The sequence below is a fragment of the Emydura macquarii genome, unplaced genomic scaffold, assembly GCF_026122565.2.
Source record: "Emydura macquarii macquarii isolate MOO-44397 ecotype Brisbane River unplaced genomic scaffold, CSIRO-AGI_Emac_v2 contig_1253, whole genome shotgun sequence".
Lineage (NCBI taxonomy): Eukaryota > Metazoa > Chordata > Testudines > Chelidae > Emydura > Emydura macquarii.
In genome coordinates, this window is record NW_027131390.1 from 39,988,876 (window position 1) to 40,108,117 (window position 119,242).

Genomic DNA, 119,242 nt, shown 5'->3' on the forward strand with positions numbered 1-119,242 from the left:
AGAATATAGTTTCAGTAGAAGACGTAGTGTAGGACAGTGCATTTTTTTTCTGTGATTTCCCCACATACTGTAATATCTGGCTAGTTCATGTCCCCAAAAGATTCAACTCCCAGATCGTTTCCCCAAGGGCATCAATAGAAACAGAGCCTAATAATGCAAATTTGGATCTGACCTGAGCATCACTTCTGCTTTTATGAATAATGCCCTAGGATCTTTTATCCATCCAAAAAGATTGTAACTGCACAGCCCTCCCTAGTATACATTGGGCTCAGCACTGACACAGAAGGCCATCTACTGCCTCCCCAGCACCACTTCCTGCAGCCCCTACAAGATGTGTTCCTGTTGGATCTTCTATGATCCAACCACGTATCTTTCTGTGATGTAGTTATCACTTTTCTCTGATGGATGATGTGATTGGACAAGAAGCAGTGCGCATTGGTCTGGCTATTAATCCAGATAAAATTAAATCCATGGCAATTATGATTAAGCAGCCTCCAGCTCCAGATTACAACCAGTTTAGGATTAACCTATTCTGACAGGGCATCAAGCAGGTGGTAACTGTCAAATATTTGGAATAGTGACGGATGCTCAAAAGATGTGAACACTTGTATATTAGCAGCTGCTGCCATATTTTGGTTCTTCAGCAGCCTCTACGGGGATGTCATGACATCAAACTTGCTAGGAAGCTGCGGATCAATGGAATCTCAATTATACCAACTCCACTGTATGGAAATGAAATGTGGGTGCTGAGAAACATCAAATTGACATTTTAGATTCTCGTCACCTTCATCAGCTACTCTATATCAAGTAGCAGGACAAGATCAGAATTGAGGATATTCAAAGCCGAATGCAGTGACTACCTCTCTCAGCACTGGTTCTCTTTTGACAGCTTTCTTAGTATGGACAAACTATTAGAATGGAAAACTAACGAATTCCAAAGCATCCATACTGAGGAATGCCACTATCTGGCCAGCGATCATATGGGCATCAAAAGTTCTGGTGAAGTGACAAGATTCTGAGTGATGGACATCCAGGCCATCTTGCCTGAGATCAATCCAAATGGAGCTTGATTAGCAAGGAGGTCCACATCCTTTGATGTTTGCCATGATGATGATGAAAGCAGCAGGTGTGTTTATAATTTCCCAGACCTGAAAAAGAGCTCTTTGTAAGCTCAAATGCTTGTCTATCACACCAACAGCAGTCGATTCAAGAAAAGATATTACCTCACCCTCCTTGTCTCTCTGTCGTACTTCTTGGTAATAATGTACTTTAGAAGGGATTTCAAGTTCACACACATGAAGCAGCAATACAAATAAATATAGATAAGTATGAGTGGGAAAAGTGGCATGACATCTGAGCTAACACTTTGCACTGATATAGCACCTTTCATCTAAGGAACTCCCAGTGCTGTGCAGAAATGGACTTTATTATTATGTCCATTTCACACAGGAAAAATAACCCATGGTTGGGGGCACAAGGGGAAGAAACTTCCACAAGGATTCCCTCAAATTGTTCCATCAGAGAGTAGGGTTTGCTCCCCTATTACTATCTTTCCTAAAACTCTGTGGTGGCAGAGGAGGAGGATTTATATCTATCCTCCTACCCCAGTCCTCCCAGTCTGCACCCCTTTCCTGAACAGATCCTTAGACAAGCAATGGGGTTTCTTTGGGGTCTGGAGAAAGTTGTTTGACTTAGGTTCTGCTTGGGAGAGGAGAAATATGTATACAGGCAGAGAGTCCCTTCTGCATGCAGATCTGGTGGCATGACCCCCATCCCAATCAGGAATAGAAGCCAGGTCTTCTAACTCCAATTTCTCCTGCTCCAACCAGAAAGCCTCTGGATCTATTAGCTTTGTTCCCCACTCATTCCCTATGTGACATGCTTCTTTGTAATTTATCCCTGAAAATTTGAACACTTCACTGAAAACATTTTAGAAACAAAGTTAAAGAGCTCTGGATAAAGATTAACTTTCTTTACCCAATATTTATTTATTTATTTATTTATTGCTTTGAAACAGGGATTCTGTGTGCTTTGCTAATGGAATTCCAGGACATCCAGATGCAACATAGCTTTGGAACATAGTGCCTCTGTGTTTTCTGGCAAAATGCTATTTGGTGACAATTTACTGCAATTCTCAGTGAGTTAATATGCCACATGCAACAGGTATTCAGAAACCAGTCCCAGGAAGAGCACCACCCCGCTAACTAGAATGTCCCCCAAAATGCAGAAGACACATCTAAGAAAACATTTGTGGGAACACACACATAAATAGAGTTAACTGAAAAACATTTCAAACCCCAAACAACAACATTTTAGTTTTTTGGACATTTTATTTTTTATTTCTTTAAATGTTGATGCATTTTTAGAAAGAAAAAATATTCCCACCAGTTACAGAGCTAGCCAAAAAATTGAAAATGTTTTAGTAAAAATTTTATCAGAAACATTTGGGGGTAAGGAATTTGAATTTTTTATGAAAAATGTCTTTGAAAAAATATTAAAATTTGGAAAGTTGTGAGCAGCTCTACGCATAAGCCTCATCTCAGGGAAACCTCCAAGGACCACTGAAGTATGCTTGGTCCTGCCTCAGTACAGAGGGCTGGACTGGATGGCTTTTCAAAGTTCGTTCTAGCCCTACATATCTATGATTCTATAATTGTCCTAGGGAACTCTGCAGAGAGCAAATAAGCAGTGTCTGAGGGAGCCCTGCAGAGAACATCACATGAGACAGACACGTACTCATTTCTAAATGCTGAAGAATTTTTCAAATGGAGAATCTCTCACACTCTTGGGATGATTGGAGCAGAAGCTTCTAATTTAGACTTCCCCCTCATGCCCAGCAGAGGTTGGTTTGGTGGGCAGCAGCTCAACCAAGCTTGAGCTATGTGCAGAATATCAGTTCACCTGTGCTGAGTCTTTTTACAGCATTTAAGTCCCACCATCTCCTTTGAATACTTTACCCCTAATTCTCAGAAATCCACCTTTTTCCCAAAGGCCTGATCCTTCAGAAAGTATGTGATGGCTTTATCGATGTTAATAGCCTTAGGCCATCAGGAGAAAAATGACAGAGTCCATCAAACCAAATGACTCCAATTGGCAATAAGAACGTGTTTACATTCTGACACAGTAAGTAAATTACATATAATACCTCAGTGTTTATTAGAACTATACATGGAAATTAAACAGATGCTACAGAGAAATACAGTAACCAACAAAGATGAAGCAAAAAACCCTATAATGAACTGAATCCTCTTCCGCAGTGTTTTGCAAGATCATATCAAACATCAATCAGGAAACTCTGGAATTAATTAACAAAGTGTTTGATTAAGCTGTGTGATATCTTCTGCAGAAGGTGCACATATAATAGAGTGTCAGGTGTTGTGGGATTTAAAATCATCTCCTTGGACTGTGGCAGAGCAAGCCTTGCAACAGGCATCTTGCAACAAAACTAGTGCCCCAAATACATCTACCTTGTCCCAGTTGCTCTTCCAGTGATTCCCAAGGTACTTCAGGCCAGGATTTTCAAAAGTGAGCAGCAATTTTGCATGCCTCAATTTTGAGGTGTCTAACATGAGACACCTGGAGAGGGCCTGGTTTGGAGAGGGCAGATGCCCCTGTAGGATAATTTGGACACCCAAGAACTGAGGCATGCCAAATTAACAGTCACATTTGAAAATCGTGCCTTTGTGACTGGGACCTTGGGCTCTGCCTTAATAACCACTCTCAAAATACACCATCATTTGTCTCTTGTTCAGCTGTGCATGCTCAAATCCTCATTGGAGCCTGGGCTGCCCAAACCACTGCTACAGCCTTGGTTTTAGGGTCTGAACTTGCACACATTCTAGGGGCAGAAATTCATACTGACTTAAATGGGAGATCCACTTAGGGATTGCTTCTAAAATCTTGCCCTCATCTGGTTAATAACCAGTACTGTTGCCTGAAAATGTTAGGAAGCGCTGTGCTGTAGAACAGGCTAAGTTGCTAAGCTTTCCCATGCATGTCAGTCTCCATCACTAGGCACATAAAGAATTACAGAGCTAATAATGGTCTCTCTCTTTTAGCACTTTTGCCTTCATCTATTTCTATGCACAAGCTATTATTGAGCATACTGTAGCACATCTTCTTTGCAGATATTACTAATTCTTTCTAGGATAAAACAATATCTCTTCCTCCATACTTGGAGCTATAGTTTAAGGCAAGGTGGCTAAGTATGCGGGGTTTGGTGACTTAGAAATTCAGTGGCATAACTCTAAGCTTAACAAAGTCTGAATGTGGGAGCTAAAAATTACATGAGAGCCATGTTTTTAGTTACATACAACATTTATTATAACCTCAGTTTTGTGATTCAGCATTTGTGCTGTAAATAATTTACAGTAATTATAGAAGTGGGATAACAACCAGCCTTTATTGGGAAGTAAATTTAGATCTCAGATGAGAGATGTTCCTTGTAATGAGGGACAGTTGAATGGCATGCTCACTGGGCATATTTTATAAGGCAATTAGATCATCCCACCCTAAGTTCAATTAGAATTCCAGGTGAAAAAATGTGCAAGCTCTCCAAAACATGCAGTAGACAAGTGTGCTGCTAAAAGAATCCACTGAGAGTAGGAAGGGAAGGGAAATTGAAGCTGACACACAATTCAGGCAAAGTCAGTCTGCAAGTGCTTTGGAAAATCCATTGCAGGCAAGGGGAAAGCAATTGTCATTTATAGTCAGAATATGGGGATGAAGCTTCTCCTACAGCTAGATTCAGCCTGCATTGGATACACTTACAAGTCCCCAAGCTTGCCTTTTCACACCTTTAGCACCTAGGCAGACCAAAATGCGCTCTGATTGTAAAAATCAAAGAGAAAGAAAGATAAAAAAGAACATAACATATCAGCCTCAGAGACAAGCTTTGACACTTGCTGGATTAGAGGGACCATTTATGATATTATTTAACAACAATATTTGATAATTACAATAATTAATATGAGATATGCCATGTCAGGTACCGTTAGAAAGGCTACACTTTGCTAAATAAGATGATAGTGTTTATGTTCATGTGTTATATGTGTATTGAAAGTTATGGATATGTTTGTATCTGTATTTCAACTTGTGCTGTGTTTCTGGGTGACACCCCAGACAGAATGGCTGCAGCACTAGCCTGCTTAATGGCCCATTAAGGAAACTCACAGGTGCAATGGGCACAGGGGGAGAAGCCAGGGATATACCTGATGAGTCACCAGGACCTAGTCATGTGACCCTGGACTCCATCTTATTCCTGTAAATTTCCACAAGCAGCATGGCAAAGGCCAAAGGACATAAAAGGCAACTGCACCCACCATATCCATTTTGTCTTCAGTCAACAGTCTTCAGTCTTCACCTACCTCTGGATCAACTCATCTACAACTGAAGCTGTGAAACAAAGGACTGAGACCCATACAGATACTGGATATACACCAGAGGGACTATACAAGCCTGCAAATTCCACAATTCTACTAGAAACCTGATATATATGGACTTTCAAATCAATTGTATTTGTCTGATTGCTTTAATCATTTAACATTTCTCTTAAAGTTTGTTTCTTTCCTTTTATAATAAACCGTTAGTTTTAATTACTAAAGGATTGGCTGGCAGTGTGACATTTTGGGTAAGATCCAAACTTATATTGATCTGGAAATGTGGCTGACCCTTTGGGGTCAGGAGAACATTTTTGGTAAATAGCATAGAGTTTTAAATAACTGATTTCTTTACTGGACCTAATGGCTGATTGGGAGCCAGAGACTGAAATTCAGTAAAGGGGACTGTGTATATGTTTATTTTAGCTTCTTCATAACTAGTGTGGGGAATCAGAAGCACTGATTATGGCTGGTTGGGAAGTCAGTGTCACCCACCAGTGCTGAAAGAATATGCTCTCCTTTTGCAGCCTGCCCTGACCTTGGCATTTTCTGGTGGCTACCCTAGGCATGGACGGGTCACAGAAGCTTTTGCCTGATTTCCACAGTGCTGAAATCCCACTGAAGTTAATGGTAGCTGGAGGTGCTCAGCACCTTTGAAAAAATCAGGCTGCTTCTCTTTTGTAGATGACACTGTCATTTCTCATTAATGTTGGCACTTGTCTTGTGTGTAGCTGACAAAATAAAGTAGTGGACATTACACTCATTCATTGTGATGAGATGGCGAGAGGGAAATAACTCCAGGAAAGCGGGAGCAGGAGATTTGTTATCTTAGCCAGTCAGGCACTACTGGATACATTTCCACAGACACTGCTGAAGTCTTCCAACTGGCTGGCTCCTCCTGTTCTTCAGACCTAAGAGCAAAGAGGAGAAGCTGAGTGCAACATCTGGGTGCTATATAGAAAATGGCATTGCAGAGGCCACTGCAGCAGATATAAACATAGGAGGAGTGGGATGCAAAAGCTTAGTCTTATCTAAGCAAATGTGACAATAAAGCAGTCGTGTATGTAGTGAAGCATGTGTATATATCATCAGAGAGAACCATTTCTGATCTCATTGCAATGGCAGAGGCTACTCATTTTATCTGATGTTGGTGTCTTTTATTTCAAGCTAGCTACCAAACAAAAGAAAATTTTAAAAAATCGAGTTCCTTTTGGACTGGCAAAAATATAGTACAGTATCTTAGATTTAGACTTTTCATACTGCTTTTGACCCCCAAAATCTTCACAAGCAGGAATCACTTCACTCGCCACTGCAATGCAGCCACATCTAGCCTGGAATGTGGCAGCTGTTTGACAGTGCACAGCAACACTACACCACAGATTAGTACAAGAAATGAGGAGGAATATTGTATCTAGCTGACACTAAAGAATGTACTATCCATGTATAACTGCCACTTCATTCACTAATCTAGCCAGCTTTCTGCTTGATTTGACCATCTGAGATCAAGATTTCTTAGTTACTAGAGAATGCGTCCAGAAGAGGAGGGCTCTGTAATGCAGATCCTCTGGACTAGCAAAATGTTTCTGTAGCTCAGGTGCTTGGTGTAACAATGTAATGGTCAGGGATCAGTGCCTTCCATTGTGGGCATGCAGAAAATTCTTGTGCAGATGTGATGCTCAGAATTGTTGGCCACCCTATAAGCCAGTGTTAGTGGGCCCCATCCTTTGTCTCTCCGTGAGCTAGCGTCCATCCCATCATGCTAACCCTGGAAAAAGCGGCACTCACCTAGAAGAGCTTCTCATAGCACTGGTCACAGTGGACAATGTCACGATGAATGAATATTTTATCCAGGAGGTCTCCCATTGCCTTATGGCAAATTCCACACTATGGAAACAAAAACAGGGGATTGGATGGTTATCAGAGCCCTATTTAGATGTACACATAGGAAGAGGAATAAGAAATGAGTGGCAATCTAGTGAATTTAAAACTGGTGAAAGGTGTTGGATTGATGGCCCTGAAGTCTAAAAACCTCTGCTTCTGTAAAGAATAGGTATAGCACAAGCCATGTCAGTGCAAGTTCCACACACACACCTTGCCACCTCAATGTGCATCAACGTAGAGGAATGTACAACAATTTCAGGAAAAGAAGGAATGTCAGTCTCCATGACACATCCAAAACTCGGCCTCTGTGCTTGGGATGCGAATTGTTTTGGTAGATGTTTTAATACAGATACTAGTCGCCTGTGAACTAAGGCCATCAACTAAATTCACATTGCCCACCAGATAGCAACAAGTTTTGGTCACTACTGGATACGAAGCAGTGACCTACTGTTATCAGCAACTATTATTCTTATCAGAAAGTTAAAGAAGTATGGGTTGGATTAATGGACTATAAGATGGATAGAAAGCTGCCTAGATCATTGGGCTCAACAGGTAGTGATCAACAGCTCGATGTCTATTTGACAGCCTGTAACAAGTGGCGTGCCCCAGAGGTCAGTGCAGGGGCCAGTTTTGTTCAACATCTTCGTTAATGATCTAGAGGATGGGGTGGATTGCACCCTCAGCAAGTTTGCGGATGACACTAAACTGGGGGGAATGGTAGATACACTGGAGAGCAGGGATAGGATACAGAGTGACCTAGACAAATTGGAGGACTGGGACAAAAGAAATCTGATGAGGTTCAATAAGGACAAGGGCAGAGTACTGCACTTAGGATGGAAGAATCCCATGCAAAGCTACAGACTGGGGACCGATGGGCTAGGCAGCAGTTCTGAAGAAAAGGACCTGGGGGGGGGTCAAGTGGACAAGAAGCTGGATACGAGTCAACAATGTGCCCTTATTGCTAAGAAGGCTGATGGCATATTGGGCTGCATTAGTAGGAGCATTGCCAGTAGATCAAGGGAAGTGATTATTCCCCTCTATTCGGCATTGGTGAGGCCTTATTTGTATTGTGTCCAGTTTTGGGCCCCCCACTACAGAAAGCATGTGAACAAATTGGAAAGAGTCCAGCAGAGGGAAACAAAAATGATTGGGGCTTGAGCACAAGACTTAAGATGAGAGGAATGGACTTGTTTAGTCTGCAGAAGAGAAGAGTGTGGAGGGATTTGATAGCAGCCTTCAACTACCTGAAGTAGGGTTCTAGAGAGGATGGAGCTAAGCTATTCTCAGTGGTGGCAGATGATAGAAAGAGGAGCAATGGTCTCAAGTTGCAGTAAGGGAGGTCTAGGTTGGATATTAGGAAAATCTTTTTCCCTAGGAGGGTGGTGAAGCACTGGAATGGGTTACCTAGGGTGGTGGTGGAATCTCCATCCTTACAGGTTTTTAGGGCCCAGCTTGACAAAGACCTGGATGGGATGATTTAGTTGGGATTGGTCCTTCTTTGAGCAGGGGGTTGGACTACATGACCTCCTGAGGTCCCTTCCAACCCTCATCTTCTATGATTCTATGATTCTATTAAAAAACCCTCTGAGCCATCCAATTCCTGACAATCCCTGTTTGCATAGTCAGTTTGCAGTTTCAATTCACTGGATTATAAAATGAGTTCAATCAATATGATAAGCAAAGGGATCTTCTAGTTCAATAATTCATTTATATAATGGCCAAGATAATTTTTGGGGGCACTTTCAAAATCTGTGGGCACATGACTTCCTGCTCCAAGACGGATCTATGTCTCTAAACTTGGATACAGATACAACATGCTTTTAATCTGAAAGTCTGAACAAATATTGCCCTACGATCACTTTCCCAGACCCCAGTTCTGTCCAATTCCATTACATATTAGCAAGTAGAGAATGACCTTTAGTAATAATGTCCCTTACCCTAAAGCAGTATTCATGGCAGTAAACATTGAGATGGTCTATCATTATCTTGGGGCAGTCTCGTATCTCACGGCCACAGTAAGTGCAGACACCTTCACGTGACCTGTGGAGTTGGAGAGGAAAGGAATCATGGATCACAACATCACCACGCATCAGTAACACAAATAGTTCCTGTCCTTGACCAGAAGCAAAGGCAATCTTAGATCTAACAACAGCACTACCATGCAGTGCAAAAGTGGACATCTATCTACATGGCTTATGGCTGACTGTGCCAAGAGACAATACAGAGGCAGGATTGCCAGAGTTCAGGAGCGAAGAGTCCTATGTAGTTACACCAAAGCGGCATGGCAGTAGGAAGCAATGTTTCAATACCACCCCTGAGTTACTCTGTCGCTGATGCTCTTTATTCTCCTTGGACAGTTCTGACCTTCCTTACATGGAAGGCAAAGAAAACAGCATTATTTTACTGAACACCTACGTATGCTATAAAATATCATGTACAGTAAAGCCTTAAAGAATGTTTCTGTATAACATTCCCTTGAAATCACCCTGCATGAATTGTCTTACCTCTGGGAGGCGCTGCTGTGCAGGTAGCTGGTGTTACTGTAGCTTGCTCTGTCTACATCTGACAAATCAACTAGGCTGCTACTGGAGAAGAGAGGGAAGGAGCGATCGTTACTTGATAGTCACATGTAGGAGGAATGGCTCAAATGGAAACATTTATCACCAGTGCACAGCATCCAAAAGTTCTAATTGGGTCATAGTGCTTCTGAGCAATTTCCCAGCTGCCTCTTCACTGACAAGAGGCTGGTCCCTTGCCAATTAAATATCAACAGGTATTTTCTTCAAAGTGAGTGTTGTGCTGGTGAAAGGCAGCAAAGTGTCATCACTGCAGACTGACCTTTCCTCTTATTCACAGAACAGGTACTGCATCAGGGGCAACAGAGCAAGCTCCCCCCACTCTGGCACCAGCATGCCTCACTCTCAGCCCAGAGGGACCACTCTGATGGTGAAAGAGTAATTTAGGCTTTACGACCCACTCAGTGCTTGGCCTCCCTGCTAAGGATGCTAACGAAAGTGCTAACCAAGGTATGTGGTTTTGTGACATGGCCATTTTGGGAACTTGGCAGAGGGTATGTATACAGCAAAAGCTGTGCACAGGCTGACTTAGCCAAACTAGCTTGAATCCAACTAGTCTGGGTAACAACAGCAGTGAAGAGAGCATCATGTGGGCTTCAGAATGACTAGCAAGCTGAGGACGTGCCCAAGGTCTGTGCCAGGCTTACACTACCCACTCTGAGGCCCATGTTGTGCTGTCTTCACTGCTATTGTTACCTGCACTAACTGGATTCAAGTTGGCTCAGACAGGTTAGTTCGTGCACAGCATTTGTTGTGTAGACATAGCCTGAGACCACCAACTACTTTTACATTGTCCACTGAACAGACTGGGGTGAAATTCTAGCACCACTGAAGTTAGTGGCAAAACTCCCATTGATTTCAGTGGGGCCAGGATTTCACACAAGGCATCCTATTAACATTTTAGAATATCGTTAATATTATCAGTATAACTCCCAATACCTACCCCATGTGGTAGGCACTCCACAGACAAATAAAAGACACAATTCCTGCCCCAATGAGCTTCATGTTTTCTTTCTTAAAGACATTTGTGTTAGAAATGCTGTGAGCACCCAAGTGAATACTGATATTACTTCCAAATATAAAAGCACATCTCTAAGTCAGTGAGGCTTGCTTTTGAGACCAGAATAGCTAGAAGTTGACAATTGTTGTGGCCAGGGGTTTATAAATGCCAGGGCAGTACTGAGTGAGGATAAAATCACAGCGAGCATGCATTTTAACAAGGTGTTAATGTCTGCCAGCTGAGCATAAATAGAAAGCAAAGAGGGCCAAATTCCACTCTCAAGTACACTGTTGAGAATCTGAAATAACTTTAGTTCAACTGAACAAAATTTAAAACACGTGAGTTTTGGCTTGAAAATAGACCATTTTCAATCAAAAATGGTCCTATTTTTGACAGAAACCGACACAAAAACATCTGTAGTTTTCTCACCAAATCCAACCACTTTTGAAAATATGCAGTGAAACCCAACAGCACTGGACATTGAGGTTTTGGAATTTCAGTGAGACTGTTTCACTGCCCTGACCCCAACAGACTCAGTTCTGCATCTCCACTGTGGAGTGAGCTATGGATCACTCATACCTGCTGTAGCGTGGAGTGGGAGATAGCTCACGGCTGTTCACATACTCCTTCACAAAGAGGATCCCTTTGCTAGAGAAGGATGGAGACATTAACAGAAACATTCGCATCAGAGGAGTCAAGAACTAATGGAAGTGTGTGTGTCTGTGTGTGTGTGCGCGCACACGCATGCATGCATGGCCAAGGGGAAGGTGGGATGCTGGTGCTCTTGGCTTATTACTGAATTTGAAACATTGTTACTAAATACCAAGTACAATGCCTACAACCCAACAGTCTCATACATCAAAAAGTCAACTAATTAAAATGACTGGGATAACAAGAATACACCTTTTTCGATTTACGTTCACTTTTGCAGTTTCCAACAACCTCAGGATTTAATAGCCATTCTCTCTCCCCTCCCCTCCCCTGTTAACATTAAAAGCATACTCCCTTAGTGATATTTAGAATGAATGTTTTGTCATTGCTAAGTGATAGTTATCCTTTGTGCTGTTTTTCTTGCAGATCCGGAAATGGAATCTCCTTGCACTTGTCCCACCCCCCCACTTTGTAATGCTCTCTTCAAAGTGACCTGCATCCCCTCTGTCACAGATCGTATCTCTGTCACAGATCGTATGCAAGACACCATGCCTGCCAGCACAATACTAGAGCCAGTGAAAATGAGCTAATCAGAGACCGAGTTCAAGCAACCCTGCTTTCTTCAGGGTTCATTTTCATGACTGTCTTTGGGTTACGACGAATCCTTTCTTCTTATGTGATCAAATTAAGCTGTGTTCCAGCTAAGGGAAGAAAAACAGAGAGTTTTCCTTTTGCATAGATTCTTCCAGGACTAGCAGCTCAGATGAGTGATTGTTGTCAAACAGTGTGGTATTATGCCAGGAGCACTCCTGCACTACTCAACAGAGGCCCACCTTGGCATCTTACCAGTGTAAAATGGACTTCATCTTTAAGGTGCAATCTGTGGAGACCGCAAGTCCCAGCATGCAATACCCTGGCTTGGCCATGTTTATTGGACTAGGACACTGTGGTCCCTGCAAGCCAAACTTCTATAATAAAGGTAAGGGTGTCTATATGGTCCACTGTCCCTCTCAGGGTGTATTTTGGCGTTCCCTACATTATGCTAGGCTTTCCAGAACCACCCCTCCTCATCCTAGAAACAGTGCAACCACGAGCCCAGCTTGAGGGATGGGCCTGTGACCTAAATGGTATTAGAGAGTTCCTCTATGAACCCCATGTCACATTGGCTGGATTGAGGAGGGAGCATTTATTATATTGTTTGACATCAGTATGTGAAAATCATAATAATTCATGTGAGATATGCAATGTCAGGTACTGTTAGAAAGGCTATAATGTGCTAAGTAAGATAATAATGTTTATGTTCATGTGTTATATGTGTAATGGAAGTTATAGATATGTTTGGTATATAAGTATTTCAAATTGTGCTGTCTGGGTGGCATCTCAGACAGGGTGCCAGACCTGTGTGCCACAGGAGAATGGATAAGCAAGCATCCAATGACACTGTCTCAAGGATGTGGGACAATACTAAGGCCCTCAGTTGCATGCAATAACATCCTGATTCACTTTCTGTCACAGGTAACATAGGCTCCTTTCCCTTCCCACACCTGACCCACACAACATCGTATTCATAGAGAAGAGTAACTTCTCAGAGGATTAATCCTGGGGCAGCACCATGAAGAGAAGGTCAAATAAGACCTTCAAATGACCCAAGGTCACAAGAATCATGTAGCCATCTCTGAGATGGGAGAGCCATGGCCAGATGGACAACCAGCACACAACACTGCACAACAGGAGAGGGAGGGGAAATTCCCGGCCAGGAGCCTTGGCACAAACTTGTAGCCGTAGGAAAAGAATGCAGTGGGACCATAGGTGCCCACAGAGAGTAGAGTGGACCATGGCGGTGTTAAGACATCACCAGAAATAGCCAGGCCTAGCAACCTGCATGGAACTTCACTAATCTCCTGTAGAAGAATGAAGGGTTGAGTTGATCTGCCTAGGGTCAAACCTATGGCTCCAGGATATCTAGGAACGCCATTCCTGATGTTCAGACCCATATGCAGTCCCCTCTGGGTGTAAACTACAGCCCTGATGCTTACAGCCTATGGGGCGTGCACCCTACAAAGTGTCATGCTGTGCTTGTGTGGATTTAAATGCTGTGAAATACTGTAGAAAAATCTTGTGTAATATTATTCCACACAGTGTATCAACTGCCACCTTCAACAGGCGAGTGGCATTTCTGGACCAGTCTGACTGATGGCTGGCTTTCAGGATATAGTATACTGTGAGTTTTGCACTGGGAAGTCCACAAGTGGAATGGCAAAGGATCTCCATCAAACATCATGCAGATGGGGACATATCACAGCCCTGTGCTGTGTGGCATCTACCGGGAACAATTAATCAGATTAAAGACAGCCCTGTGCATCCCAGCAGGTACAAGTGGCTCTTGTAACTGCAATCATTGTTTTCCAGAGAGTGAACAATCACATCACCTTCATGACATCCCTCTGCTCTGAATGGGAGGTTAAAAATCTCAACTCTGCTTCTAGGCTCCCATCCTAAACCAGCTGACTGCAGGCTTCCCCCATGACCATCGCCAGCCCCACTCCTTTTACCTTCTGGTGTCAGACTCTGAGTCGTCCATGTAGCATGGCCTACTGTGACTTCCCTGTGACATAGCTACAGTGCTGCTGTCTTTAGAATGGGTGTAGTGCCTGTTAAAAAAGAATCAATGCCGCCTCAGAGAATGATCGTTAATGCATGATGACGATTTCACAAACATTCTGAAGACTCATTATACTTCCTCATCCCCTGACCCCCAACACTGGAATTGAAATTCCCCAAACACACTGATTTAAATTACATACCAGCCAATGGCAATGCCCTGACCATGGCTGCTGCTGGGGTTCAACAAGAACAGCTCACCAGGCTCAGGGTATTGAACGAACCAAGTGGCAGCACGCTATTTGACCTCATAAAGAAGAGTTTCATCCTGGGTTCTTACCTTCCGATACTGCGGTCGAATTCATTGTGCCCGCTGGCTCCAGGACTCTCATATCTGGTGTCTCTGGGGCTGCTTCTCTCTTCATAGCCTGGGACAGGCCTGGCAAGGAAGCAAATAGCCCAATAGCAGCTCCAGGACTGACATTTGAATTGTTACATGTCATGTCAATTTCCTAATATTTTGGGTCAGGGAGATATTTTCATGTAGCTCCCTTTCTGCCCTCCCTGCCTCACACCCCTGAGCTCTGCAATTGTACAAATCGTTGGAGGTCTGAAGGCCCTGTAACCAGTCCTGGTAAGAGCTATACTAATGCCTGTAGCTAAGTGGAGGCATCTCTTGTGTAGCAGCCTGGAAATTGATCTGTCTCGGATCTCCTGCGGCTCACAACAAACATCACTGCAGCATCTGCAGTTCCCAACTGCTGACTTGGGGGCTGACCCGCTGATTCTGGACTTGGCAACCTGTGCTCATGGAGCAATCCAGGTACTGATAGACTATGTACTTCTCTAGCATAGATCTAATCATGGGAACAGCTTTAAACTGCACAAAGCACAGAACATTCCAGGCTTCTATTTCTTACTCTGTAAGCACTTTGCGGCACAGACTGTGTCTATTTGTACAGCACCTATATTAAAAACACAACACCTACTTCTCACATACCGCTTTTCTCCAGTGGATCTAAAAGCACTTGACATAGGAGATCAGTATCATCTCCATTTTACAGATAGGGAAACTGAAACACAGAGTTGTAAGCTGACTTGTCCAAGCTCACCCAGCAGCTGAGCCAGGACTAGAACCCAGCTCTCTGAAGTGCTTGTCTGCTGCTCTAGCCAATAGGCCACACTGCCTCCTAAGCAGCATGACTCTGATTGGGTCCTCTAGGTATAACTGTATTCTAACTATTAAATGATGATTAAAAATGAATGGTGAATTAAAGAGCAAAGGAAAGCAAGGCAAAGGGCTCAGAGATGCTAATAGCTTTCTGGCCTGTCTGTGTGATGCAGTTGTTCTGTGCACTATGACACATAGTGTGGGTGCAGAGAGCCAAACTGTAAACCCTGACACATGAATCCCAGTGGTATAAAGCCGATCAGCAATGCAGCACAGTTGTAAAACACAGAAAAATTGAGACCTTCTGGCATCACACTCTGCCAGCATGGTGATGGGATGCCATGACTCATGATCTGGGGACATCTCATGCATTTTGTTATTATTATTTATTTATATTATAAAAATGCCTAGGGGCTACATCTAAGACCAGGGCCCCATTGTACTAGGCCTGGTCTACGCTGCCAGCGAAATTCTGCGGCAGTCGATCAGAGCAGAGTAGCTTGCGTAACTCCTGTCAACTTCATAACTTCCGTTTAATGCGCCGTCTCCACTGTGTTGTGCTGACGGGAAATGCGTACCCATCGACGCATTGCTACGGTTTTTGGGGAGGTGGTTTTATTAGATTGACTTCTGGATCGATTGAGCATGTCTTCACTGCCGCTCAATCGAACCGGATAAATCGATCTGATGGTGGCAAATTTGCTTTCAGACGCCTATCTACACAGCAGCTTACTTTCAGTATCTCCGATGTCTTTCCATAACCGTTCCCAACCCCCTTACCTTCTGGTGTCGTATGCTTGGTTGTCCAGATATGACGACATCTCATGACTGGGCTCTGACATGCTGGTGTTGAATTGTTGGCAGTTCAAATACGAAGGTATCACATGGCAGGTCTCTGTCATGCTGAAAGTACTCTCTCTTGAGTGGGAGGTAGACCTGTTAAATATTAGAGTCATTGCATCCTGTAAAGTTTTCCAGAGAATGACTTTAATTGCTATGCTTAACTTTGCAACAGTTGACCCCTAAAGAGTCATAGGCTAAATTTACTCCCACGATCCTAGAGCTGAAATTCCCAACACAGTACATGGATGCAAAATTCAATCGTGCTTTTAGTGATACTCTGATTAACTTGGTGCCAAGGAATTAAAGATGATCAAGCACATTCAGGGAGTGAAATCCTAGTTCTCCTGTCATTATTTATAGATGTACACAATCATACTCAGAGTATTGCCATTCACGTCAGTGGGGTCAGGATTTCGCTGAGGGTATGTATCAATTCATGGAAGTAACAGGGCATGAGGAGCCAAGAACCATCCGTGCTAACAAGCAAGGAATTAGTCCCACCGACTCCTTACTTCGCTGTGGTCAGATCAGGCTCATTGTGCCTCCTGCTTTGAGGACTCTCATGATTCGTCTCTCTGGTGATCGAAATTCTCGCTTCGTAACCTGGGGCAATCTTGGCAAAGGAGGAAAATGCATATTAATGCCTTCAGCACCTGTGTCTGAACTAGTCAGGGGCCAGCTCAGTGCACTGAGAAAGAGAAGTCGAAGCAGGCTATTTAAAGGGTGGTAAGTAGCTGCATGTCAGTATCCCAGTATCTTGACTCCTGATACCACTGGCTTTGGCACACCTTAATGTAACTCCCTCTCTTCCCATTGGTCAAGAAGCAGGCATTTGCAATGGCTTCATTAAAGAACAAGCCAAGACTAGAACTGGAGGGCACTAGAAGTATGAAGCATAGCAGGAAATATTCCCCCCGGACTCCTTACCGTGTCATGTTCAAATCAGGCTCATTGCGCTCTGCATAGCGAGTCTCTGTAGTAGCAATGCTACTGTCTCTAGACGGGGAGCCAGACCTGCCAAGGAAGGAAGGTTATTTCAGACTGCAACATGCCCTGGGATTAGCCAGAGGAGTTAGAGTGTGAAGAAACAAATTCCCTTATGAAGCTTCTGCATTAGAAAACTGTTGGGTCTTAGTGCAGCAAGAAGCTGGTGTCTTCCAAAGTCATGTGGAAAAGAGAGCAAAATGTGCATAGCTCAAAAATATATGAATTTAGGGATTGTGTGAAAAAGCTGTTTGTAGGCTGAACATCTGGAGATTGGAAGCTGGAAGGAGAAAGAAATGATATGTCCGAATTAATGCGAATTACCTGTTCATTCTCCTCATCCCAAATATCAGGGGGAACTAATTTATCTGTGACTGTTGTTCCTCAGCCAGTACATCTACCGCCAGTGTCAGACTGGTCGCATTTGCCTCTACATTCACTGGGAGCCGCTGCATTTACTAATGGTGCATAAATTTACTGATGGCTGCATTTACTGAAGGCACATTACTGATGGCCTCATGTGGGTAATGATCTCAGGAGAATACGCATTGCATTTCTGTGCCTGCTGCAAAGGGATTCCAAGTTTGTCTCTGCTGGGATTACTCTAGGGGCCATTTCACACATGTATGCAGACATGCATTTGTACACACCATTTGGGGATTCTTGTAGTTATGTGGGTCCCATTTTAATAGTATACTTTAGTGAGTTTGGAAGTAGCTTTCCCTGTGGACAGGTTATTCCATAAATGTCCACTTCAGGATTTCATGAGCCTTCCCGTCTGATGCATTTGATGGTAGTGTTTGCTGTCAAAGACAGAATACTGGAGTAGATGGGTCACTGGTCAGTTCCAGGATACCAGTGCTTATGTTCCTCCTTGATAAAGGAATCCTGATACTACACACCCATGTGGAAAACCTGAAAAAAGGATGGCTTCTGCAGCAAAAATGTGAATTTATTTTGACATTTTAGGAAATAAACTCCTAACATGCTGTTTAAGATTCTACATTGGAAGTCTGGGATTGGGGAATGGGGGTGGAGGGGAGTGGTAGCTCTTACTTCCTAGTTAGTATCAGTAGCATGGGTTTTACTTCTATCACTAGTAGTACATTACCTGAGAGTGTCACAGATTAAGTGTTGCCAACAAAGAGAATTACTACTTACACAACAGACCCCTTAACCTAATGTGGTCTATTTTGTACAACAGAAGGAAAGAGCTGTAGAGACATCTTTACTTTATACATCAAAACCCATAATTCGTACGAAAACACTAATATTCAAATGTGACTATTCATCAACACAAGAGACTCCCACTGAGGTGATGATTTCTTGGCTTGCTGCCAGGAGAAAAGATTCATTAGTCCTAGCTAGGTGTTCTGTATTTGCCTGATGCTAAATGGTTGATGAGAAACAGGTATTACCAAGATACAGAAAGAAGACAACACTCTTATCTAGCACTTTTCATTAGTAGATTTCAAAGCACAGGGGAGTTGAATCAAGAGTCTGTGAAGATCTGAGAACCACACTGGCATGATGAGAATTATCGTGGTGTATGTGACACACTGTCTGAGAACACCACCTCAGAAACTCCATATTCACCAATGTTATGTATATTAATTATACTATATTATGACACGTTCTATACAAGGTATGCCTTGTGTGGTATTATTTTAAAAGATTTTGATCTGCTGAACATTAATATCCTGGTGAGTTGTATGTGCTACCATTGTATGAGAAATTATGAAATACTGTTGAATATGCTACTAGAATATGTTGCAATGCGGGAAACAGCCTTTCAGGCACAACAATGAAGTAGCCAGATGTGCTAATGGGCCATTAAGGAGAGTCTGCTGTCCCAAACCCCACCAAGAAAGCACGTACACATTGGAATACTGACTGACCAGTGAGGATGACCCTCCAGGTCACAAGCACCAATTGTTCCAATGAGCTGGAATGGACTATAAAAGAAGGAGAGTGACGCATCAAATTCACCACCATTTGTCTTCACTCCCCCCTCCCCAGCTCAATACCTGAAGATATTTTGAAGAGGGGAAAGGGGACCCAGGCCGCAAGCAAGGCAAACAGCCTGTGAATTGAAGAGCTGCAAGCTGGCTGGTACCATCTCTCGGTGAGACATTTCTAGATTCAAATCCTGTTAGAATTTAGATTGCATTTTTATTTTTATTTCCTTGGTAGCGCCTTCTGATCTCTTAAGCCTACAATTTGTAATAATTTAAAATCTATTTTTCTGTAGTTAATAATAAAATCTATTTTTCTGTAGTTAATAAACTTGTTTAATGTTTTATCTTAACCAGTGTGGTCCTGAATTGAATTGTCTAGAAATCTTAGCTCAGTAACAAAAACTGGTGTATGTCTTCTCCATATTGGGAGTAGATGCCTTTGGTGCAGGTCTTGGAAACTGTGCGGAAAGGGGGGTAATTGGCTGTCACCTTACTCATTGGTGGTTCATGTGTGGCTAAGGCAAGAGCATTCATATAACTCAATTGGGTGTGTGGTGCCACCTGCTGTTGTGTTGGGTGATAACAGGGTCTGGAGAGAGACTGTATGTCATCATCAGTAGCATGGTTGGAGGTCAGCCTAAGCCACAAGGGTAAGGAAGCTCAGCAGTACCCCATTCCCAGGCTGTACCCCAGGGGATCTGCATACCGTGATAGTGTGATCTTGCTTCAGTCTGAGAATAGCTTTTGGGATGTATGCAATGTAGCTGAGTCTTGATCTCCATCACAAGAGAAAGGCAGTGGTTTGTGAACCTGGACTGTGAATCACTTGAGAGCAGATTGTTGTCTTTCATTGTGAAGAGGTTGACTGCTTGACTACCCCAGACTTGAAAGATGGTCCTCAGCACACTGTTCTTGAGACCACTCAGGATTCTGGGAGAATCTCCTGCAGAGATGGTTGGCCAACTGGTTCTGGGAGCCAGGCAGATGTAGCAATGGGAGTAATGTCTTCCTTGATGCAAAAGTCCCAGAGTGTCAACACTTCTTGGCAAAGCTGATTGGACTGTGCCCCTACCTGTCTGTTTAGACAGTATATTGCAGTTGTATTGTCAGTCAGTATCAAGACCAACAAGCCCTGGATGTGAGGGAGAAAAGCACAGCAAGCCTTGTGAATTGCTCAAAGTTCAAAGACATTGATATGAAGAGCTGCTTCTCATTCCATTCATAATGCTTTGGTTTGCAACTTCCCTAGGTGTGCAGCCCACCCTATCAGAGAGGCATCAATAATGACTGTCTTGGTTGGAAGGGGGCAAGAAAATAGTACACCTCCACACATTGTTCTGATCCATCCACCAATGTAGGGAACATAGGGCCACAGGAAGAACCCGGACTAACTTGTCTAGGGGGTATCTGTTTGGTCAACAGATTAACATCAACCACCCTTGAAGGATGCTCAGGTGTAGACTGGCATGAAGGGTCACATAAATTTATATGTGGCCATGTGGGCTATTAGCATTAAACCTCCTTGGACTGTGGTGGTAGGGTGAGAGTTGAAAGAGAAGCACAACTGGGGAAAGATCTGAAATCTGTCTTGTGGGAGAAAAGCCATAGAATTCATAGAATTGAATAGGGCCCCAGTAAATTTGATTTTCTGTGTCAGGTCTAATGCGGAGTTTCCTTTGTCCAGCATGAGTCCCAGACATTAAGTTAAACTGGAGTTGGTGGAAAATCTGATGTTCAGACCTGCCTCACACTAATCAATCATTTAGGTAAGGGAAAACATGAATTCTCTTCTTTCTCAAGTAGACTGCTACCACTGCCATGCATTTGGCAAATACACATTGGGCCAACTATAGGCCAAAGATAAGTTTTGTGTATTGATAATGTTGGCCCACTGTTGTGAATCTCAGAACATTCATGTGACTTGGCAGTACTGACATTTGCAAGTAGGCATCCTGAATATGGAGGGCAGAAGACCAGCTGATGAGATCTAGGGAATGAAGGATTGATGCTAGGGAAATCATATGAAATCTTATGTGCTTGATGAACATATTGAAATTTTGACAGTATGGGTCTTAGACATCCTCGCCTCCCTACCCTTGGAGATCAGAAAGTTTTGTGAGTAAAACACCTGTTCCAGTTTCATAGTGCTTAGGACCCACTTGTCTGTCATTATGACTTCCCAATCATTGAAGAGGTGAGACAGTCTGTCCACAAATGAGGGGAGATAGCCAGATGATTGCACGCTACTTTATGGCTGTCCTCAAAGTAAAAGTCGAATTGGCTGCTTCCCCCATCTGACTGAAGATGAGCTGGCTGATTCAAACTGCAGTTAGAGGGTCTCCTTCTCTATGACTTGAGCTTCCTCTCAAAATATCATGCTGCTTTGATGGATATAAAAGCTGAACATAATGCTGCTGTGAATACTGCTGAGGCTGGGGTCTATTCTGATACCTCTTCAGGGCTGGGGTATATACCCTCAAGGAGCATAATGTGGCATAAGAGTCTTTAAATGAATGTAAATTTTATCAGTGTTGTTGGAAAACAAAAACTGACAACCAAAGGGGAGGTCTCCATGGTTTTCTAGAAGTCAAGGCTACACCTGAGTTTTGTCTTCTTCTCATTGTTGAAGAGGCCAGGACCCTAGAAGAAGTATATGCCGCACCAAGTGCAGACTGGAGCAATGTCTTGGCTGCTAAGTAGCCTTCCGTCAGGAAATCCCTGAACTCCTCCCTTGCACCTTCAGGAAACTTGTCAGAAAACTTGGATATTGCATCCCAGTTTACAAAGTCATAATCAGCTAATAGTGCTTGCTGGTTTGCTATGTGCATCCATAGAGAGAAGGTGGAATACATTTTCTTCCCAATGAATCAAGTCTCTTGGGCTCTTTTTCTTGGGAAGTTGATTTAAACTTCCCCCGACATGATCTCTCATTGGCTTCAATAAACAACAGGGAGTTTGGGGAAGAGTGGGGGAAAAAACTGCCTAAAGCTTGCATCAGGACATGACAGTGTTTGTCTGTGCACTTAGAGGTAGGAGCTAAGGAGGCTGGCATGTGCCATAAGGTCTTCTCCAGCTCTAAAACAGCTTCATTAATAGGGAGGGCTACCCTCCCAAGGGCCAGCATCTGGAGAAGGTCCAAAAATTTGCAAGTGTTCTCTTGCATGAGCTCAACTTGTATGTGCAAAGCCACAGCCATTCTCCTCAGCAGGTCTTGATAGGGTTTAAAATCCTCTGAAACCAGAAAGGAGAAGCCTGGGACCATTGAGTCATCAGGGGAGGAGAAGACAGGTTAACAGCAATGGATCCTCCTCTGGTAAAACTGTCTCCTCTGGCAAAGGTGCATCCTGCAGGACTGGCTGTTCAGGGGGACCAGTGTCTGCACATGCCTCCAACTGATTCAACTCTGGAAGATGACTTGCTGAATGCTCTGTTGCTTTTCCCCTCAGCTGGGCCGGTGACAGAGACCTGGGAGACCAGGAAACAACTCAGGGGATCCAAAAGGAATCTATGAGGGAGATTTATGGCAAGGGTGGCCAATAGTTACCAAGTAATGATGATCTGTCTTTGCTATATGGACGGTCCTGCTCCCAGGACTGATGCTCTCCTTCTGGGGTGGTCTAGAAGACTTGATAGACTGACTTTGCCTAGGAGGGGATGGCAAAGTCCTGGAGCATTTCAAGTCAGTCTGTGAGGAGCCATCTGAATGAGAGGGCATAGGGTGTGCCAGGCCTGATGGGATCACTAGGCAACCAGATTTAGCCCATTGTGAAGAGGCCAGTACTGGTATTGATACAGGCCTGTGGTCAATACTGTAAATGTGGCACGAGACATCGGGGGTGTTGTGTCGAGACTCAGTATTGGGCAAGATTTTATAACTGGTGCCAAAGTGTAAGCTGTGGTCGGTATCCACTCTGATGACATCCCAGCATTGAGGGCCTCAGTGCAGAGACAGGGGGCGCAAACAGAAGCTGAAGATCATACCAAAATCAACATGGTGTGCGTTGGTACCAAAGATGTGCTGGGGTTGTCTTTGCCATATTTTTTAGCTGATACTGACACTGGTACTGCTAACAGGCTCTGCACCAGAGCCAAAGAACCCAATGGCCCAGGTACAGCAGGACGCACCACCAATTCAATGAACTCCTGCACCACAGGAGAGCCCAGGACAGAGAAACAAAGTAAATCCTTTGCTGCTTCAACAGCTTTGGTTCATCAGTACCAATAATGCCAGTGCCAAAACAGAATACACTAGTATCAGGCTCACCGGCCATAGAATCATAGAAGTGGGGACCTCAGTAGGTCGTGTAGTCCCGTTCCCTGCACTCAAGTCCCCTGTAATACTAGACAATTCCTGACAGATGTTTGTCTAACCTGCTCTTAAAAACCTTGAGTGACAGAGATTCCATAACTTCCCTAAGCAATTTGTTCCATTGCTTAGCTACCCTGACAGTTAGGAAGCTTTTCCTACTGTCTAACCTAAATTGCCCTTGCTGCAATTTAAGCCCGTTCCTTCTTGTCCTGTCCTCAGAGGTTAAGGAGAACAATTTTTCTCCCTCCTCCTCGTAACAACCTTTTATGTACTTGAAAATTGTTATCATGTCCCCTCTCAGTCTTCTCTTCTCCAGACTAAACAAACTCGATGTTTTCAGTCTCCTCTTCATAGGTCATGTTTTCTAGACCTTTCATCATTTTGTTGCTCTTCTCTGGACTTTCTCCAATTTATCCACATCTTTTCTGAAATCTATTCCAAAGGCGGGGTCAACAGCATGGTGCCAATATCTTCCTCCCACGTTACTGGGATGACACATTGTGATGCTGTCTGGATTAGGAATGACCATTTCTAATATTACTGATACCAATATTACAGAATTGCAATAAATATTGTATAGGATATGCCATGCAAGGCACAGATGGAAAAGTCATGATTCGCTAAGATTGATAAGCACATTTATATGTATGGATCAATTTTGTATTAGTTCTAAATATGTCTGGTATATTTGTATTTCAACTTGTGCTGTTTTTCTAGATGACACCCTCAGACAAGATGGCAGCAGCACTAACCATCTTTATTGGCCCATCAAGGGAACTCACAGGTACAATGAATTCAAAGAAAAAAACCAGGGGCTGCACCTTATGAGTCACCAGGGCATGTAAAAACATGCCTATGGATAGGGGACTCAGGTTTTTCCATGCCATGTGCTGTGTGGCTGTGTTTGGGACAAGCCACATGGCTATGGGACATAAAAAGCAGCTGCACCATCCCCATCTTGTCCTCATTCTGGCTTCCTACCTCCAGATCAACTCATCTATGATTGAAGCCGTGAAACTGTGAAACAAAGGACTGAGTCCCATCCAGGTACTGGATGTACACCAGAGGAATTGTACAAGCCTGGATAAGATCAAAACTTATATTGATCTGGCAATGTGGCTGACCCTTTGGGGTCAGGAGAACTTTTTGGTAAAGAGAATAGAGTTTAAATAACTTATCTCTTTACTGGACCCAGTTGCTGATTGGGAGCCAGAGACTGAAATGCAATAAAGGGGGCTGTGTATTTCTTCTTGTAGCTTCTTGATAACCAGTGCAGAAAATCAGGAGCAATGTTTGTAACTGGTTGGTGAATCTAACTGCCGTGTTAGCCACCAGTTCTGGGAAAATCTGCTCTCTTTTTGGGGAGGAGCTGGGCTGGGTTTATAAAGCCAGAAAGCTGGTAGCAGAAGGGGGCTGCCGCGAAGTCAGCTGTAGTCACTCCCTGGGAAAAGGGAGGGGTGCTGAGGTTATAGAGAGTAGCCTTCAGTTATTCCCTGGGAGGAAGGAGTTGGAGCCAGTAAATCCAGAGAAGATGGGAGTGGGGAACCAGAAGCTGTAGGAAGGAATCCAGGAAAGGAGCAACAAGGGCTTAGAGGAGCAGACCAAAGTTGCAGAAAAGGGTCCCTGAACTGGAACCCGGAGTAGTGGGCGGGCCCAGGTTCCCTGCTGGCCACTGGACAAGTGGCACTCTCAGGGCAGTGCCAGAGAGGACTGCCTGAGGCTTTTTGTATGGAAGACTTTGGATAACCCCTGGAAGGGGAAACAATGTAGTGACTGGGCCAGAGGACTGAGTCATGAAGAGGTGGCTGAAGTTCCTGGAGTGAGAGGGGTCACAGAGTGAGACAAGATGCCTTGAGGATTTGGATGCACAATTCCAACTGAATCGCATGGGCATGATGTGTTTAAATCCCCTACTTGGCTTTGAAAATCTCAGCTAGAGGCCTATTGTCTGCCACAGTCACAGAGGGAAAATATTAGCTATCGGAGCATGTACTATTGCCAGACTTAAATTCCTTCCTGCTAGCGTTGCTATAATTCCCTCCCCTGACACAAGCCCCACACAGAAACACACACATCAAACACATAATCCTGGCAATGTCAACGAAGGCCTAGATAATATTGGGTTAATTTTCTGGGCCACTTGAGCTAACTTCTGTTACTAATATTCAGTGCATCATGCTGATGTCAATGGGTAGTGGTGGGCAAAATCTTTTGGGTGAAAAATGCATATTTCATGTGATGAGTGTTCCGAGGCTAATGAGTCCTGAGGGCCTAGCCAATCCCCAAGCAAGGGTCTAACCAGGTGACTCCAAGGCAGGTATATAGGCTCCTAATGGAACACTCCAATCTGCCCAGTGCTGCTACCTTGGTGGGGATACTCCCAGCTGTCAGATAGTTCTGACAGACTGCTCTTGCCTCTGTCCCTGCTCCAAACCTCCAACCTCAGCTGGTCTCCTGGCTGTTCTGACCTTTGGTGACACTCAAATGTTGTCTTGATTTCACCGAACTGTTTGTTTTGGAAAAAAAAATTCCAAAAAAATTGAAAATTTTCATTTTTACATCTTCAGAAGGAAACGTTTTGATTTTTCAGTTTGAAAACATTTTCCCGCGCCCTTACAAAGGAAAAGGTAGAAAGGAAGCTGAAAGCAACATCTGTAGTCCTGGCCCTCGGTCAGGGCGGGTCAGGCCAAGTAGCAAGTCTATGGCCCTGGCCCTCAGGCCAGGCAGGGTGGGCAGGCAGAGCATCCGGCTACAGCCTATTGACACTTAGCAGCCTGAGGGGCAGTCACCCCAGGGTTGGGATGCCCAGAGGAGAGGGGGACGCAGGCCCACCTGACTCCACTGCATCCCAGCCCAAGGCCCTAACAGTGGCAGGATGCCCTGCCACTGGGTCAGCAGGGCTCCAGCCAAAATGCACTGAATATTGCCAGGGCTGGAACACAGCCGGACCACGATTGGCTATCCCTGGGCTACTTTCTCGCCCATGTACCTGTGGCCCAGGTCGTAGTCCATTTCCTCAGGGTAGATTGCGAGGGACAGCCCCAGCAGGCCCTCAGGGTCGCTAGCTTCCAGCAACTCCGGCAAGTCGCTAGGAGCCCGGTAGCTCTGGCAGGCCCTCCAAGCTCCAGCCAGTAGGTAGCTCGGGTGGCCCTTTAGCAGGGTCAGGCTCAGGTCCCAGCCCTGGGGAAGAGACCACCACCTCCTCCTACTCCGGCAGCTTCCCTCTGACTGAGCTACAGGGCCTAGTTTTTATACTTTCTGTCCAGCACCTGCACTTCTGGTTTGCGAGTGGTGCCGTACCCGGGCCTGCCCACCAGGCGGCATGCGTCAGTCCCTTGGTGTCGGCTCAGAAGGAGGCCACACCGCTTCGCTACACTGAGCTTTACAAGAATCCTGCTTGGAATTGTCTAGATTTCCTGGAAATTAACACTTATGCTTCTGCATCATGTCCAGCCCTAACTCACAGGCCACGAGGGCTATGAATATGGTCCACAGAATCTCTAGCCTAGTGTCCACATATGCTATTTATTATGAATTTTGCAGAATGATGATAATTATGAGGAGACCTTTACCCAGCATTGTATCTCTAACTAAAATAAACTCTTTAAAAAACAAAAACAAAAAACCCCAACATCTCACAGGGGAGAGAGGAATGAATCAGTAAATAACAAAGGGGCAGGGCTAAACAGTCAAAAAAACTGATATGTATTTATGCGATCACTCTGCTACATCTCAGCAGTAAAAGCATGTGTTAACCACAGTGATGATGCATTGTAAAACCATAGCAAACTGTAACCAATCTGTTTGTTCTGCACTTTCCTGGGACAAATGACAGTGAGTTAAGAACTGAGGCTGTCCAATGCATTGTGGGACCTCAGATGGTCACCCTAAATATCGTGCTGCTGACAGCTAAGACAATCATCTGGATGATACCAACAGCATTTACCATCACTAATTCTGTTATGTCCTCCAGCCTGCAAAAGTGTGCTGTGTGTTCCAGGTCTTCCCAGAAGAGTTGTCTGTAGCTTTTCCCCTTGTCCTCATGTTTCCTGGCATAATATCAAATACAAGACTGCCCTCACCTTTCCTGGTCAAACTCAGCATCATCCACATGAATCAGGCCTCTGGATCTGCTCTCTGGGGTAGTAACTGTGCTCTCTCTGGAATGAGAGTTGGGTCTGCTAAGAAAGGAAAGAGAGGCATTATGATATGAGAAGAGCTCCAAGAGTTTGACTGGTGGAATCAGAGTCTGAAGGGACAAGGGCCCAGATCCTTCAAAGGTATTTAGGCACTTAACTTCCACTGAAATCAATAGGAGTTGGGTGCCTAAACAGATGTGAAGATCTGGGCCTAGCTCCTTAGTGAAACCTTTATCTGAGAACAGAATATTGGGTGATAAACTGGAAGCCAATTCAGGAGCTGAGAAGCACCATTTAAAGTGGGGGGCCATTTATTTGCTCCCTCACCTGACCATTCTCTTCCCCTCTCACATGCCACCTCCACCCCGTGCAGCCTGACCCTCCTCCCGCAGCAATATAAGCTCTACACCCACCCCCTCTAAATATGAGTGCATGGCATCACAATTTGCTGTATGGAGTCACAGTGCCACTCCAATTGGCCCAGCCAAAATATGGTTGGGCTATGTTTGGGGTAGCCTCCTATGTTGGCTCTGCCACCCATGGAAATAGTAGGAAATGAATATACAATCTCATTTGGTAAAGCAGGCTCCATTAATGTGGCAAATCTAGAACTTGTGTGGATTTCTGCAGGGAAGAAACTGTAAATGTGGGAAATCCATTTTTTAGATGTGAGAGCCCAGATAGGAAGGAGGAGATGTAGTCAATAGTGTCTTATTAATATCCACGTTTCCTCCCAACATCACACAACAGCTACTCTGCACTACCTTACACAAAGGAGTCTTGGCCAACAAAGTCTGCAGTAATGTCCAACTTTGGTGCGTTCATGTGTAATAGCTGTTACCTTCCTGGGTAAAAATGGGTTAATGAGAAACAGGTATTTCTGAGGTCTTAATCAAAATGGAAACAAAACATGATAGAGCTAATCAGTATAGAAACAAACACATAGTTAGTGCCTCTGATTTCTTACTTTGTCCTGTTCCAGTCAAGCTCCTTGTGTTCTGTGGCTCTAGGACTCTCATTTCTGGACTCTCTGGTGGTTTCTCTCTCCTCACAACCTGAGGCAGACCTAGCAAGGAAAGCAAATCTCATTAAAACCTTCACTGCTAGTTTGTGCCTAACTACTCATAGACTCTCAGGTCAGAAGGGACCAATATTATCATCTAGTCTGACCTCCTGTACAATGCAGGCTACGGAACCTCACTCACCCACTCCTGCAATAAACCTCTAACCTATGACTCAGTTATTAAAGTCCTCAAATCATGGTTTAAACTACAGCATGGCTCTGTTCAAAACACAGAGAGTTCAGGAAAGATTCCAACTGAAATGTATTGTTTAAAGAGGCTCAGTTGCATTTAGATATAATGCATTGTCTTGTCATACTTTAATAGTCATTTTCCCGCTTTCTTTCCCTACCCCCTCATATCTCTTGCTATTGCCCAAGAGTTTGTGAATCTCAACTAAGGAAGAACTGAACAGCAATATTGCATGGACTTGAGTATATTTCCTGAAGGCTACAGGAAATATACTTGTATATCATGTTCAGTCTTATTCCACAAATGATGGATTTGTGAATATCACTTTATGGAATCCATAGCCTACTAGTCATATATGGCATATGTAGGATTATATATTTTCCAAATGTTGAAAAAAGCTTGGACATATCTGTGTGTTAGACAAGTGACAATCAAGTAAGTCTGGGGACTGACACATGCATTGTGATCTCTCTGGTGGTCACCCTGCAATGACACTACAGCTGACAGCTAACAGTCACCTATGTGATTTTAACAACACTTGCCATCACAACCTTTGCTATATCCTGTGCCATGAACTAGGAGTTCCAGCTTTGCTTCCAAGCCTTCCCAGAACAGCTGATTGACCATTTTTTCCCCTTTGTCCTCAGATTTCTTGTGTGACAACACTAAATGCGAGACTCCCCATACCATTCAGGGTCTAATTCACCGTCCTTCATATGCACATTGTAGTGTGAGGGAAGTATAGGGAATGAGAAATAAGCATGGACTACAGAACCCCATTTGCTAAACCCCTTTTAGCATTGCCCATTAATCTGGGATGTGCAGCAGTTCTATGGGGTTTTCTCCCAACAATAGTGGCTTGACTGTTGTACGCAAACAGCAATAGCCAATGGAGTCTGGTCCAGGGTCAGACTGGGCAGGAAGGATGAGGTCTTATGATTAAGGCACAATATTGGGACTGAGAAGACATGCACATCTAATAGCTCTGCCACCGATTCACTATCTGCACTTTGGCAAGACTCTTTTAGTTGCTGTGCCTCTGTTTCTTCATCTGTAACATGGGGATAATCATATTTGCTTATCTCAGAGAGGGGGTTGGGAGGCCAAATTCATTCATGTTCAGTTAAAAGTGTTAGGATGTAAGCTGCTATAAAAAATACTATTTTGTTATTTGGACTCTCTTATGCTGGAGTTAAGAGACCTTTAGCCAGGCACCTACACACAAAGCTCAAGTCCACCCAACTGTACACCCGTGCAACGTCGAAAGAAGTCACGGAGAGTCCTGCATGCATCCTAGAGGGCTGGACTGTGCCCATGAAGACACGCATGCAACTGATAGATCTTGGGAATGTTGGAAGCAGCTTAGTTCACTAAGATTTGAGTTTTCAGGGAGTATCACATGAATATTTAGTACTCAGATTAACCCTCTTGGCAGAGAGTTGGAATTGCTTTTCCTAATTTCCCAGAACATCGTAGAGTCATAAAGTTTAAGACCAGGAGGGACCATCAGCTCATCTCCTTTGTATCACAAGCCACCAACACCACCCAGCCACCCGCATATCAAGCCAACACCCAGAATTAGAGCAAACTACTGTGCGCCACAGGCAGAGAAGAGGAGGATCAAAACAGAAATACCAGAGGTCTCTGCAGGGAATAGATGGAATTGGCACTTGGCATGGGTGTGACACTATATAAAAAGGAAGGTGGCCACTGTTGCTACCACTGTTATACAATTGTGATAAATCTTATGCCAAGTATGCCTTGTAAGGTATCACTGGAAAAGTTGTAATCTATTGAACAATGTTATCCTGTTTGTCTGGGTGTATTATCATGGTATATGAAGTTTTGAATCTTTGCTCTGTTTTTGTATCTCAAACATTTTGTGCTCCGGAGTAACCCCCATGAGACAAATGTACATCCAGACCAGCCAAACATGGCTGATAGGTCATTGAGGAGAATCAGCTCTTCCCGTGGGCCCCTCCTGAGGATGCCTGAGAGAGCATGAAGATAATGGATCCCTCATGTCTCATCAGCGTGACAAGGGGAATTTCAAATTGTGATGTTCTGCATCTGCTTGATGCTAAGGGGTTACTGAGCAACAGATACTTCCAAAGCCTTAGCCAAAAGAGGAACAGACCATGGCCCAAGAATTCCTCATCGCAGTAATGTGATGGTGGCGCCCCCTAATGCCTTACTTTGCCACATTCAGTTCAGGCTCTTTCTGTTCTGTGACTCTGCTACCCCCATTTCTGTTCTCTTTCATGGTGCTTCTCTCCTCAGAACCTGGGACAGATCTGGTAAGGAAGGAAAACCATTAAATCTTCATCACTGGCACCTGAATCATCTCATAAGCCCATTCTATGTGCTGAGAAAAAGGAAAGACTCTCTGTCCAGCTGTTCAAATGCTCTTTCTGTGGGGAGTGTTTCATGGGCTCCTGTGACGAAGTGGAGATATTCTCTGGGTTTCCTCTGAGTGCTGGGGGTGTGCCTCAGTTTCCCCCATATGTTACTCATATATTTCGGTGATGGGACCCGGGTGTGTGATCATTTCAGAGACCACTAGAGGGTGGATGGGCCATCCCCAGCCACATGTACGCAGACCTAGCCAGGACCCCTGTCCTGGCCTAACCAGTTCTTACAGGCTGTGGCAGGTGGAGACCAAGAGGAGTGGCCACCTTGCCCAAGAAGGAGACAAAAGACTAGGGAGGGGCAAGGGGCTGGTTCTGAGGGGGGGGGGTTTATGGGTTTCATGGAAGGGAGAGCCAATGCCCCATGGGGGGCTCGGTGGGAGCAGAGCCCAAGGATGGGGGCTCTGGGGTTCTCCAAGTGGTCGCTGCTGTAACTCCAAATTAAGCTGCTAGCAAAGTCTTTCTACGCTGTGATCCTGAGAACTAATAAACCCTTCTGATGCCCACGCTGGTTACGGATCACTTCCGATTGCAAGGGAGGTGCATGGCCCTTTAGGGGAGTGTAGAGCTCTCCAGAGTCCCGGAAAGGGGACTCATAGGGAGAGCTCAGGCGGAGCAGGGGTGCTGAACTCTGCGAGGCCAGAGTCAGGAGGCGGCTGCACTGGCGTGCGGAGAGCTGAGGGGGGCAGACTCCGAAGCACTAGAGTCCTGACTGGCTGTGTCCTGAGTGGTTCAAGAGCATGGTTCTGTGGGACTCTGTCACAGCTCCAATTGCATTTCAATGTGCCAACGTACTGACATACTGACTTTCTATATATTTCAGTTGCTCCTTGACACCTCTGTTGCCACAATGGCATCTACTGTGAAGCTGGTGGTGTTAGTTGTGTGTTTTTTAGTGTGTTATGCTGTTTTAGCTCTGCGCATATAGCCAATACTGCAAGACACGATTGGATTACCCAGTAAGACCTTAGGTCTTAGGTTCTTACTTTTTACTACAGCTGGTGGGATGGGAATAGATCCTGTCCATATTAACATTGGCTAAGAACTAAGGGATCTAATCCCTCCAAGCATATGTGCATTGACAAGAGACTAGAGCTCCAGGGTTCGAATCTTGTCAGAGAAGGCTGCGATGGAATACACTTAGAGCTCACACTGTGTCCTGCAAGTTGGATATATACACACTTCTGCACAGTCCCTTTCATCATTCCTCACTCCAGGGATGATGAAGAGGAGAGTTAATCCTCTTTACATGCCTTCTCAGAGCAGTGAATTTCAGATTTTCCTTTGTCCTCAGATTTCCTGGATAATCGCACTAAATGCAACACCCTCATACCTTTTAGGGACACATTCAATATCATCCAGGTATACAGGGGCTTTGAATCTGACATCGGTGGGATGTGCGGGCATGTCTCTAGATCGGGAGCTGGACCTGCCAGAGGAGGAAAGTCATTAAACTGTTTGTTGGCTCATAAGTGTTGTTAGAGTGCTTCACAGAGGGTGTTCAGTTGAATTTCTGTCTAGACTAAAAAGGTTGCACTGTGAGAGACACTAGAAAATATCAAGTAATTGTGAAAAGCATTCTCACTATCTCTAACCAAGAAATACAGACTTCTAGAGAACAACTGCAGTTACTCTGTCTCATCTAATGCAGCTATCCTTCAGGCTTGACACCCCTACCCTCACTCTCTGGAGAATCAGAGGTCTGAGGATAAAGAATAGCAGGAATTTCTTGCAGGAATGTTACCTAAACCCAGGAATGCTACCAGCAACTCCATGGCTTCTGACTGCCTGGAGTTGAGTTTTTGCCAGCCCCCACATGGGGTTCACCCTTAACTCACAAAAAGGGTAGAATGGTGTCACAAGATCATACCTCTCAACCCTGCGAGTCACTTGAGTGGGATGAAGTGTGGGACCAAGACCCAAAAGGAGGAACACAAGAAAAAGAGATGTGCAGGCTTCTTTGAATGCTGGGAGATGAGTGTCTTCTGCATCCATAGCAGCAACTCCATTCTCACTTTCCTGATTCCACATTTCTAATGTCAATTTTGAAAGTGACCAAACTCCAACATTCGTGCAGAATGAAGACTTTAGAGACCAAGGCTAATGGACATCACAAAGAAGAAGTGGACACAGCTCAATTGCAGTTACAGCTAATAGCTTGGTTGATTCTGCAACAGAAAGCTTGATGAGCAATGAATCAACAAGACTCATAGCTGTGTGACTGCAGTTATGTTGTGCCCACTTCATGTCCTATAGCTTTGGCTAAGGGTGTAGATTGTGTTTCCTGGTCTTCTATGTACAAGATATCCCATTCTCATTCTTCTCTGCCCCACAGCCCTCTAGGTCACCTTGCCCACCTTGGAAAATTGATGCTAGTTTATCCCAATAGCATCAGATCTCTACTTACATCACTGTGAACACCATCACTGGGCTCTTACCTTGGGAGGTCAGAATTTGTGTCGTCCAGGTATTCAGGGACCCTGTACCACGGCTGCATTTCAGGTGTGGTGTTGGCTGTACTATCCTTGTAATGCGAGTTGACCCTGCAAGAGAGAGAGATTCATGACACCTGGTAAGAAAGCAGTTTGGTGAGTCGAGTTAAAGGCTGAAGTAACAAAATCATATGATGTGAAACTTTCTTTCTGGAAAATAACTTACTCCTCCACCTGCTGCTCACTTCAGACAATGAGATGCAACTTCCTATCAGTTACCATGCGCCCAGCATACTACACAAAGTGACAGCCTACTGGTCAAAACAGACAGCGTGCAGACCGGAATCTGAGAGAAACATGCCAACATGGGAAAGAAGCCAAAGGACTTCAATTCACTTTTAAATAATGGGGCATATCTCTTCCTCAGGGACAATACATGCCTTATCGCCCTCGTAATTCTACAGCAGTGCAGTCCCCTTGGCGTGTCTTTTGTTAGGATATTACAGGGTAAGAAAAGGATCCCTCGATCCCCATGGCAAGACAAAAACAGCAGCATGTAATGCAGTTAACAGACTCTGAATTTACTGGGTCAAGTTCATTGTGAACTCTAGGGAATCAGGTTAGCTAGAAAAAAGGAAAGATCATCCTTAGAAAGCATGTCTACTGTGCAGAGCAGGGGTTCCCAACCTTTTACTCAGTGTCACTCCATTTAAACACTGAAAAATGTTGATGACCCCAGCGGACAAGTCAGGGCATTGCAATGCTTATAGTATTTCTATTTTTCATTTAAAACATTTTAAATCATTTTAACTTTTTTAAAATAAAAAATACAATATTGAATACAAGGCCTAAAATAGCTATTAAATCCATTTATCACTTTTGCTTTAACTGTGGATTATATTTCCTGTGCGGTCATACTGTTAAACAACCCTATATTTCACGGTTGCTAAATTAAGACTTAAAAGTGTGGGAAGGGGGGACACTGCAGAGATTCTGGGCACTGCTGCTATGTATAGGCTATGTCTATACTGACGGCAGCAAAGTTGTCGCCGTCAGATAGACCTATCTGGACTGATTGAGCAGTCAGTGAAGACCCACTCAATCAATCCAGAACTTGACCTAGTTAAACCACCTCCTCAAGTGGCATAGCGCTGCGTCGACGGGAACACAGTTCCCAATGGCACAGTGCAGTGAAGAAAGGGAAGCACAGAAGTCAGCGGGAGTTACGCAAGCTACTCTGCTGCCGAATCACCAGGTAAGTGTAGACCAGGCCTAGGAGCCAGCAATAGACTGCTGTAATGTAGGCTGTTCCCCGGTGCTGTCTCAGTTTTGCCATGGGTGGTTCTGGCTTCCAGATTAGCCCAGACACTGGAGGATAAAAAATGACTTAAAGCCACCTTATCCCTTTCCCTCTGGGCTGCAAGTTTTGTTGTGCTGCACCTCTTTAGTGCCTTGCACTAATTGTCCTCTTTCATCTCACTTAGGCCCATCTGCAAGATTGTGACCACACCCCCTCCCTGCTCTCCTGCCCCAGGCATCCCCACACCAAGCACTGTGACACCCACATCTCTCCTGCCCCCACTCACACTGTGCCTCCCTCCTGCCCCTGCCCCCAGCCCCGGGCACTACTGGGTGTCGTGACGCACCCAGGGCTCACTGCGGCGGGGAGGGCACACGGGCAAGGAGGACACAAAGCAAAAGGGGTGGAGTGGGGCCCCTTGTCTGTGACCCGGCCAGGCCAGCGCTGCTGCTGCCCCAAGCGGGCCAGAGCCCCGCCCCCGCACCACCCAGTGCTCCCAGCCGGGAGCTGTTGAGTGTCTTTCTAACCCCATTTTTTATCGTTATGACCCAAATGGAGTCACGACCCCAAGGTTGGGAACCGCTGGTGCAGAGCATAATGGTTAATGCTATGCAAATTATTTCCTGAATATTTGTATCATGCATTTAAAAGAAAGAAAGAAACACTGGGGCCCTGGGTGGTCTAGCACCTCAGTGCCTCCCAGGCATTCATGGACTTATCTTCACCACAGTCCTGTGTGGCAGGGTCATTATCCCTGTTTTACAGATGGGGAACTGAACTACTCGGTAGCATAACGTGACTTTCCCAGTGTCACTCAGGGAGTCAGTGGCAGAGTGAGGACTAGGACTCAGGTCCCCTGATTCCTAGAACCAGGAAGTCATCTTTCCCAGAGGCCACTGAATGTTATTAGCACAAAAATCAAGCTCAAGGTTGGCCACCCCTTCAGAAACTCACTCAGCTAATATCACTTATAAAAACACCACAGTGCTCTCTACCGGCAAAGGCTGCAGTGACACAGTGAAAACCAGAGAGGGGTCGGAGTCATTACTTGGAAGGCTGCTTTGCACCACTTGATTGCTAATTAAGAGGCAGCCGGCTGTCCATGGACATATGATTCAGGAGCTTTTGCCACTGCTGAAGGTAAGGACCCGTCTGCCACATTCTATAAATCAATTGAAGAGATTATTCCAAATTCAGAGGCATCAAGGGAATGCTACCTCTCCTCGGAGAAAATGGGGCCATGGCAGTCCACACGCACTCTGGGTTCAGGGGTCCCTTCCTCCTTTTCACTACAGAAATAAGAGACACAGTAAGTGGAAAGGGTTCAGTCTTTCTTCTTCTGATCCCCAAATCCCTTTCCTATCATCAGATAAGCCTGCCTTGGGGAACATGGGCAGAATAGTTAAAGGAAACTTTTAAACCAATTCTCCTGAGCACAGAGCATTTGGTTTATTTGAACAGGTGTTGGCTTTGCAGCTGGTGAAAGAGGCTGGATTGACAGCACATGAAGTCTCATTGTAAGCTTCCATCACACACTGCTTCACCCGCCTGCTGCAGACCTGAGCTGGAGAAACAACATCTAGGCACAGGAGGGAAGGGTGATGGGGTATATGTGCCCCTTCTCTGAAGGGGTTAATCCCTTTGCTGTGCTGAGAGGAGGCGTCTACCCCTTTGAGAGTGTTGGAGTTGACCGGCCTGGAGAAAGATCTAGTTGCTCTGGTCTAGTAGGCTACTGGAAGCTGGAAACTATACAGATAAGTAGAGTCTTCTGAGGTGGGAGTAAGGATCAGGGGAGGGCAGAGAGAGGTGTGTTGGGAAGGAAGGGGAATTTCCAGGACAGACAACATCTTAATCACCAACTGTCCTCTCTCAGGGTGAATTCGCACTGAAACACTAGTGCAAGGGCATCGATTTACATCTTCCTCCTTTCACTTTCTCCAGCCCAGGTGAATCTGGTCTATAGTCAAACCCGGTCTGAGATCTTTCGGGATGCAATGAACTATATAAAATGAGAGCTACATCACTGATCTGATGCTGAGGGTAAGCAGAGCAGTGGTGGGCAGCTTTCATTTAGAGCTGTGGGGAGAACACCCACAACGGCTACTTCTGAGCACAGTGTGCTCCTGGGGTAGAAGAGGTTTTTAGCTACTTGCCACGCTGCCTCAGCGTCAGGCTGCCCCATTTTCCTGGTTATGGGGTATTTTTCTGCCTGCCAGCACCAGGGCGCCTGGACTAAGCCTGATTTACTACAATAACTTTCATCAGAGCTCTCGCGCTGCAAGCATGAGGCAAGTAAAGGAAACACCCAACAGGCAGAGGCAGAGAGCGTCTCTTTCATTATCTGCACAATCTTCATTTCACCACAGGGGCAGAGAAGGCATTTCATAAGAACTCTACCTTTCCACTGTGGAAATGGTGGTGGCTTTGGGAATCAATTCATCCCAGGAGATCAAGTCAGGCTCCTCCTTAACTGGTTTGTCACTAGAAAACAAAAAACAAGGGTAAGATTCAGTATAAAGTACTTGTACTGTAGCCTAATATAACTTACTGGAATATAATACAGGGGTGCATAGGAAAAAACATAGAACAATATACTGGAGAATAGTCCACTCTGCACAACCTAATCGTATAAAACAGAGCTACCATAGACTTGTGAAGTTGCTGTGTCTATTTCCACTCTCTGCCAATTGTTCCCTATAACGTAATCTTTCTTCATGCTTTGCCCTGCCTAGCTCAAGCAACGGCGATCCACTCTGTCCTTTGGGAGACCATCCCACAGGCTGAATGATTCCACTGTGAGGAGTGGCCATCAGATCACCCATTATGCAGAGCCTGTCAGATCACTCCCACTCCCACAAGAGCTTTCTCATCATGCATTCGCTGCAATAACAAGAACAAGGATATATTAATGGGCTATGACTAAGGGAACATCAACACAGTCTGAACGCTATCTTTTCTCTGGAGATCTAGTGGTTCTCAACTTTATTTCACTCTGAGGCATTGGCTTGGGGGCATTTATAACTCTTTCTTGACTGATAAATATAGAAATAAAGTTGCAATTAACCAGGCATGCTGCTACACACTCATTTGGTGCATCCAAGTTCTCTGCGGTCAGAGAAGTTCCATACAGCAAAGGAAGACAGAATTTAAAAGGCAAGGCCAAATAAATGGGCCTGAAGCATTTTCTGATCCAATGTAAACATAGCAACCAAACTCTGAGCAGTGAACATGAGAGGGAAGAGAACTCCACTAACATGGGACATAGTAAGCAAATGAGTTTCTTCCACCCATGGACATCTGAGTATGAGGAATGGCCAGAAGGATCTCTGAAATCGACAAAGGGCATAACCTAGATTAGAGGAGGTCTGTATAGAAAAAATGGGTAGCAAGCCTTTTCAGCTGAACCAGTGGGCATAACTGAGATTAGGGTCAGAGGAGATCTGAATATGGGGAAAAGACAGCAGCCCCGATCTACTCCTGGGTGGAACAAGCTAAGTGTTTCATGGCTTGTTCATTGGGCAGAGCAGCATCTTTTCTCCCCTTCCTTAGAGGAATCAGCAAAGGCAATGAATAGCAACTGGCACCACCTTCCATACAAATTAGGCATGAGTTGGGAGCACATGCTGGCATGCAGACTCATTTCATACAACAAACTCCACAGCAACTCTACCTTCTGCCCATAGCCAGGGCAGGTTTGGGTGTTCTTGCTTCACCTGGAGAAGTCCCCGCAAGCTTCTCCTCAGTCACTTTGTCACTGATAATAACAATAAATAATCATTAAAAAAGCTAAATAAAATGTGACTGTCCCCCTGCTTTCCAAGACACCCAGTGCAGCACCAAACACTCTCCCTCTCTCTCCACCCCAAAAATGCCTGCTGTGCTCCAACCTCAGCTGGAGTACGGTGTCCAGTTTTGGACGACACTTTAAGAAAGATGTGGACAAATTTTGAGAGTGCAGAGGAAAGCAACAAAAATGCTAAGAGGTTTAGAAAATCTGACTTCTAGGGGAAGGTTAAAACAACTAGGCATGTTTAGTCTTGAGAAAGGAAGTATAACAGTATTCAAATATGGTAAGGCCTGTTATAAAGGTGATCAGTTGTTCTCCATGGCCACTGAAGGTAGGACAAGAAGTAATGAAAAGCTTGCAGAACGTGAAGTAATGGGCTTAATCTGCAGCAAGGGAGATGTAGGTTCGATAATAGGGAAAACTTTCTAACTCTCAGGTAGTTAAGCTCTGGAACAGGCTTCCAAGGGAGGTTGTGGAATCCCAGTCATTGGAGGTTTTTAAGAACAGGTTGGACACACACCCATCAGGGATGGTCTAAGTTTATTTGGTCCTGCCTCAGTGCAGGGGGCTGGATTAGATGACTTCTCAGGGTCCCTTCCAGCTCTACCTTTCTACGATTCTAGGAAAACAATCACACAGCCCAAATACAAGCAAGCATCACCAAGAAGAACCAGCCCCAGTGGTGGTTTGTTTCAGTGGCCATATATTGTGGCTACCCAGGAACTTTGGGAAACTTTGAACTCATGCACTGTACCTGTTTTCAGTGGAACTGGAGATCTGTGATGTGCTTTCACTCCAGGATCTGGTGGCTTGGCTTTTACTGTCTGTGTCAAGGCTGCAAGAAGAGCAAAGAAAAATGTAGTCAATGAGCAAAATAGCTCACCAGTACAGCTGGTCAAAAGTTTTTAGCAAAATGTTTTTTTCCCCAATCAAAAAAACAGATTTTTCCCCTGCCCCCTGCAAAATAATGTTTTTCATGAAAACTGTTGAGGTCAAAAATTTCCATTATTTGCAGAAAAATGTGTTTAATTGATAACCTTTTTTAAAAAATTAGCATTTACCAAAGCACTTGGTTTTCAGCAGATGAAAGCTGTCCATAACCATTTTGAATAACATTTTTCATAAAAACACCAGGATTTAAAAATGTAATGGTGACCATTTTTGAAAAAAGAAAATGGTTCCATTTCAATCACTTTGCAAAAAGACAAGTTCAACATTTTGAAAGTTTTCATTAAGTGCCTTTGGCTTTTGACCAGTTCAACTCAAGATACTTCTGAATTATTAAAGCTGAATTCTTGCAGCTGTTTACTCCAGAGGACAGCAGAGTACCATATTTAATGCTTCCTCTCTTGATGTTGTGAAAGTGCCTCCTGACAGAGGGCCACACTTGACAAGACTGCTTCACTTTACCTTTCAAATAAGTTAAAGAGGTGTCACACACCCGGGTAGGTTGCAGGGAGAGGCAGGTTTCCCATAGAACCATCACTCTTACCTAGTGGTGGAAACAGCAGCCATTGCCTTTGGCTCCCTCCAGGAAGACCCAGTTGGGCTCTTTCTCGCCCCATTGGTACTGTCAACAAAAGAGTAATAATGCTGTATCTATTAAAGGTACTTATCTAGCCACCATTACCATGATATCTGAGCACATCACAGTCTTTACCGTATCCCCACAACACCTTGGTATGCAGGCCAGGGTTATTATCCCCATTGTACAGATGGGGAATTGAGGGACAGAGAGCCTAAGTGACCTGTCTAAGGTCACACAGGAAGTCTGTGGTAGAGCAGGGATTTGAACCCAGGTCTTGTGAACCCTTCCTGAAACATCCTGCATGCACCACCACCAGGGACAGTCTAAGAGCCCTTTCAAGCCTCAATCCTGCAATGCGCTGCTTGTGTGCAGACATTTGCAGCTATGCAGGGCTCACTGACATCAGTGGGGCTGACATCAGTGAAGTTACTGACATCACTAGGGCTCCATGTAAAGGTTCTCCCACATTCGGGACAGTGAGCTCTTCAGCACAGGATCTGACTTTTAATATAGGTCTCCACAGCACCTAGCACAATGGGGACTACCTGGTCAAGACCTCTGGGTGCCACTAACTAGCAAGAGCACTTAAAACAGCTGCATAATATATGCATTTATACAGCCTACTCCCATGCACTATGCGAGTATATTCCCTTCCCTGCCTAAAAATGGTTGTACATAGATCAAACTTTTGAAGAGGTGCTGCTCCCTACTGGAGAACATGTGAGGAAAAGCCAACCTATTCACAAACAACATACAGCAGTTGCTCGGTAATAAACCCTTTACTCCTTAACTGGCGGTACAGCACCTCCCAGTGTGCTACAAATAGTAGTACCCTGCTCAAGTCTCCCACTCCAAGGTAGGAAGAGGTTGTGACCATAAGGCCTACTACTGAAACAAGGTGTATTGGAAGGCTTCATTAACTGATGTTGGTAACGTGCTTTAAGATCCTTATTATAATTTTATAAATGTAAATATCATTATAACTACTACTAATGAAGGCAAATTTCCATTTGTACATATTGGGTAGGGAGGAGCGCAAGAGAGTGAACAGACCACATTTCCTATAGGACAAATAGTGCTACTTGTAGGACATGACAATCCCATGTGTCTCTAAGCTCACTTAAACATTCCTGCCCCCACATTTTTTGTATACTCCACATGATATGTCATAATATCAGAACTGATATACTACAGCGATGGGCCTCAGTATAAAAGCCAAGATAGACAGAGAGATAAAGATGTAAATGTTACCATATTGTGATGTTGCATCAGTACACCTAAGACTTAATGCTGTGACTAGGGATGGTAAAAAATTGAGGGAAGCTTGCATTGCCACTCCGCATGCTATAGCTGGTCACACAGGCCATCAGTCTCTAGACCTATCAGCATGGCTCCTTTCACTTCCTTTGGCCCCATTCCCATCCCATGCCATGCCACTACCCTAGCTTTAGTTGACCTGTTTCCTTTGTCCCCTCCCCTTTTCATCAGGGATGGCCAAAACAGAAGAGAAGGAGCTGCAAACAGAGAAGTAAACAGAGGGAGTTTGCCTGAGAGTTCACCTTGGGGAGAGCCCACACAGGATTTTGCCATTCAGGTGTCGGTTGAGCAGTAAATACAACATCTGAAGAGATTTTTATACAAAATATGATATAGATAGTGAGCAATCAGCTGTTGTGACCTGCACAGGATGTGCCATGTTTGTCTTTCTCCCAGATGACAGAAGCAGCTTCGTCTGTATGAAGTGCAAGCTGGTCTCCATATTGGAAGAGAAGACTAAAAAGAGCTAGAGACCCAATTATCAACCCTACATTGCATCAGAGAAAATGAAGATTTTCTGGATAGAAGTCACAATTTGGTACTGCAGGAACAGCATTCTGAAGAATAAGAGACGGCAGTGCAGGGGGGGACTGAAAAATGGGGAAGAAAATTTGCAACATGTGACCTCCAGAAGAAAGATGAGAACACATACACCTCCAGTGCAGATAGAGGTAAAGCAACTGTTTTCAGGCTTTTTGCAGAGCATTACAGCAGAGAATGGTTTGGAAGATTCACCTGAGGGAAGAGATCAGAAGGAGACCCCATCAATCAGAAGGCATGGGATGCATTGTCCTAGGGATGGGGGTTCCACGACCATCATTCCCAAGAGGAGGAGACGGGTGATGGTGGTCAGAGACTCCTTCCTAAGAGACTCCAGTCATCCATCTGCCGCCTAGACTAGGAAACTCAAGAAGTGTGCTACTTGCCACGAGCTAGAATTCAGGATGTGATGGAGAGTCTGCTGAGGCTCATCAAGCCCTCGGACTGCTACCCCTTCCTACTTCTCCATGTGGACACCAATGATGCTGCCAAGAATGACCTTGAGTGGATACTTGCAGACTACGTGGCTTTGTGAAGAAGGATAAAGGAGTTTGAGGCACAAGTGGTGTTCTCGTCCATCCTCCCTGTTGAAGGAAAATGCCCAGGGAGGGACCATTGAATTGCAGAAGTAAATGCATGGTTACTCAGGTGGTATGGAGAGAGGGCTTTGGCTTATTTGACCATGGAATGTTGTTCCAGGAAGAAGGTTGCTAGGAAGAGACAGGATCCATCTAACGAAGAGAGGGAAGAGCATCTTCACAAACAGACTTGCTAATCTAGTGAAGAGGGCTATAAACAAGGTTCGCCAGGGGACGGGAACCTAAGCCTGGAGGTAAGTGGAGAAGTGAGATACCGGGAGGAAGCACAAGGAAGAGGGTGCAACAGGGAAGGTCTCTTGATCCATACTGAGAAAGTCGGGCAATCGGCTAGTTATTTTAAGTGCCTGCACACGAATACAAGAAGCCTGGGAAACAAGCAGGAGGAATTGATAGTCCTGGCACAGTCAAGGAACTATGATGTGATTGCAATAAATGAGACTTGGTGGGGCAACTCACGTGACTGAAGCACTGTCATGGATGGATATAAACTGTTCAGGAAGGACAGGCAGGAGACAAAAGGTGGAGAAGTTGCACTGTATGTAAGAGAGCACTATGACTGGTCAGAGCTCCAGTATGAAACTGGAGAAAAGCCTGTTGAGAGTCTCTGGGTTAAGTCTAGAGGCCAGAGCAACAAGGGTGATGTTGTGGTGGGCATCTGTTATAGACCACCAGACCAGAAGAATGAGGTAGATGAGACTGAGGCTTTCTTCAGACAACTAAAGAGAGTTTCCAGATCACGGGCCCTAGTTCTCATGGGGGACTTCAATCACCCTGACATCTGCTGGGAGAGCAATACAGCAGAGCACAGACAATCCAGGAAGGTATTGGAGAGTGTTGCAGACAACTTCCTGGTGCAAGTGCTGGAGAAACCAGCTAGGGGCTGTACTCCTCTTGACCTGCTGCTCACAAATAGGGAAGATTTGGTAGGGGAAGTAGAAGTGGGCAGTAACCTGGGCAGCAGTGACCATGAGATGGTTGAGTTCAGGATCCTGAACAAAAGGAAGAAGAGAATAGCAGGATACGGACCATGGATTTCAGAAAAGTAGACTTTGATGCCTTCAGGGAGCTGATGGGCAGGATCTCCTGGGAGGCTAATATGAGGGGGAAAGGAGTCGAAGAGAACTGGCTGTATTTTAAAAAAACATTATTGAAGGCACAGGAACAAAACATCCCGATGTGCAGAAAGAATAGCAAATATGACAGGTGACCAGCTTGGCTTAACAAAGAAATCTTAAACACAAAAAGGAAGCTTACAAGAATTGGAAGCTTGAACAGATGACTAGGGAGGAGTATAAAAATACTGCTCGAGCATGCAAGAATGAAATCAGGAAAGCCAAAGCAAAATTGGAGTTGCAGCTAGCAAGGGACGTGAAGGTTAACAAGAAGGGTTTTTACAGGTATGTTAACAACAAGAAGGTGGTCATGGAAAGTGTGGAGCCCTTATCGAATGTGGGAGATCAGCTTGTTCCACATCATTTGTCACTAGATTAAATACTCAGTGCTTTTTTTGCCTCTGGATTCACAGATAATGTCAGCTCCCAGACTACTGCACAGGCCAGCACAGAACGGGGAGGAGGTGAGCAGCCCTCAGTGCTGAAAGAACAGGTTCAGGACTATTTAGAAAAGCTGGACATGCACAAGTCCATGGGGACAGATGCAATGCATCCAAGGGTGCTGAGGGAGTTGGCTGAGGTTATTGCAGAGCCATTGGCCATTATCTCAGGACTTGTGGCGAATGGGGAGGTCCGGGACAACTGGAAAAAGGGAAATATACTGCCCAGCTTCAAAAAAGGAAGGAGGAGGATCTGGGAAACAACAGACCAGTCAGCCTCACCTCAGTCCCTAGAAAAATCATGGAGCAGGTCCTCAAGAAATCCATTTTGAGGCACTTGGAAGGGAGGACGGTGATCAATAACAGTTAGCATGGATTCACCAAGGGCAAGTCATGCCTGACCAACCTGATTGCCTTCTATGATGAGATGACTGGCTCTGTGGATATGGGGAAAGCGCAGAATTTGATATATCTTGACTTTAGCAAAGCTCTTGATACGGTCTCCCATAGTATTCTTGCCAGCAAGATAAAAAAGTATGGGTTGGATAGATGGACTATAAGGTGGATAGAAAGCTGGTTAGATCATCAGGCTCAACAGATAGCGATCAATGGCTCAATATCCCGTTGGCAGCTGGTAAGTAGCGGAGTGCCCAAAGGGTCGGTCCTAGAACAGTTTTGTTCAATATCTTCATTAATGATCTGCAAGATGGAGTGGATTGCACTCTCAGGAAGTTTGCAGATTACCCTAAACTGGGAGTAGTGTAGATATGCTGGAGGGTAGGGATAGGATACAGAGTGACCTACACAAATTGGAGGATTGGCCCAAAATAAATCTGATGAGGTTTAACAAGGACTAGTGTAGAGTCCTGCAGAGGATGGAAGAATCCCATGCACTGCTACAGGCTGGGGACTGACTGGCTAGGCAGCAGTTCTGTAGAAAAGGACCTGGGGGTTATAGTGGACAAGAAGCTGAATATAAGTCAACAGTGTGCCCTCATTGCCAATAAGACTACAGCATACTGGGCTGCATTAGTAAGAGCATTGCCAGCAGATCGAGGGAAGTGATTTCCCCCCTCTATTCAGCATTGGTGAGGCCGCATTTGGAGTATTCTGTCCAGTTTTGGGCCCCCCACTACAGAAAGGATGTGGACAAATTGGAGAGAGTACAGCAGAGGAGAACAAAAATGATTAGGGGGCAGGGGCACATGACTTATGAGGAGAAGCTGTGGGAACTGGGTTTATTTAGTCTGCAGAAGAGAAGAGTGAGGGGGAATTTGATAGCATTTCAACTACTTGAAAGGGGATTCCAGGGAGGATGGAGCTAGGCTGTTCTCAGTGGTGGCAGATGACAGAAATAGGAGCAATGGTCTCAAGTTGCAGTGGGGGTGGGAGGTCTAGGTTGGATATTAGGAAAAGTTTTTCCCTAGGAGGAGGATGAAGCACTGGAATGGGTTACCTAGGGAGGTGGTGGAATCTCCATCCTTAGAGGTTTTTAAGGCCCAGCTTGACAAAGCCCTGGCTGGGATGATTTAGTTGGGGTTGGTCCTGTTTTGAGCAAGGGGTGGGACTAGATGACCTCCTGAAGTCCCTTCCAACCCTAATCTTTTATGATGTCATAGTCATAGATTTTGTGGCCAGAAGGGCACACTAGATCATCTAGTCTGACTGATCATCTAGCAGAGGCCACCAGCACCCACACACTAAACCCAACAATCAAAATAAGACCAAAGTAGAGACTCCCAGGAGACTAGACTACTATGTGCCACAGGCAGAGAATAGAAGGGACCGAGGTGCAACAGTACCCTAGGCTCTTGCACTGGCAAGGAAATAATGAAGTGAGATATACCCAGAAAATGTTGGCAAGTGACCTTGTAGCAAGGCCGAGTGGCCTCCCTTCAGAACTGAGAGCAAGGGACCACTACAATTCCCCTGGTGGGTGGAGCCAGAACACCCTCGCCTGCCCTGTTGGAAGCAGAAAGGAGGGACAGGAAGGGGAAGGATAAAAAGCAGGCCTTCCAGCTCAGTTGGGCAGGAGTTACTGGAGGAGAAGGATATTTCTCTCCCTTCATTACCAGACCTCAAGCCTTCCCTTGGGATGCAGAGGAGCTACCTGCCACCTGGGATGATGAGGAACTGCTGGGGCTGCCCCTAGCTACCTATATCAGGGAGATGGACAACAACTCCAAAGTCCAGGTATTCCAGGAAGGGTGTGTAGGAAGTAGCACAGGGAAGCCAGACTTTAATCCAGTTTGGTTGTCAGAGCATGAGTCAGTGGGTTTTGGCTGGGACCCCACTGACCCAGTGGTGGAACCCTCTGCCATGGCCCTGGGCTGGGACCTGGTGGAGTAGGATGGGGCCGGGTCTGGGATGGCAGCTACCTCATGCTAGGCCAGGAGGCCTGATTTAGAACTCTGCCCTGCTACAAGGCCAGAGCTCCCAGAACTGCTTTATAGCTCGGCTATAAGTCCAGAGTCCCTGAGCTACTTTATTGCTCTGTCCTGCTACAAGGCCAGAGCTCCCAGACTGTCTGTATGCAGGCTGCCTAGCCAGAAGGCCTAGGCAAAAGCCTGCTCCCTGCTTTGCCCCACCCAGAGGGCCGGAGCCCTAGACTGTTAACTGTGTATTTTTTGCCCAATGCAGTAACACAGAGTGGTGTCCCTCCCCACTTGAGATTGAGGGACCACTATAGACTTGCACCCACACACTGCAGAGGAAGGCATAACTGACCCAAGGTCACTGCCAATCTGAACTGGGGGAGAATTCCTTCCTGACTCCACATTTGTTGACCATTTAGGCTGTGAGCATGTGAGCTAGCCAACCACCTGATAGAGAGAATGCTCGGTGCCACCTCAGACTCCTGGCCCATCCAGTGTCCCATCTCCAACCATGGCCATCCCTGATGCTTCTTAGGAGAAGGCCATTTTGGGGACCCTCCATCAGCTGTGGTCAGAGAGACTGTCCCCTTTCACCAGCAATTATATTCAGTGTCACCCAGGAAGACAAGCTGGGAAATGCATTCCACCCTGAACACACTCAGAATAATCCAGAGGCAGGGACAATACCTGTTGTCACCTGGACTGAATTTCGATGAAGCAGGTAGGGTCTGACTCCTCCGGCGCAGTCTTCCTTCCTCCTCAATCTCAACCCTTTCAGGATGAAAAATAAAGACACGAACATCACCTCATGCCACACACATGCACATATACTTGTTCAAACTTTTAATTTAATCTCCTGCATGCTGATGAATTTTTCTCTGTTCATCTTAGGGTCAAACTTTGCTTCTTTCACTGGTGCTCCACAGCTGGATTAAACAATGACTATGTTGTTAACTTGCCACATGAAGCAAACCCTTACCTTCACCTCAATAGAATTTCTCTGTGTGGGACTGAATGCTCAGAAAGCTAAAGGTCCTGATTGAAGGGGCTGGTCTCTCCTAGAAGAGGAAGGGAAGGAGTTGGGTCCCCATGATCTCCCCACATAATTCCAGGATTCCTGATAATCCAAGGCTGTTATCTTCCAGTTCAATATCTAAGTCCCTAGTTCATCCCACTAGAAGCTTTCCAACGCCAGTATAAGTCATGGATGGGCCCAGCCTATCGAGGCATTTTCCCAGCCTCCAGTTTCACCCCAGATGGAAACTTCAAACTCTAGACCTAGCAATGAACCCTACCTTGAGATGGTAACATAGAAGGGGAGCCCTGATGTAATATTTGGGGCACAGAGCCAGTGACTCACCTCTTGGCAATGAAGGGTAGTACTTCTTGTGTTGGGCTTCTGTAAAGGAGATGCAAAGGCAAAGATTATATGAAGCCAGTGGGCAAACTCAGATCTGATGTGGGGGCAGGTCTCATGGGAAGCGACTTGGGCAGCAGTGACCATGAGATGGTTGAGATCACGATCCTGACTGAAGGAAGAAAGGAGAGCAGCAGGATACGGACCCTGGGCTTCAGAAAAGCAGACTTTGACTCAATCAGGAAGCTGATGGGCCGGATCCCCTGGGAGGCTAATATGAGGGGGAAAGGAGTCCAGGAGAGCTGGCTGTATTTTAAAGAAACTTTATTGAGGGTGCAGGAACAAACCATCCCAAAGAGCAGAAAGAATAGCAAATATGCAGGGGACCAGCTTGGCTTAACAGAAATCTTCAGTGAGCTTAAACACAAAAAGGAAGCTTATAAGTGGTGGAAGATTGAACAGATGACTAGGTAGGAGTATAAAAATACTATTCAAGCATGCATGGTGAAATCAGGAAGGCCAAAGCACAATTGGAGTTGCAGCTAGCAAGGAATGTGAAGGGTAACAAGAAGGGTTTCTACAAGTATGTTAGCAACAAGAAGATGTTCAGGGAAAGTGTGGGCCCCTTACTGAATGGGGGAGGCAACCCTAAGGTGATGTGGAAAGAGCCAAAGTACTCAATGCTTTTTTTACCTCAGTCTTCACAGACAAGGTCAGCTCCCAGAACACTTCACAGGACAGCACAGAATGGGGAGGAGGTGAGCAGACTTGAGTGGTGAAAGACCATGTTCAGGACTATTTAGAAAAGCTAGACATGCACGGGGCCGGATGCAATGCATCTGAGGGTGCTGAGAGAGTTGGCTGATGTGATTTCAGAGCCATTGGCCATTATCTTTGAAAACGTGGTGATCGGGGGAGGTCCCGGACAATTGGGAAAAGGCAAATATAGTGCCCTTCTTCAAAAAAGGGATGAAGGAGGATCCGGGGAACTACAGACCTGTCAGTGTCATCTCAGTCCCTGGAAAAATCATGGAGTAGGTCCTTAAGGAATCCATTTTGAACCTCTTGGAAAAGAGGAAGATGATCAGGAACAGCCAGCATGGATTCACCAAGGGCAAGTCATGAACCAACCTGATTGCCTTCTATGATGACGTGGCTGGCTCTGTGGATGTGTGGAAAGTAGTGGACTTGATATACTTTGACTTTAGCAAGGCTTTTGATACGGTCTCCCACAGTATTCTTGCCAGCAAGTTAAAGAACTATGGGTTGGATGAATGGACTATAAGGTGGATAGAAAGCTGGCTAGATCATCAGGCTCAATGGGTAGAGATCAATGGCTCGATGTCTAGCTGGCAGCTGGTAACAAGCAGAAGGCCCCAGGGGTCGGTGCTGGGGCCTGTTTTGTTCAACATCTTCATTAATGATCTGTAGGATGGGGTGGATTGCACCCTCAGCAAGTTTGCGGATGACACTAAACTGGGGGAATGGTAGATATGCTGCAGGGTAGGTATAGGATATAGAGTGACCTAGACAAATCGGAGGATTGGGCCAAAAGAAATCTGATGGGGTTCAACAAGGACAAGTGCAGAGCCCTACACTTAGGATTGAAGAATCCCATGCACTGCTGCAGACTGGGGACTGACTGGCTTGGCAGCAGTTCTGCAGAAAAGGACCTGGGGGTCAAGTGGACAAGAAGCTGGATACGAGTCAACAGTGTGCCCTTATTGCTAAGAAGGCTGATGGCATATTGGGCTGCATTAGTAGGAGCATTGCCAGTAGATCAAGGGAAGTGATTATTCCCCTCTATTCGGCATTGGTGAGGCCTTATTTGTACTGTGTCCAGTTTTGGGGCCCCCACTACAGAAAGGATGTGGACAAATTGGAAAGAGTCCAGTGGAGGGAAACAAAAATGATTGGGGTTTGAGCACAAGACTTAAGAGGAAAGGTTGAGGGAACTGGGCTTGTTTAGTCTGCAGAAGAGTAGAGTGAGGGGAGATTTGATAGCGGCCTTTAACTACCTGAAAGGGGATTCCAGGGAGGATGGAGCTAGGCTGTTCTTTGTGGTGGCAGATAACAGAAATAGGAGCAATGGTCTCAAGTTTCATTGGAGGTCTAGGTTGGATATTAGGAAAATCTTTTTCCCTAGGAGGGTGGTGAAGCACTGGAATGGGTTACTTAGGGAGGTGGTGGAATCTCCATCCTTAGAGATTTTTAAGGCCCGGCTTGACAAAGCCCTGGCTTGGATGATTAGTCGGAATTGGTCCTACTTTGAAAAGGGGGTTGGACTAGATGATCTCCTGAGGTCCCTTCCAACCCTAATTTTCTATGATTCTAAGAACGTTTAAAATAATGCCATCCCCTCCGATTTTACACCTTCCTGTTAGTTGTTTTTTTCTTGCTACACACAATATCCTTCTGCCTCCTTAGCACAGACACTGCATTTGTTTTGCACACCAGCTGAATTCCAAATCAGTGCAAGGCACACTATTTTATTGCTATTGTGTAAATTACACCACTTTACATCACTGCTGTGGCACATTCCTTCCTTGCTTCTCCCATTCCCTCACAGGCACTGCCAGCCTCCTGCCACCTCATTGTGCCATTCCGAGTTAGCCCAAGAGGAAAAAAGATGCCCTTAGGAATTTAAGCTGCAAAAATTGCAGTCACTTCTCATGAGAGATCAATCTTATTTTAATCAGTGGAACTGACCTTTATCGCCCCCTGGGGAGAAGTGGATAGAGGGCTTCCTACGCCAGCAGTATCTCATGCATACTTGCACTACTCCTGTTACTGGAGCTGCAGCTGAGATGGGGGCCTCATAACATATGGGAAAAGACAACCCCTCAAAGAGCTTATCTAAACTGGATGCAAACCCTGCTTGGAATCCAATTTCTTTGCAGGTCTTTGGAGTGGACCGTACTAATACTTACAAGTTCCCTCTCTACTTGGTGCAATAGGGCTGTGCTGGAGACAGCAGGTCTGGGCATACAAGTCTGAGTTGTGGGTTCTAGACAGTTTGGAATAATCACTTTTTCAAAGATTCTGGACTTTTTTCTTGTCTTTAGCTCCTGTCCCTCTCAGATGGGAAGCACTCTGAAGGTCATCAATGGATGTGCCCAGTTTTGCAGTGCCTTGGCGTTTCTCAGTTAGGACTTGATTCAAAGCTCATCGAAGTTAATGGAAAGACTCCCATTGCTTCCAATGGATCAGGCCCCTAAACACTTGTGAAACATTTGCTAATAGTTTCTCTTTCTGTTCACCCAACTCCCACCTCATCCCACCCCTCTGAGAATTACCCGTTGCTTTTCTTGGCAGCAGAGAGGACGTAAGAGCGCTCCTTGCTGGCTGTGCGTCTCAGCACACTGTTGGCTGCCTCTGTCCTGGAAGGGAAGGAAAAGAGCACATTCCAGAGAGGGAGCTGGGAAGCTAGAGGTGAACAAGTCAATGAAGGCTTGTATCAGACTCTGCTGGAAAGGGCATAAATCAAGCAAGAGCCAAGGGTAGTAATAATGGCCTATCATTTATTCTGTACCCAGCACTGTGGTGGCCCGGTATCAGTTCCAGCCTTTATGATATTTATGCTATGCCATGTGTGTACATAGCACAGTGCAATGGCTGAAATGTGCCAAGCAAACAACAGAGTCCCTATCTCAAGGAGATTACTGTCCAAGGGCATATGTAGTTTGGTCTCAAGGCATGAAAGGTTGCAATACAGTACATAATAAAACAGGGCAAATACAGAGCATGGGGCCTGAGCTTCACAACTGAATGGGTCAGGTGTGTCTGGAGACATTAATTTGAAGATTTCGGTTCCACTGAATGTGGACAGGATGTTGCCAACTTCAATTTTTTGCCCACAGTGGGCAGGTTACTATGTTTCCATTCTTAGTGTCCCAGGCCAGGCTTCTGAAAATATTATTTCAAGTGTCAGAAACTCTGATGGGCTGCCTCTGAGGCAGTGTTCCAGGAAGTCCCGCCTTACGGAGGAAGTGATGTGAAAGCTAAAGCTGGGCCTGAGCTGTCATGCGGGCTGACTTGAGAGGGGGGGCAGTTAGTATATTGTGTGACATCAGCATGGCAGAATCATAATAATCCATGTGGGATAGGCCATGTCAGGTGTGGTTAGGAAGGTTATGATATGCTAAGTAAGAGAATATTACTTATGTTCATGTGTAATATGTGAAATGGAAGTTATAGATGTATTTTAAATATCTGTGTTTCAAATTGTGCTGCCGGGCAACACCCCAGATAGGATGGCTGCAGAACAATGGCCAGCGTAATGGCCCATTAAGGCCTTCCCTGGTGCAAGGGGCCCAGGGAAAGAAGCCAGCATCACTAATGAGTCACCAGAACCTGCTTACGTGACTGGACCCCAGGCACACCTGAAGAGTCACCAGGATTGGCCCATGTGACTCTGGACTCCATTTTAGCTCCTGCAAATTTCACAGGCCACATGGCCAAAAGACAGAGGATATATAAGATCAAGCCAGAGAAACCATTTTGTCTTTGCTCCTGTCCAGTCTGCAGCCATACACCGATCTCTGGACCAATTCATCTTGCAACTGAACCGAGGGATCTAGACCCATCCAGATACGGGATGTGAACCAGAGAGAATTACACAAGCCTGCAAGTGCACGTTTCTTCCAGAAACCTGAAGTATATGGACTTTTAATCATTTGTATATCTGTGATTTACTTTAACCCTTTAACATTTCTCTTGTGGTTTATTCCTTTCTTTTTACAATAAACCTTTAGCTTAGTTACTAAAGGATTGGCTGGCAGCGTGATATTTTTAGGTAAGATCCAAACTTATATTGATCTGGTGCTGTGGCTGACCTCTTGGGGTCAGAGGGAACCTTTTTAGCAAAGAGCAGAGAGTTTAAGTAACTGGTCTCTTTGCTGGACCTAGTGCTGATTTGGGAGCCTGGAGCTGAAATGCAGTGAAGGGGGCTGTGGACATTTGTGGACTGGCTTCTTGATATCCAGTGTGGGGGTGATCAGAAGCAGTTCGTGGCTGGTTGTGAAGCCGGGCTTCAGTGTCACCCACCAGCGTGGGGAGAATCTGCTCTCCTTTTGCAGCCTGCCCTGACCTTGGCATTATCAGCTGGCAACCCTGGGCACAGGTCGTATCACAGGAGCTATGAAGTTCAGATCTGGATTTAGATACCAGATGCAAAAATGTCCAGACTCAGGGTTCTGGAGCTGGGGTCTGGCTGCAGAAAGCTGGTTGATCACTTTACTCCCAGAATATTTCTGAGTCTTTATGCCATTATTTCCATTCATTCTCATAGAAAGCATGTGGCTGGGTTCCCAACCCCCTCTCACTAGCTAGGAAATTAATTGGGCCATGCTGTCATTTTGAATCATGTCCAGCTTTTAATTATATTTTGTTAGGAGGCCAGATGCCTGGGGGCATTGATGTGCTCTATATAGAAATGCATTCTTTTTATGACTGCAGTCAGGTCCAATGGCTTAGCTGAAGTTTTCATAAACCTGATCCTCATGATGCTGGTAGATAAGAAGGTGAAAAGATACTTTCAGTTGTGTCCATTTAATCCCCATGAGCTCTGCATGAGATGATATTGCCGTCCATGGTTTGTACCTCTTTTTATGCTCATCTGGAGAAAAAGATAGCTCCTCTTCATCTGAATCAATTGATGTTTGCCTGACATTGAATGGAGCCCTGAATCCGAGAGAGAAGGGGAGAATTATGTGAATGGCTTTGCTTCTGTACATAGTCATAAAGGAATCTAAAGCTATCTGTGTTGGATAATAAACTTTGAAGCAGCTTTAGACAGGAGAAAGCTGATGAAGCAGATGAGATGGCCTTGGGGTAGATGTCACTGCAGCACATAAAGGAGGGCACTAGAAGCCTGACCCTCATTCATGGGAGAGGTGCTTTTATTTTCTACGCACCATGATGAAAACACCCCTGTAGGGGTTTTCTGATTTGCAGGGCTTGAGCCTCAAAGGGGGATAATGCTGAATGCTCAGCTGGAACCTGCTTTGATCTGAAAAGTTAGCCTGTGTCCTGACAGCAGAGCCTGACGTGAGATTTCTGCATTTTTGGGCTTCAGACAGGCAAAACAGGTTTCCCTTGTGGTAGTTTGGAGGCCTCTGGCTCCTGCCCCAGCTGGGATCATTCAGGGTAAAATTCACCCCATGCAGAAAGCCAGTACAAGGGCCCCAAGGAAGCACCACGTAGTGACTTCTTTTAAAATGAAGGGCACTGCAATGCTGAGCAAGGCAAGCAATCGGGCTGGTGACGACATCAGACAGCCACCTGCGCCAAGCAAGGCCCGGCAGGCAGCTGCTCAGCCATTGGAGAAGGAGCGCACCGCTCCTCCCGGGACACTCACAGTTTCTTGTAATCCTCAGTTGTCATCTTGTATCCGGAGGAGAAGTGAGGGAGGCTGGCACTCTTAGTCTGAGCTGCAGCACTGCAGGTGACACAGTCACATCCATTAATGTGACACTCGTGACCTCTTGTCATCCCACCAACCTCCTTCCTGTGCAGATCTGAGAACCTTTCACAAGAGGAGGGTAAAGAGGATGACCTAATGGATCATGCTTGTTACTTTAGCCAATGTGTGGACAGCACGTTGTCCTTCTGAGCTGTCCTGGGCTGAGATCTGAGGCCCCAGGAGTTTCCCCAGGGGTCCTGAGAACCGTCATAACTGGGTCTGGAATCCCCCTCCATCATGCATTATTAGGAGAGAGAGACGCATCTTGTAGCACTGCTCTCTCTAGCATTGTCCTCTGGACAGTAAAGAAAGGAAATGTATGGGTATGCCATGGTGGCAAAGAAGCCATAAATCCGCCTGCCATGGGGGAAGGCTCAGGACTGGCAATGCTAGCTCTGCAATGCTCCACCCCACGGGAACCCCTGATGTCAGGGCACGTAAGGGGTGTTCAGGGGAAGGATAGTGGCAAGCGGGGGATAAAAGGTGTGTGACCAGGGGGCCTTGCCCCAGCTATTCCAGCTTTTAAAAACAAACAACCACCACCACCTCCTAATAAAAGATGTTTGTGATTTGTTTTGATTGGGTTTGTTTAATTAATTATTGAATGAAACCAACATGGACATTTTCTTAAGGTTCTTACCCCACCCCAAATACTCTAATCAGCACATGACTTCTGGGACAAGTACCCCAAGGAAAAAAAAAAGAGGGCATGCTCAGAACACTCCCAACAGCAGCCTCCTCAGAGGTCAGTGTGGGTCCAAGCTGAACCTTTCCACTATGCGTTACAAGGAGTGTAGTTTAGAGAGGACATTAAGCCTCAGAATTGGGATATGAGTTTGGGTCTTTGAACGTGTGCCAAGTGCAGCGGGTTGGGTCCAAGTCTCTCTCTAGTTTATTAGAAGCTTCATCCTCTCTGGGTTCTGGGTTGTGTTCAGAGTAGCTCATCCAGAGTTTAATGGAAATCCATGTGACTGTACGGGCACTATATGAAATCAAAGACTGGGCACCAGTGTATGCAGAATATTCCAAAAATCCAAGCAGGTCTTGTATTAAGAATAGGATCAGACAAACCTTTTCTCCGTGCCATTGGAATAGGAGGTGCTTTTGAGAGGAGTCTTGTCAATGGTCCTGGTGAACACTCCCCTACAGGAAGAGGAGAATTGCAGTTAAGTGCAAGGCCATTTTAGAACCAAAATTACAGAAGGCTGAGGGAGCCATCGAGAAAGGCCCTGGCATGCTGAAGTGGGTCCCAAATCTATCTCTCCATCAAATCTATTAAATTGCAGATTTTCCTCATAGATTAAAGGGCTCTGATCACCTCCAATATGTTATGGATGAATAATCTGTGTCCATCACATGGGGGAGAAGCATGATGACCTTGTGACCCTTGAGTGTGTACCAGCATCAATCCAGCACCCAAACGGCTAGTGGAATTGTGGGAGGAAGTGAATGCATCTAGCATTTTGGCTAATGGAAGGGCCTAAGTCTTGTGTAAGGGGCAAGATATTGGGTCAGAAACAGAATAAACCATTCCATGGTCATAGTCAACAAACTCAAGACTCAAAAAGTAACAGCAAAAATATTTTTAAGTACATCAGAAGCATGAAGCCTGCTAAACAATCAGTGGGGCCACTGGACGAGTGAGATGCTAAAGGAGCGCTCAAGGACGATAGGGTTATTGCAGAGAAACTAAATGAATTCTTTGCATCGGTTTTCATGACTGAGGATGTGAGGGAGATTCCCAAACACGAGCCATTCTTTTTAGATGACAAATCTGAGGAACTGTCTCAGATTGAAATGTCATTAGAGGAGGTTTTGGAACAAACTGATAAATTAAACAGTAATAAGTCACCAGGACAGATGGTAATCACCCAAGAGTTCTACTATCGGTGGTATGTAACCTATCATTTAAATCAGTTTCTGTACCAGATGACTGGAGGATAGCTAATGTGATGCCAATTTTTTAAGAAAGCTTCAGAGGTGATGCCGGCAATTACAGGCTAGTAAGCCTAACTTCACTTCTAGGCAAGTTGGTTGAAACTATAATAAATAATAGAATTATCAGACCTATAGATGAATATGATTTGTTGGGGAAGAGTCAACATGGTTTTTGTAAAGGGAAATCATGCCTCACCAATCTAATAGAATTCCTTGAGGGGGTCAACAAGCATGTGGACAAGGATGATCCATTGGATATAGTGTACTTAGATTTTCAGAAAGCCTTTGACAAGTTCCCTCACCAAAGGCTCTTAAGTGAAGTAAGCAATGAGGGAAGGGCCTCTTCTGGATCAGTAATTGGTTAAAAGGTAGGAAACAAAGGGTAGGAATAAATGGTCAGTTTTCAGAATGGAGAGAGGTGTTCCAGGGGTCTGTACTGCGACAGGTACTGTTCAACATATTCATAAATGATCTGGAAAAATGGATAAACAGTGAAGTGGCAAAATTTGCAGATGATACAAAATTACTCAAGATACTTAAGGCCAAAGCAGACTGTGAAGAGTTACATAGGGATCTGACAATGGTTGACTGGGCAACAAAATGGCAGATGAAATTTGGTGTTAATAAATGCAAAGTAATTCACATTGGAAAACAATCCAATTATACATATAAAATTATGGGGTCTAAATTAGCCATTACCACTCAAGAAAGAGATCTTTATTTCTGCTAGTCATTGCCAGCAGATGAAGGGAAGTGATTATTCCCCTTTATTCAGCACTGGTGAGGCCACATTTGGAGTATTGTGTCCAGTTCTGGGCCCCCCACTACGAAAAGGATGTGGACAAATTGGAGAGAGTCCAGCGGAGGGCAACGAAAATGATTAGGGGGCTGGGGCACTGACTTATGAAGAAAGGCTGAGGGAACTAGGCTTGTTTAGCCTGCAGAAGAGAAGAATGAGGGGGGATTTGATAGCAGCCTTTAACTACATGAAAGAGGGTTCTAGGGAGGATGGAGCTAGGCTGTTTTCAGTGGTGGCAGATGACAGAACAAGGAGCAATGGTCTCAAGTTGCAGTGGGGGAGGGAGGTCTAGGTTGGATATTAGGAAAAAGCTTTTCACCAGGAGGGTGGTGAAGCACTGGAATGGATTACCTAGCGAGGGGGTGGAATCTCCATCCTTATTGGTTTTTAAGGCCCAGCTTGACAAAGCCCTGCCTGGGATGATTTACCTGAGGTTAGTCCTGCTTTGAGCAGGGGGTGGGACTAGATGACCTCCTGAGGTCCCTTCCAACCCTAATCTTCTATGATTCTATCTGGGAGTGATTGTGGATAGTTCTCTGAAAACATGCACTCAATGTGCAGCGGCATTCAAAAAGCTAACAGAGTGTTGGGAATCATTAGAAAGGGATAGATAATAAGACAGAAAATATTGTATTGCCTCTTTATAAATCCATGGTACGCCCATATCTTGAATACTGCGTGCAGATCTGGTTGCTCCATCTCAAAAAAGATATATTGGAATGGGAAAAGGTACAGAAAAGGGCAACAGAAATGATTAAGCATATGGAAAAGCTTTCACATGAGGAGAGATTAATAAGATTGTGACTTTTCAGCTGGAAAAGAGATAATTAAAGGGGGATATGATAGAGGTCAATAAAATCATGACTGGTGTGGAGAAAGTAAATAAGGAAGTGTTATATTCTACTTATAAAACAAGAACTAGGGGTCACCAAATGAAATTAACAGGCAGCAGATTTAAAACAAACAAAAGGAAGTGTTTCTTCACACAACACACAGTCAACCTGTGGAACTCCTTGCCAGAGGATGTTATGAAGGCCAAGACTATAACGGGGTTCAAAAAAGAACTAGATAAATTCATGGAAGATAGCTAATAGCCATTGACAGACCTAAAATAGGCAGGGATTGCTGTTTGCCAGAAGCTGGGAATGGCCGATGGGATGGACCACTTGATGATTAACTGTTCTATTCTTTCCCTCTGAGGCACCTGGCATTGGCCACTGTCAGAAGACTGGACTTGATGGACCATTGGTCTGACCCATTATGGTCATTCTTATGTTCTTATGTAATGCTTTAAAATCAGCTCCCACTTGTATTTCGGAGTATAGCAATACTGGATCCATGATCCTCTGTCAGATTGTGGAAGACCAAGTCCACAGCTGCAATGGAAGATGAATCCCACAATGCTCTTGGTTTCTCATGCACTGCTGTTTACAAGGGACAGGGGAGATACTTCTTGACACCACCACCCAGTGACCACCTTACTCCTCAGCTTATGAGATCTGATTTTCATCACTGCCAGCACTCTTGTTCAATTGCTTGTTAAGCACCCAAATGTTTCTGCCCACAGGGGATCCACACAGTCTGGCACTACCATAACAGTGAAACCCAGGTGTTATTGCTATTTCCCACCATTTTATCCTCTCCTGTCTTAGCCTCTTTCACCTGTAGCCCAAGTGTTTCTAACTCCGGGGATGGGCCTCGGCATACCAACCTGATGAGGTAACCAGAGGTGGGCTTGGAACTTGGCAACCTGCACAGGGAACAGAAATCAATGAATCAAAAACTCAGGGAAGAAACAGAAAAAGCAATATCAGTGCCACAGGGAAATATCCATGGGATACAAGGCTGCCAGTCCCACCAAGGCTTCTGGTGCTGTCCAAAGCCACAAGAGTGGCAATCTAGACCAGTGAGTTCTGTGATATTATTTCACATCTCCAACCAAAAATGATGTAGCATCTATTGTTTACAAATAACCCCAGAGGATATATATTTGTTTTTACACAATTTCAGGATGTGCTATTAGGAGGCTCCCTCCATCCAGGGGTGCTGAGAGCCATTGGACCAAACTGTAAACCCCTTCAATATGATGGAAACCTCTTCAAGCCATGAGGTACAGCAACACACCCCACACCCCCAGTTGCAGCATCTATAGATCAGGAAACTGACTAATCCTTTAAAAAATGGTACTGACAGTCCATTTAAATACAGGCACAAACATAAACCCACAGGTGGAATATACGTGGAGAGATAATGGATCAAACAAACATTACATATCTTATAGGAAAACATATTCATGCTAACTTATTCAAAAGTCCATCTGCTGAAGGGGACTGCTGGGGAAGGAGTTTGGGCAAACACTCCCTTAGGGGAATAGACAGGGTTAGAACTTTCAAATTGTGACATGCTAAAAGGACTGACATAAAAACCTGTGAAATATTGAATCAGAAATGTCTTTCTAACAGTGAAAGTGGGACAGGGACAGGAGGAGAAATACCACAAAGACAGCCACAGTGGATCAGAGCGAGATTTTCAAAAGTGACTAGTAATCTGAGGTGCTTCAATTTTTGGGTGCCCAACCTGATATACCTTAAAGGGGTCTGATTTGGCTGGGACCCAGGTCCTCAAGGGTGTGTAGGTGCTTTCAGGGGGAGTTAGGAGCCTAGATACCTTTGAGGATCTGGGCCTGGGTCTCAGGTTGGGTGCCCAGAATCACCAGACGCTTTTGGAAATCTTGGCCTCTTAATTATTTGTATTGTGGTAGCATGTCAGAGTCCCAGTCATGTAGCAGGACCCCTCATACTAGGCACAATACAAACAGAACAAAAAGACAGTCCATGCCCCAGAGAGCTCACAGTCTTTTTCTCCCTTCCTACCAGCCAGCCAAGGTATTTAAATGGTCCTCGGTACTATCATTTCTGAGTGTCTTGTTCTCCCCCTTAACTGCAGCAGCAGCAGACTCCAGTCCTCACATTTCACTGCGAGGTGCCACATTGCCAATGTTATAAATGTGGCTTTTATTATTTATAGTGCCTCCATGAGCATGTTGCTTTGCAGGAAAGCAGCAAATCAAAGACCCTCCCAGAGGAATCCAACCAGCTGCATGAGAGCGGTAACAGAAAGAGAACTGACAAGAGTTCATGGAGGAAAAGGGGGAAGCAGCAGCAAACCATTCACAGAGGAGAGTTATTTATGAAAATTTCAGATTAGCGAGGACTGTCTCTTTTCAGCCACGAGGCTGCAGCCAGCAGAGAGCTCCAACACTGGACTAGTCGCTCCCCCATATTTTCTTACGATCCAAAGAGGTGGATCCTTCTGCCCAAAGCACAGGGATCCACCTGCCCCTATGAGCTTGCAGGCTTGGGGTTGTTCACGGCACTATGGTGGCACGTGGACCTGCCCGCAGGTATGAACTTGCAGGAGCAGGGCCATACTCTGTCCAAGATGAATGCCTGCAGAATGCCGTGCTGAGCACAGTGGGTGTAGTACAATCTAATAATACCAGTGGGGGTGTGAGGCAGCCTTGAGGAACCCAAGCCCAGGCAACTGCAACAGTCCTGCATATTCTTGCCGTCCCATATTGCAGAAGGGAAATAGTAGCCAGAACCCTTCAGTTACCTGGTGCTGTGTGGCATAGCAGATGCTGAGACTGGAGATCCCCCGTCAATCTTGCCAGACTTATGTGGCGAGAGCCTGGGCAGGGAAGGAACAAACTCACAATGGTAACCGTGCCATTAACACAAGTCTCAACTTCTTTAGACCTGGAAAATGTGATGATTATGTGGGTGAAACGCAGCTGCAGGGCCACCCCATACATAGGGCCATGGTGCCAGCGTGGCCATGGAGCCATGGCATGCTGCAGCCATAGAGGACTTTCAGAGGAACTCAGCCATGAAGGGGTTAACAAAGGGGTTAACAAAGGAAATTCAGCACAGGAATCCCTGAGGAACCACATTGCTGTCATCGCACTCACCCAGTTCTTTCATCCACAGATCTCAAAGCTCCTCAGGAGCAAGGATCGTTATCCCCATTACACAGATGGGGAAACTGAGGCACAAAGCGTGGGAATAGACTTGCCCAAAGACACACAGCGAGTCTGTGGCAGAGCCAGGCACAGAGCTCAGGTCTTCTGAATGTTACGCTGGTACCCCAGTCATGGGCATGGCACCGCCTCCCTATTTTGCTGCTGTTATTTGGAGAGTACTCATGACGTAGATGGTGCTTTATAAACCAGTAGGGGGAAAAGTCCCTGCCAGAGAATCTACGCCATCTAATGCACTCAGGTTTCTAGGTGTTCCCCTCAGCGTCGGGATTTGGGAGGCTTGTTCAGAGAGAAGAAAGGGTTTTTTGTTTGTTGTTTTGTTTTTCATTAAACAGCTTAATAAAACACTGGCCCTTTAAGTGTCTGTAGTCCCAGCGCACCATGCGAGGGCCATGCCATGCCCTGGGACCAGCAGGGGGAGGTGCAGAGCTAGCTATGCTTGCTTTACCCCACTCAGGGATTCCCCCACACCCCAGCAATCAGCTTCGCAGCCCCTTTTTGCATCCATTTGACTGAATTCACTGCCAGCCACAGGGCCTTGTTCCACCATCCTGGACTGCCAGATGGTGATGGGGTTGTCCCATGACTCCACTGAGTTTGGGGAAGGGACTCTTCCACAATCACACAGAATTCCGGGTGGAAGGGGCAACAAGCTGGGGGTCGGTAAAACAGGTAACCCCACTCACAGTGGGCTGCTCCTCTTCTCCTCCTCCTCATTGTCTGAGTTTTGTGGGTGGATCCAGCTCTTATCCCCTTTTAGTGTGGTGCGTACCTTCATCTGTGTGATGATCTTCTTGCGATCTTCTGCGCTGGGTGAAATTACAGCCCCTGATACAGAGTAAGAGGAGACAGCTTAGAGGAAGAGAGTGGAACGGACTGGGCTTGGTGAATAAGGACAGAGTTCCCACTCCCAACAGACCCAACCAGGAGCCATTCCAGATGGGAACATAAGCCAGCTCTTATTTCCCCCTTCTTATTCTAATAGATATAAGATACCGAGGGAAACTTTCCGCCTTTCACACAGGCTTTGGCAGTTGGAGTTTGCCAGCTGGCAAAGTCATAGGTAGGCTCCCGACTGGCCTTTGGGTGCCACTTGACTCTGGATATCCTGGCCTATAGCATCCGCTGCTGAAATTCACAGGACTCCTTTGCTTGTGCTCCGTTAAGAGAAGTATTTAGCATGAATGGGTTGTTTTTCTACTGCAGGGAGCCAAAGACATTTGCGTATCTAAAAAGCTGTGTGTTTACCTCCACATTCCCCCTCACTGAATCTACTCAGAGCGGCTCCAGCTAATGCAAGTGTTAGATTGGGAACAAAGTGTTTCTGATTGTCATTCATGGTTTAACATTTCTACAACCTGATAGAGACAAGTTTAGGAGTTTAGGACTTGCTCAAAGTTCAAAGAACATAGGAGTCCCACCTGCGAACCTTGTCTAATGCCAGCCTCAAATTAGTGGAATAGAGAGACACCCTTGTCTTGCTCATTTCTACCCTTCCATTCCCAACTGCTATTCCAAATGCAAGTGATCAAACCATGTCTTCCTAAATAGTGTACCGCACCTGTCACAATAAGACCTTGATTTGGATTGTGGCCTCCAAGCACTAGCCTCCTGTCCTATAAGAACTTTTTCTTCAGCGCTGCTCTGCCAAAAATCCACTTTTCTTCCACTGCCTCTCTCCACCCACCTATTAGGAACCTGAGTAACATAATTCATTGGAGTAAGTGTTATTAATATTAACTCAATCACTGAAGTAGGAGATGAGAAAATGCCACAAGTTGGAAAATGAGGACACGCTGCATTGTCCATGTGGTAGAGATGTAAGGGATCTATTAGCCCCTTACTGAAACTTAGTGGGTCTTTTTGATTGGCCATCTCTGGAGGAAGCAGGACCCTGGAACGGACAGCCCCCAGGACCAGTGGAGAGAGGCCAACTCAGGTCAGCCTGATTGACAGGGTGGGCAGGCTAATGAGAGAGCCAGGAGGGTGGGGGGAACCCAGCCCTCTGTGTGAGCTGGAGCTGCCTCCTGGGGTGTGCAGGGGCAGAACTAGCTGGAGCTAAGGACAAAGTAGCCAGCAGCTGGAAGAGGAGCAGAGAAAACTGAATAGAGCCAAGCTGACCCAACCTACAGCAGCAGAGCAGAGGGGCATCCCAGAAAGCGAAGCACAGCTGCACGGAGCATAGCAAGCTGGGGCAGGAGCCGTCTGGAGTTGGGTGTGGTAAGCAGCTGGGGAGAACAAAAGGGACTTTGGGAATGTGTGGCTACTGCCAGAGCAGGGGGCTGACTGCATTCCTGCAGCATAGCCAGGGCCTGGACAGTGGGCCTGCAACATGTGACACAGACTGTGAATCCCAGAGACACTGTTTGTGGTGCCCCGGGCCAGGGGGCAGTGTTGGGATGTTTTCCTATAACCTTTTTACTCTTTTCTTATTTTTTTAATTGATTTGATTGCTGTTTGTGTAATAAATTGTATTGCTTTGTATTGTATGCAATGATCAGTGGGTCAGGGAAGTGCCCAGCGCAGAGTTAGTACCCCGGAGTGGGGACACCCTAGCCCCTGCCCTAAGGGACCATGGCAAGATTGGGGGTTGAGCCCCAGAAATCCTGGGCCCAGCCTTGTCGGGGTTACGGGCACCCCACCACACGGGAATGGGAGGGGAGCCCTCGAGGTCAAGTGGGGCCTCTGGGTAAAGGGAGTGGGAGCAGGGACTCAGATCCTTTTGCTAACCAACTCTACTGGGGTATTGTACAAGCAAGGAAAGTTCCCCACAATAGCGGGCCCATTCCCCTGCTTACAGAGATCGGGTGAGAGAAAGCAGCACAGGGCAGATGGGAGAGAGGGAGGACCAGACAGGACTAAAAAAAGTCTAGGGAGGGGCTAGGGAAAGATGGGCGGTGCTGAAGAAAGCTAGGGTGTGGAGGAACAATGTGCAGCAGGGAGGGAGGGAGTATCAAAAATGGGCCCATCTTGCAGATTGCTAAGCACTGAGAACAGCTGGATGGAAAATGGGAATTTACATGGGAAATATCCCCTCTCCAAATACTCTCAGTGCCAACAGTTTTCCCATAAGAAAAATCTGAAAAATGAGGAAGCATGAGGAAAGCCTGCTTCCAAAGAGCTGCCACCTTTTGCCAGCTGGAAACAAGCAATAAAGTGCCAGAAGCATTTGGCCCACTTGACATGCAGGTTTTGCACCATTGAAATTATGTCAGTTAGGGGAGGGGGTGTTTTTTTTTTTTTAAATTTTATTTTAACCACAATAGTTACACCAGTACAACCTCCAGTGTGGACACAGCTAGGGCTACTGTATTTCAGGTTCCCCAAAAGAGGACATTGCTGGGGGGGTAGGGGTGGGAGAAAGGTAGGGTGCTGGAGGGGATTTATGGGGGGGTGCTGGAACAGTGTGTGTGTGTGTAGTGGGAGGGGTATCGGGGGGAGGGTGGGGGGAGTGTTACGGGTGTGTGCCCCTGTCCATCAGTCAGCATCTCCCTACGGGACCCCCTCCCCAGGGCTGGGAGCCAGGGCAGATGGGATCCAGCAGCTGTGGCTGCAGCAAAGGCACCACTCAGGGCGCTTTCTCTCAGTTGCAACATCTGTTCTGCAAAAATCCCAAACATTGCCTCTTATTTGAAAATGCCACCTGGACAGAGGGTGGAGGATCAAAAAAGAGACAACATCCAGGAAAACCTAGATGTGTGAAAACCCACATGTGGCAAATTGCCTGCTCTGCTGTGGTGGATCTCGTGCTGTATGGTGGGTCAGGGCACCACCTGTTGCCCTTGTCTCTGGGCAGTTGGTGCCTCTGTAGTGCACAGTGAGGGGGAAGGGACCCAGGCCTATCCTCTACTCCAGGCCAGGGGCCCTAATACTGCTTGCAGCTGCCCTGCCCTGCCCTGCCCTGGTCTGGTCTGCCTACTGGCAACTCTCTTTGCTCTCCCACCATCTGGCTAGAGCAGGGGTTTTTATCAGGACTCTAGCTGGGCCCTAAATGGCCTCAGGTGCTTCTAATTAACCTGTAATAACCCCTGCTCAGCCTGCAGGGAACAAGGCCTGGATCATTCTGGGGCTTATATATCTTTCCTTTAACAGTGTTACTTTTATTTTCCCTCTCCCTTGCTCCTATCTCCATCATTATGAGAAGATCAACCAGATTTTAATGAGATTTTTTTTTCCTGTGTGAACTAATTGAGATTGGCTGTCTGCAAATAAACACCTTGGGCGTTGCTCTCTTGGGGGGGAAAGCCCCTCCTGCTGCCATCTGACCCTGTGGTCTCACACAAGACACAGTTATACTGGTACCTTATACTGGTATAGCGTATTCTCCGTCCCAAGTGGGAATAGCTCTATCAGTATAACTACCTTCATAATGGTATAACTGCATCCAAAATAGGGGGTTGTACCACTTTAGGTATACCAGTCTAGCTAACTTGTGTGTGTAAACAAGTTCCTGTCAGGGAGGAAAACAATGCTTCCATTTTTAAATGTTAATATTTAAAAGTAAAAAATGGAGGCCTAGTGGCTAGAGTACTGGACCAGGGCTCATGAGACCAGGGTTCTGCTCCTGGCTCTGCTATTGGTCTGCTGAGTGACTCTGGGCAAGTCACTTCCCCACCCTGTGCCTCAGTTTCCCCATCTGCACAACGGGGATAATGATCTTAACTCCTTTGTAAAGCACTTTGGGAGTTACTGATACAAAGAGCTAGGAATTATTATTATTTTATTAGTAGTACTATTAAAAGTAACATCAATTGCCTCATTGAGGTGAATGAAGTGAATCAAACTATTAGTGGCAGACTGCCTGCAGATTCAGGAAAACAAACGCTGCATCTGTTCACCTTTGATTCACATTTTAAATTTTTTTTCTTTTAAAGGGTGAGAAACATCTTTACTTATAAAATGAAACCTCAGATTCTGGAGCAAATCTCTGTAGCAGGGGTGGAATCTGTTGCTGACTTGTGGAAAACATGTAGCCTCAATAAGAATTTTATACACTTCTTCTGTGTAAGCCAGTACAATAAAGCGTTGCTCACAATATTGTTTTGTTCACCCTGAAACTCAGTGGAGGCTTCTAGTTTTCCACCTTTTCTATCTTTGTGGGCATTATGATTCTACTGCAGTGAAATAGCAAATGCCCAGAATTCTGTAGAAAGTAAATACACAGTGATCTGTGGAGTAAGGCTCAGAGGAAAGAAGGAGGGGCCATGACATTTCAGACATCTTACACTGGAATGGGGGAAATCTCAGATGCTGGAGTTCATATAAAAGAGCAAATATGATGATCTTAAGGAAGGAAAGGGCTGCAAAGCAGCTGAGGCAGAGGCCAGATAAATTACCTTTCCTGACACCAAGAGACATCATGGTTCTCACAAATCTTCTTCTACTTCAGTTCCCAGAGCCAAGCAAAGGGCCTACCTGAAAAAATAAAAAGGGGGAGAAACCCACATTATTGCTCCAGTTATAAATGGTTTCCAGGCAGGAGACAAGATGAGGGTGAGTGTGTGAATACATATCACAGCAATATCACACTGGCAGAAATGAGAGATGGGAATTTGCTCCTCTTGGACAATTGGGGTCTTTCCCATCAGTGTCCTCCTGGATCCATGTGAAAAGTTGTTCAGAATTAAGGGGTCATAACAATGTCGGCTGGAAAGGACCTTGAGAGGTCACCTAGTCCAAGCCCTGCACTGAGGCATGACCAGGCACGGTGGGTGAGATCACTTAGAGTCATGCTCAGGTCCACTAACTCCATAATCTAGTCACGGCAGACATGGAGAAAGAGGCAGCCCAGGGTCATGTGCCTAGAACCACTCAGAGAGAAGGTGCATGTTGATATTGGTATAATACTGACATTCTTTTAAAAACAACATCAATTTTTCAGGAACTGACAATTCCCAGCCTAATGACTTCCAAGCCATGCACTCCTAGGATAAGGCATGTAGCACTCTGTAGTAACCTGAGGGGACGGACGGACGGACGGACGGACGGACGGACGGACACACACACACACACACACACACACAGCTGTCTCTTGTACAAGTGTGTCAATAACTGACAATTACAGAGCCTCTTTCATCCAAAGATCTGTATTCTCTGCAGGGTGAAATGCAAGAGCCCTCTTCTTCTTCTTCCTGCATAGCAGCAGGTGCTGCCATGTTTCAGGCCTTTCAGCAACTGCTGTGGGGACATCATGACAGCTACAAAGCTGCAGATCTACGGAACCTTAGTTATACGAACTCTGTGGTACAGCAATGAAACGTGGCCGCTGACTTTTGCCGTTCTCACCATCTTCATCGGCTGCTCCATATTAAGAACAAGATCAGCAATAAGAATGCTGTAGCATGACCCAGCAACTACCTCCATCAACACTGGTTCAGATTCAGTAGCTATCTTGGTATGGACATACAATTACAATGGAAAACCAACAGATTCCAAAGTATATTTACTAAGGAATGCTGCTACATGGCCAGTGATCATGTGGTCATCACAAGTTTCAGGGGAGCAATAAGATAGGTTATGTCCATCACTGGCAGAATATCCAGTCAGAGCCCCTGAAGGACCTGGCTAGAGATTGATTTGGGTGGCACTCAGCCTGCAAGAATGCTACGTCCCTTTGGGATTTGCATGATGAGGAGCTTCTTTTTTGAGTGTAATCCTGTGCAGCAGTGTTCTCCGAGGCATCTTAGTCTGTTTGGCCAATGCACCAACCAGGAAGCTAGGAAGCATTTTGCTACTGGAGGTGTCACCTCTCCCATGAAACATAACACCAAAGTCCTGGTCATGAATGGTCATTGGACATCCCATGTCATTTTGGGTCAGATTAGGGTTAGTGTGGGTGTCCTGACCAAATTCCAATTTGGCTAATTGTATGCTGCCTGTCTAAATCCCCTCTGAAAATATTACAAGAGGGCAGAATTCTTCACTTCTTGTCCTAAAGGCTTATCCTATGTCACTGCTTCCAACAACTGTGTATTCGTCCTCAGAGGCAGCTGTGTTTAAGCACCAGGCAAGTGCTCCTGTGTGTACAATCTGTGAGTCTTCAAGATGTCACATGAATATAAAGTTAAGTTATTATTACCTGTAGGTGGCTTGTTTCTGCAACATTGCTAGGAAACCACGCTCCCATTAAAAAATGCCTAATACTGATCTCACAGCATCACTGCTTGGCAAAGTCTCCTCCCTTTGCTTGGCACATGGAAAACTGAATAACCACTTCTGCTCTTTGCAGATCCAACTTCTCACCTAGTTTGCACTGAATTCTGGAACACTATCAAAGTGCAATAAATTCATGACAAACATTCTGCTCCCAAACTCCTTTCCTCTGCTCAATCTCTACCTTCTGGAAAACTAGTTTAACTTCCATTGCATGTAAACAGCTCTATCCTGCCCCCATCCTTCTCAGTTTGGCCTTTCCACTCAGACTCACAAGGAGAGAGAGAGAACTAGGACAGTAACTCTATTATGGGTGACTATAAAGTATTTCAATTCTAATCTTCGATATGTAAGGATGTTTTGATGTATTTCTTCCTCCCTTCTAGTTGTTACAAGTTATTTCCTATCCCTGCAGTAACTGTATGTTACAAAACAAGCCAGGAAAAGGAAAAAGTGGTGGCGAGGAACTAGCCCAAAGATAGGGCTGGTTGGGAATTTTTTGGATGAATCATTTTTCACTGAAAGATGCTAATTTATCAAAACCAAAACTGAGTCAGAGTCAGTTTTGATGAATCTCCCAACTCGAAAAAACACTTTAAAAAGTTTTGAAATTGTCCCAAATGTTTCATTTAGACCTTTTAAAAGGTTTGGTTGAGAAATTTAAGTTAATTAAACTAATATGAAAGTTAAAGAAACAGGTCAAAATTGAAATGAAGCATTTTGAAATTTTCAAAATAAAGTGCTTCTATAGACCCAAAGCAAAACATTTTTTGCTGTTTCAGATTGCAATTTCTTTTTTGAGATTGACTTTTTATCTTGATTTGAGACAAGAATAAATTTTGAACTTTTGAACATTTGAGGGAGAACTGTTTCATACTCAGCTCTACCCAAGGGTCAGATGCTGCCCTTGATCTGAATGCTACAGCTGGTCAAAAATTTCCATCTGATTTGACAAAATCAACACGTATAAATAGTTTCATTGGAAACCAGATAAGCAGGGACCCAGGCTGGCCCTTCCTGTGAGCGGTCAGGCTCCCCAGGCTGGTTGGATCCTCAGGCTGGTTCACTGCCCAGCTAGCTGGCTCCCCTGCTCCACAGAGAGGTGGCTAGCTAGGAATCCAGGCATCCTAGGAGCTAGGCAGCCTGCCTGCCAAGCAAACTGAAAACCCTTTTTTGGGTGCTCATGAAACAGAATTTTTCTGGAAATCCGTTCCTGCAAAAAATCCCATGTTTCTGACTTTTTGTCCTGCTTTGAAATTATTCACAGGAAGCAATTTCCATTTCCTGGCCAGCTCTAGTGACAGTCTTAACACAGCCGTAATTTAGTGGAGCGTTTTTGAGAATCTGGAGTATTGATACACGCCAGTGAAAATGAGAGGGAAAATCGGGCATTTAGTACAGAGAAGCAGAGCTTTCCATGGAATAAAATCAGTTTTAGAATTGTGCAAATAGGATGCACAAAAAGATCCAGCAAGATGAGATTCAGGACTTGTGCAGCACAAAACTCACAGCTCAGTACCATGGGGTGCTAGAGTAGTTTTAAGCTATCTTTGCACTCTCTCAGTCCTGGGCTGTTCTGGAGGCATCCTCCGTGGACTACAGTGCTACCTGAAATCTCCCGGCTGGGTCCCCACTGCACAACTCTCCCACCACTCCAGCCTCCTCACACCCAGTGCACTCCCTATCCAAAGGCTCATGAAGAGATCTTCAGAGGCTAGCCTTATGGTTGTCTTCTGCAGTGCTTGGGCAGAGAGACTACTCCCACCGCCAGAACTGGGGCTTTTAGGGCTCTTTACACCCTTCAGACTTTTGTATGGCAGGTAAAGGGGCCAGAGCAGCACTGAGAATCTCACCCCTGGAATTTTGCTTCGGGCCCCTCTGTAGTCACAATAGGAATAAGTCAGTGGGCTCACCCAAATCCACCTCTGGTCACGTCACAAGAGCACCACACCACTAGGTGTGATAGACATCACCCGAGAGGACCGTCGCAGGAACACTAAAGGGGTGCTGCAAATCACAGATGGGTGAAGACAATTGACTATGGCCCAGGAGATTTAGATGCAATTCCCAGCTCTGGCACAGATTCCCTGTGTGCTCATGGCCACATCACTTAGTCTCGTTATGCCTCAAGTCCACATCTGTAAAATGGGAAAAATATCACTTCCTTTTCCCCCACTGGTTTGTCTATTTAGATTGTAAGCTCTTCAGGGCAGGGTCTCTCTTACTGTGTGCCTAGCCCAGTGGGCCCCAATCTTGTGGTGGTCCCTAGACACTACTGGAGTGCAAACCTCAGTAATGCCTAGAGCTGAGGGAGGAAGGAGGCAACACATCTGCCACATCATCTAGCCAGCACTATTAGTCTCTGACTTACCCAACTTTATCTGACTTTAAAAACACGCCCCAAGAGTAAGGGAGGTGCCAATGGGCGTCAACGGGTGTGTGAATAAATACACAGTTCTGAGGCCTGAAACTGCACATTAGCCAAGCTTACTACTTTTCGCTTGCTGATTCTTCAGGCTTCCCTCCCTTCCCATTCACATCAGCTGGGGAGAGCCCATCACAAGCAGTTGTACTCCACTGATGTGTCTGGCTCTTCAGACAGGCGTTGGGGCATGTTGCCGGTGCTCATTAGGTTTGGCTCTGAGGGCCTGGCCATGTTTCCCATACCTTGTTTTTCCAGCCATGACTCATGCAGCAGGAGCCAGCCCCGCCCTGCCTGGGCAGACATTCTATGGCACAGCAATGTATAAGTACACTCATCGCGTGGGTTCAGAGGCTGGAGAGCTGCCTCAAAAGCCTCAGTAAAGGGCCAAACTGCAGTTCCAGGGGCTCCCCAAGTGCAGAATTCCAAGCAAATCTCCTAACGATGTGGTGGAGAGGATGAGATTTTTCTAATGCAAAGAACCTGTTGCAGGAGAGTGCACTGCAAGTAATTGTACAGTAAACACAAACAGTACCAACTAGTACCAACTCCACTCTCACTCAGGACCTACAATGTTTCATGTGCAATAGTCAATCACATAGAAAAAGCCTCCCAGGATCATTCTCAGGTAGCAGCAGAATTCCAATGGCGGGGGCCAAGTTGACTACTTCTTAGTGTGGAGTTTCTATCCTGGGGAGGCTATGACCAGGCACACTTGGGCTTCTTCCAGAGCTAGAGCACAATCAGCTCCATGCAGCGCCTCAGGCACACAAGCTACACAGCATCTCCTATTGTTAGGGCTTCAGCTTGGCCTCCCTACATCAGTCCTGGATAGAGTGCATCGCGGGAGCCCCACAGTGCGATGACAAAGGCATGGGTACAAATGGCAAGCTGTACATCTGAGCGGAAGGGTTCTGCCTCCTTGCTAACTAAGACTGAGTGACACTTATGGTCACTATTTGGATGTCTAGGTGTAGAGGTGAGTCTGGTAAGCCGTAAAACTGTGCACCATTTTAACAATTGGGCCCTGACTCAGTAAGGTGCTTAAGCACATGAGTAGTCCTGTTGACTTCAGCGAGTCTACACATGTGCTGACAGCTAGCCATGTGCTTAAACACTAGTTGAACAGGGGCCTTGGAGAGCAGATTTCCTTCACAGATGGAGCTTAGTCCAACATTGCTTTTCTCTTAAGTGGAACACTTCAGAGAGAACATATCACACTAGCACCCTGAGAGCTACCCTGGTTTTCTACTCAATTTCAGATCTATGGTAAGATCTACATTAGACTATATAATCTCCAGAGGCCTCTATGGGCTAGGCCATGGCCACTCCAGGACCTCCTGTTCTTCTGCACCACAATGAGAATTCGATGCTCTGCAAGGACATTGTGAATGTCAGGTCCAGAGTGAAGCCCATAGGACCCATTTTTTTGTGGTAGGCTCAAAAGGATAAAGGGCTCTTTCTTCAGGAGAAAGAAGAGGAGGCTAACTAGGGGGAGTAGTCTAACTACTCAGGGAGAAGCAGGGTTTAAAAAGCCTACTCCTAAGTGACCAGAGTAGCTAGTGTCCAGGGGCAGCTAACAGGGGAGTTTTGTGAGGGAGTTTAGAGGAGGAGTGGGAGAGTAGGGGGTAGATACACTTCATTAATATTCTGTAAACCAAAGACAATAACCCCCCTCTCCCAATAAAATACAAACAACAATAAAAGAAATAATGGCAGGAATAAAAAGAGAATGCAGGCAGAAGTCCAGCAACAGGGGGGTGGGGGGCTATCCAGTTTATTGCACTGAATGCAGCATGTATGATTACCTGCCCTGTGGGCGGATGGTGGATGTGTACATTCAGTGCTCCTAGCCCTCAGAGACAGCATACGGGCTTTGGAGACCAGAGTGGTTGAACTGGAGGAGCTAAGAGAGACAGGGAGGTACATAGATGAGACTTTCCGGGACACAGCAGAACGGTCCCACCCCCGGTTTGACAGCCTGTGTATTGTTGAGGAGGATGAGAATCTCAGGGAAGGATAAACATCAAATTGGAGCAGAGGGAAACAATCTCATTGTTGGGACCCTCCTTCCAGATAATGTCATGGCATCCTCTTGCATGGAGGATACCTCTCCAGGGAAGGGAACTCCAGTTATTAAGAAGAAAAAGATAACGGTAAGGGGACTCAATCATTAGCAACATAGATAGTTGGGTTTTTGATGACCAGGAGACCCACATGGTGACTTGCCTGCCACGTGTGAAGGTTGCAGATCTCTCAAGACATCTAGACAGATGTATGTGTAGTGCTGGGGAGGAGGTGGTGGTTGTGGGACATGTAGGTACCAGAGACATAGGGAAGGATAGGAGAGAGATCCTGGAGGCCAAATTTAGGCTGCTAGGTAAGAGATTGAAGTCCAGGACCTCCATGGTAGCATTCTCTGAAATGCTTCCAGTTCTACGCACAGGGCCAGTTAGATAGGCAGAACACAATGCAAGGATGTGACGATGATGTAGGGAGGGAAGGTTTAGATTTATTAGGAACTGGGGAACCTTTTGGAAAAGGGGGAACCTATATGGGAAGTATGGGCTCCACCTCTCAACCAGAATGGAACCAGATTGCTGGCATGTAAAATTAAAAAGGTCGTAGAGCAGTTTTTAAACTAAGGGTTGGGGGAAGCTGACAGGTGCTGAGGAGCACGTGGTTTGGACAGAGACATTCCTTAGGGGAGGATCTATTAATGGAGATTCTCTATATCCTTGTTAGGAGGAGAGGATGGAAGAGGATAAATTGTGGGTAGGATCTGATGAGAAACAGTCAAATGAAAAAAAGCCCCATTCAATTACATCACAGCATGGCAGACAGCTAAAAAGTGACAACTTTTTAAAGTGCTTATATACAGAGGCTAGAAGTCTAAATACTAAGATGGGTGAACTTGAGTGCCCCGTATTAAATGAGGATATTGATATACTAGGCATCACAGAAACTTGGTGGAATGAGGATAATCAATTGGATACAGTAATACCAGGGTACAAAATATATAGAAAGGAATATGTGAAAGAAAACGTAGAGTCAAATGAAATAAAAATCTTACATGAACCAAACTATAGCACAGAATCTCTATCTATAGTAATTCCATGCTTGACTAATAAGAATAGCAGTAGGGATATACTACCGACCACTTGACCAGGATGGTGATAGTGACTGTGAAATACTCAGGGAGATTAGAGAGGCTATAAAAATAAAAAACTCAATAACAATGGGGGATTTCAGCTATCCCTGTATTGACTGGGTACATGTCACCTCAGGATGGGATGCAGAGATAAAGTTTTTGGACACCTTGAATGACTGCTTCTTGGATCAGCTACAAGAGGACCCCACAAAAGGAGAGACAATTCTTGATTTAGTCCTAAGTGGAGCACAGGATCTGATCCATAAGGTGAATATAGATGAACCTCTTGGTAATAATAATCATAACATCCTTGTGGGGAGTGGGGAGACACCAAAGCAGCCCACCACAGTAGCATTTAATTTCAGAAAGGGGAACTACACAAAAATAAGGAAGTTAGTTAAACAGAAATTAAAAGGCACAGTGACAAAAGTGAAGTCCCTGCAAGCTTCATGGAAAATTTTTAAAGACACCATAATAGAGGCTCAATTTAAATGTATACCCCATATTAAAAAATATAGTAGGAGGACCAAAAAAGTGCCACCGTGGCTAAGTAACAAAGTAAAAGAAGAGTTAGAGGCAAAAAGGCATCCTTTAAAAGTGGAAGTTAAATCCTGTTGAAAATAGAAAGGAGCATAAACTCTGGCAAGTGAAGTATAAAAATATAATGAGGAAGGCCAAAAAAGAATTTGCAGAACAGCTAGCCAAAGACTCAAGAACTAACAGCAAAAAAATTTTTAAGTACATCAGGATCAGGAAGCCTGCTAAACATCCAGTGGGGCCACTGGACGATTGAGATGCTAAAGGAGCACTCAAGGAAGATAAGGCTATTGCAGAGGAACTAAATGAATTCTTTGCATCAGTCTTCACAGCTGAGGATGTGAGGGAGATTCACAAACTTCAGCTATTTTTTTAGGTGACAAATCTGAGGAACTGCCCCAGATTGAAGTGTCATTAGAGGAGGTTTTGGAACAAATTGATAAATTAAACAGTCACCAAGACCAGATGTATCTACCCAAGAGTTTTGAAAGAATTCAAATGTGAAATTGTACAGCTACTAACTGTGGTATTTAACCTAGCATTTAAATCATTTTCTGTACCAGATGACTGGAGAATAGCTAATATGATGCCAATTTTTTTAAAAGGCTCCAGAGGCAATCCCAGCAATTACAGGCTGGTAAGCCTAACTTCAGTACCAGGCAATGATGCGATGCTGTTCTCTAATCTAGAAAGTGATTCAATTCTCATGTGTCTCTTGCTAAAGAAAATAGTCATTGGGCAGAATATAAGCATGAATCATGTGGTGAGAATAAACAGTTATAATGTGTAATCAGCCCTGACTTGCTCTTGAACGCCTGGTCATCCAGGATGGACCCTGGGAGGTGGAGGAGAATACCATTGCTTAGATTGATATGCGGATATTTATTGGCATCATATTACAGACAGAAGTGGCATCAGGGCCGAGGCTGGGCCTCTAGACAAGTGTCCTCAGAGTGTCCAAAGGGCAATAGTGGAACTTATTGTTGTGGGGCTGTATGGGAGGGGAATGCCTGGCAAGAAGTATTTTAGCTCCAAAACCAACTCTTACATTGACACACGCCCAGGAGATTGTAGGGACTTATTTCAGAGCCCTTCCTTCTGATCTCCAAATTTTTAGGGCACATAAATATATAGGCAAGGGAGTAGGAGAATTATTAGCAAGGTGACACAGTAGGTCGATGCGTCACCTTGCTATTTCTACTGCCTTCTGTTGACAGTATGAAAGGGGTTTGTTGTTTCTGGGGCAGGAGGCAATGAACAGAACTCTGTAAGAAAGCTACCATTGCCCCAAGACTGATTCCTCGGGGCAGGAAAAAAGAATGGCAATGGATCCCATTTATACCTTAGGGCACCCAAATCCTGACATTGAGAACATCATTTTCAGCTTTATATAGCACTTTGTATCCCATAGCACTTCACAGACTATGTACCAGCAGCATTTAGAGAAGGGTGTGAAAACAAATCAGCACATTTCCTGCTGTACAATGGAGGAGGCCTTTTCCCTTGAAAAGTGCCATGAGGTCACTGGCATTCATGCCAGGCACATGTCTTGGCTGAATGCCAAGGATCCCTGTTGGCTGGGTGGCCTTCAGACCCAGCCACCCTGTGAACACTCTTTGTAGCAGATGGAACTGCTCTCTTTTCTCTCTTTCTAACGGCTGGGTGGGGTGGGGAGAGGAATCATGGGAGAGACAGAAACTCCTTCAGGGAGGGATCTATGCAAGTCGACATGGCTCAGAACATGTTCTTTGCACAAAGTGGTCTGCGGAGCTGCCAAGAAGCTCTGCATGCCCATACCTGTTGCTCTGGCAAAGTTCCTCTCCTGGGCCTGTTACTTCCTTGACATTTCATCATATCACCTGCTCTTCCACAGCCCCTTTCACCAGAGGGTCTTCATGCACTTTATGCAGACAGAACCATTAGTTAAATTGCCTTTCAAAGGCAAGATAAAACCCACAGCTGACCATATGTGTTCATTAAAGATCCCACAGCAATTGTTATGAGGCGGTTTCTAACCCCAGTCTCCTGGCTCTTTTCCAGTTTAGGCACCTACATTCGGCCTAACGACTGTTATCAACTGAGCATGGTGTTCCAGGTTATTTGCCCCATCTTTCTCCCTGCCCCTCTTGATCTCCGTCAGTCTGCTGCCAGTCTCACCACCCCCTGCGCTCTTCCGCTCAACCTGCCAGGTTTTCCTTTCCCCACCCCCTGCGCTCTTCCGCTCAGCCAGCCAGGCTTTCCTTTCCCCATCTCCCCTCTGCCCTCAGAGCCCCTTCTCCCACTTTCTTACCTACATTCACTCCCATAGCCCTGCCCTCACACCACCTCTGCTCCCAATTAAAATCAACAGCAGCAGCAAGAGCACCTTGCCTGCAAAAACAACTCTGGGATGCAGAGACCACTGCCTGTCATGCTGATCACTTCTGTTTCCTTGTTTCTTTGTACTCCCCACTCTGTCTCTCTCCAGCTGTCTCTTGTCTTATACATTCTGAAAACAAACTATTTTTTCCATTTTCATGGAATTTTTTGTCAAATATTTTCAGTTCTGTTGAAAGACTGAAAAGAATTTAACTTATAAAGTTTTGGTTGCTGGAAATGGATTTTATTTGTCACTTTTGCAATGTCCACCCCTGCGTCCCCCTTCCCCTCCCCCTTGTCCTCACCACTCAGGGAGTGATTACTGTCCCCTGCTCTCCTGCCCGAGGGCCGGGGCACTAGACTGCTTGCCTCGCCCGCCCTGCCTGAGGCGCTAGACTCATATCCAAGGATAACGTTCCCCTTGTAGGAAGGCGCAGTGGCCTTCCTCCGAGCCGGGGCCCAAAGAAGAGCCACAACCACGGGACCGGACCAGGCCCCGACTTACAAGCCTGATGATCTAGTCAGCTTTCAATCCATTTTACAGTCCATTCATCCAACCTGTACTTCTTTAACTATCTGATAAGAATACTGTGGGAGACCATATCAAAAGATTTGCTAAAGTCAAGGTATGTCATGTCCATCACTTCCCCCACATCCACAGAGCCAGTCATCTCATCATAGAAGACAATCATTTGGTCAGATCATTTATGAATATGGTGAACAGTACTGGTCCAAGTACAAACCCTTAGAGGATAACACTATTTACCCCTCTCCATTCTCAAAACTTACCATTCATTCCTACCCTTTGTTCCCTGTCTTTTAACCACTTACTGATCCAGGAGAGGACCTTCTCCCATGACAGCTTACTTTGCTTAAGAGTCACTTCATGCATCTGACGAAGTGGGTTGCAGCCCATGGGAGCTTATGCCCGCAGAAATTTGTTAGTTTTTAAGGTGCTACAGGACTCTTGTTGTTTCTACTTTGCTTAAGAGTCTTTGGGGAGGGACCTTGTCAAAGGTTTTCTGAAAATCTAAGTACACTACATCCTCTAGGCCACATTTAGAGTATTGTGTCCAGTTTTGGGCCCCCCACTACGAAAAGGATGTAGACAAGTTGGAGAGAGTACAGCGGAGGGCAACAAAAATTATTAGGGGGCTGGAGCACAGGACTTATGAGGAGAGGCTGAGGAAACTGGGCTTGTTTAGTCTGCAAAAGAGAAGAATGAGGGGGGATTTGATAGCAGCCTTTAACTACCTGAAAGGGGGTTCCAGAGAGGATGGGGCTAGGCTGTTCTCGGTGGTGGCAGATGACAGAACAAGGATCAACGTTCTCAAGTTGCAATTGGGGAGGTCTAGGTTGGACATTAGGAAAAAGTTTTTCACTAGGAGGGTGGTGAAGCACTGGAATGGGTTACCTAGGGAGGTGGTGGATTCTCCATCTTTAGAGGCTTTTAAGATGAGGCTTGACAAAGCCCTGGCTGGGATGATTTAGCTGAGGTTAGTCCTGCTTTGAGCAGGGGGTTGGACTAGATGACCTCCTGAGGTCCCTTCCAAGTCTAATATTCTATGATTCTATGGACCCACTTCATCAGATGCATGAAGTGGAAACCACAGATAGGAGGTATATGTATATCCACTGGATCACCCTTGTCCATATGCTTGTTGACTCTCTCAAAAAATTCTAGTAGATTGGCGAGGCATGATTTCCCTTTACAAAAACCATGTTGACTCTTCCCCACAAATTGTATTCATGTGTCTGATAATTCTGTTCTATACTATAGTTTCAGCCAATTTCTCTGTTACTGAAATTAGGCTTACTGGTCTGCAATTGCTGGGATCACCTCTGGAGCCTTTTTAACAAATTGGTGTCACATTAGCTATCCTCCAGTCATGTGGTACAGAAGCAGGGTATCTACCACTCCCCCCCAGCTTAGTGTCATCCGCAGACTTGCTGAGGGTGCAATCTACCCCATCTTCCAGATCATTAACGAAGATGTTGAACAAAACCGATCCCAGGACCGACCCCTGGGGAACTCCGCTTGTGACCGGTTGCCAGCTAGACATGGAGCCATTGACCACTACTCGTTGAGCCCTATGCTCTAGCCAGTTCTCTGTCCATTTTATAGTCCATTCATCCAACCCATACTTCTTTAACTTGCTGATAAGAATACTGTGAGAGACAGTATCAAAAGCTTTGCTAAAGTCAAGGTATATCACGTCCACTGCCTTCCCTACATCCACAGAGCCACTCACCTCATTATAGAAAGCAATCAGGTTGGTCAGGCATGACTTGCCCTTGGTGAATCCGTGTTGACTGTTCCTGATCACCTTCCTCTCTTCCAAGTGCCTTAAAATGGATTTCTTAAGGACCTGCTCCATGATTTTTCCAGGGATTGAAGTGAGGCTGACCGGTCTGTAGTTCCCTGGATCCTCTTTCCTCCCTTTTTTGAAGATGGGCACTATATTTGCTTTTTTCCAGTTCTCAGGGACCTCCCTCTGTTGCCACGAGCTTTCAAAGATAATAGCCAATGGCTCTGAAATCACCTCAGCCAATTCCCTCAGTACCCTCGGATGCATTGAATCCGGCCCCATGGACTTGTGTATGTCCAATCCTTCTAAATAGTCTTGGACCTGTTCCTTCAGCACTGCAGGATGTTCACCTCCTTCCCATTCTGTGCCACCCAGTACAGTAGTCTGGGAGCTGATCTTGTCTGTGAAGACAGAGGCAAAAAAGGCATTGAGTACCTCAGCTTTCTCCACATCCTCTGTCACTAGGTTGCCTCCCTCATTCTCTAAGGGGCCCACACTTTCCCTAATCTTCCTCTTGTTGGCAACATACCTGTAGAAACCCTTCTTGTTCCCCTTCATGTCCCTTGCTAGCTGCAACTCGAATTGTGCTTTGGCCTTCCTGATTTCATTCCTGCATGTTTGAGCAGTGTTTTTATAATCCTCCCTAGTCATCTGACCAAGCTTCCACTTCTTGTAAGCTTCTTTTTTGTGTTTAAGTTCGCCAAAGACTTATTTGTTAAGCCAAACTGGACGCCTACTATATTTGCTATTCTTTCTGCACATCGGGATGGTTTGCTTCTGTGCCCTCAATAGGGTGTCTTTAAAATACAGCCAGCTCTCTTGGATTCCTTTCCCCCTCATATTAACCTCCCAGGGAATCCTGCCCATCAGCTCCCTGAGGGCGTCAAAGTCCACTTTCCTGAAGTCCATGGTCTGTATCCTGCTGTTCTCCTTTCTTCCTTTTGTCAGGATCCTGAACTCGACCATCTCATGGTCACTGCTGCCTAGGTTGCCACCCACTTCTACTTCCCCTACCAAATCTTCCCTGTTTGTGAGCAGCAGGTCAAGAGAAGCATGGCCCCTAGTTGGTTGCTCCAGCACTTGCACCAGGAAGTTGTCTGCGACACTCTCCAAAAACTTCCTGGATTGGTTGTGCTCTTCTGTATTGCTCTTCCAGCAGATGTCAGGGTGATTGAAGTCCCCCATGAGAACCAGGTCCTGTGAACTGGAAACTTTCCCTAGTTGACTGAAGAAAGCCTCATCTACCTCATCCTCCTGGTCTGCTGGTCTATAACAGATACCCACCACGACATCACCCTTATTGTTCTTGCTTCTAAGCTTAACCCACAGACACTCAACTGACTTATCTCCAGTTTCATACTGGAGCTCAGAGCAATCATAGTGCTCTCTTACATACAATGCAACTCCTCCACCCTTTTGCCCCTGCCTGTCCTTCCTGAACAGTTTATACCCATCTATGACAGTGCTCCAATCGTGTGAGTTATTCCACCAAGTCTCAGTTATTCCAATCATGTCGTAGTTTCTTGACTGTGCCAGGACTTCCAGTTCCTCCTGCTTGTTTCCCAGGCTTCTTGCATTTGTATACAGGCACTTGAGATAAGTAGCCGATTGGCCTACTTTCACAGTATGAATTGTGAGGCCTCCCCTGCTGCACCCTCCTCCTCCTACTTCCCTGTGGTGTCCCTCTTCCCCACTTACCTTCGGGCTTAGGTCTCCGTCCCCTGTCGAACCTAGTTTAAAGCCCTCCTCACTAGGTTAGCCAGCCTGTCTGATTACTGTTCTTTTGTGCATCAGCACATTTCTACAAGGTAATGGATACCTGGGTCTTAAATTCTTGCTGCCCCAAGGAGTGGTAAGAAGTGGTTTTGTTCCTAAACACAATGCCTGCCATCTGTCCAGCAGACCTTGTTTACTCAAGGAGTTTCTTCTTCAGCAATAAGAATCAATAGGAGGAAAATAAAATCAAGGGAGACACTGCATTCCCTATCATTCCTCGACGAGAAAAATAATTTCCACTTTCCCAGCAAATAGTGCCATGCCATATGGCTAGAAGAGAATCTAGTGGATTCATTGTACCTTCTAGTCAGAGTCTACACTCAAAAACATGTGTCCGCTGTTCCCTCACCCATAACCCTGAACCAGTATTGAAAGTGATTCTCCGCTAAAGTCAGGAGTGTCAACATCAGTTGTAAGGAAGCACAAGTCACATCCCTGTTAAAACAAAGGGTCACCCATGCTTTGTTGCATTGAATTCATTTGTCCCTGTCAATGCTAGCTGGACAACCATTTTCAACAATGGTTGAAGGGCTAGATCTGCCCCCATGGCTAAACAGCAGGATTCGTTAGCGTAGCCATGCCTGTGATGGTGATGGCCACTAAATTAAATACCTCTGAGATTTGGGACTATGTTTCTCAACCTTAAGTAGCGAGTACCCCCTAACTTCTGAAAATGTTAATAAGTACCCCAACACTCAATTTTCCACTCTGAGAAATACAATCTTTTCTCCCTTTACTGCTAGACAACTGTATTTCTCATAAAGCAGGAGAGTTCTTAATTCTGCAGTGCTGTGTGGCTGTGGCAAATCACAAAACCCCCTGCTGTTTTTCCTCTCCTTCCTTCTCCCCTTCCTTCATATAGGAGCAAAAGTCAATGCCAGCCAATCACTATGGCCTGATGGTGAGGTCAGGTGGTGTTTTTCCTCACACAGTCAGGAACTTGTGAGGTATGAGCAGGCACTAGTAGCCCACCAGAGTGGATTGCAGTGCTCCCCCTGGCCGTCCCTAGGAGGGTGCGGGCCTGGGGCAAATCACATTGTATGGGCTCCTCTTAACATTTTTATACTGGTAAAATCTGGGGCTATCATAATTGCTCAGCTAGAGCAGTGAAATTGACAGCTAAGCGTATGGGTAGAGCCCGGCTCCAGGACAGGGCAAGCTGCTGGACTCTCCATGTGGCTTTCTGGGCACTGGGCTTTGAGCCGGAAAGGGGAAATGCCACGTGGGCAAGTGGCAGGTGGCTGCCACCTGGCTGCCAGCCTGGGAGGTGGGCGACTGCCTCCTGCTCTGAGATGGGGTGGGAGAGGCTTCTGTGCAGGCTGGGAGCCGGGGATGAGGGCAGGCGGCAGGCAGCTGTTGCCCATCTTCAAGCCAGGGCATGGGAGACTGTTTCTCGGCTCTGAGCTGGGGCACAGGTGGCAGCCACCCAGCTGCAAGCCCAGCTTACAAGGCACAGGAGGCTGCTGCTGGACTCCCACCTGCGAGCTGGGCGGCTGCTGCCTGGCTTCCCAAAAAGCCAGCTGCTGCCGCCCGGCTTCCCAGGACTGGGGCAGCTGCCATTTACCTCCCAACTAGGAGGTGGGACTGGGCGGGAAGCTAGCGGCTGCTGCCCGCCTCCCTTCACTGGGTGTTTTGCCACGTAATCTCTCCAGCAGGGACATGGCAAGATTTCCACATAGAGCTAGTAACTACAAATGGGCTGGAACCAAAACCCTGGCTCCAAATGCAACTCATTCAGCATGTGGCACAGCCCATTACCTGCCTGATCCACAGAGAATACAGGCTGCTGCTGCAGCCCTCAGACAGATTTAATCTCTTCACGCAGGCTTCACTTTGAAAATAAGTGCCTATGGAAGATTCTGGGCAGTGGGTAGAGAGACCACATCACCAATGAAGAGACCCAAAGTCACCTACCAACACCTCAGCTGCCTTAGAATTAGAAGGGAATTAGAAGGGAGCACGGGACATTTCTGGGGCATGTATACTGGATGCCAACATACACATTCACACATGAAGCAATCAAGTGGAAACCAGGCCACCCAAGAGGAAACCTGAAGAAGAACCCTCATCAGGGAGGGCAGAACAGATGGAAGCAGTAGCAAATAACAGAGAGGGAGGGGAGACACTAATTTCTGCCTTATGTGACAACACTGGTAAAAGAACAATGCAATAATAATAATCAGGCATCACTGATTCAATCCCCAGTAGTGCTCAACATAAGGAGTGTTACACAAATACCTCTGAACTTTAGTGGTTGTGTGGCTCAAAATCCAAAGCCAAACCTGCATGGGTAAATAGAGCTAAACTTTGCAAATGGCACCATGCAAAAGCCTATGGGTTCTGCACACTTACAGACATAGGGGTGCATGGTTTTGAAATCGTCATCCAAAATTTGCAGCTTGGATTCTGTTGTGTTTGCCACCAAAAGGAGTCAGCAAACTGGTTGTGTTACCAAGGTGTTTAGCTGTAGCCCCCCCTGGCAAATAGCTCCACACAAAGTTACAAGCCCTACTGTGTAACAGGGCTTAAAATGAAGTCAGTGGGATAAAATAATGATACCTAACTCTTATATAGCACTTACCAGTAGATCTCAAAGCACTTCATAATGGAAGTCAGTATCATTTCCCCTATTTTGCAGATGGGGAAACTGAGGCACAGGGAAGGACGTGACTTGCTCGAAATCACCCAGCAAAGTACTAGCAGAGCTGGGTACTGAACCCAGGCCTCTTGTGTCAGTCCAGAGTCCTAGTGAGTTGGATACTTAGGGTGGGGGGCCTCTGCTTTACTGAGCAGGTCTAAATAACTCTCCTGTGACACATCTACAGAGGGGCTTTCAGGAAGCTGTGTGTGCATTTTGATCAGTGACTGAGAACCTGATTCTCCTCTCATGTGCATTGGTGTAAACCCAATCTCAATGGAGGGAGCTCCTGACTTGCACCATCAAAAGGAGAGAAAGATTAAGGCCACAGACACTTCCCATGACTGAACTAAAAGGAAGTTAAAGAGCAGGCAGAGCACACAATGCAGGACTGTGCAGCTAGCTGCTAAAAACACTGGAGCCATTGTTCTGAGAAGCTGACATTTCCAGCATTGGCATCAAGGAGGTGGCACTGCCAGGGTAAGACAATGCCTCCCCAGAGAACATCAGGGACAATGCAGTACTTGTCTCTCTTCAAGAGAAGCACAGCTAATTATTTCTACTCAGAGCAAACTCAATGCCCTGCACAAACGCAGCTTTAAGAGGCTGTCACAGGGTGCTCCTTCAGCTACCCGGTGTGCTGCGTTGCCTAGCTTGTTCCTATGGTCCCTCAGCCAAATCACACCTAGCTACTTTCCTTTCACCATATGTACCTTTATTGCTCAGCTCTCCTCCAAACAGAACAAGACAGAGAAATCATAGCAGGAACCTTCTACACAGCTTCTCTCCTTCACACATTGGACCTTCCCCCAGTTTCCTGGTTCTGCCCCTCATATACTCCCAGTTATAGCAAATCATCTCATTAGCCCACTAATTACCACCCCAGTGTTCCTAATACCCCAGTAGAAGGTGGTTGGCTGCTTCTAGCTGAGCCTTTTCTGTACTGCTGCCAGCACTTGCTGCCAGAGACCCTGTTCGTGGAACCAGCATGGCATTGCCTCAGCACCTGGTGAGGGAAGGTAGGGAGTCATGTCCCTACAAACCTGTCTTTTATAGAACTGTTTACATGGTCAGGCTGGTACCCATTTGGGCATAAGGGAAAGACTTTGTCACAGAGGTCATGGATTCCATAACTTCCAGGGACCTCTGTGAAATTATCCTTTTCAGCTTCCTCACTGGGACCTGGGGAAGCAGGAGCTCTCAGGGGATGGCTGGGGATCCCCAGCTCCAAGCTGCTGATGGGGGCCCTGTTGTGTCAGCCTGGGTGGGTGGTGGGGACCCTGCTGGAGGCTCTGAGCCGCAGCAGCAACCCTGCGGCTCCAAACCGCCACACCACTGCTGGCAGCTGGGGCAGGTGGCAGGGGTGCCCACCTCACTGTGTCGGAAGGGGCCCCACAGCTCGGAGCCATCACCAGCAGGCAGGAGCCCTGCTGCTCCCCAGAGCTCAGCCAGTCCCTCCAGATCTCAGGTGGGAGCCTCATGGCTCCAAGCTGCTGTGGGGGCAGGTGACCCGCATGGTGGAGCTCTGAACCTTCAGGGCAGGGGTCCTGGACCCCATTCCCCTCTGCTCCTCTCCTGCAGCAGGGCTGGGGCTCTCATCCCAATTAGCCCTAATTTGTCATGGTTATTTTCAGTAAAAGTCAGGGACAGGTCATGGTTCTGAGAATTTTTGTTTACTGCCGGTGACTTGTGCCTGACTTTTGCTAAAAATAACCATGACAAAATCTTAACCTGAGGTCTGATCATTCTCTCTGAAAGGGAGAAATGAGTTTGAGAACTGACTAGCTCTGGGGATGGGTAGTGGAACCATTTGCTTTCCAATCACTGCTGGATCCCAGGTTCTTGAAGCCCATGCAGTGAACAAACGGAGGCTTTCAGGGCCCACCCAAAGCAACAAAGGGTCTAGAGCTGGAAATGAGCGAGCGAGCACACTGACAACAGAATGTAACTACAGTGGGGCAAGTGGCAGGCTGTCCGCCCAGAGCATGAACCCATCCGAGACTGTAAGTATATACTCAAGGTGGCTAGCCCCTCTCTCGCTGTGGCTACATTTCTGTTTTTAGGATACTAGCTCAATGCTAACGCTTCTGTGTCCTTGAGTTGCAATTTATACCATCCAGCTCTAGTCTACATGCACTGTGGGATCTGGGCACCTCCTGAGTAATTAAATTATAATTACAGACACATTTTCTCTCTCTCTACCCTGCCCATTGGAGAAAACTAGGATAGGAAACAGAGAATGGTAGTGTTGGTAGATCTAGCCTGCTGATTGTGTGTGAAAAGCTGCACTGACAAACGGTGTTTTGCATAGAGCCATGTGGTTGATTTCAGTGGCATTAGGAGCAGGGATTAATTTGATCCACTCATTATGGTTTTCAGACTTCTTTATTATGCCAGAGCTTTGTAAATGAGATATGATCTCCCAGACCAATCATCCCATCATGCCTCACTACTTAATTCTCAGAATCTCTTGGTCTGTGCAGTATCAAGGAAAGAGCCACGAAGCGAAGCTTGAGAATCTCTGCTTTAGACATCATCACTCGCATATGAAAATAGCGGGTATGGGACTCACTCCCACAGGCTGGTTTGGGATTTCGGGCCATCAGCACAACAGAGGCAGCAGTTGCAGCAAGCAAGTTTAGAGCTGGCAGCAAATCAAAAGTGTAATGGGCCACATTTTAATCCAACAGCCCTATGCAGAGTCATTGGGCCCCTTTCTTAAAACCATTGTGGATACATAACATGAACAATCTACACTGCCTTGGTTCAGGCAACAAGACACAATTAGCAAGAGAGAAAATTCTGGGTGAGCAATTTAACAGCACATTTCAGACTCAGCCCTTGTGAAAAGAACTGAGTGGATAGGTGCCAAGTCTTGTTTTGCAGATGGGAGGAGTGGGGACCTCATGAGAAGAAGTGGGGCAAGGGCCGGGGGAGGATACATGACTGGTCACGTCTTCTCTGTGCAGTGGACACCTGTGCCTGCCCAGCCCACAGTTGCTGTGCTCTCCCTGTCCCACGTTACCTGTCCTCCTCCTGCTGTGTCCTGCCCAGCATGTTCAGCCATTCTCCCTGGCAGCCAGGCCTTGGTTGGGACCCGCTTCTAACACTGGCAGAAGCCAGCCCCTCCTGGCCACTGCTCTGCAGTGCAGCAACTGCCTGCGAGAGAGTCTGGTTGGGAAGGCAGCTTCTGCTCCCTGCCTGGGCTGGGCTGCCAGGGACAGGGGCCAAGTGAGCTGGAAACATGCTGGGGGGATGGGGAGGACCCCGGCTCACTCAGCTCCTGTTCCCGGCAGCCAGCCTGGGCAGGGAGTGGAAACCGCCTCCCCAGCCAGGCTCTCTGGCAAGAGGCAGCTGCTGCGCTGCACCCGAGCAAAATCCCAGCCAGAAGTGGCTGGTCCCACCCCTTCCACTTCTGGGAGCAGCTGACTGATGGGCAGGGCCTTAGAAGGGCTGACCACAACCAGCCCAGTGAGTGCTGAGCACCCTCTATTTTTTTGGGGGTGCTTGAGCCCCTGATCCCCCATGGAGCTGGCACCTGCGGGATGGTTTGATTTCTAGAAATGCTGAGCACCAGCAGCGCCTGTTGAAATCAGTAGCGCTGAGATCCAAAGCCTCGGGTTGGCCTGTCTCCAATAGCTAACGTGTTACCAGAACAATGCTAGCACTGGCTGCATTGACCAAAGTGAATCCTTGCTACTAGTTCAGTCCTCTGACTTGTTCCTCAGAACTTGGGAGCTCATCCCTCATTGGTGATCCTCTTCCAGCACCTGCTCTAGGCTGAGAACATTAATTCTGAAGATCCCTGTCATGTGAGTGAATGCAATTACACGCCATTAAATAAAAAGGTTGTTTGAAAACTGTTGTTTAGATTTTAATCTCCAGGATGTGTCAGTCTGAAGTCAAAGAGCCAATTCAGGCCTTTGGTGCTGTGTGCTGCAGTGGTTGGGATTCAGTTTAATTTTTGTAAGTGATCTGCTTAGCTGGTTCCAGAGAGCAGCAATTGGAGATGGAGCCTGTCACCTTTTCCACACCCTTTCAGGTCCAGCTCAGGGCAACAGAGAAATAGAAACTCTTTACCATGAATGAGTTGGAGGTCTTAGTTCAGCTGCTTGTGAACATGTGTTCACATCCAAAGCCCACCATCATGGGCTGCTGCAGCAGAAGAGCTAAGGGAGGCATGGGTCCCACAAATGAACTCCTTTCTCATCTGGGGTGGGGGTATTCTCTACAGGCCAGGGTTGAGGTACATGGCTGAGACACGGTGTGGGGGTGAAGATTGCCCTGCCTGTCCATGAAGAGCCCCTACTTGCAACCCAACAGATGCCTTCAGTCTGGGAGGCCTCTGTCAGTCCAGCATCTTTCCCAGTGATCCAGTTGCTGAACACTTTAGAGAAATCAGCAATAAATTACTTAAATGGGAATAGTTCTGCTTTCTATGTAAGCCACTTAAAGATCTAATTCTAGCTTAGGAGATGAAATGCTTGCTATTCTTTAGAAGCTGTTACCTTCAAACAAAGCAGATAAAAACCACCAGCCATTTCTCTCCTTGATGGCTCAACGCTGTCTTAAAATGTTAATAACAGTTTTTAAATCCATCTTTTCAAATAGCGTGTAGGACATTCCTGATAACAGCCTCCTGGCACATCTGTTTGCCTTGGCGATGAGCGACAGCCCTTGTTGGACAGTTCTGAGAATGAAATGAATGGCTTGTGAAAGGAAGCAAGGCCTCTTTCCCTTCAGTATAGTCTTACTAGAGAGCACCGGAAGGTGCCTTTATGGTGCTGGACTGTCCACACTGAAACTTGCTGAATGGATTCATCCTCCTTTGCTCCTCCTGTACCTCTCTTCCCCGATCTGAGGGGATATCTACACCAGGAGCTGGGGCTATGAGTCCCAGCTCTAGGAGGCATACCTGCGTCAGCTGGGGTCAAGCTCATATGCTAAAAATAGAGTGTATCTGCACTGGTGGATGGGCTAGCTGCCCAACTATATGCTGTGTGTCTTGGCTGGGCATGGATTCAGGTGGCTAGCCACTTGCGCTGCCACTGGAGGAGAGCTGGCGTGGGCATGTCTCCTTAAGCTGGACGTATCCCAGCTGGAAGTGTAGATGCACTCAGAATGGTACATGTTAATACTGATATGTGGGGCATGACCCCTCTATAACTCCACTGGTCCTTGTGAAGGGTGAACATCTACAGACTTTCAGCCAGCTCCAGACTGGAAGCTCTGGGACATGAGCCTTCACTTGGGATGGCAGAATGATCCAGCCATTCCACCAGGTCAGCCTCCCTTCACATTGCTTTCGCCACTTAGAGTTCTTTGCCGTGGTTTTCATAAAAATGTCAACTCAGTTCTTGGGTGTGGCCAAGCACTGGTCAATGCAGGGCCCAAAGAGGATGCAAAAATGGTTATGTCATCCTTGCATTTCTCTGAGACCCTAGGGGCTTATTTGACCCCGGGACATTTAGGGTACCTTCAGGGCATTGGCTAACACTTCCTCACCATACCCTGACATGTTCCAGTTCTGGAAGTTATGTGATTAGAGGGGTGACACAGGGCTTCCCCACCACTAGGGTGCTGTCCACACCGGCACTTCTGTTGGTGTAACCATGGAGCAACATAAATTATACCGACAAAAGTTGTAGTGTGGACATAGCTTTAATCTCTGAGGCCAAGTGAAGTCCCTCTGCTGTAGCAGGACTCCTTCATTCCTACTTACGACCTCTGCCATGGCCTGGGGGATCTGAGTCTCTCTGGGGAGGGTCAGTGCAGCCAGTCCCTCAGTCCTGTGTCTCCCACAAGCACACCATTGATTGTTCTCCTTTGCCCCAGAGAGAGAGTGAGAGTGTGTGTGTCTGTGGGAGCAGTATTCTGACATGACGCCCCTGTTCACAGGATTTAGAAAACTCATTTTACCCAGAGCCCTGGTCCTGGAGGTGAGAGATGTGCAGCCCCTAGCTGCAAACTAAACAATGAGACAGGCTGGGTGGGAATTTTTCATCATTTAAAATCAATCAGTGCAACTCCCAGACCTCTGAAGACCACTCCCACAGTGAAATTAAAGGCACATTCAGGGACAGCCTGGATGCCCATTGTAGAAGTTTTCATAATCTGGATATGAACTAAGACCCAGATTTCATCATTAGGGTCTATGTCTGTAATGGGCTGAGCAGAAACTGATTTTGAACAGATGTAACTCAAACCCAGACCTGCAGGGGGCCTGCGGGGAGGGAGGAGATCATGGTCTTACTCTCCATCTAACAGGGCTTACTAACATCAGTTAGAGGCAGGACTCCTTGAAGCCCAGCTCAGAGAGAAGGCTCCATTGCTGGGCCCCAAGTGGTGGAGAACCCGAGCTCCTGATTGGCCTGCTCCCCTACTTAAGCCTGAAGGAGGAACAGAAAGTCATCTGTACAAGGTCAGGGCTGGGCTGCAGCTGGCTGTCTTAGCAGATAGCGGAGGGCAGGGGACTGGTCCCCATGCTAGCTGGGGTTCACAACCAGAGTTTCAGGAACTGAGAGTCAGATACCAGGAGCCAGGCTGAGTCAGGACATCAGGAGGACAGGATCAGGAGACAGGTGCAGGTAGTGCTACCTGCTCTCATCTCCGGATCCTGAGTTTCTGGGTTCCCAACTTGGCCTGATTCCTAGTATCTGATCTCGGTTCCTGACCTCCTGGTTCTGAACCCTGGTTGGCAAGGGGACCTGCCCTGCTCCCCAGTCTCTGCGCTATGCTAACTACTAAAGCTGGTTGCCTACTTCCCAGCCTGACACTATCTTTGGTGCAGGGTTGAATCCTGGACCAAAATTCAGCAGGCCAGGTCCATGCCATGTTGAACCAACGAGAGTGGGCAAGAAGCTCCTTTCTGCATCCACATCTGGTGGACTCCCTGCAGTAGCAGAGCAGCACGGGAGATACCATGGCTTGAAGGTTGGATCATTTCTTGGCCAATTGCTACACTAGTAGCTATGGGAGCAAGTGACAATGGTGAGCGGATCCCAGGCCCAAGCGTGTAACCTGAAATGTCAGGAGCTGAGCCCCCTGTCAACACAACATGGGACAGCCGGCTTGGGCCATTTACTCGCTTTGTCAGTCTCTGCTCCTGTCAGTGCCAGAGACACAGTCCCAGACTTCAGATGAGCCAGGATGGCAAATCTATATGAAGTTCTATGGCATCAGCAGTGCAGGATCAACCCAATGACTGCAGCCTTCAGAGCAGAAAAAGGCTTGCACAGAACTGCCTTCCGAGTGCCGTACAGTGTTTTGTGTTATATCACAGCAGACGGGGCAGCAAAATCCCACCTTAATAACCCTTCCCAGTCACGGGTGCTACACCTTCTGAAGATTTAGTTGTTGGCAATCACATAGTTAAACCTTTAACAAGGGAAAGGTTCCTGTGACCCCTTTCTCCTCCCCTTCCCACATGGATAACATTGAACATATATATTACAATAGCACCTGAGGTCACTAGCCAGATTGGGACCCCATTGTGCCATACAAACAGAAATTGACAGTCCCATGTCTTGTGCACTTATTATTATCATGATACACATTTCTAAAGCACATTTCACCACACTGCACTCGGGATAATTATTATAATAACAAGTCATTAACTGCTAATTATTAAAGTATTTCCTTTATTTTAACAAGGAGAGCAATGGCAATAATCACATACCCTCTAGCTTGAGCCCTGACCTCAATATATAAAGAAAGAAAAGTAAAGATACCATTTTCCTTGCTGTCACGGAATCAGTCAAACCTTGCTGAAGCCTCATGGACAGCTCTATTTCAATGGAAAATGTGCACCTTTTGAAATGGAAAACAGCTTTTTTTTTTTTTTTTTTTTTAAACAAAATAGTATTTTTTCGAAAAAATCCATTTTTTTCAAAAATTTTCAGGGTTTCATAAAAAAGGACCTGAAAATTTGTTGACAACTGAAAAATAGTTGGTTTTCAGATTTTTGATGAAAACCCACAATTTCTGAGAACCCATTTGACAAGCTTAGTTTTAATGTACAGGTTTTTTTGTAGGTGGAAACAATAAAATAAAATAACTAATCAATAATAGTGCGGAGCTATTCTCCTCAGGCGCCTTGTGCTTCTGGACAGCCGGGGCTGGATGTTGCCTTGGCTCTCAAGTGAAATGAGTTGGGCAGGGCTGTCCTTTGTTATCCATCACATCATCTAGTGAGGTGGTCAAATCTCTGCTAGGCAGAGATCTAGAACTAGATCAGCAGGTGGGGCGGAAAGGATATAACAGGGTTTGAGGTGCAGTGGAGAAGCTGGGCTTGAGGGAGGTGCCTGCCTACACTATACCAGCTCTACCAGTTCTGTCAGTCCCATACCTCCCTTCCAAGAGCATTAATATACACACTAATTCAGAGAGAAACAAATAAACCACTGCAAGAGAAAGGGAGAGCCAGAAGTTTCATAAGCGACACCTCCTAGCTTTCCATCATTAGCATCTCTCTCGCTCTCACACACACACTCTCTCTTTCTCTAGCCCATCAAGACTAATGATCCAATTAGCTTTGCTTTTCCTTCCATCAGTTAGCTAGCATGTCCTGTACCTTCATAACATATACAAAGGGGAGACCAACTTTTACTCAGTACACAGCAATCTTATGTAGGACAGTGGTTTCAGAGAGGTTGGTGGGAAGGACTGCAGCGATCAGACAAAGCTGAGTGGTAAATGGATATGGATTTTTAGACCTCTGCCCAAGGCACAAAGTCCAGATCTGACCCCTCCCAACATTCTGGCCCACTCAGGTTCTTATACTGCACCCAGCACGCTGGTATGCCAGCAGCAGTCAGACCCAGGCTTTTGTTCAGCCCATTACAGAGGGATTTCAGATACAGATCCTGCATGCTCCAGAGAGCGCTGGGATCTGGGATTTTGATTCAGACCCATCTCTGCCAACAGCAAAAGCCTTTGGCTGGATTCCAGCACTGGCAGGTCATAAACAGACAGTCTTTTCCTTCAGTGAGCAAGGGAGAGAAGAGAAGGACAGAAAGACATGGGATCTTTCTCTAGACGCTCCCAGAAGCATGAGTCTGGGTGCTCCAGGGTCCTGCCTGGCCCTACCTGTGGCAGCTCTTCAGCTCAGGTTTCCTTGAGAATGGTGTGTGAAGTGGCTGGAGTTGTCTCCCCCAGCTCTCTACAGGTATCTCCTTTTCACTCTCTCCCGCAGCTGCAGTGGGTGAGGTGAAGTGGGTTACCTGCTAGGACTAGCTGAGAGGGCTGGCTTCTGAAAGCCAAGCCTTTCATGGGTGTGTTCTGCCCTTTAGGGGAAGACCAAACAGGTTTCTCTGCACAGTCTCCCTGCTCGCTGCCTCTCAGCAAGGAGTTACCCTTCTCCCTCCGCATTCCTTGCATTCCCTGGAGCCGATGAGTGGGTCTCAGCACCCGGCCCACACCTGGTTTGTGAGAAGACCAAACTTTTTCTTCTCCTCCCCATTCCCCAATGCCTCCAAATTCATTTCAGCTTCAGGCTGGGCTATTGCTGCCTAGGGATTTATTTATAGGGCTGCAGAAAGACCCGGCTCATTCCTCCCTTCTCTCCTAATTGCATGTCAATTACAGTTGAGTCTGGAAGGGCAGCTCCTGGGACTGGTGCTTATTGCTGCTGTGGATAGGGCCAGGGCCAGGGCCAGAAACCATAATCAGTTAACATGCTTCAGGCAGGAGGCAGGCAACATGTTAACTAACCAAGGCTCATCACTGCCCAATGAGACGGGGCGGTATTACCATCCCCGTTTTATAGAGGGGAGTCTGTGAGCTACAGGGCAGTGGATCTAGTGGATAAGGAAAGGAATGACATGCTGCACAAGCCAGAGCCAAGTGACATATGAAGCTGGTGCTCTGTAACACTTCCCTTTCCCTCAATGCCCCTCAATCCTGACCCACACAGCTCAGCCAATGCCATTCAGTCCTGACCTGCAGTCCCCTCCACGGTTTCAGTCATCAGCTGCAGAATCAGGGGGCCGCCACAGCCATGGCCCGACCACGTTTAAGCAGGTGCCTTGCCGGTTGCAATGTGCCTGGTTTTATTTCACTTTTACAAGTGAAAAAACAAACAAACAAAAATGGCATATTGCAACTGGCAGCTGCTCAGTGACCCTCTAACCACAGCGCACAGGCCACGCGGCTGGGGAAGCTGCCAGCGCAGAACCCAAATCCCACTCTGCATGCCTCCATGTGCTGAAACTGTGGCAGCTGGCTCCTGCTCCTCTGGGCCCTGGGACCAGGAATAGGCTGGATTGGAGGCTCACCCACCAGAAAGAGTGAGGAGTGGGAATCGCAGGCCTTCGAGGGCTGAGGCTTCTGGGTGGGGGTCATTCATCGGTGCTGAGGCTCATGGGAGGAAAGGCAAAGATTCCTGTATCTAGGTGACCTCAGGGGGGCTCCCCATCCTTTGAGGGAAGCTCGTGGGCAGGGAGGGTCCTCCAGGAAGGAAAGAGGCCTTGAACCAACCCCAGCCCATTTCTCCTTCAACAGGTTTGTAATAAAGACTCTGGGCTTAATTTTCATTATGGTTATACCCAATGTGGATCCAGTGGGCCTGATTCTCCCCTCACTTACAGCAGTTTACTCCAATGTGACTCCATCAAAGTCAGTAATGTTACTCTTGATTCACACTGGTGTAAGAGTGAGGAGATTTCAGGGATAGGGAGTGGGGGGATTGCAGCAGTGCGCCCCCCCCGGGTGTAAGGCAGTCTACTCCAGCTGCAATGAATCTAGCTGACAAGTAGCAGCCTCTCTGTTGGAAGCACAGCTATTACCCAGTTCCAGCCACTGCAGTTGCTAGGGAGGAGCTGGGCTGGTGGGACAGATGGGTCGGTGCTCTGAGTATCAAGCTGGTGACACAACCGGAGTTGAATGGGTTGTGGGTGTCCCCTCCACCACCAGACCAGCTAGACAAGAGAAAGCAGCAAGAAGAAAGCATCTATCCAATGCTTACCCACTGATGTTGGTCAGGGGTGGGAAAGCTTTCAACCTCAAAGCCTGAACCCTTCTCCAATCCCAGTGGCACATAACACTGCAAGGAAGGCAGCTTCCTCTGGTATAAGGAAAATGGCAAATCAAGTCATACCAAGTCTAAGATAAAAACAGTTCTGGGGCTGGTAAATTGCTGGCAGATTTGGTTGGGGGGAGGTAGTCTAGTCTCTGGTTGCATTTCCCACTGAAAAATGCCACACCCAGGGAGTATCCTTGGAAGCATCCTGCTCTTTTCAGGATGAGAGCAGTTGGGGGCTCATCAGCTTGGAAGTATATCTCAGGGGGTTCATTTGAGAGGTGACATCTGTCACGTGGTGTTTGAATTCTTGTCTTTAACAGTCTCCCCTGCGCTAGCCTGGGATTGGTGCCACAGCAGCTAGGACAGCGATGGGCTGCAGTGTATAAACATAGGTGGGTGGCAAGTCTGAGACGCCGCCCAGACCACAACAGCCATGCTGCTAGTTTCAGCACCCTAGCTCCAGCTTAGCAAGTGTGAGTCTGTCCACCGGGGCTTGGAGGCTTGCTCCCAGCTGCAGTGCAGACATATGCTAGGACTGCTCTACATTATAGACTTTTGTCCACCAAAATCAGCTTTTTGCACCCAAACATTGCTGGAGTACACACTACTATCCTCCCTCCCCCACCCACCCAACTACCCTGATTTTGTGACAAAATAAAACCTCCTCGACGAGAGGTGTAGAGCTTTTTGTGCCAAACTTTTAGTAGCAAAGCATCAGTGTAGATCCTGTGCTTGGTTATGTCGCAGTAAATGACCTCAGGGAAATGTCTCTAATGCCCATCCTGATTGCTCTGGCCACCAGTTTGAATTCTGCTGCTCTGCAGCCATCTGCCTCTCCCCTTTTAAAGTTCCAGGACTTTTTGAAATTCCACTTTCTGCTTGGTGAGTGTCGAGAGCTTACATGGCATCTTCACAGCTGAACATGGCAGCGCCACGCACCAATCTCCTTCTTGGAGCACACTGGAGCTTCTGGATCTGACCAGCATTTGGGGAGAGGAGGCTGTGCAGTCCCACCTTTGCTCCAGCCGAAGCAACTTTGATACCTACGGTCAAATTTCTCATGGCATGAAGGAGAAGGGCTATGAATGGGACATGCTGCAGCGTCGTGTGAAAATCAAGGAGCTGTAGCAGGGGTACCAAAAGGCTAGGGAGTCAAACCATTGTTCTGGTGCAGAGCCAAAGACTTGCCGCTTCTATAAGGAACTGGAAGCCAACTTCAGCGGCAACTCCACCTCCACTGCCAGCAGAGCCATGAATAACGCTGTGGGCGTGGAGGCAGCAGACACCGGACTCAACCCCAACGAAGAAGTTGTGGACATAGCGGTTGAGTTGGAGGATGATGCAGACCAGAGGACTGGCTCATTTGATGACATGGGGAGTCAGGACTTCTTCTTAATCCTGGAGAGTTTGAGCCAGTCCAAGCCCTCCAGCTCTGGCATGCAGGATGCAGGAGAGGGTAGCTCTGGCAAGGGATTTTTTTGAATTGATGCTGCTCGGTTACATGAGGTACAGCAGTCCTTAGCTTTGTTGCATTATACAGCTGGTTGAAGGGATAGAAATGCACAAGTAGCTGTGTTTGCATGTGCTTCCCATTCCCTGTGCAGATAGGCAGTGTGGTGGAAAACTGTGTTAAAGCACACCTAAATTTCATGGGTATCCTCCAGAGAGATTTCTAGGAAATTTTCCTGGGAGTACTTGCCAATCCTCTGCCAGAGACTCCTTGGCAGAACTGCTTTATTTCTTCCTCTGTTGTAGGAAACTTTCCCACGCCAATCAGCCATCACTTGTACAGGGACCAAAGCAGCACACGTGAGCAGCATAGGGACCCAGTTTGAAGCTGCTTGCATGGAGGAGATGCACTGTAGCATCCCTGCTTGCTCTCAGCAGTGAGATATCGGCTTCTCTGGCGCTCACCTTTAGAAAGTGGTAGTACAATTTGAAATTTTGTCCCTGTCTCCCTGCATTAATACCCCAAATCATCACCCAGAACTTCTCCCCCAGCTTGAGTGCCCCCTCACCCCAGGCACAACTCACCATGTCCTGAGCGATCGTCGAGCTGTGCTCTTGCCAGGGGACAGTGAGAAAGAGGTGTATTTAACAGTCATGCATCAATGCAGTTATTGCACTGACACTCATGCTTCTGTTCATTGTTTATTGTGGTTCCACAGATGTGCCCTTGCGGGGAAACCCCGCCACACCTGCCGAGCGCCTGCAGCTGATAAGAAAATGACCACAGAGAAGCAAAGAGAAGATGTTCCTAAAACTCTTCCAGTCCTCTGAGGAGCGGGGGAGGGGGAGGGAGAAGAAAAAAGGCATGGAGACACACTGTGTCTGAAAATCAGAAAATTGATAGGCAGGAGAGCAGGGAAAACCATGAGCGAGAGGTAGCAGGTCACGAGCGCATGATAAAAGCCATGGAGTGATCAATGGCTCCATGTCTAGCTGGCAGCCGGTAACAAGCGGAGTGCCCCAGGGGTCGGTGCTGGGGCCAGTTTTGTTCAACATCTTCATTAATGATCTGGAAGATGGGGTAGATTGCACCCTCAGCAAGTTTGCAGATGACACTAAGCTAGGGGGAGTGGTAGATACCATGCAAGGTAGGGATAGGATACAGAAGGACCTAAACAAACTGGAGGATTGGGCCAAAAGAAATCTGATGAGGTTCAACAAGGACAAGTGCAGAGTCCTGCACTTCGGATGGAAGAATCCCATGCACAGTTACAGTCTGGGGACCGATGAGCTAGGCAGCAGTTCTGCAGAAAAGGACCTGGAGGTAACAGTGGATAAGAAGCTGGATATGAGTCAGCAATGTGCCCTGGTTGCCAAGAAGGCTAATAGCATATTGGGCTGCATTAATAGGAGCATTCCCAGCAGATCACGGGAAGTGATTGTTCTCCTCTATTCGGCATTGGTGAGGCCGCATTTGGAGTATTGTGTCCAGTTTTGGGCCCCCCACTACAAAAAGGATGTGGACAAATTGGAGAGAGTACAGCAGAGGGCAACAAAAATTATTAGGGGGGCTGGAGCACAAGACTTATGAGGAGAGGCTGAGGGAACTAGGCTTGTTTAGTCTGCAGAAGAGAAGAATGAGGGGGGATTTGATAGCAGCCTTTAACTACTTGAAAGGGGGTTCCAGGGAGGATGGAGCTAGGCTGTTCTCAGTGGTGGCAGATGACAGAACAAGGAGCAATGATCTCAAGTTGCAGGGGGGGAGGTCTAGGTTGGACATTAGGAAAAAGTTTTTCACTAGGAGGGTGGTGAAGCACTGGAATGGGTTACCTAGGGAGGTGGTGGAATCTCCATCTTTAAAGGTTTTTAAACTGCAGTTTGACAAAGTCCTGGCTGGGATTATTTAGCTGAGGTTAGTCCTGGTTAGTCCTGCTTTGAGCAGGGGGTTGGATTAGATGACCTCCTGAGGTTCCTTCCAACTCTGTGATTCTATGGTTCCTCAAGGCCTCCTTGATTCAAATAGCCTCTCATTGTGCCCCTCTAATAGCCCTGACATCTGGTTGTTCATAGTCAGCTTCAAGGCGATGTGCCTCTGTGCTCCACACAGGGGGAAACTTTTCACCCTTAGCTTCACAAATATTATGGAGCACACAGCAGGTGACTATAACCAGGAGAATATTTTCCTCATTTAGATCTAACCTGCCATAAAGGCATCACCAGCAAATTTTTAATCTGCCAAACACACATTCAATGGTCATTCAGCACTTGCCCAACCTATTATTGAAGCGCTACTTGCTGCTATCCAGGTTGCCTGTATAAGGCTTCATGAGCCATGGCGATAAGCGTTGGCTGGGTCTCCCAGGATCACTAAGGGCATTTCAACACCCCCATTGGAATCTTTTGGTCTGGAAAGTAAGTCACTGCTTGCAGCTTTCTTTACAGGTTAGTGTTCCTGAAGATGTGTGCTTCATCTACTTCCCTGACCAACCCCTGTTGATGTCAGTGAAATGCCCACAGTGATCCACACATGCCTTCAGTACCATAGAGAAGTACCCTTTCCTTTCTATTGATGTACTCCATCACAAGATGGTCTGAGGCCAAAATTGAGTTATGCGTGCCATCTATCACCTGCCACAGTTAGGGAATCCCATCTCTGCGAAACCATCCACTATTTCACGCACATTTCCAAGACTCACAGTCCTTTGTAGCAGAATACCATTAATGGCCCTGCACAGTTGTGATAACATAGTGCCAATGGTGGACTTCCTGACCCCAAACTGATTAGCGACCAACCAGTAGCAGTCTAGAGTTGCCAGCTTCCACATAGTGATCGCCACACACCTCTCCACCATGAGGGCAGCTCTCATTCTGGTCTCCTTGTGCTGCAGAGCAGCACTGCACAGAGTTCCATGACGGTGGCTTTGCATATTTGAAAGTTTTGCAGCCACTGCTCATCATCCCAGGCCTCCATAACAATATGATCCCACCGCTCAATGCTTGTTTCACGTGCCCAAAAGCAGCAATGCATCGTGTGTAGATGCTCCGTGAATGCAAACAGTAATCCAGCATTGTTTGTTTGCACGGCACACAGCAGGTCAGGTGCCTCGGATTCCTTGTCTGACTGGGAGCTCCTGATATACTGCATGAGCTTTTACACTGAAATGAATGATGGAAATGTAAGTTAGCATGACTATGGATGGAAAAATCCACTGAAAACTGTTTATTGCACTTTAAGCTGTTTTCAAAACTAGCTGCTTTTGTAATTGCCCCCAGCTATGCTTGTAACAAATAAGGGGATAGCCGTTAGACTTGTGTAATAGATAAGGAAGTAGCTGTTAGACTTGTTTTTTCTAATTTCTTCTGGAAATGTTGTGCGGCAGCTAATAGTTCTGTCAAAGACACTATCAGGTCCTCACCTCGGCAGTTCTGAAGCATTACACCCAGCAGCACATTAAGGGGTGCTAAGACGAATGTGTGAATACCCGAATGATTGTGCTTAGCTAAATGAGCCGTTGACCAGGTCTTGGACTAATGCAAGTTCTAGCCACCCTGATTCCACTGCTAGCCTTGTTGGTGATGACCAGTGAGAGTCAAGTTGCAAGGGGGGCTTGCCTGAACCTAGTGACCCAATGGACAGGCGGAGTGTTTGCAGCTGCAAGCCTACCCCCTCCTCTTCTCTGGATTATGAGCCTCCTTAGATCTGTTGTCAAAACACACCTTAGCCTCGGTCAGTGGACGGGCTTAGGGTTAGGACTCCTGTGACTTTGGAGGATCCCTTTTGTGTCTTGTCTTCTCTCCAACCCCCTCCCACTAAATAAGTGTTCTGATATTGGGTTCATCTTCACCTCGGCAGTGGAGATTGCAGGCTGAGAACGAAGTGGTACGGATCCCTCAATAAGCCATTCCTGCCTCTTGTGTGAGTGAAAATGGGAAAAGGACAGTATAAGCAAGTGCCAGTTCCCTCTAAAGGAACCCCAGCCTGTTATATGTATACACATTATTCCCCCAGAACTTGCAAGTTTCTGCGTAAATGGCATTTTTTCACTAGAGATGATCCCAGCAAACAATTCCCCAAGGCAGGAACATTTGATCTAGACAAAATAATGTATTTGAGAGGGGCATTGGAGTCACTGGGATCCAAAGTATCCCAGACGTTATGGGATGCATTTTTTAACTGGTATGATGAAGCTTCAAAAAGGCATAATAAGTCACAAACTTAGAATCTCAAAGACTCCCAGGAAAAATTAAAACAGCAATTGAAAGAGGTACAGGAGAAATTGGCCTCTCCCCCAAATTTGGGCCCTAGACGTCTTTATCCAGCATTAAAAGGGGTACCCCATCTTCAAGAAATGACTGAGAACCTGCTAGACCTATGGTCCCCAATCCCTACTGCACCCCCGGGTCAGCCAGCTAGTTCTAATCAACTCAGACGGCCACCAGCTTATAAAGAACAAGAAGCTCTGCCTGACTCTACTACCAGCCCTGACCCAAGTATATCTGCCCAGACTGCCATCCCAGGACCCACTTCTGTGATTACTAGTCAACCCCAACGTAGTCCTGACTCCTCCGGATATGACCTCCGGCCACGACCCACTGCAGGTCCAACTAAACTATTCCCGCTCTGGCAACTTCCAGGACAAGGGACAGACCTAGTAACTGTGCATGTCCCATGGTCCCCGACAGATTTATTTAACCTAGCTTGAGCATTTCCAAAAATCAGGGAAGATCCCGTAAAATTCCAAGAAGAGCTCCAAACCATTATAACTTGTTATGACCCTACTTGGGCAGATTTAAATCAACTCTTGCGTGCCATCCTTCCCCGAAAAACCATTCAAAGACTTCATACCGCAGCCCGCTGACCAGCCCAAGATCCCGGTACCCACCAAGCATTAGCCGATGCTCGTAATCAACTAATAGACGCGGTACTTAAAATTTGCCCACGGAAAACCGATTGGGCTAAAATTAACGCGTGAAAACAAAACAAAGGGGAAGAACCAGCTGATTACCTCCAGATTGAAACAGGTGTTTGAACGCCACTCGGGTATGAACGATCCTGAGCAAAACGCACCACAAGCTGTGGCTGCTGCCTTTATTCAAGGACTTTCACTCAAGATTTCAAGTGAAATTCAATGGGTAGTGGTCGGCTGGGAGGAAAAACCTTTGACAGAACTATTAGCTGCCGCACAACATTTCCAGAAGAAATTAGAAAAATCAAAAGAAGATAGCGAGACCAAGTTAATGGCCCTTCAGATTCAACAATTACAAAACCATAGTGGGAATCAAAGAGGAAGGGGCAGGGGGAGAGGAAGAGGCAGAGGGGGAAGACAACCAAATAAGGGACAAGAACAAATACCCAACCTCGGCAACATGGTCAATGAGGTCTACGGAAACCAGTGCCATTATTGCAAACAAACTGGTCACTGGAAATCCACATGTCCTAACCAACCAGGTCGGACCCCAAACCCCACCATTTTCTCTCCCGCTCTCCCGAACCAAACCCCAACCCTAAACAACTATAGTAACCCCGCATAGGACAGCGCGGAGGGTTGTGACATCATTGCTCCCTTAATTCCCCTAGATCAGTCTGGACCCAGTCTGCAGTGCCTTATAAATGGTCAAACTGTATCTTGCCTAGTTGATACCGGTGCCTGCTGCTCTACTTTAAGGGTTTCAGAATTCTTCCATGTTCCTGTTTCCACAGAAATTGTGAATGCGATAGGTATAAGTGGTCAGTCTATCCCTCACCCTGTGTCTCAACCCTTGTCAGTTACTATTGGACCTATCTCTGAGCAGCATGCCTTTTTGCTCAGCCTGTCCACACCAGTTAATCTATAGGGCAAAGATTTGTTACGCAAATTAGGTTGTGTCATTTATTGTACCCCGGATGGTATTTATCTTGACATAACAGAACCCGGAGGAGAAGCAATATTGACATTATTACAAGAATCTGACCTGAGAGACACTGAGCCTGACACATCCTCATTGCAACAGGAACTGTTAGCACAGGTGCCTCCACAATTATGGTCAACCCATTCAAACGAAGTAGGCCACATAATAAGTGCTGAACCCGTACGCATTACGCTAAACATGACAAGGCTTCTCCCTTGTGTCCCGCAGTACCCCATTTCCAGAGAAGCCGAAGAAGGAATTCAACCTGTTATCACTTCACTATTAAAACAAGGGATTATTATTCCCACCCGCAGCCCATGTAACACTCCTATCCTTCCAGTAAAGAAACCTGGAAAAAACACTTACCGATTTGTGCAGGACCTCCGAGCAGTTAATGCTGTGGTCTTACCCTCTTTTCCCGTTGTCCCTAATCCTGCAATTATCTTGTCATGTATCCCAGCAACGGCTACCTACTTTACCGTTGTGGATCTCTGTTCTGCTTTCTTTTCTATCCAAATCCACCCAGATAGCAGATTTTTGTTTGCCTTTACTTACCAAGGGCTCCAGTACACCTGGTGTCGGCTCCCTATGGGGTACACAGAGGCTCCCACTCTTTTTTCGCAAATTTTGAAGAAAGACCTGGACTCCCTAGCCTTTGACGGGGGGTCTACCTTAATCCAGTATGTAGATGATTTAATGCTGGCTTCTCCTTCCTTAGAAGCCTGTAAACAAGATTCGCTTACCCTATTAACTGTGCTTGCCCTTAAGGGTCATAAGGCGTCTAAATCTAAATTGTCTTCCCCGAGTACATTACCTAGGTCATGATATTTCTGCAGGGGAAAGACACCTGTCCTCTTCCAGGATCAATGCCATCCTACAAATACCTAAGCCTACCACTCGTAAACAAATGAGAAGCTTTTTAGGAATGGTGGGATACTGTAGGCAATGGATCCTTGGATATGCATCAATCGTGAAACCCCTGCAAAACATGACCTTAGATTCAGTCCTTGAACCCCTTATCTGGTCCCCCGAGGCCGAACAGTCTTTTGTATCCCTCAAGCAAACCTTGTCTCAAGCACTCGCTCTAGGATTACCGGACTACCAGAAACCTTTTACCCTTTATTGTCATGAAAAAGGTGGGTTTGCTCAAGGGGTCCTGACTCAACCCCATGAAGACAAGAGCCGTCCTGTTGCGTATATTAGCACTGCCTAAGACCCAGTAGCAGCTGGACTCCCTCCCTTTCTCCGTTCAGTTGCTGCAGCAGCCCTTTTAGTTGAAAAAGCTGATACTCTAGTTTTGGGATGCCCTGTGATTGTGGCCATTCCACATGCTGTTGCCGCCCTACTCTTAAAGGCAAAACCCAGCATTTATCCAACTTGAGGCTAACCAAATATGAGAACCTCCTTCTTTCATCCTCAAATGTCACCCTTACCTGTTGTCCCGTATTAAATCCTGCCTCACTCCTCCCAACTCTTTCTGAGGGTGATCCTCATGATTGTTTGTCAGTTACTGAACATCTCTTTACTCCTCGCCTTGATCTCCAAGATGTCCCTTTGTTGAACCCTGACTTAGTTTTGTTTGTTGATGGTTCTTGCCTCAGAGACAGCTTGGGTAACCTTGTCTCTGGATATGCGGTATGTACCCAGCACCAGGTGTTTGAGGCACACCATCTGCAACATGTTTTGTCTGCCCAGATTGCCGAATTAATAGCCCTTACTCGCGCCTGTATACTAGCTAATAATCTATCTGCAACCATTTACACTGATTCCTGTTATGCCTTTGGAGTCGTCCATGACTTTGGTCAACTCTGGAAGCAGCGAGGGTTCCTCACTTTGGCTGGAACCCCCATTCGAAATGGACAATATGTTAATGCATTATTGCAGACACTGCAGTTACCCTCCGCCCTAGCCATTGTTAAATGTCAAGCCCACCTTACCCCTTATGTTGATGTCACGCATGGAAATGCCCAAGCTGATCAGGCAGCTAGGAATGCAGCCCTTTCCAGCCTTCCTGCACCATATTTTATTAACCTTTTCCTTTCCTCAGACCAGTCACCCCTGGCAAGCCTTACTAAGTTAACAGAACTTCAAGAACAGGCTCCAGAACAAGAAAAAGAGGACTGGCTACGACAAGGGTGCCAATTGCACCCAGACACCTTGTGGCACTCCCTGGATGGCCGCCTGGGGTAGCGCCCAAAGCCCTTTTACCCTACCTTGCCCATGTGACCCACTCGGTGGCTCACATGAGCAAAGGGGGGATGATTGCAGCAGTACAGCGCGATTGGTTCGCCCCACATTTTTCTTCGATAGCGCAACAGTACTGCAGAACCTGTCCTATCTGTCTGGCCCATAACATAGGCCAGAAAGAAAAGACCAAACCCTCAGCGCATCCCCCTCCGTGGGGACCCTTTGTGAACTTATAAATGGATTTCATCCAAATGCCTAAATGTTGTAATTTTGAATATGTGTTGGTCATAGTTAATATGTTTTCAGGATGGGTAGAAGCATATCCTTGTAAGCGAGCAGATGCAATATCCGTCGCCAAGAAACTGTTGAGAGAATTCATACCTAGGTTTGGGTTGCCCCTCATTTTGGACAGCAAAAGAGGGACCCACTTCACAGGACAGGTCATTCAGAACTTGTGTAAAGCCTTAGGAATTCAACAATACCTGCACTGTGCATACCACCCCCAGTCTAGTGGAGCAGTAGAAAAAAAAAATGTGGATCTGAAAACTAGATTAGCTAAAATATATGCAGAAACTAGCCTGAAGTGGCCAGATGCCCTACCCATAGCTCTCATGTATATTAGAAACACTGTCAACCGGAAGCATGGACTATCTCCACATGAGATCCTTATGGCCAGACCTATGAGACTCTCACACATCCCTCCACCAAACCCGCAAGAATTTGACTTACAGTTAACTGATGATGTGATACTAGACTATTGTAAAATGTTAATACAGTGTATCAAATCTATCCACTCACAGGTTCAAGAAATCCTTCCAACACCTGCAACGGAACCCTGCCACTCCCTCCAAACCTGGAGATTGGGTCTACGTAAAAGTCCATCAGAGAAAGTCAGCCCTGGAACCACGTTGGAAGGGTCCATTCCAGGTATTCCTCACCACTAACACTGCTGTAAAGTGCCAAGGCTACCAGTCCTGAATACATGCCTCACACTGTAAAAAGACCTCTGGACCTGAAGAAATAAGGTCAGAGGAGCAGGGTGTAAGTGCTCGTAACCTCTCCCTTGCACAGAAAGAGAATTTGCCACGTCAGAGGGAAAAGGACGTGCTACAACCTCACCCATATTATTTGAGAAGCAGAACCTAACCCCTATCCAATGATCTACAATAATTCTTCTCCTGAAAACTCTACAAATCCATGGACTATTCTTGACAACTATTGGGACTTAGAGGCGAGACAAGGACAAACTGCTTTCTGTTTAATGGTGTTGATTGTGTTAATGCTTATTGTAAGGTGGAAGCCAAAGTTTTAGGACTTTAGGCCAACATTTGTAGCAGGCAAGAGCGAGTTGGAAGATAGTACGGCACCATAATAGTGGGATGTGTTGGTGAACTCACCAGGAGGCGAAACCCAGGGTGTCTACGTTCTCCAATATCTCACTGCTACAGTATAAGCTATACAAAAATGCAACATTTTCTTACATCGACCCTTAGTCTCACTGCCTTTGTTAAAGGAAATACTTTCCTATCTACAATAATTCAATATACCAAAGATGTTAAAGTTTCAAATTGTTGGGTTTGTGTTTTAGTTTTAGTTACTAAAGGATTGACTGGCAGCGTGGTATTTTGGAAAAGATCCAAACTCATATTGATCTGGCAAGGTGGCTGACCCTTTGAGGTCGGAGAACTTTTTGGTAAAGGGAATAGTGTTTTAAATAACTTTTCTCTTTACTGGACCTAGTGGCTGATTGGGAGCCACAGACTGAAATCAGTAAACGGAGCTGTGTACTTTTTGTTTTAGCTTCTTGATAACCAATGTGGAGAATCAGAAGCACTGTTTGTGGCTGGTCGGGAAGTCTAACTTCAGTGTTACCCACCAGTGCTGGGAGAATCTACTCTCCTTTTGCAGCCTGCCCTGACCTTGGCATTTTCAGGTGGTCTATCCTAGGCAGACAGGTCACATTTACATATAACCTTTTCTGCTGCTATCTAGCATCTAAACCATTGCCCTTCCCCATCCCAGGACGCAATGGCATTTCACATGGATTGAAATGAGATGTCTAAAGCTCTCACAATATGTTATAAACTCGTGAAACTTCATCACCAGGCCATGATAAACCCAGCATTTCTTGGAGACTCTTTTATCCACAATCTAAAACAGAAAGGCACTGAGAACTAGGTGCTGAAGACAAAAAATGTAAATTGGCTCCCTTCCATTGATTTGTATTATACCAAGTGCAAATGTAGCCCTAAGAAGGGTCCAATTCTTCCGATGGCCACTGGCCTCGTTATAGGACATTGGAGCAAGTCACTTGACCTCTGATTACGTCAATCAACACAGCTAGAAATTTGAGCAAAAGGGGAAAGAGCAGGTCCATGGTAGAAGTTAGAAGCTGTATGCAAGTGGAGTTTCTCTGGATGAATGAATGAACCTTGCCTTCCCATGGGAATAACAAGCAGTGTTTGGGACAGGTCAGAATGCAATGAAAGCACCTTTTTTGTTGCTCTTGTGGCAGATCCAGCTGCTGTTAACGTGCTAATGTGAAATATTGTTTCCATTCAACTACTTCCTGGTTAAGATGAGGCTGACTGGCTTAGTGGTTCTGGCCCATAAAGCAAGCCCTGAGTCCATTCGGGTCTTTGTCTCTCACTCCCCATTTGGGAGATTTCCCCCCTTCACCCATTTCTGTTGGTAGCAAAGCAGTTCCACTGCACCTTCTGTTCAGTCAATAATAAAATAATCATGGCCACTCATACAGAGCACTTAACTTGTCCTTTGGTTTTCACATGCTGTTCAGATACTAAACATCATGGCATCCCTGAACTGCACACATAAATATAGATAAAATACACAAGGGTTGCTCTGGGTAGGAATATTCAGTCAGTTGAGATACTAGATTTGCCAAACCCCTCTGTGTGGGGGGTTTATTTGACTTAAGATCTCAGACACTTTGCCATGTAAAACACTCTCTCCAAAGCAGGGCTGAACTTCACCCATAGCAAGCACGCTCAGGAGCCCTGATCAGGGTTTTCTCCTGCCTCATTACAGGTGTTTATTAATTTTTGTAAATGAAAGTGCATGTGAAAATAATAATAGTGGCCAGAGGCAGGAATTAATGCTAGCAAGTGTTATGCAGGCTTCCCATGCTAGCTTGGGCAAGTCCAACTTTATGTTGAGCTGCAACACCTCTGGGTCTCTCTCAATCAGAGGCTGCCCAGCATGTAATTATGTAGAGGGGAAAATATTCAGGCACTTAATTAAGCCAGGCTCTTTGTCCTGCATAGTAACTAGACACTCTATAGGGGTTTATGAGCCTGCTATTGCCTGAAAATGAACAGAACTGGTCCATTAGTACAAGCAGTTGAGGAGCCTGTTTTCCAGGCAGAGGATCCCAGGTTTGGTGCCCATAACTGTGTTACAGCAAAGTGAAATTCATGCTCACTTATGAGCTAAGCCAGGCTTTGAAACAAGTTTCTGGAAGAAGAAGGTTACCCCTTGTCAGGTGAACACTGATAGGAGCAGAGCCTGAGCCAGCTGAAGTCACTAGAAAAGCTTCCATGCTGTAGAATCAGGCTCCTTGTGTGGCAGCTTTACTGTATACAGAGCTAAGGCTAACAGGGTCCATCTAAAAGGCCACGTACAGCTACTGCATTTCTGGACTACCTCTGTAAGCCAATAGACAGTGGAGAGATTAATGTCAATATAGCAGGTGTGCCAGGGAAACCAAATCACTCAGCCCAAATGTCGGTGGAATTGTCCTGCCATTCTGTTTCAACAAGTCAACATTACTACAGCGACACATGCACAATGGGATCAGCAAAATACAAGAACTGCATAACACAAGAAAGCTTGTACTCAGCAGGCAGTAGTCCCCTGACTCTACAAAATGCAACCAGCCAGTTATGCAGCATTGTGGGGTGCTAGGTTGGGCAGCAATTCCTTCCTAATCCTGGCAGAAATTGAAGTATGCCCTGAAACATGTGACTTGATTACCACTATCTTGGCTTGCATCACAATAGATACTGTTATGGGTCCAATTTATCAAGCCCTTTCCAGGCATGGCATTTGAGTCCTGACCCCCAGCACCAAAGAATTCCACAAATAATTAGAGTATTTCCTGTCATGCGGGCTGGCTTGAATGGGGGGGCATTTAGTATATTGGGTGACAGCAGTATGGCAGAATCATAATAATCCATGTGGGATATGCCATGTCAGGTACTGTTAGGAAGGTTATAATGTGCTAAGTAAGATAATAATACTTATGTTCATGTGTGATATTTGAAATGGAAGTTATAGATGTATTTGAGATATCTGTATTTCAAATTGTTCTGCCTGGACAACACCCCAGATAGGAAGGCTGCAGAACAATGGCCTGCATAATGGCCCATTAAGGCATTCCCAGGTGCAAGGGGCCCTGAGGGAGAAGCCAGCATCACCACTGAGTCACCAGAACCTGCTTATGTGGCTCTGGACTCCATTGCAGGCAGCCTACCTGATGAAGCATCAGGACTGTCCCATGTGACTATGGACCCCAGGCACACCAGAGGAGGCACCAGGATTGGCCCATGTGACTATGGACTCCATTTTGGGTCTTGTGACTGCCCACAGGCCGCATTGCTGGAGGAGGGGGTTTATAAGATCAAGCCAGAGAAACCATTTTGTCTTTGTTCCTGTCCAGTCTGCAGCCATACACCTATCTCTGGACCAATTCATCTTGCAACTGAACCGAAGGACTTAGACCCATCCAGGTACTGGATGTGAACCAGAGAGAACTACACAAGCCTGAAAACTCCACATTTCCTCCAGAAACCTGAAGTATATGGACTTTTAATCATTTGTATATCTGTGATTTACTTTAACCCTTTAACATTTCTCTCATGGTTTATTTCTTTCTTTTTACAATAAACCTTTGGTTTTAGATACCAAAGGATTGGCTGCCAGCGTGGTATTTTAGGTAAGATCCAAACTTATATTGGTCTGGTGCTGTGGCTGACCCTTTGGGGTCAGAGGGAACCTTTTTAGCAAAGAGCATAGAGTCTCTTTGCTGGACCTAGTGCTGATTTGGGAGCCTGGAGCTGAAATGCAGTAAAGGGGGCTGTGGACATTTGTGGACTGGCTTCTTGATATCCTGTGTGGGGTGATCAGAAGCAGTTCGTGGCTGGTTGGGAAGCCGGACTTCAGTGTCACCCACCAGCATGGGGAGAATCTGCTCTCCTTTTGCAGCCTGCCCTGACCTTGGCATTATCAGTTGGCTACCCTGGGCATGGGTCGTATCACATTTCCTTTTATTTTCTATTTACTACTCTGTTTTAATTGGGTGCCCCTTGCCCTTGGCTATTGTGGGTAAAAGAAAGGTGACCAATCAATCCCTGCCTTTGGCCCTATGCCAGGGTGATATAGAACTAACGCCTTCCTCCTTTAAGTGGATTGAACGAGGCTTTGATGAGTAGAAGGGCGTGTAAACCACAACACCCACTTGCTGCAAGAGAATCAAACTGGTTTTTCACCAGTTGTCATTATCTAGCTCTGCCGAAATGCTAGATCCCACCCCCCACACATAGCAGGTGTCAGAATCGTGCCTCACACCCTTCCCTGTCTTACTGTATCACACACAAATCTCAGCAACTCCTGTGAGTCTCATGCTGTTGAAGGCACTCTCTTGCCAGAGTTGGTCAGGAGAGCCTGGGGTTAAGGTGGTGGAAGCCTCCTGCTGCCAATGTGGAATGGTTCAAGGGGCATGAGAGAGGGGACCCCTCCCCTATCCAGGGGCACTATTAGAGGTGGTACAGAAAGAAGCCACTCCACACTGCAACTGCTTGTCTACAGCCAGAGGGAGCCCTGCCCTGGCACTGCCTTTGGGGTTTAAGAGTGGAAACATATGAAGTGCCCCAAGGAGGCACAAGGGAGCAACATGATGGGTGTGAGGGGTAGAGCTTTAAGGCTACAATAAAGCCAGAAACTATTTCAGATCATGTTTTGTGGAGTGCCACACTCAGCTGTCCAGCCCCCACATACACAATGGGCATGAGAACCCCACAGCCAGGCTTTCACAACATGCCCAAGCCTCATTACTCCAAGCCCAATGAGCCAGAAAGTCACCTCCCCTTCCCTTCCACTCCCCACCAACACACACACCTTGCCTTGTTATAAAACTTACATTATACTTAGTGAGGTAAAAATGGCAGCAAGGGTCGTTATGGTCTCCTGCCAGAGCCAGTTCAGATGTGCCTGTGTGCAGAGATAAAGAGTCCCCTGCAACATCAGCCTTGTAAATGCTCTCTGGGAGCTGAATCAAGTAAGGTGCTTTCTTCCTCCAGCATTAAAGACCAAATTGCATCTGTGTGACCTCAGGGCCTTCATAGAATCAACGGGTTTGCACAGTGTAACTGGAACTTGGTAAACAATTTTGTTGAGGAGGCACAAGAAAGAATAAACATCAATCCCTCATGCTGGATCTGCGGGGCTAACAGGAGTACAAAGCAGTACCAATGTATGTATGTCACTGATGTCAGCAGATCTGACTCTGATATACACAGGGATCTGCTGAGTAGGAAGGTGCAGCTTTCATATAGTAGCTTTCCAAAGAACTGCACTTTAACATTGGGATACTAAAACCAAGGTCCTAACATAAGAGACATGGAAGGTAGCGTACCTCCAATGGGTGATGTAACCTGTACACAACCCAAGCCCTAAGCTCTCTCCACCTGAAACCTACCACATACCCATTCCTGGGACTGATTCATAAATCAGTCCCCACACCTTTTTGCTTCCAGGGAGTGCAATTCAGCAGTAGACACACCATAGCTGCTGATCTGCTTTGTTTGATTGTTCTTCACACCTGTATCAAGCTACTAAACATTTTCCTACAGCAGAGCAATGCTTCTGCCTTTTTTGGCAGTTGGGTGCGCCTATGCTAAGAGCTCCACAGCTCTGACTCGAGAGAGAAGACTGAATGGAATTTTCTACACCAAAAGTCCTTCTGATGCTCACACACTGAACACTGCAGTTTCTCTCCTGAGATGGAGAGCGAGGCTCTCTTTTGTTTCATTTTTTTAATCCCACTAATAATCCACAAAGCCATTTCCCTTCCCCTCCATCGCCCTTCTACATCTCAGAAATACGAGAGAGCTCCTTAGAGTGGGCTTTGCCGAAGCTGCAAGCACTGTGTGTGGTGGTCGCTGTTGGGAATTGCCACTCCACACGAAGCGCAGTGATTGAACCCCAGTGAGGACATCACCAGGAAGCACTACCACTAACACTATACTAAAAACTTATAACAAACACCATTAACTAGTAATTACGTACAACAAACTAGGCTAGGATATTAATTTGTGAGGTTTTGAAGCAACCACCGCAGCACTCTGACTCCAGCTGATGGGCAGTGAGAAAGAACTGAGGGAGGTCTGGGTGTCATCGCCTCATATAGACAAGGGAAGGGGTACAGGCACGAGGGCCAGCCCTCTACAGGTATTGCTAGGCAAAAATCTTCAGGCCCTGCACACGGGGCACACACACCTACTTGGATACACATCTGCATCTACTCGAAGAATCATTACTCGTCCACAGTGGAGCAACTTCGAGAGGAGATTCAGAGAACCACCCAACATCACAATTTCCCATAGCTCAGTGTTAGAGCGCCTGCCAGAGAGAGGGGAAACCCAGGTCAAATCCTTTCTCCCCAGCTGGCAGAGGGGGGAATGTAAGCCAGGTGTCCCACATCCCAGGCAAGTGCTCTACCTGCTGGAATGTAAGATGGGCACCATCTCCTCCTCCAACTGTTGTGTGTGAAGTGAGGCAGGCGCCTAACTCATTGCCCCAGGAAACAACAAAGGTGCTTAAAGCACCAGATTCCAAAGAGCTGGTTCCTGTTCCTGGTTCACTGAGCGCAGCCAGGCCCTTGTCTGCAGCCTGGAATTAGGCTCTCTCTGAGAGAGGGGCAGGACTTAGCACACAGCCCTCTGCTTGGCAGCTCCCATTGCCTACTCTAGACGCCTCCCCACCTGGCATGCTGGCTTTTGCTGATCTCTCCCCATTCATTCTACAGGGAACCTAGGAGTCTCACCCCGGCTTTGCGGATCACTATGGGGTTCTGTCATTCTCTAGGCACCTAAAAGATGGGAGCCACGATGCTCAGCGCAGCAGCATCTAAAGACCTTTGTGGATCCGGGCCTCGGGCCTTGTGGAGAAGAGGTGCTTCTAAGCTAGTGGCTATAATTTCAGCCCTGTTAACCTCTCACTTCAGCACAGCCATAGTGCAGGGTTTCTCGCTGGTTTGGGAAATAAAAGGCTAGTGATGCTATGTTGAAGAGATGGCCAGAGTTGACCTAATCAATAGGAAGTACCGAGTAGGTCAGTCCAAGTCCAGTTCTTTCGAATGCTTTTTGTGTTACCCACACTGGGAGACCATTCATGGTCTGCTCTAGACACCTCACTTATCAGGTTCTCTCATTTATTCCTGTCTTTATGAACTAGGTTTTTGAAGAAAAATTCTAGCACACACACTGCTCCTTACATCACACGAGTCCAACCAATTTCAAGGTTCCAGATCATGTAGCACTTCGGGCTGGATGCTATATTCACTTGATGCCCTGATGATCCTACAATGGGAGAGGAAAGGAGCAGCTCTTCATTGCAATTACTGCTGATGGTTGCGATAGACCATACTTGTGGGGTACGGTTAGAACAGAAGCAGGCAGACAATCCTAGATGGCAAGTGACACCTGCAGACCAACCTCAATATTACCGCTAACAGCTCATTTCTCACCATCATTGGTACTTCCTCAGGCCCCCCTTCCTCAGGTATGAACACCTCACAATTTCTGCTGTATTTATCCTTACAACACCTCTGCAAGGCAGGGTAATTATCCCACAACTTACAAATGGGGAACGGAGGTCCAGAGAGGTTAAGGGATTTGCCCAAGATGAGACAGCAAGTAATTCCCAGACTCATGCTTCCTCTCAAACAAAAAGCTTTAAGTGTAAGTGCAGCAAATTAGAGTTTAAAAACCAATAATTTGCCTGAGTGCTCAGAGAAGAGCATAACACACTCTAGTGCTCTCCCATTCCTTAGAACAGGAAGCATTATGGGCCTTTCACAAAGGCTTGGTGTCAAAACCTCACACCCCAAAGTGCCATAACCTCACTATTGCAGGTGCATTCCATTGTGGTAGGATACAAGTTGGCAGGGGACCAACACAGACCTTTGGGTAGCCAGGATGGGCAAAGAGGTAGATAATTGCAAAAAGTTTAATTGAGATGTAAGATTCTTTGAAGAAGGAAGCTTCTTTTCCCATTATGCTCTCTGTGTTGGCCAAAATCTTGTTTTTGAAATATATGTAAGAACAGAGCCACAAACACACACACCCCTTCCTACCAAAAGGCACATCAGTCTGAATCAAAAGCTAAAACCTCAAAATGACTCTTACTGTTCTACCCTTTTAAATGTTAATTCAAGTCTGTCTGCACTTTGTATAATTTTAAGATTGTTTGTAAATGTCTGTACTATGTCCACTGGCCAGTTTATCTGTTAATTTTACCTGCTTCCAATATATTTGTAAAAGTCCTATTCTAAGTACAAAAGCCACACTGCAATGTAATGTGTCTATCTAATTGTGAAAGACACTGTCAAAAATGAAATAAGGTTTGCTCTAAAAATAATATGTAAGTTTTTCAGCTAGGAGTTGGCCCTGAGTGATTGAAGTGTGAATGGCTGAGCAATTGAGTTGGGTGTAGACAAAAAGAGTGATTGAACAATTGGTCTGAGTAAGGGATATCGAAACAGACATGAAGAAAACACCAGCCTCACCTAAAATGCTTGAGGGAAGAAGAAAGAAGCAAAGATGATCAAATGGCCGAAGAGGAGCCCACCCTGATGACTTTGGAGCCAGCCCATTTCAAAGGACAAAATCTGATCAGGCTTGCAACAATGTGTGTGATTGAGGATCACACCAAGAATGCAGTTGCAGCATGACAATGCAAAACCCATAGACTTACATGGGGTCCTTTCCCTATAAAATGGGACAAGAAGATGAAGGCTGGAGGTTCGGGTCTACAACATCACATCAGCCAGGAGTACCGATGCGCATCGGCAGAACCTTGCTCCTCATCCTCATGCTCTAGTCACCTGGCCAGTGACTATCATGAGCACCAAGAAGCTGGTAACTATGACATCTGGAAGATCCCTATGTATGTTTGTCTGTCTCTATCTGTGTGTGCCTGTCAGTGTGTGTGAATGTGAATGAAAGCATCAATTGAAACATATGTCTCTGTAATTTGTAGTATTGATATAATGTTAATACTGTTTTCCTAGTGTTTACATTATTATTAATGCTATTTCACTAAGTAGAGCACAATATTAATGTTATTACAGTGTTGATACTTTTCTTTTCTTTGATACTATCTACAGAAGTTTCTGTGTTCACAATAAATGCGGCTTGTTGCCTTATCCCCTAATAAGATCCTGTAATATTTGTTATTTGGGTAACATCTGCAGGATCATGCAGAACTGAAATGAGTAACAGCAACTGTGGTTCAGCCGCCTCAGGGCATATTTTGGTTACAGGAAAAATCTAAGCTTGTTACAGTTAGGGCCAGGCACACCCTTTGTTACTAAAGGATAAGGGAGCTGGTGCTCATTCCCACCACTGCTACAAATACATTGAGTAAAGGATGGCTCCACCTTTAGTCCCTAGTTAGTGCCAACACCATTGTGTCATTGTCTGATATGCAGAGTAAAATCCAGTGCAAACCCATGGATGAGGGCACCTAGCTCCAACTGAAGCTAGGGGCTGGAGGCAGGATCTGGACCCAATAGGTTGCAGCATAGACACAGTCCTGTCTACTCAGGGCCCACAGCATGTCACAGAGGCCACTCATTGCCAAAGGACTGTGGCCTAGCATCCAAACTTTAAATTTCACACCCTTGTGGGTTGCAAAGAAAACTTTCCATGGCTGAATCTGCTGACAGCCTTGAAAAGCAGCTCTGCTTGTACGGAGTGAGTGTTGATTTCAAAATCTAGTTAACTGCTGGTCACTTTAACATCTAGCTAGTCTGCTTATCCCACAATCATAAGATTGAAGACTTATCATGCTAGGCACTGTACAAACATATAGCCAGAGGCCACCCACACTTTCCAAAGAACAAAAGCCCAACTGTCACTCACCCACTAACTCCAGCTTCCCTCCACATCAGTTTTGTAACTGTCATTTTAAATTCAAAAGGGGAAAAAACGTGGTTACTTACCAGTAACTGTTGTTCTTCAAGATGTGTTGCTCATATCCATTCCAATATAGGTGTGTGCGTACCCCGTGCACAGATTCCCGGAACTTTTTTCCCTTAGCAAGTCCCATAGTAGGGACGGGGGGTGGGTGTGGAATGGATATGAGCAACACACCTCGAAGAACAACAGTTACTGGTAAGTAACCCTGTTTTCTATCTTCGAGTGATTGCTCATATCCATTCCAATATAGGTGATTAAATTGGAGGTGGGTAGGAGTCAACGGTGAGCTGCTCTTGAGAGCACGGCCCTGCCGACGCCCGCATCCTCTCTCGCCTGCTGCACGATGGCGCAGTGGGACGTAAAGGTGTGAACCGACGACCAGGTCGCTGCTCTGCAGATGTCCTGCAGGGCACTCGCTCCAGGAAGGCCGCAGATGAGGCCTGGGCTCTGGTTGAGTGCACTGTCACGGCTCCTGGAAGCGGCACCTTTGCCCGCTCGTAGCAGGTTTTAATACAGGCGGTGATCCAGGTGGAGATACACTGGGTGGAGACAGGTGAGCCTTTCATCCAGTCCGCCACTGCCACAAACAGCTACGTTGACTTCCGGAACGGCTTGGTCCGCTCAATGTAATAGGCCAGGGCTCGTCTGACATCCAGCGAGTGCCATCTCCGCTCCTCCTCTGAACCATGCGGTTTAGGAAAGAACACGGAGAGGAAGATATCCTGGTTATAATGAAACTGGGACACCACCTTAGGCAGGAAGGCCGGGTGGGGTCTCAGTCGCACCTTGTCTTTGTAGAAGACAGTATGGTGGGCTCCGAGGTCAAGGCCCTAATCTCAGAGACCCTCCTAGCCGATGTAATGACCACCAGGAAGGCTACCTTCCAAGAGAGGATGAGCAGCGGGCATGTAGCCATGGGCTCGAAGGGGGGTCCTGTCAACATGGCAAGGACCAGGTTCAAATCCCAGGGAAGAATCGGGTCATGGACCTGCGGATACAGCCTCTCCACCCCTTTGAGGAACCTGACTGACATAGGGTAGGAGAACAGGGATCGCCCTTCCATTGGCTGGTGGAAGGCCGAGATGGCCGCCAGGTGAACCCTGAGGGAGGCCAGTGCCAGGCCCTGGAGCTTCAGATGGAGCAGGTACTCCAAAATCGCCTGCACGGGCGAGCAGCTTGGAGGGATACCCCGGGACTCCGCCCAACAGGTAAAACGCTTCCACTTGGCCCAGTACACCACCTGAGTGGAAGGTTTTCTCCTACCCAGCAGAACCTGCTGGACCTGTATGGAGCAGGCTCTCTCTCCCTCCGTCAGCCAGAGTCTCCATGCCGTCAGGTGGAGGGAGTCCAGGTCCGGGTGCAGCAGGCGACCCTGGTCCTGGGAGAGCAGGTCGTAGCGCCTCGGGAGCAGGATCGGCGTGTCGATGGACAAGTCGAGCAGCATGCTGTACCAGTGCTGCCTCGGCCAAGCTGGCACAATCAGTATGATGTCTGCTCTGTCCCTCTTGATCTTCAAGAGGACTTTGGGCAGCAGTGGAATGGGGGGAAACGCATACACAAGGGTCCCCGTCCAGTCTAGCAGGAACGCGTCGGAGAGGGAGCCCGGTTCGTGACTCCGGAGCGAGCAGAACCTCGGGCACTTCCTGTTCCAGGACGACACGAACAGGTCCAGTTGGGGAACCCTCCACTTTGGGAAAACTGAAGTCACCACCTTGGGGTGCAGTGACCAGTCGTGGCGGGGTGAGAATGACCTGCTGAGGCGATCCGCCTGGTCGTTCCTGACTCCCGGGAGGTGAGAGGCAGATAAATGAAAGTCATGCCTCACTGCGAAGTCCCACAGTCGAATGGCCTCCTGGCACAGAGCCGAGGAGTGCGTCCCCCCCGCCTGTTCACATAGAACATGGCCGCCGTGTTGTCCGTGAGGACCTGAACCATCCTGCCCCTCAGGAACCTGAGGAAAACCTTGCAGGCTAAACGGACTGCTCTGAGCTCCCTGACATTGATCTAGAGAGCCCTTTCGTCTGATGACCAGAGCCTCTGGGTGCTCAGGTCCTTGCTGATATGGGCCCCCCACCCCACGTCTGAGGCGTCCGTTATTAGAGTCACTGACGGAATCAGGTCTCTGAAGGGAATCCCCTTCAGAACCTCTCTCGGGTTCCGCCACCAGTCCAGGGAGGACAGTACCTGGATGGGAATTGTGACCACCCTGTTTAGCGAGTGTCTGGCAGGTATATATACCGAGGCCAGCTGTCCTTGGAGAGGCCTGAGCTTGAGACGAGTCAGCCTCACCACATACGTACATGCTGCCATATGTCCCAAGAGCTGAAGGCAGTGCCTGGCTGTCATTGTGGGGGACCTGTGCATATCGTCGATTATGGCGGCCATGGTCTTGAACCAAGGCCGTGGGAGGAAGGCCTTGGCCTCGGTGGCATCCAGGGTGGCCCCTATAAACTTTATGCGCTGCACCAGGGTGAGCGTGGACTTCTGCTCATTGATGAGCAGCCCCAGTCTAGTGCATGTGGTGCAGGTGAGAGTCAGGCCATTCCTCACGTGGGTCCTGGACCTGCCCCGGATCAGCCAATCGTCCAGGTATGGAAATATCTGGACCCCTCTGCGGCGCAGGTGGGCCACTACCACTGCCATGCATTTCGTGAAGACCCTGGGGGTGGACGAGAGGCCAAAGGGCAGGGCTGAAAATTGGTAGTGGCAGCCAGCTACCACAAACCTGAGGAACCTTCTGTGACCGGGAAGGATAGTGATGTGAAAATATGCATCCTTGAGGTCGAGTGCAGCATACCAGTCCCCTAGATCTAGGGTGGGAATGATGGAGGCTAGGGAAACCATGTGAAATCTGGTGCGTCTGATGAACCTGTTCAGATTGGAGAGGTCTAAGATCAGCCTCAGGCCCCCCTTGGCTTGGGGATTAGGAAATACCATGAATAGAATCCCCTCCCCCGTTCCTGTGGAGGAACTTCTTCTACCATTCCGAGCAAGAGGGGGGAGTTGACCTCTTGTATGAGGAGTTGCTCGTGAGCGAGGTCCCTGAAGAGGGACTGGGAAGGGGGAGAGTCCCAGGGGAAGGCCATAGACTGAAGGGCATAGCCCCTGAGGACTACCCCGAGGACCCAGCGGTCCGTGGTGATGGTTTCCCATTCTGCGTAGTATGGCCGGAGCCTGTGGGCAAAGGGCCGTGAGAGATCCAGGGGGAAAGGAGGAGTGCCACTCTCGTGCACACCGTCAAAACCTTTTATTATTGTTATTGCCCTTGCTTGGGCCTTGCTGAGGCCCCGCCGAGGACCCCTGGTGGTCGCAGCGGTTGGGGGCCCTGTAACGGTCCCGACCCCTCCTGGGTGGGGCGGGTCTGGGGGGCGGCCTGGGTGGAGGTTGAGGCTGCCTCTGGGCCTGAGGCCGAGACTAGCGTCTCGAGGCCTGTGGGCTGTAGAGCCCAAGGGACCTTAGGGTGGCTCGCGAGTCCTTCAGGGCATGGAGCTTCTCATCTGTCCTCTCCGAGAAGAGGCCAGTGCTGTCAAAAGGGAGGTCCTGTATGGCCTGTTGGACCTCCTGGGACAAGCCTGAAGCTTGGAGCCAGGAGCAGCGGCGCATGACGATGGCCGAAGCCATCGCCCTGCTGGCGGTATCCACTGCATCACTGGCAGATTGCAAGGCCGCATTCGCTACCACCATGCCTTCCTGGGACACAGTGGCAATGGTCCGGGGGTAACCCCGACTGGAACCTCTGCAGCAAGGACCACAAATTTAAGTTGTATCTCCTGAGGAGGGTTTGATGATTAGCAACCCTCAGCTGCAGGGCTGCAGTGGAGTACATTTTGTGGCCGAACAAGTCCAGCTTCTTGCTGTCCTTGTCTTTGGGGGTGTTACCCTGGCCGCCCTGGTGGTCTCACTGATTAGCGGCCTCCACCACGAGTGTCCCCGGGGCGGGGTGGTTATAGAGAAAGT

At 46.5% G+C, this 119,242-nt stretch overlaps 1 protein-coding gene across 1 annotated transcript; it reads right to left on the reverse strand.

Annotated features, from left to right (window-relative positions):
* Positions 1–6,094: 6,094 nt before the first annotated feature.
* ZNF185 (zinc finger protein 185 with LIM domain) lies at positions 6,095–84,332 on the reverse strand. Its single transcript, XM_067549925.1, is given in 31 exon segments — positions 6,095–6,289; positions 7,164–7,262; positions 9,197–9,299; positions 9,764–9,841; positions 11,415–11,483; positions 14,039–14,137; positions 14,428–14,526; positions 16,039–16,262; positions 17,907–18,000; positions 27,435–27,533; positions 28,459–28,557; positions 30,940–31,038; positions 32,486–32,581; positions 33,591–33,695; positions 34,159–34,189; positions 34,192–34,208; positions 37,282–37,365; positions 38,555–38,638; positions 39,426–39,506; positions 40,164–40,241; positions 47,270–47,353; positions 47,943–47,981; positions 51,236–51,319; positions 53,541–53,621; positions 54,298–54,378; positions 55,474–55,545; positions 58,851–58,889; positions 60,755–60,829; positions 61,865–62,006; positions 66,515–66,593; positions 84,235–84,332. Coding segments are annotated over 29 exon segments (2,460 nt in total). The 5' UTR covers positions 66,540–66,593; positions 84,235–84,332; the 3' UTR covers positions 6,095–6,289.
* Positions 84,333–119,242: the final 34,910 nt, after the last annotated feature.